Source organism: Anguilla rostrata, chromosome 1 (assembly GCF_018555375.3).
Source record: "Anguilla rostrata isolate EN2019 chromosome 1, ASM1855537v3, whole genome shotgun sequence".
NCBI classification, from domain to species: domain Eukaryota; kingdom Metazoa; phylum Chordata; class Actinopteri; order Anguilliformes; family Anguillidae; genus Anguilla; species Anguilla rostrata.
This window is the reverse complement of record NC_057933.1, coordinates 46,185,107-46,300,810: the sequence shown is the minus strand read 5'-3', so window position 1 is coordinate 46,300,810 and position 115,704 is coordinate 46,185,107. Positions and strand designations below refer to the sequence as shown.

General features: G+C 41.7%; 1 protein-coding gene across 3 annotated transcripts; it reads right to left on the bottom strand.

Moving 5' to 3' along the window:
- Positions 1–637: 637 nt before the first annotated feature.
- col14a1a (collagen, type XIV, alpha 1a) lies at positions 638–113,051 on the bottom strand. Of its 3 annotated transcripts, none has more exons than XM_064338356.1 (48): positions 112,774–113,050; positions 110,738–110,862; positions 106,872–106,988; positions 100,814–100,957; positions 99,278–99,367; positions 83,068–83,223; positions 82,581–82,700; positions 80,738–80,902; positions 80,226–80,387; positions 78,228–78,385; positions 77,248–77,377; positions 74,865–75,010; positions 73,176–73,305; positions 71,637–71,776; positions 71,076–71,202; positions 70,374–70,513; positions 69,480–69,612; positions 69,120–69,170; positions 64,466–64,608; positions 61,446–61,575; positions 58,844–58,966; positions 57,831–57,980; positions 53,628–53,741; positions 50,310–50,456; positions 48,536–48,610; positions 47,317–47,456; positions 44,660–44,787; positions 42,295–42,434; positions 41,201–41,365; positions 40,539–40,577; positions 39,157–39,295; positions 37,842–37,984; positions 37,345–37,454; positions 31,576–31,734; positions 30,345–30,422; positions 23,882–23,968; positions 22,117–22,170; positions 21,262–21,357; positions 20,400–20,453; positions 17,627–17,680; positions 14,357–14,410; positions 13,933–14,004; positions 10,728–10,763; positions 10,125–10,191; positions 8,929–9,117; positions 5,442–5,519; positions 4,308–4,463; positions 638–2,000 (listed from the first exon to the last, which is right to left on the bottom strand). In XM_064338356.1, exons 2-48 carry the CDS (start codon positions 110,826–110,828, stop codon positions 1,756–1,758), a joined length of 5,565 nt encoding a protein of 1,854 aa, XP_064194426.1. In that variant the 5' UTR covers positions 110,829–110,862; positions 112,774–113,050; the 3' UTR covers positions 638–1,755. The 3 variants fall into 3 exon arrangements, with proteins under 3 accessions (XP_064194426.1, XP_064194442.1, XP_064194434.1); XM_064338364.1 differs by having other exon boundaries at positions 1,861–2,640; positions 112,774–113,051; XM_064338372.1 differs by lacking the exons at positions 99,278–99,367; positions 100,814–100,957; positions 106,872–106,988 and having other exon boundaries at positions 112,774–113,051.
- Between the last annotated feature and the right edge of the window lie 2,653 nt (positions 113,052–115,704).

Below are 115,704 nucleotides of genomic sequence, written 5' to 3'. Positions count from 1 at the left end.
TTTAGCTTTTTAAAATTAGTCTATCCTTTAAAAAAATGTTTTCCAAAAGGCAGATATGAACCTCAAGTCACTGGTCTACGAAGCTGGAGGCTGGCTAGTTTTTATAGTCACTGCCAGTATCCATGGTCACACCAGTGCGTAGAGACAGATGCACTACGCAGACAGGGGTGAGGGCCTAGTGTTATAATCTATCACAGATGTTCTAACTTTACAGGAGTCTGTCATAGATAATTTTCTCTCAACTGACCTGGCTGCCCATTGACTGGAATGCCTCCCACCCACAGAAGTTAATGTGAAATGAAGTCTGGTCCTGTATCCTCAGAGGGCTGCAAAATGTTATGCAGTGCTTGGCCTACGCTGTATTCAGATCTCAATGGGAAAAGGTGTGGTTCAAAGGCTTTGTCGCTTACTTTGGCATCTCGTTGTGTCTTGTCAACATGGCTTGTGTGATTACCTGTCATGGTTCCAACACAAACACAACCTTTTGACCCCGCCCTGCAAGAGATTTCGCCTTTTCTTGAAAAGTAAGAAATGAATTCTTTCTTCAAGAAAATTCAAACTGACGTAGTGGGGGAAAAGAGAAAACTGCATCAAAAGAAAAGGTACAGCAGGCAGTAAATAAGGTGGCAAGTTATCGTTTGTGGTTGTACTTCAGTTTTATTGGTTACAAAACAAATAATAAAGTAAAAATAAATTACTTCCTAAATTCAGAGGTTCTGAGATGAGACTTTCCACTCGCACCTGTTCTACATTCTGCTTGGGTCTCTCTGAAGGGGAAATTAGACCACAGGCCTAACTATTCAACACACCTCCACAGCGAACAGGCCCCACATTGCATAACGAGAAATGTGAGGGCAGGAAAATAATCATTTCACAGATTCATCTAGTTCGTACATTACACATTCTAGCACCTTCTCTGCATCCTTGAGACGAAAGCTAGCACAACACCTATGCTCATGTAACAAAAATCCAAAAAAGTCAACAAGAATCCTTTTCCCCCCTTAACCTCACATTGTGTAGTTTTCCACAAGGACAATGACTAATGCGACTCTATAAAAACGCACAGAGACATCCCGCATTATGAAATAATTATTACACGTAGATGAAGGACAATTCGGGTAATTTCTAAAAGATGCAGCTTCAAATTTAGGTACCATCAGAGATCCAATAAAGGGGGACGATATATGAGTGCAAGAAATACAGAACCTCACAATGGAGGACATTTAATTTCAATAAATAAACTAGAAAAGGCAATGGAAATACTGGAAATCATAGGCAGAAACACACTGGGTTGATGAGGGGAAATTAGGCCACGAGAGCTCTGAGATGGAAACGCTATTATGCTGAAAAAACAATTAGGTAAACTGTACAGATGCTATTTGTCACGGTGTAAGTAGATTACAAGATGCCCGCTGCATGCAAACAAAAACACACAACCCTTTTAATCTCTCTCTGTACTCCTGCCCGTCCTTTGAGGTGACATGCAACTTAATGAAAATAAAGTCATTGAGTATGCTAGTGTAATCGCCCCCCCCCCCCCCCCCAAAAAAAAAACTAAACAAAACAAATACCATACAGTATATATATCAGGCACTTTCGGATCTTCCTCGTACATCTGGAATCACTGTGTATGAACTGATAGCCCCCTTTCTCTTCTTTTTCAATGGTGGCATTGATGCGCTGTGCTATGGGTGTGCTGAAGGGCTCCAGGCGTGCATCTGGGACGTTCCTGGCTCCTCCCCCTCCACTGTTCGCCTACTCTGCGGAGGTGGAGCCTTTCTTTTCTGGCGGGCTCCTGGCAAAGCGGTGCATTCCCGGTGACCTCACGATGGTGTCCTCAGAGTGGGGGGGGCCGGGCTGTGCAGGGTAGTTGGGCTGATAGTACTGGGAGGGGTACGCCCCATACCCACCGTACCGGGCTGGGTCTTCTTCTTCATCCTCCTCTTCCTCATAATTGCCAGCAGGGTCATAGGTTTGGTAGGAGTTGGGAGGCAATTGTACTATGGGAACATCTTGGTCAGTTGGGTCACCATTTCCACCTCAATACCACCACCGCCAAGTTTATTCATTGGGTTAGCATGTCAAACAGGAAGGAGCAAACACAAAGGCACAAGATTATTGACAACATCAGAGCAGCCATGAATTAGAGGAGCGTGGTGAATTTCTCTATAGGGATGAATGAACCACCTTTTAGTTTGGAGGAGACTGAACAAGAAACCAAACACACCAGCAGAGCTTCATCTGGGCCTATGCAGTTGAAGCCAAACACCAGATGTGACAAGTCGATTGCAAGCATAAAGCCTGGTGTGTGGCTTAGGTGATCTGGGAGTGGATGGTGTTTAAACTGGGGCTGCACTGCCATTAGCATTGGCTCGGAGCTGCCCAGCATTTTACGGAGCATTGCAAGGAAGCAAACGGGAAGGTGTCAGGCAAGGTGTTTCTTGGAAAGCAAGGAAGCGCTTGTTCTGTGGTGGTGGTGATTGACAATTGAAGGTGGAGGGAGGGGGGGGGGAGCAGCTAAGGCTAATAAATGTTCCTCGCCCAAATCCTCAGCCATAGTCTGCTTTTCGTGTTTGTGGAGAGAGTACAGTCTGTACTCGGGGAGGACTGCTCAGTAGTCATTCTCATACTCTTGTTGGCCTTCCCAAAAAACCAGTGACAAGGATAGGGGTCAAGACAGAAAGACAAAGAGAGACACATACCACATGTCAGTATGCAGACAAAATAACACTGAGATGTGTCTGCAGTAATAGTTTCCAAAGAAACTAGCATGCAGTGCTTCTTCTCCAGCTAACCTTTCCACCATTACATTTAATCTTCATTGCCCTTTCCCCACAGAAGAGAAGCAAATAAATACAGTGCTAACACCTTGGCACTCTAACAGAACACAATGTACTTACATAAGTTAAAGGAACATTCACACTAATTCCCATCATGCTATAGTACAACATGTACACACAAATGTCAGTGTAAATAACTTTAAGGGATACAGAATGCAGTCTGCATTGTAAGTTAGGCTGTTTCAGCCTCCTGACATTAGCTAATGACTTGAGATTCTGCCTCAAATTAATACTTTCACTGATGTGCATGGCTAAATAGTTGTTTTGAAAAAATGGAAATCATCCACAGATGTTTTGAGGATGACCTGAATTTAATTTTGGGATATGTAAAATACATACCCATATGGTTGGGTGAATATATATATATATATATATATATATATATATATATATATAATTTATACAACAGCTTGGTTGAATATTCAATTCTGTGTGCTTTATTTTTATGTATATGCCCAGTTATGAAGAAGTGCTGGTAAATTAATCACCATTCTACAGTAAAATACATATCAACAGTTTGACTCGTTTACAATCATTGTTACAGTGAGCCGAGACACTGCACCTGACACTGAATTCTGTATCCCTTTCATGACTGTATTTCAAGGAGCACGGACGAAAGAGGAGAAATATGTATGAAGTTAAGCCGACGGTCCAAAGATCAATTCACTAAGTAGATGCATATCTTAAACTGTCTTTGGTATGATTTTGGAGAGTCTTAGCAGAAGCCCCCGGACTTGTAGGTTTTGGCAAAGATGAGTGGAAACATTGTCTTTCTCATTCTTGGACTTTATGGTGAACTACACGTAAAACTCTCAGGGGAGCATACAGTACGCCTCGTCATAAAAATCAGATAGCAGTGAAATAACTTTATGTGAACCATTACAATAATTTTTTAGAGCTAGACAGTCTCTGAGAATGAACCATTTTACAATATGGAAAGTCCAGGCCAGGCCAGACAGTTCATTTGTTTATATATTTTAAAAAATGCCAGAAATAACTTAAGCCACATTTGCTTAATATTGCCCATGGCAATAAGTGCTTGTGTTCCACCCATAGATTGTTTAAATTCTGTGTCAGCTTTGCACCTTGAAATACAGCAATTGTATTTGTGTGTGAAGAATGACACGCTTCGCCGCTTGAGTTTTTGAATCACTAGAAAGGACAGGATTCAAAGACACTAGCGGCCATATTAAATCAAAGCTTTGCCCAGCCCTCTAATACAAAAACACAAACCATTGGAGTTGTGTTTTGCATTGTGCTTGTGCCTTGCCATTTTTCCTCCTCTGAAATGTATGAGAGGGAAAAAAATGGAGGTTGGGGCAGGGTAAAGGTTTTGATTGAATCTCGTTCCAGGCTACCGTACGCAGAGACTCCGAGAACGATAATGAGAAAGGCATGTGTTCTTCCTGGCCAGGTAATGGTGAGGGAATCAACGGGGTGTGCTGGGGTCAAAAGGGACATAATCACCTCCGACGTTATAGCCCAAGCAGGAGCTCTGGTCGCAGTACCCCGGGGGCCCGGCGGCACCTGTGGAGCCGGGGACGCCTGGCCGCCCCGGCGTGCCCTGGTTGCCCGGTCTGCCGGGCGGCCCCTGGCTTCCTGTCCGCCCTTCCCCTGGAGGTCCTGAGGGGGCAGAGGAAGTTAGCAGGACCAATACCCATGCTACGAGCTCCTGGATCTGGCTTATGGGCCTCAGTGAGCACAGCTCCACTGCTGTCTGTTTAAATCCTGTGCACCTGTGCTATTACAGCAGCTTTACTGCTCCACTGACAGCGTACAATAGGAAATCCTTTCTGCATTCAGAATCCCATGCATTAATACAGTTTGTGCCAATCTTAGGATAGCTAAAGTTGATCTTTTTTTTAATCCACACAACGCTCACTGCTAAATATTCAATGCACGACGGCAGAACCACTAAGCTCACAATTACTGTAGCTTTCACTGCCTCTAGTGCACGGCACTCCCCGTCTCAATATTCCACTCACTACAGCCAGTCTAAGTGTACCATCTCTGGGCAGCATGAATATGAAAATGACTTTTTTTCTGATATGAAACTGCTCGTCGGAATATCTAGCGCCTCAAAGCATCATCCTTAATTTCCTATGAGGCATTCACCTCCTGCCCCAATTTTCCCAAGGTGCACTGCAACAATGTTTCTCTCAGAATAATTTAAGCATCAAGAGGTATTGATTAAACCACAATCAACCACCATGCCCATCATTGGCATTTTGTGTGATCAATACCAGAGCACCAGCACAGGCTCAATACAATTTCCTATTGTTTTTTTTAAATTCTGTCTAAATAACTGTTTGATATTCAAGTCAAGATTCTGAAACTACTAAATCAAAAACAGGCGGGATTCCATCTCTCTTCATTTCTATTCTTGTGAATGTTTTCCAGACTCCTCCCCCCAGAAAACAAAAAAGTACCCAAATCCCAGCTTTAAAGTCTAAAAGCATGGGTTTAAAATGCATTGCTCTGGATCAACTTACAATATCTTTTGAAACCCCTGAAATGGCCTAAAAATCATCCTTGAGTGACCTCCCCTGTGTGAGTGAGTGACCATCCCAGTCTATTGCATTGTCTGGACACAGCCCTTACCTGGTGGCCCCTGGGGGCCTCTGGAGCCCTGAATGCCCACTCCTTGACTGCCCTTCTCACCCTTCTCTCCCGGAAACCCTGCAAAAGTGATGCACAGTTGTCAGGCATGGACTCTCATGTCAACTCCCAAATACCATCTGGCAACAGAACCTCTTTTTCATTTAAACAACCCTACTTATTTTCCATAAGCATGATTCCAAATGTGGATTAGAACTCAAATAGCAGACCAGGTAAATCTTGCCCAACTATACCAGAGAGAGAGAGTCTTCAAGAGTTCCTTTTATGCAACCACCTTTTTCAGTGAAAAGACCATTGTAGTCACCATTGTGATCCCCATATGTGCTGTGCACATTACTGAGCGTGTAATCTTAATGATATCCATGACTGAAGAACCCACCTCACTCAGCAAAATTGTTCTGCTTTGTTTTACGACATTCAACAGGTTCAGCTGACATCAATGTTCATTAAAGATCCAATAAATTGAACCGAAGAATTTTAAAAATCGTTTTAAGTTTTTTGTGCTGTATTTCCAGAGATGCATGAGATTTTGAGTTGTGGTCTGTACATGAAACAATATAGGTGTGGCTCTCAGGTGGCTTGTCCAGGTAAAGTACCGAGCAAAGGAGTGCATCCTGGGGTCTGGTATTGAGTCCTACACAGCAGAATATTCACTGCAAAATCAAATATTTTAATTCAAAATACTTTTCTTTCTAATGGAATATATACTGTCCCTACTGGACTCATATAAACACTGCTGATTTAAATGTAGTTATTAAACTCTAGCGTATTTGGTCTGTCTGCACCAGCTGCACATGAAGCATACTGCTCTAAAGCAACGATTGCACAGCCCTACTGCGGAGTGAATAGAAGCAGCCAGTACACTTCAGGGCTTCAGGGGAGAATCTGTGCCTGTCCACCTTCCCCTAAATTGAGATTACAGCAAAGAAAGTTCTATAAATGTGATTGGCCCCTCGCAAAACTTGGAGAGGGCAGCATGGTGGCCACAGTCCAAAGTCATGCAGGTACTGTAGGCTAAGTGGATACTTTAAATTGCCCATAGGTATGAGTGTGTGTGTCAATGGTGAGTGAATGGTGTGTGTGCCCTGCGATAGATTGTCAACCTGTCCAGGGTGTATTCCTGCCTTTCGACCAATTCATACTGGGATAGGTTCCAGCACCCCCCGCGACCCTGACGAGGATAAGTGGGTATAGATAATGGATGGATGGAAAAGTTGCAGAGTAAAACATTTACATATAATGTAAAAATTCATTAGGTACTTGTTAGTACCGGGTGTGGTCTTCTGCTGCCGTAGTCCATTTGCTTCAAGATTCGATGTTTTGTGTGTTCAGAGATGCTCTTCTGCATACCTCGGTTGTAACGAGTGGTTATTTGAGTTACTGTTGCCTTTCTATCAGCTTGAACCAGTCTGGCCATTCTCCTCTGACCTCTGCCATCAACAAGGAATTTTTGCCCAGAGAACTGCCGATCACTGGGTACTGGGTATTTTCTCTTTTTCGGACCATTCTCTGTAAACCCTAGAGATGGTTGTGCGTGAAAATCCCAGTAGATCAGCAGTTTCTGAAATACTCAAACCAGCCCATCTGGCACCAACAACCATGCCATGTTCAAAGTCACTTAAATCACCTTTCTTCCCCCATCCTGATGCTTGGTTTGAACTATAGCAGATCATCTTGACCATGTCTACATGCCTAAATGTATTAAGTTGCTGCCACGTGATTGGCTTAGATGATTAGATATTTGCGTTAACGAGCAGTTGAACAGTTGTACCTAATGAAGTGGCCGGTGAGTGTATATTTATATATATATATAGGAACAAATCTCTCCTGAAAACAAACTATGATTGCCAAAGTTAGCCAAAGCTTCAGAACTCACATTTCACCAGTGAAGCTCATGAATATCTCTCTAACCTCATCTAGCTGAAAATGACACTTAAGCCCTTCCAGAATCCCTGGAATTTTTTCTGACATGCACCAGAGCTGTTATCAACAGGAGCTGAGACTCCTGTCAGCACTCGCTGTAGCAATGATGGTGGCACTCTGACGTATCGTCTGTGCTTAAAGGTCATCAGCAGTCCTGTGCGGGCTCTCCAGAAGAAATTCTTGACCCTGCCCCTTATCGGGTCTGCTTTAGTTTATGTTGCTCCAGGCCTTTAGCTACTGACAGGCAGCGCAGCCATCCTCTGAATCAGTCTTTTGGATTCAAGGACCCTCTTAGCCATGTCTCAATGGCAACAGTTATTCCTTCAGTTCCTTCAGTTATCGGCATGAGTCGCTGACACAGCAGTCATTAAGGAGCATGGAAAACAATCAAATAGATATGGAAAAACTCCACTGGTCACAGTAATCAGTCTGAAAGGCTTCACTAAAACCTGCTCAAAAGTGGGTCCATGCAAAGAACGGTTGCCTGATATTTGACTTCAGTCATACTTGAGTTAGTCATCATCCTTTCTGTCTGTGCTGCATATTCCTAATGTGTTTGCCAAGCTTAGTCACACATTCAGTAGCTGCATTCAGCATTAACAAACTGCTATTTTCCAGTAGGCTCTGCATGTATTTTGGCCATAAGGATTTGAATTCTAAGCCCTCGGTGGAGTCTCTGGGTTTCATTTACCCATTTGACTGTTTAAGTCTTGAGGCCACTTCAAACCAACAGACGCAATTCTAGACACTGGGAGGCCCCATGGGGCCCTTCTGACCAACTTCCACAGTCATCATGTTACCTGGGTTACTCCCCAATGCTGGCAGCCCCAGGCAGTTGCCTGCCTTTCCTGTGCAAAAGATTTGCCTCTGCTAACAAAGCTGACCTCGTCCCTCAAGGGCCTTCGCCCACACCCAGAGGACTTCCCTGCTTCTGTCCATCCATCCATCCATTATCTATACCCGTTTATTCTGGTCAGGGTTGCGGGGCGTGCTGGAACCTATCCCAGCGTGCATTGGGTGAAAAGCAGGAATACACCCTGGACCGGTTGCCAATCTATCGCAGGGCACACACACCACAATTCACTCACACACTCACAACCATGGGCAATTTAGAGGCTCCAATTAGCCTACCTTCATGTCTTTGTACTGTGGGAGGAAACCAGAGTACCCAGAGGAAACCCACAAAGACACTGGGAGAACATGCAAACTCCACACAGAAAGGCTCAGGCCATGATTTGAACCCAGTACCTTCCTGCTGTGAGCTAAGAGAGCTACCCAGCGCGCCACTGTGCTGCCTTGATAAAGGCTTTATCAAGTTATTAAGACTTGAGTCAGTGTCAGATCTTTAAAATGAACATTCTGGTGTTTCATTTTGAAAGATCCAACTGCATCACCGTGCCCCTCTCTGCTTCTGTTATTCTGTTATTTCCATCTCTTTCTGTACCCTTCCCTCTTTTTCCATTTTCCCTCTGCACTGGACTCTCTTCTTCTCCCTCTCCCCCTCTTCTTCTCCACTTCTCAGCCATCCCCCTGGAAGTTCCTGTACCTCTCTCTCCTGGTCGGCCATTTTGTCCATTGCCCCCAGGGAATCCTGGTCTGCCAGCAGGCCCCTGCTCTCCCTGTGGTCCCGGGGGGCCCTGTCGCCCAGCCTCTCCGGGGGGTCCGGGCACGGTGCGGACTGAGACGGCCTGACTGGGGATCTGGTTCAGGACAGAGCTGTAGCGGGACAGGTGACCTGAGAGAGAGAGGTCACACCATGAGAGATTGTAGTAAGAGACACCGAGGATAATGAAAAAGCATTTTTACATTAATTGAATTAATTGGTATAAATTGTAAGCTTCACACCTGTTAATTAACTATTAATAATAATGTTTCATTGTTTAATAATATTCCTTGGAATCCAACACAAGCTGTAAGACTGCTTCTAACTCTCTGTCCTCAAACATATTAATTAGTTGGCCATTTCATGCAGTCCTGACTGCAACTGAGTTAGTGCTTTTTTATGCATTCAGAGCTGTTGACCTGAAACCTAGAGTCATTTGCTTAATGTTGCATGCCTCTAGTCTAGCTGAGTCAGATGGGTCATTGGAAATTTGCCCATTTTCATTTTTGTTTAGCTGGCTACTAACACTAGCTATGAAAGGATGCTTTGCTTGTTGGTAATACTGTAAAGCGTTCACACTACACAAAAAGTTCTGTTTACATTGTAGACCATGCACTTTGTTTTTATGGTTGCATTTCTGTCTACAACCAACATGATGCTAGCAGACATAACAACCTTGATGTTGATAACTCCTGAGGTCAGTTTTCAATGGAGGCCTGTGCAACAACAAATGAAAAACTGATGGTTTTTAAAAAATGTTATCCTCAATTTTGACTAACCCAATGTGTGCAAGGAACACTCAGCTGAAGCATATCCACTTAAGTGTTTTATATGGGTCACACAGTACCTCAGGAGAGCTAGTGCATATTAGAGGAGAGACGTATCATTGGTGAGAATTAATGTGGTAACTGGAAGAACCAATGCTGGAACTTGTCGTCAATCACAAACATATAAGCCAGTAGTTAACCGTCCACTTAATTATTTATAAAACACTATACTGAAACAATCTAAAGAAGAAGATATATCTCTGTACAACTGAACAATGTTGAATCAGTTGTGCAGCTTGCTGAGAATGTGCACAGGTGATTAGCGGATAGGCACGTGCCAGAAGTACACAAGGAGGCAGGCAGAAAACTCACTCTGAATCAGCTGCTCGCAGACCTGACGGGCGATCGACCGCACGGCACCCTGGGACTGCATGTCACCCTTCAAAAGCAGACAGACAGCACCGGGACTCAGCACGCGGCACGCGGCGCACGAGGAAGCCCCGTGGAAGTGGCTAATGAATTTAATGACCTGCATGGGCGATTAATAACTCCATTCCAGTCTAACACTGGCCGTCCAGCCTGCGCAGAGCGTCCGACAATTAACGGAGAAAAACGGACGCGGACACCGGAGTGCAGGCTGATTTGTCAAGGGACCTAAAAATTGCTTTCAGCTTGGAGCCACGAAACACATCTCTACCTGCACTGAAAACACAGGGCTTATTCCTACAATATCTGCTGATTTAACGGTTTTAGCAGAGGCTGCATTAATAGCTATAAAAACACACACACTCTGGGGCAATAAACCCGCACAACGCACTGCTGTGAAATCACCGCCAATTTTATCTTGGAAGTCTGTCAGCGGCCCCTTACTCCCCAAGCTGATAAACTGCAATTATATGTGAGTTGAGGTTTGAAGTATGGCGAGCTGCTCTCTCGAAACTCGACTTCAGGCATTCGGTTTAAAGTCAGACTCACCCGTTCACCCTTATCGCCCTTGGTACCAGGAGGACCCTGTAACAGATATGTAACATTTTAAACAGTAATTTAACATTTTAAACAGAAAACACTGAGGCGGAAAAAAACAAGCACTGTTTGCTTTCATGTATCATTCCAAATGCTAGTAATCTCAGGCGCACCTGTTCAGACAGGCTAAAAAAATGGCATAAGCTTATTTCAAAACGGACTGTTGTAGCTAGTACATATTAGCCGTGTTCCCGTAAGTAACGTGGCTTTTGGGAGTTTATGACCCTATAATATGCTTCTGGCACTCTTTGCAAGCAGCATAAAGAGAGCAGCAGTTTGGCTGATCTAACAGCCAGGAAATCTGAGAGAAAGTGAAAGATAAATAAATCATGCAGCCTTTAAAAACACTGCTATTGTAAGGGGTTTGGATCACCGCAGCCCTAAGACGACTCATTTGAGAGACATGGGCAATCGCTCTTCTGCGAATTTGCACCCGTGTGCCAAGCACGACGCATTGGGGGCAAGCGGGCAGGAGCAGTGGAGGTCCTGGAGGGATGTCAGGCCCTCCCATTGTGGTCTAGCTCCCCACCAATATGCTGCTACCCCAAATGATCCTTCCGCTCAAAACGCTACTTCCCCCAAATTATGTTCCCTCTAACATTTTGTAGTGATTGGGATGGCAGGTATGCCATCCCGCCAAGTTACGCCTTGGCGGGGGTATGCCCCATACCTATACAGCACCGAGAGTTTGGCACTTTTCAGGGTTCCCCACAGAAATAACCACAACAGCCACAGACACTCAGCTCTTAAAAACATTAAATTCTGTACATTCTCACCCCATTTCAACAGACAGAATTCATAAACAACTTCACATGTCCACACAATAAAGCCCCAAACTAAAAACTTTGCGTTTTCTCCTTCTTCTCATTTTTATTGTTCCTGCCGCCTATCCCACAAACAAAATGTCTCCCCATTGGACATTTTACCGACACCAGCCAAATCTTCAAATCTTTCAAGTGACTTGAAAGAATTGAGGAAGTATTGGATAGCATTGCTTTGGAATACATCTTATTTAATTTTGGTTAGGCAAGATAGCCTATATTGTTTGTAGTACCGTAACTTGGCGTCATTTTGATATCAATACTTTTAATGGCAGGCCTGGATTTTGGCAGTCTGAATGAATGAGTTATAGACAATGTATGTCTTGTATGTGTGAGTAACTTGGCATTTTTGTATGTTGAAAACATGTTTTTTATGAGATAATAACTGAATAGAGCAATTGTCAAACTATTGAGAGACCAGCAGCTTTCACATTATGCAAGGGTATTGCCAGTTGTACAGTCTGGGCTGTCCTGTGAACATTTTTAATTGGGTCCCACACACATGTGTGGGCTCTAGGGAGTTTCCCATATACCCGCTTAATGTCTGGGAAAATTGACAGGCTGTAGAAGTTACAGATAGCCACTGACAGCACAAACAAGTGCTGAGCTTCAAATAAATCGATCCTGACACTGAGCTCCGATAATGCAGCCCTTTACGACTCTTTAAACAGTTCAAATAAAAATTCCTTTTCACTGGCCAGTCAAAAGGGGAGCGTGGTTCCCTGGTGATGAACAACAGTTTTCTGGATTACGAACACACTCTCTCCAACTCTTTGATCTGTGTCAACATGAAGCAGAGCAAGGACCTCAGCCAGTAGGGGGGTTGGGGGTGGCGTGGTTTAAGACAGTGTTTCTCAACCCTTCTCCTGGGAACACAATGACTATGCTGATTTTTGTCAAAGCCAATATCCAGATCAATTAATGTTGTTGAAAAAGTTCAACAGTACCATAATTGTGCGGTTAAATGTATTTTAACACAATGCAGGTTTGGCCATTTGCATTCAGTTAACTCATTCATTTCACCCAGATGGGTTCAGGTTTCCTCACTCTCAGCTAATGGGACCCAACTGATTTCACCTGTCAGTTTGAATAAATTAAAAAAAAAATAGGGCATAGAGTTCTGGTATTATGTGGCTTTAAGAGGGTAAATTAGTCTTCAATTTATGTAAAAAAAAAAAAAAAGTCCAATTAAGAACAATTAGTCTGTAATTAAGAACATTTAGCAGCTCATTACAATACAGAGCTTCTTATAATGTTGGAACAAAAACCAGAATACATGTTAGGTCCCCAAAACCAGGGTTGAGAAACACTGACTTAGGATGTGTTTGGGAGCTGAAGAGTGCTGGTCGACTGTTTGGCTGCATGCAGGAGGACTGGACTGAGCTGGGACAGGAGGTTGCTCAGGGAGAGCCTTGGGCTGTGCATTTGAGGGGGAAACAATCCAGAAGAGTATGCTAAGTGTAGACACAAGAGACCTCCCCATATTGAACTTCCCCCAACAAGCAAATGGAGCAGAACCAGGTGGCCTCTTTGACTTGAAGCAAGGGAGGGGGGTTAAAGGGAACCTTTTCGCCCTGGTCATGTGACTGGGCTGTGACCTGCTTATTAGCAAACCCCTGCTAATAAGTTTCTGAATGTCGAAGTGGTCTAACAAGTTCAAAGCAGAACATATATATCAGTGGATAAGATAAATCACAAAATGTACAGTGTAATCTTGAGTAAAATACCAACACAGACATTAACCTATTCAGCAATTATATCAATGCAAGCTGTCATGTTATAAGTCCTCTAATGGTAATAGCACAGTATAAAGTTTTAATTTTCTACACATGAGAATACACTATAGAATAAATGGCATAATGTATGCAAATGAAAGGTAGTGCTGCTAGACATGCAATTAAACAGGGCGCCATTATCTTTGGTCCTTACGTTCAGTATTCACTCTCAGGAATTCCAAGAACACCATGCAATAAATAGACAATAGAGGAACCACACACATTGAAGATTTAACCATTTTTAACCTTTTCACATGCTTCAGTTCAGAAAAAAAAGTTTTTAAATATGTTTACATACTTACTGGATAAACTCTTGCCTTGTAATTTAAAGAGGCTCTCACTTTCCCTCTCTGTCATTCTCTCCATCCCCATCTCTTTTCCCACAACTTTCTCTTTCTCTCTCTCTCTATTTCTGCACCTTTCTGCCCCTCTCCCACCCTCTCTCCTCCCCTCAACTTCCCCATCTCTCTCCCACCATGATTCCTCTCGGAGTAGCCCAATTAACTTCCATCCTGGTCACCCAGTTAAATCCATAGAAGTGAGCAGAGACTTTCCACTTACAGGTGGTCCATGGTCACCCAGTGGCCCCGGCGGTCCTTTCGATCCTGGGGACCCTGGAGCCCCGGGGGTTCCCTATTGATGTAGAGCAGCACAATGGGATGCACATTAGCAGTCATTCAGTACATCTGTGTGAGGTCTCCACAAAGCTCCACAGACCACGCCTGTGTCACCGCACTCTTTAGCCCAACTTTCAGTGCTTTATTCGTCACTGTGTATTTGGCCAGAGCCGATTCTTTACAGCAAGCAAAGCGAGGCAATGCCCACTCCTCAAATTCCTCAGGAAGGGAACATTTAGAAGAGCTAATCCCTTGCAGTCATTCCCACCTGTGAAAGACTGATAATTAAATTGCTCGTTTGAGCCTGGTTGCCCAGGGTCTGTTCTTTTCCTCCTGTGGATAAAAGCATGCCATGCAGTGTCACTTACAATCGGCCCTGGGGCCCCTTGCTGTCCCTGTGGTCCGCCTTTTCCAGGAAGTCCCTGTGAGGCAGGAATACAACCGCAGAATCTGGGTCAGTTGCTTAAAATGAACGGTGACCACTGTATCCAGAGAATTACTCATCATTAAACTGCACTACGCACACAGTCAAAAATGCATCTTGCAATGTGCACAGCAACAATATACCCAAAAGACATAATGATTGCTCTTTCATGATCTCTGATGATGAGGGTAAAATACATAGGAAGTGGAAGGAAAATTCTGGAAGGAAAATGTGATGCGGACTGTACAAGCAATAAAAAGACCGCAAGGGTTTGTGCTGGAACGCGTGGAAGTTCCTCTGACTGACCCCTGAGGGCTGGCTACCTCCTCTCCCAGCAAAAGCGAACTTCCAGTGGCTAATCTACCACACCAGATAGCAGTCAATTTATGAGGCTCATCCAATGCTCCTCATTAGAACATAGGCGCGCACAACACTCCACTCTTTCCTAAGTAGATCATTACTGATGGATGAGGAAATTATAAACACAGGTGAGAATACGGGGGTAGGAGGATGCAAGGATGGACTAAGCTGGTGACTTAGCTATAGAGAGCTACAGACCTGGTTGGCTTCCCTTGAAAACTAAACAAAGCATAAAAGAAAAGCTATGTGAAATCTGTGGATTGCTTTATGAATAGAAGCAAACTATGAAAACATCATCCCACGTCATCCAATGTCCTGCTGAACTGAGTCTTGGAAGAAGTAATTCAGTAATTTTTCAGCCTTGTCTGAAAATGGCAAGTGAGAACAAAACACAAGCCATACAAAGTCCTGTTCACTAATTATTTGTGAGAAGAGGAAGAATATGCTATGTAACAAATGCTTTTTATATTGAAAAACATATCTATCTGTTCCATTTGAACCATAATCTAGCTTTTTGGATGCAGAATTCTAGAGCCTGGGCACATTTATTGACTTAATGACAAAGCAATAAGAAACAATTTGCTCTTATTTCCAAGGCTGGTAACCTACGCAAACCTGCTTTATTAGACTCTTCTCTTGTTTTGTGACATAAAAGGCAATTTTCTTGCCGACCGAGGGTAGGCATGCACTCGATTGTGGGAGTCGGCTTGGAATTGCGGAGTAAACACATGCACCAGTTAAACCTCTTAATAGGCCTCAGACAGGACTAGTCCTGAGTGGGGGGGTGGGGGGGCAGGGTCTGCGGTTACTTGGCAACACCGCAATCGGCAATCAGAGGACACCCAGCTCCATTCATTCGCTGATACCCTTCCTACTTTCAAAGTCAAACGTGTGCATGGACTGCATTTATTTAGCCTGGCAGCCTTAGCATGGCACAGCACATCTGCAGCGCTTTCTCAATAGAGTGATGGGAATCATGAGAGGGGATACACAATGTTTTTTACGCTTGCAGTAGGGTTTGCTGTTTATGCAGACAGTTCAAATCCAGACTTTGGGCCATTTTGTCTAAATGTGAAATTATAACTCAAGATAGGCTAAATGCCAAAACACTGCTATATCTTGTTTCTCTCCCAGTTAACTTAGGAAAAAAAGGCCATAGCTTATACACTCCCCAGCCACAAATGAATGAATACCAGAGCGTACTTCTTCTTAGAAAGTTCTATTATTTTCCTTTTATCATTTAACTTGGCACAACATTAAAGTTCTGCACGGGACATTAGCTTTCCCGCAATGCAGTTTATTGCTCAGATGTGTGCTGTATATTTTATCAGATACTCTGGCCAACTCTACAACATTCTTTCTGAAGATTTCAGCATTATTTGGCAGGTGAGATTTGACTTTCACACATTGCAAGTCTGGCTCCTAAGATACACCCCCATGAACAGTTTATTTTACACAATTCCAAATAAAAAGAGCATGTATCCTTCAGGTTACTGAGGTTTTAGCGTTGTGAATATTGCACGGTGCCAAGTTGGACAAAAAAAAAAAACAGCAGACAAGGTGGGAACCACTGGCCAGGTTTGCAGAAATTTAGAGGGATAATGTTTTCATTCTCTCTTCTGGATAAACTGTGATGGATCGCTCTGCAAGCAAATCTCAAGGCACAGCTTTGTTTTACCTGTAATTTAAGATAATACATTTTCATTACCAGTGGCAGGGAGCTCAATGGCCATTCTGATATATAAACTGTTGCCTTGGTTCTACCCTGAGCTGTTTCAGAACCCTGTGATTTCTTAAATTGTGCAGGCGGCCAAGGGTCTCCCCGTTTTCCATCTCCCTGACATGCAGACAGATATCTGGGTACCCGTGGCAAGCTCAGCCAGTTTTGGACTAGTGCCTCTCTAAGTGTTATTAGGTCAGCTGTCAGTCTGGTGAAATTTGTGGAGATCACCCGAAGAGCGTTCCTCGCAGCACGGAGAACAGGACACTATTTCCTATCTTGGTTTTGCTGTGTGCAGCAGCCTCTTGGCCCTTCCGAGTTCTGTGAAGATGACATCAGGGGCTGTTTTCCTTCAGAGCTTGTCTAATAGATCCAGATTAGCATGTAGTTTGCTGAAGGAGCCAGATACATTACACAGAAAGACCACTTGGGGAAAGCAGGAAGACATACACCAAACTGTTAAAAAGGTACAAATCAACAGAGAGCAAAAATTGAAAAACAAGATTTCCGCTTTCTGCTCCTTAATTTATTTGGCAGAAAACATTTTGGCCTTATTTGTCTTCATCAGGATTTGCTTCAGTGGATGCAATGATTGGGAGTACTGTACATTATTAAATATAAGTGACACAAATTGTACTGAGGGTCAGTTAACCATGTGCAAGGCTAAGGTGCAAGGGTGTCTATTAGAGTATCAATTCACGGTATACTTCATTGGCTCAATGATAAACTTCAAAGACAAACAAAACAAATTTATTTTGCAGAATCAGAGGTAGATGTAATCGTTTAGTTCCGCTACTTTATTTTTGTTAAAAAAGGCAGCACTTGTGGCTAGCACCCTATGAACTTTTCACCTTGACGTAACCCAGCCTGTCAAGAAGCCATTTCTAATCGAAATAGCAGCACCAGAGGAGCTACAGTGAGTAGACTATAAGTAATGTGTTGGGTCAGAAGTGAGACACAGTGAAACAGAATCCAACAGATAGCAAAGACTTTTGGCAACATGTGCGGATGTAAAAAGAGATCAGCGGGGATGCGGTGAGCTCATGCCTTGAGTTCAATACAAACACAAAGATCAATTTGGCTCCCCTTATAGAGGCCACAGCCTGGCTTCAGGCCCTGCTGGCACACTCTTACCCTCTGTCCAGGTGGGCCATCCCTTCCCATGGACCCAGGAGATCCAGGAACACCCTTAAAAAAACCAAACATAGGGTTATCAAAGGGTAAAAAGGCTATTACAATGATGATATTTTCTTTCTTTCTTACTCTCCCTATTATATTATTATTCATATCTGGGTACCCAGATATTATTATTAACTGTGTATTAATAATAGGGAAACTGTGCCAAGGGAAAATTCTTGACTGAAAATTCTTATTTTTTAGGTTAACAGTTTGTCAAAAAAAATAAAAATCCAAATAAACACAATAAAAAAAATGATTTAGATTGAAAATTGTTTGGAACCCAAAATGGAAGCTCAGTTCTATACTATGCACACCTAATGTCATTATCATTACAGGAATTTGGGAGATTGGAAAGGTGAAACAAGATCAACTTTCTTCTAAACCTCTCACATTTGGAAATTCATCCTGTCAGCTAGGTGCACAGGCCCAGCCTGTGAAATCCGATGCAGGGGCGGAACAGGGGGTTTCTGGCCGAAAGCTATTTTTTCATCACATTAGACATTGTGCGTTTACCACCAGCCAAACCACTGCGGTCATTGCAGATAAATCACCCGTTAAAACCGGGCTTAGGAAGTTGTATTTCATGCACATGCGGGAGAGATTTGTGAAGCAAAAAAGTTTAAATGAAGACCATGCACTGTGTGCGCTGCGTAAAGTCACATTTATTTGGTTGTCTGAACCTACTCCATTGAGTGCGATAGTATTTGTGATGGGGTCATTCTGTACTTACTGCACAGCAGGGTGATTCAATAAAAGTGTTTGTAATATGTTAAAAGATGGAGATTTCTGTGGCAGGAAGGAATAGCAGTTGATGTTAAACACACACACACGCTAACAGAGAAATAGGATCTTATGCTAGTGTCTGAAACTGAGGGTAGAGGCCATATATGCCTTAGAGGTGTCGTGGCTGCGGTTCTGTTGTCCTTAAAATGCATGGCCATGGTGCCTGGAAGTGGCTTCTAGATCATTCTACAAATGATTTCCCCATGTTCCACAGCTGCTTTCCTCTCTGGTAGTGACAGGACCCAGCCAGCCAGACTAAGTACGCACAACCTGATCCTTGCTGGAGCGACACACCAGCAGTGTGTCTGATTCTGCCCTAATGTGCAGTTTTCTTTGGTCCACACACATACTTCAAAAGGGATGTGGAGCAGTTTGCTTCCAGCTTTGGCTAGGCATATGTGTACACTGGCAAACAGTCAACAGGGCATGTTGTTCTAGCAGGGGAAACCGGGAACCCTTATACCAACCATTGACGGAAAACATAAAAAATGTTCGCTCCGTCTAGACCCATATGGCTAGGTTAAAGTATCTGGGGAAACATCCTGCAGTAGTAAACTCTCTTCAGCAAAAGTAAAACTTAAATATATGCTATGTATCAATCGAGTCATTCTTTGTGCGCAGAAACATTTGCATATCTTTTCAGAACAAGATTCTTGCAATGCAGTTAAAGACAGAAGGAAAATTGAAATTCCCACTTGGTTTTTTGTTGTTAAATGGAAAATGTGCTGCCTCAAGCTTGATTCAAAAATGTTTGGCAGAAAAGGACAAGTTTACTTAATTTTTTTTTTTAGATAAAAATGTTTGGGATAAAAATGGTGATTGCTATGTTTTCACCCCAAATATGTTTTGCTATCGACTCCGTGATAGCTGCAGCAAAGACTTGAATATCAATGTTATCAAATGTTTCTATACTTGTGTTCACAGTAAATGAACCCAACTCTTGTCACAAAGCACACATTACCTTCTGTCGCCCCAGGCAGTGCGTAAAAAAATAGGATTTTAATGATTGGAGAAGTAAATTCTTAAGTAGGTTGCACTGTAATGAAAGGCCAAAAGAAAAGGCCTCAGGTGAACACAGAAAAGGAGCCTATTGCATGCAAAACCTTTCTTCTCCAAACAAAAGGACAAAAAAGAGGGATTCAGATTCTTTAGATGGGAACCGTAGTCGCCTGGTGACCATGGAAATACTGGGGATGAAAGCTCCCTGCTTCTCGCACGTCCGCTAGGAGGTCGTTAATTAAGCGGCCTCTTTTGTAGCTGTTTTCTGTAATTAATAATGGCTTTACTTCATTATGCTTTTTCACATATGACTGACTCCATTAAGCTGGCAGCGTCGAGGGGTTCCCTGTCTGTTTGCTCGGCGCGTGAAAAAGACGCCCCGCGGCACAGTGAGTCGCCCGGTCTCTGCCGGCGCGCCTCTTATCTCCCGCGCCCGCTGAAGAGCCGACCGCTCTAATTACCAAACACCACACCGGGAACACAAGCGCGGCACCTGACACTTCTGTAATTACAATCCCATAATTACAATCTTCATACATATGACAGTTCATCTGTGTGCATCTATAGCCTTTCCCACACTTCCTCACCCTAACCTTCTATGTCAGTCATTGGCACGCAATCATCTAATATATGGCGTAGTTTGAGCGTGCAACTGAAATTTGAGGGTCATGTCTGAGATTAGAAAATTAGAGTAGAAATATCAAGGTGTATCACAGTGACCAATTGGGATTTATGATGGTGATGCCTGGATTTACCAATTATAGTGACCTCTGAGACTCTGAATTAGCTCCGCAGAGCTCACCGAAGACTCCTGGCAATGCTAATTAAGGCATTCCCCTTGTTTATGAGGTCAACGGCACAATGATCAGATAGTGTTTCTTTGTTTCTTTGTCTTTCTCTTGTCTGCAGAAAACCCAAGGGAAAATGCCCCGAGTGCAGATTTTACCTGAAGTCCCTGCACGCCAACCTCGCCTTTCTCTCCTTTCTCCCCAGGCAACCCCTGAAAGAGAGAAAGAAAGCCTTATCAGCTCCATTTTATGACTGACCCTCCTTTCAAACTTTTAATAGTTTCTTCTTGGGCACACAAAAGAGAGAACTTGAGTTCTCTCGGAAGGCTATCTAAGGTTATTCACTGAAAGAATGTCATGACATAGGCCCTGAATTACTTTCCAACCAGTACATAATGTTTTTACAGTACATATTTGAGTATATTTCACCTGAGGAAACTCTTTGTTACATCATTTAAATAAACAAATCGTATAAGGTCCTCTGATTATACAAAGCCAGCCTGTGTGTATACTGCCTTAATGTGTCTATCATTACTAGTTAGCAAGCATAACCATTGTTGTGCAGCCAAAGAGCTTGCTTTGAATCTTTTTTACTTCAGAATTTTACTGGTGAGTAAAGATTTGAGGTATTAAAAACAATATTTACCCATTTTAATAAGCTATGCTGTCAGTATTTCTCTTGAAATACTTGTCCTGTCCATTTTTTCAAAACACCTTACTCTTTTTTTTTACAAAAGGATAAAAGGAAGATACCCTTTATCAACCCTTTATGTACAAACCAACTAGGAATGATACAGTACACGATTCACTGTTACGTACCATACGAATGGAGACATTCTGGAAAAGTGAACAACTCTGTATATATGATTGCAAATACAATCACACAGTTAAGAGACCAGACTTATATTCTATTCACTGATTTATTTATGCCACAATATAATGACATTGTAGGTGTAACAGGACATGACCTGTGGCAACCTAAGTCACTGTACACAACACACGGCAAAGCAGGGGTCTTACCGGAGTCCCCTGAATGGACAATCCACTGGGGCCCTGAGGGCCAGGAGGTCCCTGTGGCCCTGGAGGCCCCATGTCTCCATTAGACCCTTGAGGTCCCTAATAAATTGAAGAAAACAAAGGGCCAATCACATGTCATTGCCCTCACAGCAACAGAAAAGGTACGGAGGCTACAGCAGACCAAGCAGAAAGGAGTATCCATTTCAGTCATCATGGCCCTTTAGCCTTTGCGGTGGTCTTCGTGTGTTCGAATGCAAATATATAAAAATAGGCTTTATTTCCAGCATGTTCAGAATGTGGTTTATGGCTACTCTCTGTCCATTTGTGAACAAAAACCAATACATTCTCTTCCCAGCCTCCCCTTGAATTACATGCTTCTCTAGTAAATGCAAAATTCATGAGGATAAAAACAATGGCCACAGGCAGCCTGCATGATCTGCTGTGGAAGCAATCATTACCATGAAGATTACATAAGACCGCTTCAGAAAAATCGTTTCACCCATTATGCATGCAATTGAAATTAGGGCGCATCGGAGTGATTTGTTCATTCGTAACTCTAAACAATATATTCTCCACACACCATTACCCATCTCTAGCTGTTCAGTGAACACAGCCAGGGGGAATGGAGGACGGTGCTGCCGGTTAAAACAGTGAGAAGGAAAGCAGGGTCTACAACGACCCAAATTCAAATACAATGTCATAAGTGCCAGACAGCCATTTTCTTTTTTTGGTCGAGCTTTTGTGGACAAACCTGAGGGCATCAGGCAAGGAGAACAAAGATCACCACCACCATCTGAGCGGTCCCCCATGTACCCAATACATATATAAACAGCGAGATTGATGTGGGGTATACTGTACCACAAGGCCTTGTTCCCCTCGATCCCCTCTCGCTCCCCTGATGCCGGGGCCACCCTGCAACACAAGCAACATGCACATATCACTCCGACTGCGGGCACAATTAACGACAGGTGTGAAAAGCCAATCACATCTTTGTGAATTTTAAATTCCAGGACAGGGCAGAACCCACACAACAGAACCCAGTCATTACCAACATGGGCCATGAGCACTTCCAGGTTTTTTATTAGTTGGTATTTACAGTATTTTATATGTCAGTTTTGCTTCTAGGCATTGAATGTAATGAATTGAAGTTTGTTGGTGGCAGGGACCGTGACTGAGAACTCCCGTGAACTCGAGCATTTGCTTCACTGTGACTGGTTTGAGCGGAGAGGGCCTGTAAAACCGCTCTCCGCCCATCTGACAATCAGGAGAAAAAGGCACCCAGCTGCGAGCGACGACCTGCGCGAGCTCCCGCATGGAGCGCCGCTGGCAGTCACATGCAGTTGGCCTTTTGGCCTTATCCCTGTTTTGGGACTCGCATTAATTACTCCCCCGAGGGCACTCTGGAGTCAGGCTGATGCCGAGACTAAGCACTATGGGTAAACGAGGACGAAATCAGGATTAGTGCACAGTACACTGCACACAATATTTCTATCCTACTTTTTTGGGGTTTTCCCACATTTTCTTCCCCAAATTTACAAACTGCAATTCATGGACAATGCGGATTTAGTACTTTCACGAGGACAAGTTTGTAAAAACAACTTTCAAACGTAGACTTGAAACATACTAAGCAGGCAAAAATAGCCTAAAATAGCCTTTATAGCTAAATATATACTTCAGTAAATGTACTATGTACTATAGGGCAAATAAATATAGCCTAATCACGTATACATTCATGGTTTTTCAGAATAAAGTTCAGCCGATGAGGTGGTCATTAGGGGTTAAGTTTCGGTGTCCAGCCACGTTGACTGACAGACACCTCGTTGTGCGATTAAAGGGGGAGGAAATTCATTGTGACCGGGTCTACAAACGAGATGTCTGATTGGGGAGAGGCTTCGTGAGGACGTGGAAACATATGGGCTCAGACAGGAAGGAGGAGACTAATTTGCTTTGATAAATCGATATCCGTGTAATTGCTTTCTCAAACATCCCCAAGTTTACACAACGCGGCCTTCGCTACCCCACACCCACGACGGTGCCTTTCGAGTGAGCTCGTTTATTTAAATCTAGCATATTTGTATCAAGTTCTACCTGCAGCGTATCCGGAATGTGCTGACCCGCCATCTTTTCCAGCACATTTCCTTTTCAATTTCCTACTGTTTTGGTTCCATCAGTGACGGCTCAAGAAGTAAAAATCATATAATTAAAAAAGATATCGCTGCGATCTCTCGGCAATATTTTGCACTTGTTCTGGTTTCTGATCTCAGTCCCATTTTATACGATATTACATATTTGCATTTTACAACATTTAATTTAAATTTTACAACTGGGCATAAACAACAGTTGGTGAATTCAAAGATTTCACTGTGTTCTGTTCTGTGTCCTGCTAATGCTTTGCAGGTCTCCCTGCTTAATGGCATCAGCTATACAGATGAATAAGTAACAATAATATCAATATCACAAAAAATACTGTTATAAAAACTTAAATCAGCAGCCACCTATGTGACTACCTGGTGTTTATTTTCTGCTCTATGCCTTTTGAGAGGCAGTCCTTTTTTTAAAACCTGTCCTATTATTAGCCCTGTTAGGAGGCCCTGCTGGCTGAAGATGGGCAGAGGTTCCTTACAGGGGGTCCGGAAGGTCCAGGAGGCCCTTTGCTGTCCTGGGAGCAGGTGCAGGCATGGGGCATGGCTGGACAGTCTGCTTCCACTCTCTGTAAAAAAAATAATAATTCAGAATAGACATATAATTAAAAGATTTGAAGCCCTTCAATGATATGCAATTTCCACAGATATTCTTTTTCAGTCAAAACCTGAAACATACAACATAGACACACGTGCACCCACACACTCACACACCATCTTTTAACCTTTTTCATATACAAGCAAACACACCATGATGTTTTGGACAAAGACATTTCTGTCTAAATTTGGCTCAGTACGCTAGTTTTAGATTTGTATTCAGACAATTTGCATGCACATTCTTTATTTAAGGGTATTCTTATACACTTTGACTTCATCATGTAGAGATTACAGCAGTCTTTATGCATAGCCCCCACCCCCCATTTCAGGGCACCACAATGTTTGGGACATATTAATGTTATGTAAACGAAAGTAATAATGTTCAGTACTTTGCTGCATAGACTTTCCATGCTAATACTGTTTGAAATCTGTGACCCATAAACCCCACCAGATGCTGAGTATCTTCTCTGGTGATGCTCTGCCAAGCCTGTACTGCTGCCATCTTCAGCTCCTGTTAGTTTCCAGGACAAGTTGCCTTAGGTTTTCTCTTCAGCAAAAGAAATGCATGTTCGATTGGATTCATATTGGGTGATTAACTTGGTCAGTCAAGAATTTTCCAGTTTTTAGCTTTTAAAAACTCTAAAGCACAAAAACTAAAAGCTTTAGCAGTACAATTGAGATCATTTTCTTACTGTAGGATGACGTGCCGTCCAATGAGTTTGGAGGCATTTGCTTGTACTTACTTCTGTACACTTCAGAATTCATTCTGCTGCCATCATCAACGGAAACAAGCTAGCGGGTACCCGTGGCAGCCAGTATCATGTTTCACAGATGAGGTGGCATGCTTTGGATCTCAGGGTTTTCCTTTTGGCCTCCACACTACGCTCTTGCCATAAGTCTGTTACACGTGAATCTTGGCCTCATCTGTCCTTTTTTCAGAACTCTGCAAGCTCTTTTAGGTACTTCTGAGCAAACTGTAACCTGGCCATCTTGTTTTTATGGCTAAGTATTGTTTTGCAGCTTGCAGTGCAGCCTCTGTAGTTCTGTTTGTGAAGTCTTCTGCTGACAGTTGTCACTGACACATTCATTTCTGCCTCTTGAAGAGTGTCTCTGATCTGTCCGACAGGTGCTTGGGGGTTTTCCTTCATTATGGTGAGAATTCTTCAGTCATCAACTGTAGAGGTCTTCCTTGGCCAACCAGGCCCTTTGCGAATACTCACTAGAGCTCTCTTTCTTGTTGATGGTGTTCCAAACAGTCGATTTTGGCAAGCTTAGTTTTTGTCCATGATTTTTTCTTATTCTCCAGCCTCAAAATGGCCTCCTTAGCTTTCATTAGCACAGCTCTGGTCCACGTGGTGATAAATGCCAGTAACAGGCAATCAAAAACCTAGAATCAAGACTAGATACTGTAAACTCTCTTACACCTGCACTAAAAAAGCAACTGAACATACCTGACTAATTAGAAACAATTAAACACATGTGAAACCATTTGTCCCAAACATTAGGGTGCCCTGAAATGGGGGGACTATGTATAAATAGCGCTATACTTTCCACATTGTGAAACTAAATGTATAAAAATATCCTTTAATAAAAACTGAGAATCTGCACAATAACCATATGTGACTTATTTGATTATAAATCTAAAATTGTGGAGTACAGAGCCATGTCAAGAAATAATATGCTTTTGTTGTAAACATTATGGAGCTCATCAGTAATCCAGAAGGCTACTCAGCTCAACAAGATGCTCTCTTAACCACTAGAACCATAGAATATGAGTTTATTAAATCAAAATTGATAAAATTGCAGCAACAATCAGCCATTAGCCAACAACAATGTTCCCTTGAAAGTGATTGCCTGGGACAAAATGCTGAACTACAGTACAGCCACAGTAGTCTAACGGGATGTAAGATAATCATATCACAATTACAAGGGATTTGTGCGGCCAAATGGAGACAGTAATTGACATGTGAATAGGTGATTGGGAGGAAGAGACAGAGAAACTCCTGAAACCAACAATAGCCAGTAGCATACATGGATACGTGATCAAATGGCTACTCAGGCCAACCATTTAGAATTGAGTAGGTCAATAGGTGATCAAACGGCTACTCAGGCCAACCATTCATAGAGTTGAGTGGGTGAATAGGTGATCAAACGGCTACTCTGGCCAACCATAGAGTTTAAATAGTATTTAAGGTCACGGTTCTCACAAACCAGGATTCAGACGAACTCCGCTGAATCCAGAGTGCTTGCTGGTATTCTTGTATTACCTGTCATGTACTTTGTCACTGTCGGTATCTGAATAAAGCCTTTTTCATCAAGATCGGAGCTGTGTTTTTTTTCCTTACAAGGACCAGTGCTTAGCAGGCCCAAGATACACATGATATTCCTGTCTTTCCTGACCATTAACATTAATTCGCTGCTTGATGTGCATGCCATATTCTAACCTGAAACTGATTTCTCTTACCATGAAGAGAATGCATCTAATAGGGTTTATGGAACAGTGGAAATTTAGCAGTGACTGTAACATTTTATGGGATCCTGTTAAAGGATTTATCAAAGGTATGTATCTTATCTGTATTTGTCACTCTAAATTAGACCTCTAGACAATTCCCAGGAGATCTCTTCAGATATGCACAAAGGTATCGTTAGAAATTAACTTTAGTTGATTCTTAGACATCATGGTGAATTACTAGTATAAAGTTCCAGTCCTACAATGGAAGCACACTCGTCTAATAGTGGCATACCTTGGCAGGAAATCAGCGAAGTGCACTTTTGAGTATTTCGCAGGGACTGACTCTTTTCCAGATCTGCTAACAGACCCGTAAAAAATACATTCCACATTCAGACTGTTTTATTCCACATGACACACAACTCTAGTAAGATTAACAGTGAACAACTTCCACTTGGCATAACCCTTGCTGCCACTGAATGAATAAAAAACACTCAACAGTGTGCAACTGTTATAGTCCCTTATCTTGAAAAAGCTCTGATGTGAAAGTTTATGCAAAAGGTTTGTTATTCCCTTTGGAATAACATTTCCCTCATAAATCAATGCAGCCAGTCCAAACAGGCTCAGTTAAATCACATCTGGTATCAGCTAGCATCCATTCCGTACAGCTAATCACCATCTACTGTCCTTTCTCTGGATACACAAAGCACATAAAGCATTTTATCATTAGTAACACTGATATCGGTGATATTGGTGTACAGGATAACATTTTATGGGTCTTGGCAATGGATTTATTAACAGGCTTAAAAGTACTTATTGTAATCATTCAGCAACAGAGATAAGAAGCTGTAACTGGTCCTTCTCGTTCCCAATAATTAAGGGCACAGCTATCCATTCTCCTCTCTATAACCTTTTTGTGGAGCTGTACAGCAATCTGAGCTGCCAGAGACAATTGTATTAATAACACCAGATATTACATATCGTTCATTTATAAGCAAGTGATATATTATTATCATCATTATTATTATTATTATTATTATTAGTAGTAGTAGTAGTAGTAGCAGCAGTATTATTATTATTATTATTATTATTATTATTATTATTATTATTATTAGTAGTAGTAGTAGTAGTAATAGCAGCTGCAGCAGCGGTAGTAGTATAATGTGGATAATGAGCTTCTATAACTATCACACCTTTCACATTTTTTCAGTTAATTTGCCCTCTCCAAGGCAATAAGAAAAACTAGTGAAAATCGGCTTTAATTTCATTTAGAGCTTTAACAGAGACTACTTTGCTTTTTAAATTCACCACAGGACAGATTCATTGTTTCACAGATTCACAGTTTCAAATTCATTGGTGTGAAAGTGTGATTGTCATTGCACTTCACATTACAGAATAATTTCAGTGAGACTTTCTAAAGATGTGACACATTTCATGTGAAGACTCTTGCAGGATCTCTGTTCCAGGGACCCACTTTGTGTCCTAACCATTTTGTTACATTTCACTTTTTGTTTTTAGTACAGCAATTTTCTTGATCAATTAAGGTTGTACAAAGCATGTTCAAGTTCTTCCATTTTTTCCCACACTCATCATAACAAAAGGCATTAGTATAGTTCCCGTGGCCAGGTGCCAACATTTTCAGTAATTAGGACCCCATTAATGTCATCTGACAGTCTAATACAAATCAAGCCTTTACTCAAAAAAGCAATCTCTTTCTACTATTGGAATAGACTCTAATGGCGCTCAGTTCCCAAGCGTCTTTGGACACACAAGGGAACGCCTAAAATGTGTTGAATACTGCCTGCTGAAGTGAGCCAGTGAAACATCAGTGCCTAATTTTAAATTCTATTTCCGATCACCCATTTCAAAAATAACATGTTGTGAGGTTTCGTGCAATATGACTGGTTCTGGCCATTGTGTTATAGGTCAATAGTTTAGTTTACTTGAATCAGTGTCCCCAGTTGTACCCCAGCCTACAGCATCACAACCACAAGAGGCAATGGACTATTTGTTTATTAACAAAGCACATCCTTGGATGACAGATATAACTGTGTCATATTCAAGCGTCTGCATGGTCAGGTTCAATGTACCGTAGGTTATCAGACTGACAAGTGAGATCACCCTCGTCTTAAATCTTGATCTAAGAAGCCCATTTCATGAAGATTTTCCTTCATAGGCTCCAAGATTTTATATAGTACAGCATATAAACATTAACATTACACATTTACTGTATATGTGCATTATAAATTTCTGAGATTTACCATAGTATTCTGGAAACTCTGTATCAGTCTACATACTAACGAAACCATCAGGAATATTGTTTGGCTAAAATCCTTTGTATAGTGCTTTAAATGCAAAAGATAAGATAAATTGTGTTCCATTTAGTTTTCTTTTCCTTTAGATCAGACATAATCTTTCAATTACAGGATTGTAGTTTGAGTATTTTGGCCAGGAAACTATTTGGAGAAATTTGAGAACTGCTTCTGAGAAACTCAGCTACATTTATCCACTCTTTCCAGGAATCTTCCTGACCTGACAGTCTTCTGGTCTCTTTAACCAGCTGTCTTGAAACCAATATTCTTCGCAATCCCAGGGTGCTTTTAAACAATACTTTTATTAAATAAATAAAAACCTCTTCAATTCACTTTCAACACCATAAAAGAATATGTCCCAGTGGACTCACAGCAGCTAAAACAATACTAGATTCTAACCCCATAGGATCCATGCATTTCTATTGGTTCCATTCCATGGTACAACACCCTCGAGTCAAGGAGCTTAGTAATCTGTTTACTAAATCATATATCAATACTAAATGTGCACAGTACATTATTTCAATTATATTATAATCAACTAATTTATCATCCAACTCATATACTATAAAATGCTATACCAGAAAAGGAGCTGGGAGGATGATGCTTCATAACGCTTCAAAATGAAGATAAACAAAATAATTTTTCATGAAAAAACCTTTAAATATTTGTGGACATTGTTATTATTGAACTAATGCTGTGTCTTATTTGCAAAATAAGAAAAAATGGTTTATACGAAAATGAACCAATATGTAAAAACAGATTATGTACCTTGGCCAAAACACTAGCTTCAGTGTCTGCTGTGAATCTCTTTCACCTTGTTTTGATCACTATCAGTCTTTCAACAGTGCAGAAAAATTCCTCCCTCCCGCCCCAAGCAGTTAAATTCCACCTACCTGACCCCCCAGGCAGGAAAGGCAGGGATTTCCTTCAAATAATTGCTCCATTCTTTTTAAAGTAAAGCCACGTAACAAACTGTCAAATGTGCGTCCCACACTGTACGGACTGGGCTGCGATCTGCCAAAGCCATCAAGTTAGCATTTCTAAGTTCCAGAAGGCAGACCTCTAAGTGACAGGGGGTCACGCAGCGAGGCGCAGTGACAGTGACGGCGACTGCCGCTACACAAGAGGATGCGTTCGCTCGAAGCACGTGTTGATACTGCTCACGTACTTCTCCCTCCATAACACCGGCTCTCAGGCTCGCTGAGAGCGCTGTGTGACTGCGTGTCTGCGCAGCTGTCAGACACGGACTGCTGGGTGCTTCCGCGACGCGTCCTCCTGAGGTGATGTCGTGTCAAGCTAACCAACATTTCATGCCACTGCATAAACTGAATGCCAGCACACAAGAAGGCAGGTTCAGGCATCGTCAGAAACGGCATTGATATTTTACACATTATGCTATTTTAAATTAATGAAATACCACAACCATTTTTTCAATAATAATACTAAAATTTCCTAAGATTATATTAAATGGGAATATATCTTGATATTGTAGCAGCGTTTGATGAGGCAGTAAAAGGTCATTGACTGGTGCACTGACTGGTCAGAAGCAGGCAGAATTGACTGGCACAGAATGGCGCTTCTTCCTACCAGGCCTGGCAGCTCACAGCACTTGTCCCGGCTGGCCCAGGAGGTGCTGCAGATGATGTCGAACATCTGCAGCTGGAACTGTGGATGAAAAAAGCATAAAAACACTGTGAGTATGTACTTTATAAAAAATGCCAGTCCACCAAATGATTCAGATATAGTACTTTTACGTCTGCAAATACAAATGCTTTACATACTTCAGAATCCATCATGATAGCCTGTTTAAAGATGTTTAAAACATGCAAACACCAACACACATGCCCACACGCATGGACACAAAACACACATGCATGCACGCATGCACACACACACACGCACAACAAACAAAATCACTGTGATGTGATGTGCAGTACACCATGTCTGTTGAACAGAAACTGATTGACCATATTCATGCTTATTGTATATAACAAGCAAGGAATTCTTGGCAGCACACAGTGCCATTGTGAGTTAGTAACAGTGGACTAATTGTATATATTCTGTGGCATATTTATTCAGTTTGATGTCATAGGGATTTGTACTCTGGATCCAATTGCTGGATCAAATTACAAAAAAATACTGGTTTTGCTTCGAGAAAAATTGTTTCTCAATCGGAAATATCAACTGATATATCAATTCATCTTTCTCGCATGGGTACAGATTTAGATACTAACTTTCTCCTACTAGCTTTCTCCGTTCAAAACAGCCATTGACAACAGAGTAGTTTCTAGTTGTAAAGCACATTTCTTTTACTTGATGAAGTGCATACAATCTATCAAACCCCCATTACTGGGCTCGCCCAGAGGGCTGTGTTTCACCTCATTTCCTGTTGTGACATTCAGTCTGAGCAAGTCTCTTTGCCACCACTCTTGAGGGCATTAGAGACATTTTGTCCAGGAACTTTTGCAGAACAAAAGGATCTGGACTGAATGAGAGCCCCAGCACAGATTATATAGACTAGCCAGATGGTCAGATCCTGCATTCTGTCCATCCTATCAACTTCTAAACTACAGGAGGCTCCGGTTAGCAGCGGTGTCGGTTTCTACATTGCAGTTTATGAATATTCATAAAAAGGTGTGCCCAAGGCCATTAAAATCCACTGCAACAGCATGGTCCTTGAGCACGCCCCTTCATACATATTCAGGAGATCTATCCAATTGGAAGGGAGACAGAACTTCTACCAGTGTTAATCATAAGGAGCTGACCATCTGCCGGGTCTACAGAATTTGTGACTCCAGGCCCCCTCAGCTAGACTCACCGGGGCTGAGTTGTCCCTCTTCCCACGAGACCGCACCATCCGACCAAGCACCTCCACCCCATCCATGGTGATGTTCCCCGCAGCGTTGATGGCCTTCTCACTAATCACCTTACAGTCGATGACCACTTTGGCAGTCGTCTTGCTGATAGCCACATGGAGCTGTGAGAAATCAAAATGGTTTTGAGGCCACAGCTCATATCATCCAATAAGTCAATAACCACTGTCACTTTCACATGGTATACATAGCACTTCGATTGTGGTGTGGGCATTGCCTCTCCTGATACAATTTATAGTGTCTGCCAATATAAATATAACTACCTGTATGCCATATTTGTGCCATATTTGAAGTACTGTTACAGAAATTGAATGATTTCACCTAAGTTTTTTTATTAGCATTTACTGTATGTATGATACTTAAAGAAACTGATGTAAAAGTTGATAGTGTTGGTTATGTACTTACATACCTTGCCACATACTAGTACATAACTGCTTTTTCTGTGTCTACCCTAAACAGATACCATTAACCTGGTTCTCCTGTTTGCAATTTTCATTTCCTGTTTTGCACATAATATTACTTTGCTTTTCCATTTGGCTGTCTGTGACACTGCATTACTGATTCATAGCTGATTGACCAGTTGATTTGCTAGCTGGTAATTTATTCGCTGAAGTGATGACAAAATAAAATAGACAGACATACCAAATAAGGCATATATTAACGATCTATTATAGAGGCACTTTCTGCTCCGCACTGTTCACACCATGGAAACGTGACATCTCGCAGAGTAAACCAGCAGGCACGATTACAGAAAAGATTCAATGGCAAAGCAGCTTTTTCTCTCTGGTATCACAATAGCATTCCATCTGCGTGTTAGCCTTGGGACAATATGTAGTTAGCTAGCTTAGTTAATCATCAAGTTGGCTATGTTACACACACTCTTCCTTGCTATTCACAGGCAAGGTATATTGTTAGGCAAGGTTAGGTAATTAGTTAGGTAATGCCATCCAAATATAAGAAATTGCCATGCTGTTTCAATAATATTCTAAAAATGGTAGGTAACAGCATAATCAACATCAGCATTATCATTGTGACTCATAATCACATACACATTTGAAAATGCAGAGATGTTCCATTTAATTTTTTTGTGGAAGGTATGTGTACATGAAAATGGAATTAAATAACTAATGCTGCTATGATATTTACACTAACTGATCAACATTTTAAATTATGGCCAATTTTTCCTTCCATATCTGCCTTCATTTCCCAAGACACAGTAGGCCACACTCACCTGAAATAATGAAGCTACACAAATTTTAGATCAAAACAAATTTAAAACCTGACATCTGTTCAGCTGTTTAATGGATTTTAGACTGCAGATTTATTTTTACAGCTGAATGGGTCTCTTTTTGTACATATGTCAGAAATGTCAGCAATACAGAGACTCTGCTCTGGAACCAAATTTGTAGTAGAGACAGTAATACTCTGCTAACATACTGTAGGCCATGCCTATGCTTTGGACCCTCATAGTTTTTCATCTCTCCCACCTTCAGAGTACTGAAATCAGGCTCCAAATAATAATAAATAATAAATCAGTTCTAATTGAACGCATCGGATTCTAAGCAGGACCTACACAATAGTAAAAATGAAAAAGCTGTTATGGGGGGCTTTAGGGTGTGTGTTTGCGAGTTTTGAGGATGACACTCTGATGAATTAGCACCCGCCATGAGGATATCCCAGCCAGGGCACAAAGAGAAATAAGAGGCATTTGAGGCCTTTTTCACCTAGCCCCGCCGGTCAGATCGCTCCCCTGATCAATCTGGGTATAATTCCGTTGCCAACATGATGAATTAGCCTATTTCATTTCACGCATCACATTCGCAAAATCCCAGCCTAGAAGAAAACAGAATCTCACCCCACCTCAGCCCACCGCAATATACGCCACTTAATTTGTTTGCCTCTTCAATTTAAGATTCCCAGTGTTGTTTTCAAGAAAGCAACATACGATTATTTTCGACGCACAGGAGCATGATTCACATATATTCCAAGACCACACTCTCAGACATTCATTACTCTCACCAGAATGCACAAGTCAGTAGTGAAACCAATGACTGATCAGAGAAGTCCTATAACCCTCCTTTTCTTAATTAGCAATGGATGTAGTGTTCACTGGGTCAAATTGACCCGGGCCATCTATTTAGATTTTTATAACAATACAATTGTAACATTTATTTAAAAATACCCAATATTTTAACATATAGAAATATAGAAAATATGAACAATATTTATGGTCAAAAGTTATTATTTAGCTTTGAACAACCACATATAGCTATGTATTTGGTTTTGGTGAAAAGTCCACTATGGTCAATGCAATTAGTTATTATATCATGTTGACTGAGAAATCAATATAAAACAAGATCTGCCGTGCTAGAAGCTTCAAAAGTCCAGAATTCAACAGCATGACTTTGCAGCGGATTGGGAGCATCAGCACTTGCATGGCCACTCTCCAACTTTGCTTTTAGCCTTTTAGCTAACTATTACCAGCTAGCTAGCTAATGTGAATCTCAATCCAGCTGCCTGTGTACGCCAGACCCATTATATTATAAATCGCAAGAGCATAAAATATACTTTATCTGAAGTCATGCAGGTTAGGCTACTATAGAGGGGCATTAACATGCATCGCAAAATGGCTCTTCCTATCTCAGTATCCCACAGACTTTTTGTTGACTCTACTTTTGATTTTTAGACCCCCTGCCAGAAAAAGGATCCCCAAACAAGGATGTAAATGTGTCTCGACAATGTCTTTCCACTGCTCTCCAAGAACACCCAACCCTCGAGGTTGGTCATTTCCAGAATATTTTTTTCTGAATCGAGCTCAGAGGCAGACATGATGTCACTGATATTTCACACCTACATATGTGTGGGCCCTGGGATCATTCTCATTATACTGGCAGCTGGCCATGCTGGTGCTCTCAGTGGGGTTGAGAACCATTCAATATGGCCGTTCTTGGAAATGTGTGCCCCTCTTGCTGCTGAATGGGAGGCTGCTGCTGCTACAGCTCTTCCTCAAATTCACTCCCATGATCAGAAGTGAATTCCACATAGTCCTCTTGTTCGGACACCTCCTCCTCTAACTCACTATCTGAGTCTGTGTCCTGCAAAATTAGCTCCAGGGCCTTCTGAACAGTGAATCATTTACTTATACTGACTTCCTTGAGAGCGTGGCAATGATTTTGGAAGTTACCCACACTCTGGTGCACTCTGTGATACACAACGGTATTTTTCCACTCCCCCCACTATGTAAAGCTGTGAGGGGTACAGTTTGTGAAAATAAAATGTTTGGAGATGATATAGTGCAGTTTCTCATACTATAGAGAGTAAAAGGTGGTAGGTATGTCTTAGACAAATAAAGAAAAGTCATGAGGGTTCTCAGAGTCAACAGTATTTGTGTGTGTGTGTGTGTGTGTATGTCTGCGTGAATGTGCATGCGTGTGTGTGAGTGCACACGAGTGTGTGCATGCACAGGCCTTTGAGCAGCTGAGACTTGACTCGGTTCATAAAATTATTCTTGAAATGACCAACCTTGAGTAGAACTGCATGTGGAAAAGAAACACACGATACCCATTCACATCCTTGGGGATCCTCCTTATGGCAGGTGTGTGTGTGTACAGATGTGAGTGTAAATAAGAGGTGAAGGCAATAGTACAGGGAGCAAAATCACCTTTCTGTTTCATATTTACGAAGACCTGTCAGTTTCAATTTCACCAATTTTAACACTTTCATTTCACCTTGTCACTCTCAGATCAGAATGACCTGAATATAAATAAATATGTCCTGGGGTGTAGCATATGCACCAAATGTAAATTTGTTCTTTTGCATGTTCATTAGAGAAACTGAGCCAAGCACATATGTTGAGCCAAGTTTCATGTTGGATTCTTAGTATTGTTCCACCTATGGTAAAAATTTAAAATGATTAAGGGTTAATTCAGTTCAGCTGAGCTCCAACTTTACTAAAAGACAAGGCTACTGTTGCCCAAAATGCAATGCATTTGACTGTTGATATAGAACATTTGCAGTCAGCATAGCCTCCCAGATGTCTTGTAAACAGCAGAGCCTTGAGATCAGATGTGTTTGGGAGAGACAGTGCTCAGGCGCTAATGTACGAGGACCGCTGTCAGCGCCTTCGCTTCATTTCAGCTCCTGTACAATCCCATTACAAGTGTTGAGATGATATCGCGCGCCGCAAATGGAACAGATTCCTTTGAGCCTAACACCTTTTTAGAAAGAAACAGTGGCGGAAAGCTCAGCAGAAACAGAGATGACCTCCTCTCCTCGAGCGCACATTATCAGGATTTCTTTCAGCGAGGGGTTTGTTTAAAAGCTGTCATAACAATTCGGAGTCTGCGAACCGTTCCCGGGGCCAGGGATATTCGTGACGCCAATTTCGCCGCGCGGGTTTTTACATTTTGAAAATAAGTTTCAGCTGGCCGCGGATAAACCCGAAGCTCAGTCTCGCCACAGTAGGAGTTAGCCAACGTGCTTCTTATTACCGGCTTGCGAAAATCATATGTGCTGAGGTTCCAGCCTCAAGCCTGCAGCAAAACGAAGACGGGTTCTTTTGCAAGCCGAGTGTGTAATTTACGCAGCAAATTGAAATGCCCAAATAGTTTCATGAATAAACAGTTCTGTAAGGTTCAGATTAACCACGTGTTTATATAACCCACGGTTTTCCACTTGCAGAACGTTAGTCATCTTGTTTTAATCTGAAGAGTATTAAACTCCTGAAATATTAATTGTACTGTTTATTTTAATTGCATTTGCTGTAATATAATTAACCTCAGGCATAGCTACACTGAATGAGGGAGTCTGCTAAATAATAATACGGGGGGGGGGGAATCTAGCTTCTTACCCAAAATGGATAGGCCTATGACGTCTTGTAGTGTTTATCAACTGTGTTTCCAGCACTATGACATGGCCTTACAGCATTGTTCTTTTCAAACGATGAAAAGACTTCTCTTTAAAGAAACGAAAGAGTAAGAACGACGAGCATCAGCGTAAACTTCCCCGAAACTCAAAGAAACAAAAATGAGCGTAGCGGTCAATAGAGGACTGCTTTGGTTTTTACTCATCCTAACAGCTGGAGGTGAAAAACCCACAGGCACTCATATTACAAACAGGCCAAGCGTGCGAGCAGGACGCACCGCAATAATGTGCTCTAAATTACCGTAGAGCGCTTCCAATTACGGGTGTTTACAAAAGCGTCGGTTCGCCGTACCATTATTTGTTGCTCGGCTTAGCGGGGGAATTGACGCACGGAGGCGCAGTTGAGCGATGCGCCTGGGGACAGTGGGACATTTTTGCTGCATGCTGCCTCTCGTCTTAACCGGGCCCGACTGCCTCAATGCCCAGTCATTATACCCACAGACACCACGGCTTTTCCATGCCTGAGCATATGATCGGAAAGCTAAGCCACGTCTGTTAAAATAAAACCCGAGAGAGGAGCACAATAGCCACAGAGCTTTGAATAGGGAAGTGGGGAGGGAAGGGGGGGCTATAACAGGCCCATCAGCTGAAATGATCGCTTTGCTGACATTTTAAGCTTTTTTATACAGAGTAAGAGATGGCTGTTCAACAAACACATATATCAGAATTGGAAGGCTTGTTTGAGAAAGTCTGAAGTAATCGCCCAGTCAAAATTGTGAATAACAGAAAGAAGAAATTAAAACCCCAGTTAATCATCACCGTCTCCTTTGAAATAAGAGTCAAATACTCACCTTGTGGAAACTACCATGGAAAATCTTCTTGATGTCCTGCCCCTCAAACGTCACGGTCTGGAAGTCTCCCTTGTAGTCGTAGTTGAAAAAAGTGAGAGTTTTCCCACTGTCTGGATTTGGAGACAGGAAGTTAATCTTTTGCCACACACTGCACTTCAACAGAACTGCACATATGGGTCAATGCAATGTAACTTGAACGGGCAGTTGAATTCCTGTAACATATGGATTCTGTGTATTGTGACAGACTGTGTTGAAACTGATTCAATCCATTGTTCTGAAGCTTCAGCCTGTGTTTAGAGTAAAGTGGAAAGAGCATGCAAGCCCATTCTTATTATATGCCTTCGAAATGATCCTACAGCAAAATCATTCTACTGTTAACAACAAAAAAAATGCATAGAATTCACAGCTTTTAATAGATCAGGCTCAATCCACAATGTCTGTCCCACCTGTGTTGTCTTGTCCTCCAGTAGGGGGGTTGATACAGGCACAATACTCACTGTCCAGAATGACGCCCACCAGAGGTTCATTTTCCTTATTGAGAATCTCCCACAATGCAAAGGGCTCTTGGGGTGTGTCCGGCAGCAGGCGGAAAAGCACCGTGATGGTGTAGTCTGAGGGTAGGCCTTCTGGGTGTAGATACCTGATACGCAATAAAGGCAGTGTTACTGTGTCCAGTGATCATGGAAACTTACATGTGAAAAAGAGATCACAGTTTCAATTCCCAGGAAGGGTGGGAAAATTGTTCTTCACATACATCAGTACAAATCCAGCTGTATAAATGGGTGTAAAAGTATATACAAATGTAAATCTTTTTGGATAAGGGGTATCTGTTATACAAATAAGCCAAGTGTCAATCACTGACAACAGGCAGTTAGCCCAGTTAGCAGTTTAACCTCCCCTGCGAAGCTAGTGTAAAACAACTTAGTTTAGCTTGACACTTGAAATCTAATTCGAAAGGGTGCCCAGAAGATTCAGTACACAATTTTTCAAAAAAGTAATTACATTTGGTCAATTTAATACGGTGAAACATGATAAGGGCCCGATGAAATATGATATATGTAACTGTCATGGACCTGAGGCAGACCAAAGCTTGCGAGTTGTATAGGAGAAATTATACAATTCTGAGGTTGACAATCTTTCGCTCCAATAACATCTCTGCCTCGGGAAACATAAAAGTGAACTTAATGTAAATATTATCTTGAGCGTGAGCAGGAGCAGGTCTGTCATCAAAGAGGGATTGTGCCGGCTACACTGGCCAGACTTCTCTTCACATGCAATTAGTGTCCAGTTTGCACCTTTTTCTGGCCATTAATTTGCCTTGTTGAGTGACTTTGAACCTAATGTTGGCTGCAGGATTAAAGCAGTCTGGTCTGGTCAGCTGCATATTAGATTAATTGCCCTTTTCGTCTTTTTTTTACTTTTTACTTCATATTTATTTCTTCACAGGTTCTACACAGACGTAGTCTAAGCCAGGGACAGCACAGCGTTACAGGAGGGGTAGTGGCAGCCACAACAGAGGCACAGCCCTCACTAACAACAAAAGCAGCCTGTGGGCACCCATCCCTAGCCTTGGCAGGGCAAAGCCAATCGTGTCCCAACCTGCAGATTTCCACAGTTGTCATAGTTGGCTAATAAGACAGCTGAAGGTCAGGCCTGCGATGGCTCAGCCATATGGCCTAGCCTGTGCTCCTGACAAGCCCCTTTCACTGACTGTACCGGTCCAGAGACTGTTAGAGTGCCGTTTGTCAGATTCCCAAAGCCGGTAGAGTAACGCCTCAGCAGTGTTATAACCCTCAGTTCCGGGATACGCACTTCGTGGGCTGAGACAGGAGGGCATCCTTGTGTAGTCGGTAGCAGGGGAAGCTGTTGAACGTGCCGGGCTCCATGGACACTCCCTCCACACTGCCATACTGGTTCTCCACCAGTCCAAACATCTCCATCATCCTGAAGCCTGAGGGCCAGAGTCATATAACCAATCGCATATATTCATAATGTCAAGAGCTTACCACACACCCCTCAGAATACACTATACAATATAGACCAAAAAAGACCAACCATACACCATAATTACATTATATAAAACAGATAAGAACCGCACTACTATTATACTATATAACTTATATAATCAACCAAATGCTCCTCCTGTTTCACAATGCACTGCACAGCAATAGATTAACCACACACTGCATGATATGATACATATAACCAACCATGCTCATTATACAATATAACCACTCAAAGTGGTAGCTCATGTTCTGGGATTTTTGACATTATTTCAGTTTTAGTGTATGTTTTCATTAGGCCCAGACAGTTATAGTGTGCACCAAAGGATATTTACAGAGATTTCTGGATACCGGCCAGCTTTACAATGGCTGGAATAGGGGCACTGGGGGTTTGTGGTCTAAAGCAAGAAAAATACTTTTCTAATAACTCCAAAGCCATTTTTACAGCAAATGTATGCTTCCAGGGGTTGTATGTGTGCATTATCTGATTATTCTTTAAAAAAATGTAATTTCATATTATTTTTGTTTGGAACTGTTTCCTATGGCACATGCAACTCCGGATCTCTGTGCTCAAAAAAAGTGTGCTGCAGCTTCCTATATATCAATATTACGACATGGGTCCTTGTCCTTGGGAATGAAGAGTTTGAACTACTGAGAAGTAACAGTGCCAGCACAATATAAAAACTGACACTTATTTTTTATAATTCTGAATATACACTTAAAAATTGATCTGCTCATATATACAAACTCTGCAAACATAACATCACAGAGCAAGCTGCTTTTTAAACTGTGATGCCCCTATAACAGCCATTGTAAAACCAATTAATTGTCAGAACTTCTGTGTCAAAATATCTTTCATTGCACATCAATACTGTGTCGGCCAACCAAGAACACACTAAAACTGAAACTATATCAAGAAAAAAACAAAGAAAGTGAACTATCCCTTTAAAGAAATGGAAGAAAAGGGGTTTTGGAAAAAACACATTTCAACTTAACACGTTTCATGTAAGCTGTCAAATGATGCCTTCATAAGCAGATTCAAAACAACAGTAGCATATCTCAATACTGAGAACTAATTCTTTAGTAAGACAATCAGCTCTATGAAAACCCCATGAAAGCAGCTTCTAATAGCTGTGTCAAACAGCATATCTACAATATCCCATAAATTATGAGCATGTCTTAGCCCCTTACCTGCTAAGGTGTTACCACTCATCAGAACAGAAGGACAAGCTAAAAAAAAAGATAAAAATTAAAAGATTTAAAGCACCATGTTAACATATGTGAATACCACGGTGTTCAACATTCCCTCAAATGACAACTGTGTTCCTTGTGAAGCTTATCCTGGCTTGACAATCCTAGAGCAGCAAACACACAAATTGCAAAACTGAACCCCCTCCAGTCCTAGCATGCTAATGTTCCCTTGTACATTGATTTATATTGACTGTGTTCACTGAGTGTGCCCTCGGATAATGTTAAATATCTCTTTTAATTATTATTTTGCCACTGCGTCTCTTGCCTCAAAATCCTTAATCTTTCTCTGCACTAAAAGAAAAAAGGCTAAATCCACTTTGGTAGCAGACCTGGGTAAAATGTATTACAATGCCTACACCTCTTTAGATATCTAGAAAACTGGAAAACAAACCTGCAGATTCACGAGTTTGAATGAAACATACACCAAAACATACACAGTGTATGAAATAAAAATTATGTTCTGAATAACAGTAAAAATATATATTTGTTTTGGAAATGACAGTGATCTACAGTTTCTAAAGGGCTAAAATATTTCAATTATTTGATCCAGGTCTGACTGGTAGATTCATTGGATGAATTCCTGGTGACGGGGTGGCGCTTACTGGCTGAGGCTGCCTCACACACAAAGGTTATCAGCTGCTCCTCGATTTTCTTGAAGGCATCTAAGTCGTCCACAAAGAAGACGTGCCTCTCGCTGGGTTTGCTGGCGATGTTCACCAGCTCACCGTAGTCAGCGTCGGCAAAGCCAATGGCGAAAATGCTGTAACCTGCAGAGGTGGAATGACTGACATGGGGACCTCAAGCACACAAAACCACCCTTTACATTATAGCACACATTTACTCACTCAGTTGCCTTATGCAGGATGATCTAGACCACTAGCCACTTTTACACACATATGTAATCCTTTTATGCAGCCAGACAGGAAGTGATAAGTATTTCATGTAGATCTACTGAAGTGATTAATCTAAGACTAAACCTGCAGCATTCTGGCTTTTGATTTGGTTTGTCATTATAAAATAACCTAAATTCTAATTTCTCAGGGTAGTATGAGTGATACATTTCTAATAATTATAAGTCCAAAGTAAAATCCAACAATGGCCACAGTCAGTAGACCAGAAGCCCGCTGGGGCTGCCAGCCACAGCCATGCACTCAAGCAGTGCCTTAACAGGATGAGGCAGCCGGCAGCACCGAATGTTTTATGACTTTTATGCACAGAGTACACTCATGAATGTTTCAATGATTTGTGGTTTCTGCTTGCATGTAATTTTGTCACTGATTACTGCTTTGTGTGCATGGGTTTACAGTCAAATCATGATAATGGCCTTGCTGCCAGTGATTAATATAATCAGTAGGGAACTCAGATCATAGGTCTGATTAGTCCTCTAGAGTAAATACATTGTTAAAATACATTAAATATAATGTCATACTTTGGGTAAGGCCTAAATATTTATTCTACAGGCCTGAATTTCAACAGTATAGGTGCACATACTTCCATACTCATCTAGACTATAGTGTTTAGCACGCACATAAAAGATGGCCACTTAGCTCCAGTTCGAGAGGAATGTAACTCAGTAACACCCAGAATGAGTAGCTATGCCTTAGTATTGGATAATGATAATAGATCGCATTCATATAGTACCGTTCATGGACCTCAAATTGCTTTACAGGAGAACAGGAATTATATATTTACACACCCTCAATTTGCATCTCTTTGGAGACCTTGTTGACATCATCCTGGGACCTGCCGTCAGTCAGCACCACCAGAACTTTGGGAATGCCCCTCCTCACGCCCCCTTGTGTGGTAAAGATGCTTTCCTTCACATGCTTAATGGCCCTTCCTGAGGGAACGTGGGAGGGAGAGGGCGAGAAGTTAATACAGTCGCTCCCCTGCCCCAGTCACCATGAGTGCTGTAGATCACTGCAATATCACCCCAGAAACTCATAGGCATGAAAATACGTTGATCAAAGCTAGCGGCTAACTGTTCTTCATTTGCTGAAAAGCACGGCTCGGTTTGAAAGCAGTGATTACTCAGCTTTTGAGATGACCACATTAGCAAGGCCACACCGAGCGTTCTTTCCACGCGCTGTCGGACAGTTAGGCTTGAAATTAGTTCCATTCGTGAGTCGCAATGTACCATGGAATCTGGAGCCTAATTAAATGCATCTGTTTCACCCGGACACAAACCTCGGCAGTGGCACGTGCAATTAATCAAATTGCAAGAAAGCGGGCGACGCCGCACCTCGCGGGCCCACACACAGAGATTGTAATGAACACTAGCACGAGCTCCCGTGGAAGAAGCAAACAGAAAGGCATCACTCCCGAGTCTTTCCAATTCCAATTACCATTTCTAATCTCTTCATAATGTCTAAGGTTACAGGCGGCAGCTCTTAAACCATCTTTTGAATAAAATATGTAGCATCACGGAGGAGAGAGGCGAGAGCACTACAGGAGTAGATTGCCACAAATTTAATCTGGGCTGAGGCTGAGCTTTGCCCGGCCTCCCAACTGTCCTTTTACCATTTTATTAGGCTGCCTGTCAGAAAGAAAAATGACCGACCAACAGAGTCAACATTACTCTTTGAATTTATAAGCTATATCTGTTTTAAAATCTCATTAAAACAAATGGAGTAAACTGAAAATGCAATAGCCGCTGAGGCGTGGAAGAGCAGTGGCCTCTATCTGTGCACGTAGGTGCTTCCCAGATGTACGACTCCCTCGATGGATGGGGGAGCTCGACCAACTGCCAAATCATCAATCAAAAGTCCAGTTCCAGAGTGCATGAAATATAAAAGAACAAACTTGTTATTTATTTCATAAATCATCCAGGGTGATTTTTCTCTTTTTTTACCTTTGCCTCTGAGCTTGCTAATTTTACGTTTTTAAGTTCTCCAGAAAAAAATAATTTCCTTTTCTAAATAGTGTTTTTGACTATAATAAATCTGTGCTGCTCTGAGTTTCAGCAACAGACAGAACATAAACCCAGTTCTTCCTGGCCTAAGTAGAAACTGGGACCTTTAGTTGACTGAGGTTTTACATTTTGGTGAAGTTTATGGTTAATCGTGCGTCAGTTTTCCACCCGAATAAATATAAAATGAATACTGCTGAGGCCAATCATCCTGATCCTGGGTTTATCCTTTAAATATGAATTCATGAAATAAAGGGATTAGCCCTAATACTCTGGCTCCAGCAAATCAATCACTTTCAGCACTGAGTGAAAAGCTGTGAAAGCACTAATGAATAAATGCATACCGAAACAAGAGCCAAATCATGTTTGGTTACATGAAATTCAGATGGCAGACATTCCACAGGCAGAAGCCCAAAGTGCCTAGGGTTTTAAAGACAGGGCCCCAGAAAGTAGCTTCGTTTCATCTACGGATACGGCGATAGCTGCCAGAAAAAACAGCCTGGAAAAGCAGCTTCACAGCTGGCTGTCACTAAGGGCTATCAGGTTTCCCTAGTTAGTGAGAGATCACACACTTTCCCTAAAATTTGTTAATCAGTACTAAAACCACTAAGAGTATGCAAGGTGTTTCATTTCACTGTGTTTCAAAAATAGCAAATGTTCACGCATTTTTGGCAAACCCTTGGCTTGATCGTATGCCATAGGAATAGGCCGATAGACATGGAAATGAGAACAAAATATCTGTACCCTCACACGGAGAGCAATTTAAATGTGAAAATATTTACATCTTATTATAGCTGCTTCTTCTGTCACTCAACTATAGTTGCCAGAGCTGATTTGGTCCGTGTAAATATGAAATACTCGCTTCTGGTAACAAATGGCATACAGTACGTGGAACAATAAATCCTGAAAAGATAGCTCTCGCCATGAAAATTAAAGCTCAGCTGTAAAATAACATGTCTGCTTGTCCAGGAAAGGAAACGTTGGCCGGCAGAGCTCCCTGTCTTGTTTGCACGAAAGCACCTGTTTCCGCCTCCTAAATCACAGCACGCAGGCGGGGGGTCCTCCCCCCCCCCTCCCCAGCCTCAGAGCGCTGCCTGACGGGTTTGGCCCCATCTCCGTCCCGCCGGGCCGGCCAAGAGCAAAAATTTAATACGTGCCTGTCTTGGTGTTTCCCCCTTTGTACCCGATGCGCTGAATGGCGTCCAGCAGCGTTTCCTTGTCGCCGTACGAGTTGAGCTGGAATTCCGTTCTGGCGTCGTCGCTGAACTGCGCAATCGCAACCTGTGCGGGGGGAAGAATCACTTTTTTATAATACCCAGGGCTTTTCAGAGCTTTACCGCCCCGCCAGATGAAATACAGCCCCGTCACTCTCCCCCGCTGATTTTTCTACTTTCCCGAGCGCTCTGAAGCACACTCTTTCACCCAGCCGCAGCAGAACGCGCCTCCTTTGTTTGGAGGCTTATTACCAATCTGTCTGAATGCAGGCTATTTCAGCCTTGACCTCTGTTGCCTTTAATTTCGCCTTCGTCCCACAGTCTCGAATGATCCGATGCAAAGCCTGTATATGAGGTCAGTTGTGAGGCTTTTTCCCCCCGTCTTTCGCTCCTATCCATGGGCCCAGACCCGCAGATGAGCGGGCTGCGATCGGCCAGATGAAGATCGATGAGCTCTCTTTCCTACGTCTAGACTTGGGCCATATTCGCCTAATGGGATCCCGGGGGACTAGCTCGATTTAAAGCCGCTCTGTGATGCCGGTTGAGGCTCTTGCTGACTGAAACTGCCTCTCTCACAACAGTGCCCAAGAACAACTGGACCCGTAGCCGGTCCCCATTGTCATTCTCAGGCAACAATGCCGAGATTACACTTCAAGAACCTGCTGCAAAATTCAGTCCATAGAATGTGTGTCCTCTGAAAAGCACAAAGTTAGCTAGTGCTGAGCTAATGCAATGATATTGTTGGAGGACTGCACATATGGTACAGGCAGATCACAGACGGCCTGTCTCTACTAAGTAATGATACAGAGGATACCCTGCCAACTGGGTCTATGTGCAGCTCAACAGGACTATGCTTCTGTTAGCACTGGCATGGCCTGGGTACACTCTTTCACAATGTGCAGGAGCCAAGTTACTACATGTTTGCATCTTTCCACTATTACTGTATAGTGTTCTTGATCTCTCAGGAAATGTTTTCAGAAATGAGGACTCTTGTGAACGTTCTATGACTGTGCCTCTACAAATCCTCCTCCCTTTCTGTAAAAAGATGAAAAACCTTCAAATGGAGGTAGACTTCACATTCCTTTTGATTTTATACAGTATGTTAGGGAACAGATAAACCAACTGAAGCCTGGTGGGCAAAAAACCTTGTATCTGCCTTATTCAAGGTCATAGGCATTGAATTTGATTTCAGACACATTCAGAAATATTCTCTCAACCCAAATGTGGCAACAGTTGAAACCTATGTGTCAGTACTTCTTCTGCAGTATGTTAGAGCAGCACTAAAGGTTACCCCACAAAATACTGTCATCACCTTTTTAGCAGACAACTAATATATGCAATACTAATACTTTTCACATTTATAAGCAGACTATTTCCACTGCTTCTTCCCCAATCTTAACTGCACAATATACTTTGTTCCATAGTAAGATTCCAAGGTCTGAATTCCACAATCTTCTGGGTCTTGAGTTCAGATCCAAATAGACCTTTAGATATTCTGCCTTTGGACAGATTGACTTTGAATTATGTGTCACAGTGTCAGGTATGTAGATTTTAGATTATCACCTTAATGAAACAGACAATTTCATTTGTGTGAACATAGGAATGTGTCTGTTCATTCTCTCTCCCCCTCCTGCGCCACAAAGATCAAAGTAAACATCCTTGGGCGTGAAGGGTCACTCCGGAGGTCTTTTAACGAGGGGTCCTGAAGAGTTTTCTCTCCTTTGAAACTTTATGGCTTTATTGCCTTCTGGAGGAAACTCAAACACCCAGTGTGCACAAAGAGAATGTTCCTTTGGTGAAGTTTGAATGCAATCTGTGATATTGAGATCATTGAATGGAAATCTTAAAGTCTATATAGATAATGGTTGTTCAGCTCTGATAGTTGAAAGCTCTATTTTTAGAGTTAGTTTCAGTTAAAAGCAGAAACCAGTGTGGTATGATTTGGTTTTGTTACATGAAAAATATTTTGCCTGAATGTGGAGAGCATAACTGGTGAAATTTAAGAATTATTTGTCCTGGCTTTTTGGAATATTCGGCTGTCTTTTGGTTTTAGCTCTTTGATCTTGGTTTGGGACTATTTTGGGAGAAAGCTGTGGTTTGCTATTTTCTTTTATTCACTTTATGTGACGGTGTCTATGTCTGAAACATTGGGTTTTTTTAGGTAGTTAAACCTCTTTAGATTGGCTGTGAATATTTGTTGTAAATTTAAATTTCTCAATTTTAATCTGGTTATGATTGTATTTGTGCATTTGATAAAGGTTGATCCAACAGGTTGCTCGGCCTATCAATTAATTTGGCAATTTAAATAATAATAGATATATTTGATAATAATTATCTAGTTTAATCGACAAAATCTATTTTACACGTTGGATAAGTGAGGGGTTTTAACAGTTGATACACTTGTGTTCGGTATTCAGAGTGCTGGACGTCAAAGGGGGGTGTTAACTGGTTTAAACCGCTGGATTCAATAATTAAACATATTTCACATAATCCTCACTTCCCTGACAACAGTATGATATGGAAACATTAAAATTCAATGTATTAATTATTGAAACTAACACACCCAAGGTTACATACCTGCATGTGCACATCTTACCTGTGTGCCATCAGGGCCAATCTTATCAAGGGCCCCAGTCGTGCTGTACAGGAAGCGGATGATTTTCTGGAAGTTGTCGTCACCAATGCTCCAGGACCCGTCCACCAGGAAGGCCAGGTCGGCCTTGGCTGCCTTACAGACTGGAAGAGAAAGCCGGTGAAAGGCAATCACACTGCCGCAGGACTTTGGGAAATGGCAGAGTGGCCCTATTACTGTCTGATTGCTGGAGAAGAACTCAGCTGATTGAGAACGAGCTCTACTTATTCCCCAAAATGCCCATCCACATCGGCCATTTAAAGTTTAATCACATCGGCCGTTTACTGCTCTGGCTCTGAACCAGGGATATATGGACCCCATAGGGGTGCATATAGCCTCATCAGAGGGTACAAGAGACACATTTCAGGGACTCAAAACTGCAGTATATTCAGCAGGTACAAAACACAGCATATGCACCACAATAAAAATGAAAAATGACTGAGAGCCCCCTCGTGATATGACAGCTCACACTGAGGCAAAGGGGTATGCGACTAGAATAATTTTCAGACTCGAATGTTTCCAATAACACTTTCTTTTTGATGATCTCCAGAAATATTACAACTTCCATGGAGAAAAGTCACCACGCCAGATGTTTCTAAGGTGAAATGATGTACTTTTACAGCAATGGGCTTGTAAATGGACTTGTATGGAATGCAAGTGGTGAAGATTTTTAAAATTAGCTTCAAGCACTGAGCATCATAAAAGAGTAATCAAATGCTTCATGTATTCATTGGAACCATGTTGTTAGTAAGGACATTAAATTCCTTTGTGAATGACACATGAATATTTGGTTGATGTTATAAATATTTAGGCAAATACAAGTTTTTATTTTTATACGTCATTACTAATTTGACGTGTATTGTTGAGGAACACAAGCACTGTAACCTAAGAGCATAATGGCTAACTAAATAGATGATATTCCCCATATTAGCTCTTTCCCAAGAAAACTGTTAAACATCTTAAATTCAGCTGTGGGATTAAAACCGTGTAACTTCAAATTTATTAAAAAGATGGCTTAGACATCATTGTACAGTGTACATTAAGGAGAAGCTTAGGGCAAATAAAAAAATCTTGGTTCTGTGTTTGGTTCAATAAGACTGGCAAAGGCCACGTGTCACATGTAATGTTCTTATGCTAAAGGGCACGTCAGAGAAGTTGTGGTCAGGCGACGTTTTTTCCTTACCTTCTTTGGCAGGAGGGAGGGTGGGGGCAGGCGTCGTGGTGGGGGGCGCGGTCGGTGGCTCCGTCGGAACAGGGACTAAGCACAGACACAGCGCACACAAAAGCCATTAAAGAAGGAATACAGAACTCATCGGCAGCACCAGACAAGCTTTTCTCTCAGGATACGATGCACCTGAGCGAGCATTACCATGCATTAAACGTAGTAATGAATTAGCATTACCACGGTGTGAGCAGAAACATCACCTAACAGAGGGAAATGCCGGGCCCTCATAAAAGAGGGAACGTAAGCCGAGCCCCACTCCCAAAACGCTAACGCCTAAAGCAGGTTCCACCCCCGTGCGTCAAGGCGCCCAGCTTCCCAAGCTAACCTGGGAGCTAGCAAACCAGAAGCGCTAGCGCTTTTCACTTCTCATCTCTGCTGAACCTCGCTCTGCCCTCCATCTCTCACCACCCCCTGCCTGCCGTTCCCTGTTGCGAACAGCTCAGCGGGAAAAGCAAAAGAAGCCGTGCGAGCTAATTGCGGTCAGGACTGGATTAATCGCAGACTGGTGGCCTGGTAGCGGCTGAGCCGCCAGTGAGAGAAGATGAACTGTGCCCCCGGTAATGAATGCGGTTCCCTCTCAGAAAGATGGGGAGTTCTCCCCACCTCATCGCCTGCCCAATGGGCTGCATCACCGGCAGGTTATTGTTGTAGCTAAGTGACATCTACGCTGCAGAGGGGTAACGAAGCATGGGGGTGGAAACAGGCAGATTGGAGAGATTTAGCTCCGGTCGCAAAGGGAGGACATCCGTTCAGAACGCTGACCTCCAGAGAACACACTTAGAAGAAGGAAAAGAGGTGAAGGATTTCCACGCTCCTGAAAACATGGACGTTTAATAATCTTTCCTTTTCTCTTCTGTTGTAACTGTTCTCTTGCTTGTGCCGTCCGCACCTGTGCGAGTTAAGTTGCAGCTGAAGCGCGTGTGCACCTCTGACACATTAGCATGCAAGCCACAGGCCAAGCAGGTCTACAGCAGAACTGTATGCCTCTCAGAGGAGAGGCGTGTCTTTTTGCCTGTATCTGGAAGGCAGTGGAAGCCTGTTGTGCTGTTGGACGGAACCGATGCAGCTGTAGCCTGAAGATCCCTGGTCAACTCCCCAACCCTAAACATCTGTCATCACATACCGAGCAGATGTGCTGACAGAAAAAGGCCAACTGTGAAACAGGGCCAAAACTGCACTTGGGCGAATGCCATTATTGACCGAGGCACTAAGGAGCTCAATGAACAAACGCTTTATGATGAATGTAAAAATATCCCCCCTCCACATCCACACAAAATACACTAAATATACAATGTGTGTCTCACACTGCAGATGGTTCGTGCATAACTGGGACCATGAAGATGTCAAGCAGCATGTCATGTCACCAGCACTTTGTGGAGCAATAACCAATATTACCATTACAGCTGTGATTTTGATTATTTGATTCAAGCACATTGAATTACTTATTTTGTCTGCTCAGCTGAAACCATCCTCAGCTTTTCTTATTGGGATAGTTCATGTACACAGGGAAAAAAAATTACTTTTGATAGCAGCCTCTCAATTTTCCCACTGGGAAATGCAGAACACTTTTGAAAGGCTACGGTTTTAATTTGTGTCAAAACAATGCAGTACACCTGGGTTCTACAAAATGCACTCTTCATCTCAACACAAACGTACACCAGACAGGGTACAATATTGCTTGTTTCAGTATTACATCTTGCTCTCAATCCTTTCAATCTCTGAAGATGCTTACGTGTTGCGCTCACGGTGGTGATCGCAGGACCCTCCATGTCGAGGTACTGGGTGTAGACGCTGATCTTGTACTGGGTGTTTGGAGTGAGGTCATAGAAGCAATGCCTGGAAGCCCCACCCCCTACGCTCACTTCCTGCCGTTGCCCATCTGAAAGGAAAGTTAACACTGTGCCTTACACATTGTCTCTTAGGATGTCATACTAGCTAACAGTATGGAAGTGAACATGTTACTTCCTTGTTTTATTTAATTTGCATTGTTAGAATCTCATGCCTTGTTGCTGAAATGACCAATATACTTTGTGAAATAAACCCTTGACAGGTTTCATCAGAGTTTCATTTCAGTTTAAGTGAAAGTTCTTAACTGACTCTTTCCCAGACAGCAAATGAGCTTCAGTGCCGGCAGGCAAATTCAGTGATCAATGTCAATCATTACCTCACCACACCCTTTGAAATGACAAAAGTGCCTGCATAATTCACTGACAAACCATTACATTTGCTCAGTGGATAACCTCAGTGGGCTTCACGCAGTAAGAAAAAAACTGAAAAACAATAAAAGAAACTAAATCTTTGTTCCATGCAGGCTGTAAGCTAATACCTCTTAAAATAGCAATGCTTGGACTGTTGATATTTTTACAGAAACATACTAGATGCACCTTAAGGTGAACAGAACATGGGTACATTAAAATAATTTCACAAAAGGACCTGGAGTACCCCATGTGACCTCAGGAGCTGCAATATTTAAGTGGAGTCTTAAGATACAATGTACTGAGACACAAAGACTAATAGTAGTAATTCATCAACTTCACATATTTTAAATCGAAATATTTCAGCCTTAGTGAAAGACACCCCTAGCCTGTTAAATATAACCTCTTTCAGGAACCGATTTTGGTGAAACATCTTAAACGTGCAATACAATCTATGGATGTCACATGACCTGTGTGATAATCTGCCTGCAAGAATCTGATTTTGGGGCCTCCTGTAGGGTGGGCTGCTTCATTTTCTTTATCTCAGAAACTGATATTTATTTTAAAACCATCTTCCAGGGGTTAATTTCATATTCAGGAAATACTTCCTATCTTTACGATAATTCAGAAAACCTTAATATCTTTCACACATCTTCAGCTTTCTCTAATCTTTACAGTGTCTGGAGCAAGAACAAATGACTTCTGTTTCACCAGAACAAAAATATTTTTATAAAGAAAAAAGAAGAAAACAATTTTTATATGTCCAAATTGGAGTTACAGTTTTTTTATATACTTCCTGGATCCTCAATAGTTCTGTCTCTGGAACTCATTTACAACAAATTGTTGGGAAGGCTCACTTACTTTCAATGTGATTCACATAATAACATAAACCACAAGACTCCTAATCCAAGAATAGGATGAGTCCTGAAATGTACACAGGTTTTTAAACTGATTTCTTTGCTTAAAAGCATCTCTTAGTGCACAATTCAGTCACAAGCCAAGTCTTGGCTGCAATTTCAGACAAGCTCAGCAATAAGTTATTAAAAGCACTCACAAAAAAGGGCATTTATTTATCATTTAAACAAACTGTCCATTTTGGTCCAGTCAGATATATGAAATACATAAACATCTGTCATCACACACACAGAGCAGATGCGATGAAAAATAAAATCTGTCATATGAAATGTTACAAAAATTAGGTAATTTGAGGTTATGATCGTAGTTTCATGAATGATGATAACAGGGTTTTAGGGACTGTATGAGACTAATTTATAAAGACAGTTCTGTTAATTTCCCCTTTCTATGAGAACATTTCCTCTGTTGGATATTCTGTGTGGTGTTGCTCAATTTGACATGACAACAAGTTTACATAAAAATGCTAAGAGGAAAACAGTCCTGAAACCAAGGACTGCAGAAAGCTTCTCTTTGCTCTTTATATGTCAGGCATGTTACGGTCATTTTGGAACAAAAACAGCCAGGACACACCACTCTTCATCATTTGCTCAAGTAGATCTCTGAGTTTTCCAATGGTTTATTTTGTATTGAATAGAAATCTAATCCTGGTTTATCCACCCTTTAAATATGCACACACACACACACACACACACACTCACCTATACACCACGCTGTGAGGACCATTACCTAGACCTGATTGCAACAAAGACAAATGAGATAGCCATATACCCCCACTGGCCCCTAGGCTCTGGTGGTGATTGGACTGACCATTGAGTGGACAGAAATGTACAAGTACCTGGGTACTATAATAGACTCTTAAGCTTGCATTTAAGAGCAATGACGAACAGATCTTCTCAAAATGTCAGAGGCTTTTCTTCTCAAGAATATTAAGAAGGCTGTAAGTACATAAGGCTGTTCTACCAGCTTTTTACTGCTGCTTTATTGAATCAGTTCTGATGTTTGCTACCCTTGCTTGGTTTGGTTCTCTGACTGGGGTGAACCAGAGGCCCATAAACAGGATTGTTAAAATGAGCAGAAAGATAATTGGCCCAACTACAGGACCATCTTTGAAAAACCAGCCAGAAGGAAGGGAGAACAAATCGTACAGGCCCCCACACACCCAGTCTATCCTGAATATTTCAACTTCTCCCCTCAGGGTGAAGACTCTACTCCCTATCACTTAAGCCCTGTATCTACAGTACTTTTGTCCCTACATCCATCAGACTTCTGAATAATATGAACAATAGAATATTACGATCTTTTTACCTTATTCTTTTGCATTGCTCTTATGGTCTTTCGCTTTGTGTACTTTTAACTTTTAAACAGGACAGGATAGGAGCACACAGAAAGCCCAGAATGATTTAAATTTCATATCTCAAATCTTGGTTCTTAAATTAGCCTGTGAAAATGCACATATGGAGGAGAAATAAAGGGAGTGGCAGGTTTCCTAGAAGAACATAGGATCATAAGAAAGTAAAATGAGAAGGGTAGGTTATTCATTTCGTCTAGGCTTCTATCTACAGCACCACCATTTTGACTAGTTGACTAGTTTAAAGAAGATTCTGTTGCTTTCAAGACCATTAAAAATATATCATCTTCATCTTGCTACAGCTGTACACAGTCAAAACATTTGTGAGACGTATATTAGCAGAAAGTTCTAGATTCCTTGTGTAATTAGTCTCTGTTAAAGACAAAAAGCGGCCACCAAACAAAGAAAATCTGTGTTTCACTTGAGTCCATTCCTTTAAGTAAAAAGATGATGAAGAACAGTCTGTATATAAAATGTTGACAATATGCAATACAAAAGACGTCTATTTTCACATGATTCAACATGTCAGACTCGTGAACCAGGTAATGTTGCACTGACGTTACATAACTGTCGTACAGTGTGTGGTACTCACTGAGGAGGGACTCGATGATCACCCTGTACATTGAGGCAGTGGTGGGTTGCCACTGGGCGCACATGCTGTTCGTACGCATTTGGTAGGCGTTCAGGTTGGACACGCCCAGTTTCACTGCAGGAGAAAAAGAGACATGCGTTACTCTCATTTCAGCATGGACTGAACCTGGCCGCCTGACGAAAGGTACAGTCTGAGGCAAGGCCAGAAAACTGTGTCAACAGCAGGTCGAAAAAAATGCATTAACAGGTACGGTATATATATAGATTTAAAGTGTCCATACAAATTATCAGTCAGTGATAATAATAAAAAATTAAAACCTAATGGCAGAAACTGTAGGGAGTGAAAGAAAGCAACTGAAGGGACCAAATAATAGTAATAATAATAATAGTCATTAACATTGACTTACAAAAAAATGCAACAATATACCACAATACAATCATTTTTCCAGAGAAAACACAGTTTGGCAACAGCAACTTCATTCATCACCTAACATAATACACTGTGTGAAGCAGCAGATGACCATGCCAAAGACTGTTATCAATAGAAAAAGTCATATATTACTCTATAGTTAAATCGATTAGGTTAAAATAAATATTTTAAATAAATAAATACATGAAAGTTTACAAATGCATAACATTAACAAAATAAGTACTATTTCAACATATTTGCAGTCATATTTCAGAGCAGGGTCTCACAACCATGACAAAGTTAAACAGACTGCATTGCCATAGGCAATGGTATGTGACTGTATGCAGCGTGAAATATAAATAACGCAAATACAAATAACGCCAAATTGGCTATTTTTTTTATGTTAGGAATTTTCTATTCCAATACCAAACAACAAAATGTGTTTATTTTCGAATAACCCATCAAATGCCATGGGCGACATAATTCAACAGAAATGCCAATGTTCTAAAGTGCCAAGGGTGACTAACGTTGACAGAAATTGTTCTGAAGTTAAAGGGCAACTAAAACACCGCCCAACACAGGTTCACATTATTTGAAATCATTATAAGAAACACTGGGAAGCATTGCTTTGGAATAGGGCTTACTTAATCTCTGATAGCTAAAATAGCCAACTTCGCCTCATTTTGAAATCAATACATTTAATGGCAGGCCTACACTTAGAATGTTTTAATTAATGACTTACAAATACTGCTTTGTATGTGTGAGTAACTTGCCATTTTTGTACTCTGAAAACTTGTTTTGCAGAGATTTATATTATTATCAATATTGTTCTAACAGTGTATTTAAACTGAAATATTGCATTTGGATTTGGCTATAAACTATAGGCTACCCCCATATCTTCTGTTCCTCATTAACAAGTACAGTAATTCTGTTCAATAGGTTAAATGATGTGTTTTGCATATTGGCAGGATCAATCTAAAAATTTAGAATGTTGGTAGCCATATTGGTTTGGCGTTGCAGGGACTCCAGAGTTCTAGAATACTTAGGCACAGCTGAGGCTTAGTGTTCTAGAACACATAGGCACTGAATGACAATACATGGAGCCTTCTGAATTCACATCTGTCACAAAGCAAAAATAGCTGAGAAATTTGCCGTTATCTTTTGTTTTCTGGTTTGGTACAGATAACCATGACAACATCATGATTTTACCCAATGGGCTCAATTCCATATCACTGGAATTGAGAAATAAGAAACAAATGAGGCCTGGCTTGTTTCTTGGCTCAGTCCAGCACATGAAGCACTTTGATGAACTTGAATGGCTGTTTCCAACAGTGTGCTACAGTGCTGTTAAGCCAGAAAAACCTATTAGGCCTCATGCCATGACAGGGGTACAGACTGAGCTTTTAAAGTTAGTAATCCTCAGTTTAGTTTAACATTTTCAGATAAGAAAAAAAAAACTATGCATTTATGGCTAAGTAAGAGTGAGTGTAAGTGTCTTTCTGGAAAAGTCAAAGCCATCATATTTTTTTCTGTCGAAGAGGCGTATAATACATCAACAATGTCCTTAAGGAGAATTAAATCCATGAAACAAAATTGAAAATTGAACAAGATACTATGCAACAGATTCTCATTATATTGTTGGTGGCACGTATGAATAATGCAGGGGGTGCACACATAGGGGTTCTAAGTTAAAATAACAATTCAGAGGTCAGTTTGAATGCACACAAAATATTTGCATGACTCATTAGTCTTATGCAGAAATTTGCATATAGAAAGTCTATTTGCATAATCCTGAATTAAGCACCAGGCCATAATGAATGCAACGTGTAATATACAATGTCCGGTGATCTGTGTGCAGAGCACAATGCAATACTCTCTGTAGAGCTTGTCATAGAAGATTATGATTGCCACATCTCAGTACAGTTTATACATTATTATAACACAAAACATTCAAAGCAGTAGAGAGTCGGGAATGTCATCTAGCCCAGGCCTGACAGTCACTGACATATACTGACACATATCTTGAATAAAACCACTTATGAGTCACTGGTTGCATGACTTGGTTCAAATGAAAAACTGCTTTCTTTTTAGGAGGTGACAGCACTGTTTTGAACTACGGCCAAGGGATTTTGGAAGAAAGCAAATCCATTTCCCTTTTTGACAGGACAACCTCATACACATATTACTTTGTAGCGTGCCCAGTGATATCATATTTATATGTAAAGGAACATTATTCCAGTTGAATGTCAGAATATTTGGAAACTATTCTCCGTAAGAGCACCATCTCAAATATACAGGTGACAGAACCTATTTCCTCAGCACACTCCTAATGGTCGCACCACAGTGTGTTTAAATAAAAATATTTGGCAGACAGAATGTATGAACGAAATCCTGGGAAATGAAGGAAATGCTGATTTTTTCAGAGTAAATGTGAATTATTTCTGAATTGTCATTTGCAGGAACAAAATGCAACAGAATTAAAAAGGTCTAGTACTGGTATCAACGTGCCTTTGACCACGCTCCCTTACTCCCAAAGCTCAGTGACTGTATTCCTGTTTGCGCTCAGAATACAAATTCCACAGCTAATATGAAACCCAAGTCACTTGATGGCATTCAATTGCTAGCTGTCTCCTGAGGAGGTGAATGTTAAAGAACCCCAGCAAGCATATGATGGGTACAAAATATTCTGCATTCCTTATGGTAGACGGCAAGAGCCACCCTACATTAAAGCCATGGAAGAAGACACAGACATATGAGGGCCATGCCCCTGAGCTTACAGTGTGCCCAGTTTCCTCTTGTCTATGCATCTCCACAGTACAGACCAGTCACTGCTACAGTGCTGTACTGTTACAATGCTAGAATGCTTGTGTTCAATACGTATATATACGTATATATTTGCTAACATACAATGTATTCATTTCACAATATTCACAGTACAACAGAAAGAAATGTAGTAGAAGAATATTAGCATTGGCAAAGGAGGTTTGTGTCAGAACAGCATTCAGCTTGGCCAGACACACGTGGCAAATCATGGGCTGATTGTGATTTTGGGCTCAAGTGGTGTGTCCATTAGAGCCACATTGTCTTGGTGCAGTGATGGACACCACAACCCAGATTCTAGGCTGTGCCAGCGCTGACTGTGGCCCATCTGTTGCCAGAGTTTCAATTAGTTTCATTTAGTTTGCCTTGAGTGAGCTGATTGCCTTCAGATCTTCAGCGAGTCATAGTGTGAAATGTTTTAATTGGGGAATTACATCATTCTGGGCAGCATATTTGCATATTAGGAAACTTTACTTCAATATGGAAGCAATGTCACATATGTCAAGGCATAACATAAATCACAAACTTGCCTTCAAACATAAAGATACATCAAAACGACCTAGCGACTGAATGAAAAATAAAAAAGCGCTCTAAAACCAAAGCTGCCTTTCTGTACAGTTGACAACCTCTTGGTGCGCAGAATTGCATGCTGACACAAAAGAGGTCAAAAGCAACTGTTCTTGAAGAATGTGTTTTTCTCACAAGCCCCAGATCGATATCAAGCTCTAGACCAGCAGGGATAACACACGGGGGAGTTGAGAACAAAGAGGCGGCCTCATTTTTAGTCAGCCACACCTTCACACCCTGTTGCATAGGCAGGTTTTGACAGTGGACCAGAACTGCATCCGCAACATACTTATATCCTCACTTTCGCTCCTGTTGTGCCACAGTAACATAGCAACAACATTCCAAAAACATTTGGACAATGCTGTGCCAGCTGGTCGAGGCGGCGCCTGCCCTCCCCCCTACACTTACATGTCTTGGCCTTGCCGGCGAGGGCGTCGCTGGAGCCGGTGGTGTACGAGGCGATGACCTTGACACTGTATTCCGTGCCGGTCAGCAGGTTCACGATCAGCATGGTGTTGACGTCCTCCCCCACAAAGGTCTCCAGGGCGGGGCCTGGAGCTGCGGGAGAGAGCGAGCAGTCAGACCTCCAGCGCCTCCGCTGCAGCGACCCTGGCTCCCGCCCCCACAGAGAACACCTTAAATCATCCCTGGCTTTCAGGAGGGGCAGGAGGCGGGGCCTGCTTCAGACAGCGCAAAGCGGGGAGGCAGACAGCTAATAAGGACAGCGGGTATCGCGGTCATCTCACCTCCAGTTCAGCCATCCGCAGTCTATGCTACTCTAACATGAGTCAGAGTGTTTTTAAACGTGGGTGGAGAACCAGTTTCACTTTTCTGCTCTCCAAATAATTATATTCCTTATAATTAATTATATTCTTTTTATAGACTTAATGAGAAACAGAGACGTGTGGGTCTTTATTTCCAAGCTCGTGATTTTCTACAGAAAACCGTGCCGTGCCCAGTGATATTTTCCCCAAATGCTGTCCCATCAAATTAAAGTGTCCTGTTAACAGCCTGAATGCAGTTGCAGATGGAATAAAAGCCTTTTCCAACAGTCTCAGAAACTTTTCTCCTTTATAAAGCCTTTCATTCCCTCTTAAATTATGTTTGGATACACTTCTCCAAAAAGCAGTGTCTTAGATGCAGTGTTGCCAGATGCTTGTGATTATGTTCCACAAAAAAAAAAAACTCAGCCCTCTCCAATAATCTTTTGACTCATATATACATTTTCAAGACTTTTTACTGTACAATAGAGCCTTTTAAATTCCCCCAGCTTCATTTGACCCTCCATGATTCATTTTCATTCTTTTAAAAAAAATCTCCCATATATTTTTCTCTACAATTTACCCAATGATTTGTTTAGCCCCAGAGTAACCCCCCCCCCCCTCCCCCATTCTGGCAAACCCAAATTAGCTCTTACTCACCAGAGATAGGCTGGTAGACAATCCTGTACCCCATGGTGGGGGATGGAGGAGTGTCCCAGGTGATCCTGAAACGGTTGTACCACTCTTCGGACACCCTAAGGTTTCGGGGCGCAGTGAGGGGTACTGTGAAGAAACAGGGAGCGATCATGTCTCCGCAACAAGGACCATGCCTTTGACCTAGCCTCATTTGTCAGGTGCATAATCTCAGAGTACTCCCACAAATTGTGGGGATGTGTTTTGCTAATACATTAGTTATGATCATGCGTAGGTGGGGCTCTGACCACAAGCAGGTGCTCAAGCTAACTCAGACAGACTAATGACACAATCTTAAAACTTGGTAGAACCAATAAGATTGCAGGAACTCTGGAGAGAATCTGAGGTCAAGACTATCTCTGTGCTTCTGAGAGTGGTGTGCCAGAGACTAATGTATCTAAACACTCACGTATATGCAGAAGCATATCTTGGCCATCAGGAATACTGAGTATTAATATGGGAGCTAATTCGTATGTGTGACTTGCAATGAAATTATTTAATTATCACTGAGGTTTTGTGTTTTGTTCTTCCGCTTGCAGCATTTCCTTTTGAACTCAAATACATAAATTTCAATTTTTTATCAAAAGAAGAAACTATCCCAAATTGGTTGTCAAGGGTAATAATTTTTTACAACGCTGTACATAATCAATTGCACCAGCAGAAATAAAAGCTATTTTATTGCCTCATTACTGGAAGGAGAGGAGGCTGTCATTATAAATGACTTTCATTAAGCTTATTAATGGAGAAAATCAATATTTGTCACCCTGCCCGTTTACAGTTAATGCAGAGGCTCTCAGTATGGGAGAGACGTAGGGAAGATTTAACACCAAATAACAACGCCAACAAATGACACCTCTGCTTGTGACTGAACATTTCTGCAGAGTAAAGGTAGGGGAGAGCAGGGAAAAATGTAACATGGGGCAAAATGTAGCACAGACTTTTTAAGTAGTTGCAACAAGCTTGAATGGTGTATTTCAGGTTAAACACAGCAAATTACCTTCTTTTTGTCTCTTAAGAACTGAGGGAGATTTCAATAAATATTTTGGGAGATATTGTCAAAAGTCTGTTTTGGCTAAATGTAATGATTTTTTTTTTCTGAAAGTGTTTTTCAGCTACTGAATTGTGTGTGTATGTTAAGGAATACAAATGCATGTAATCATAAACAGTCTTTTAGTGACTAACAGATTGCATAATTTTGATATAGCATGCTAGCTTGTTGGGATTGCTAGCCAGGCAAAGGTGCAGACTCTCCCCTAGCGGGGTTTAACCTAACAGGGTGTTTCATTGATGTGATGACATTTATGGTGCAAATGACCGAAGGTACTGGAGTATGTTAGGGGAGACTGAGGCTGGCTGGCACAAGGGTTGGTTGGCACACAGCTATTTTCAGGTCCTTTGAAGGTCACGCCCACAAAAATGTAACATCAAAATATTAGTTCACTTGAACTGCAGTAATGTATCATGTTAAAACATCTGAAAAATGACTCACTTTTTTGTGAGGCAAACATTTCAATTTTGTCGGATCGAAAAAAAAAACAAAAAACCTTACACTAACATTCCTCATACTATCTTATTATTTAAAACTGGTTTATACATATACAGGCGCGATGTTGGAGATTCAGGGTCAGGCCATAGCGGAATAAAGCAGAAGCCAGTGTCACTGCTGGCTTTGTAACTTTTAATTTAATTACTGCATGATGTAATCTCTCCACACAGCTGCTCACAAACATTTCCACAATAGCCAAAGCTCTGTTCCTCCCAAAACAATCTCAAAACCCTTAATATTTAATGTCACCACAATACTCACCAGGAGAGGGTTAATTTCCCTCATTACATTAAAAGATGTGTTGTGTTGTAGAGTGACCTGAACCAATAATAATATATAAAAGGGAAGAGACCATTATTCCTCGGATCCCTCCCGATCATGCATTAAGCATGCAGGGGCCAGGAGAAGAGGGGGTGTCTCTCCCCCTATTTCAACAACATAAAAGGTGGCCCTGACTCTACTCTTGAGTAAAGGTTGGCATCTGGCATCTAATTGGGAGTTGGCATTTGAGTCTTGCATCTAGGTTTGGCGTTCTAATTTTCATCCCTGGTCTTTTAGGAACATTCCTACCAGTCTGTTGGTTTTGGAATTTTGCACCTTAGCACATTTTGGGATTCATTTGAGAGAGATAAACTGTGATTTGGTATCTTCTTTCATTCATTTCTTTTGTGACTGTAATTAGACGTTTTAGATTAGACGTTAAATATTTAAATTTTAATCTGGTTGTGAGTTGTGGTTTGATCTGGTTGTGAGAAACAGGTTGCTCTGCCTATCAACAAATATGGTGATTTAACCGTTAATTGATATTTTTGATAATAATTAAATCAAATAAATGTATTTTACTTCAATATTCAGTGGATCAATATTCAGTGTTGCACATTAAATGAGGGTGCTAGCCATTAAAACGGCTGTATTCAGAAATGACACATACAGTATTTCACTTAATCCTCACTTTCACAACACTGCACGTCCACTTTTTAACAGCTCTGACGCTGCACCACACCAGTAAAAGTTTATACTCACACGTCCGTCCCACAGATGACACGCTGACTCCATCGCCCTCTGCGTACACTGGAGTGACTGTCACCTTGTACTGTGTGTCAGACAGCAGGGGCTGAAGGAGATGGCTGCTCTGTTGGCTGGGAACCATGACCTGAATGGAGAAGACCAAGTGTGACGCCTGTTACACTGCAGTGATTATCCTGACATTAATATTACACTTTCTCGATAAGGGTTCCAAAGCTTCCCGAGCCACTTAACAAGAGAAACAATTTTATCTGACCCGCTCCTTAGTAAAATATCAGGCTAATATATATTCAAGTACCGAATCAAATTTTTTTCTTGAATACATAACATATCAAAATACCTGGGATATATCATGTCATGGGATCTGGCCAAACCACTCTCATGACCCACTTGAGGTCCCCAGCACACCGTTTTGGAATGACTGCTTCAGCATACAATGGCATCCAGGCTGATATTTCAGATATCATTTACAAAACCGTATGCTTGGTCAGGTAATTCATGGTTAAGTGTCTCGCTCAAGCGTGCATCCGCATTCAAATTCAAACCACCACCTTCTGGTCTGGTAAAGATTCTGGAGAAATTTCCCTGACAGACAGGGTTAAGAGTCACTCCCTGGGAACTCGATTTACAGTGGGAGGGTTAACTGGAAACAGAAGTGCTCCTCTCTCTGATTTGGTATTGGGAAATCTCTGGGAAATGAGGAACTAGCTTCACACAGCCCTACCAACCCCCCATAGCCATTGTGCCTTTTAAAGTTTTCAGTTTAAAAACAATCAGAACAATGAAAATTTAATGTTTTTAGTTAAGATTTTTTGAGCCATAATTTCTCAGAAGACTGTTTATTGCTAATTTAACTAAGGCAAATTGAACCAGACAGACAAAAGGAACAAAGAAAATATTAATCATGGTTAAATGATTGGTTTCGTCATAGCTCAATGACCAACTGAATGGGTAAAATGCCAGCTTTGCTGTATCAGAAGATTATGTCCAATGAAAGATAACTATTTGGACTCAGTATGTACATTATCATACTCCAGAAGACTCAAAAGCTTGCATATTGGGCTGCAGCAGTTAAATTTCGTTTTGCACCATAATTCTAATTTAAGTGACCTCAAACTTCTCACCGTTAACAAATTGCCTGTTATCAGAAACACGAGTACAGCTTTGTATGTGACGCAAGCAGTTATTGTTCCCAGACAGGAGGAAATTGATCACCGAAAATAAAGCTGACCTTTGTTGTCTGCACAGGAAATAATATTCTTTTTGTCTTGACAAAGTATGCCATTCTTTTATTTTTGCTTAGCAACTTTTTTCCAAAGAAACATGATTTATCATAGCTGTTCCAATGATTTAAAACTTCAATTTAAGACCAAATAATGTAACATTATGTGAAGGAATAAAAAATTCATTCTGTGCCTAGTTTTAGATGCCTAGTAAATATATGAAAAATATAACAGAGGTTGCTGCTGACCTCGTTGGTTCCAAAGCTGTTTGCAGTTCAGACCTGTTATGTGTAGTATTATCCAAAAATACCCCCAAAATGTTTTGGAATCATAACCATTATCTGGCATTAAATTGAAAATGTCACTGATGCAGGATGCAGTGGTTTTACAGGTCAAAAACAGTTGTCATTTAGAAGGCACGATGAACCAAATCTGTCCTGATCAAAAGTAATGTCGTGAAATGAAATTTTAATAAATTATGCGCTCCTTATAATCTAATCATAATCCCTGCAATCAATCTGCTCTGGCTGATTGAGTATTACAAATCACCAAATTAAACCTGCCCATCTCATGGACCGTCAGTCCATGCCACAAAGTGGGCCTCACCACAAAACACTCCTGTCTACAGAGCTGTCCGCCAGATCCACAGTGCTGAACCCTCCTGAAAAGCCACAGAGCAAACTTCCCTGTGCCACATGACCTCTGCTTTTTTTCCCCGACTAGGCCCGGTTGACCCAAATGGCAGTTGAAAAGATAATGAAATGTCTTTTGTGTTCGACCCTCTCCTCCATCTTCAGCGCCACTTGGGCCACAGCGACCAGGAGAGAAAATTAAAACGGTGGCAGGAGGGGACGGGGGGAGAGGCGGGTGGGTTTAACTACCGGAATCGTTCATCGGAATCGCTCCCTGGAATCACCACAGCTCGACAACTTCGGAGGGGAGAAACCAGGCAAATACTTTTTTTTTTTATCTCAACACTGACACTGGAAATGCAGCAGGTTTGAAAGTAAGGAAGAGCCTGGAGGACTTGGCAAAGCAACATCCCTGGCAGATGTTTCTAATGGAGGACTTGTCAGTGACAAGAGTGTTTATCTAGCTAATGGGGGGAATTGAAGGCAGATTCGAAAGACTGACTAGCATATTATTCAGCTACACATTATTCCTCCTAACTGTGGCTCACAGAAAACTACATATCCAATGCAGAGATTACACAGGACTTATCAATGCAGTGGAAACAGGCTGAAATGCTGATTTGCTGCTGTGCTGTTTGCGTTGCCCCGACAGCATGCAAAATGGAATAAAGACGGAGCAGGGAGCTGACATGTCACCGTGACAAATTCCCATGGTACCTCAGGGGACTCTTCCTGGAAATAGTGTGGAGACCAATCCCCAAACTGAAATTTAATCAAGGTTCAAAGAGGCAAAGACTAGTTTCCTCTGATTTTTTTCAAATCCAGAATTTTGGGTTCCATATTTTCCTGTTTAAGGAATTAACTCTCCTTCAGTGAAAAGCAAATCAGATCCTTGGGCTGTATTCATTCTAATTAATTTCTCTCATAAGCAGGGCAGCGGTTTTGAAATAGTGCACGCTAGAGCCTTATAGTAACATGGTGTTTTCCTCAACTGAATTGCTAACCTTCCATGAATAGAACAAATTCCTGTTAGGGTGGAAATGTAAAACCCAGACACCCAGACTGGGAGCAATAAGCCCTTCTTCTACAAACGCAGAGTGTAAAGCCCTGCTCCACGCTGTGGAAGAAAAGTGTGCGGGGGAGGGGCGGAGCTCGTACTCACCGCTTCCTCTGCGCGGTCACCCCTCAGGCTGACGTAGGACACCCGGTACTCCTGCACATTGGGGTCCTGCAGGTCCCAGGAAACCTGCAGGCTGAACGTAGTCTCCTCATTGATATTCAGGTTCTTAACTCCCAGGCGCACCACTGAGGGAGACAAGGCAAGATCATATACCATCCTTAGGCAGTAACACAGCATTAAATACCACCACAAACAATTATCACCTCATGATATACCATCATAAACAAATAGCACAACACCATACACCATCCCAAGAAAAGAACACCACATCATATACCATCATAACCAAATAGCACAACCTTATATACCATCAGAAGCAGCTAACGCAATGTTACACACCATCAAAAGACACTAATACTGCATTGTATATAATACACCATCATCAGTTGGTAAGAACATTTACATTTTGGGCATTTATAACACATTCATAACCATTTTTCAGGTTAAATACCTTACTAAAGGGTACAGCGGCAGTGCCCCAACTAGAATTCATACCTAAAACCTTTGAGTTACAAGCCCCGTTCCCTGATCATTATGCAAATAACATAACATTACACGTCTTCACAAGTCAGTGACACAACACTACATACCATCACCAGTGGATATTGACATGATTTACCATAATTAGCAGGTAAGATCATATACTATCAGAAACAAAAACACCATCATATTCCATCACAAGCAGCTATCATACCACCGTGTAGTAGACGCAACCATCTGACACAACATGACTGTACATCAAAGAGATATGCCACTGTATGCCTGTACTGTAAATCTTAAGAAAGCTACGGTGTACAATCTTTTGATTAAAGGTTTAATTTGTCCATTTGATTAACTGGCCCTTAATGACTGATCACGATAAGCTTGAAGGACTTGGGTGTTGCATTACCCCTACATCACCTTAGAACACAGTTGACTGGGCATAAATGATGAGGTGATTTAACCAACTGACTGTCCGACCAACTGCCTGATGGAAAATCAAGGAAGAAAAACGCAGAGCAACTAATATTTCCTGCTTATCAGGAGAACAGTGCTTTAATGCTATCGGCGCAGGCGGTTGAGCTAAGTCAGCATACTCTTGATCACAGCTGTAACTGCAAGCACTTACAGCCAATCATAGTAAAAGTCAATAGCCCCTTTCACACATGGGGCTCTATTATCTGGAATCAATGTCGCAGGACGCATGGGTGCAGTCAATGGTGTGGTGAATGGGTACACTGGGCGTGGCTACTAAATGTTGGTATTTTCAGGACTACAGGTCTGGACGCACAGCTCAAAGCATGAGCTGCAGGTCGAAAATGGGCTGGATTATGATGTGTATGTTATCAACAGGTGTTCTTCAGCTGAATTAGTCAATCAAATTACCTCTTTTTATTTCCTTTAAGAGCAAGACGCAAAGCGCCTTGGCATACTGCCAATTCCGTGGTCTACTACTGCCATCCGCAAATCGATTTTCTATTGCTATCCCTAAAAAGATGTATACTGTCACTATAGTAATGCATTTGTTTCACAAAGCTAATGCCCAACTGAACTTAATCAGTTAACAATATTGCATGCAATTGCAGTCAATCATCAATTTTTTTGATTGCGAAGTAGGATATTATAATGAAACTAGTTTATTTGTTTATATAAATGACCAAATAGACAACCGCTAACGAATGATTTCACCTAGAGACACCTATGCCTTGACACTATACTCCAACATTTGACTAATCAAGCATTGAAATGTGCAGTTCGACAAATTTATGTATGAATAAATGAAAGTCACAAATATGAGTTAATCTATTTACCAAAGTTGTCTTTATTCATAAACACTAGAATATTGATCACAATAATTACAACAGTGCCTATTTTAAAGTTTTGTAGCCAAAAGTGAGTAGTCTACATCGTTTCATTTTAACATTTTTTTGCAGCTAGATTTGAGAGTAAATATTTTAAAATAAAATAGGTCAGATAGGTCTGTGATTTGAGGGATTAGAGTTTAGTAGCCTATTTTACTCACAAAAAGGCGATGCATTTTGGATCAAGTAGACAAGTTGATATTATGTTGCCTAATGGCACTGAACAATAAGAGTGCATGTCAGACCAACATGGTACAGTGTGAAGCCAATTAATTACCTACAGTGAGCAATTAATGTGCACCATTATGCCTACAGATTGAAATAAAGAATAGTCAATGGTTAGCCTTTTATTAAGATAACTTTAAAAAATATATATTCACTTGAATGTTGTCCTTGGTGTGTCATGGCGCATACAATCATTTTAACCACAGGGACATAATTAAAATTAAAAGACTATTCAAGTTCAGGTACATTGTCATTCTTCTCCTTATTGATGTGTGTAAGAAAAAACAAAACAAAATACAGTGCCAGGATCCACAGTTCAGTATAAGAACAACATAAACTATTAAAAACAGAAATAAATATGGCAATTAAAATTATTTAAAAGAAAAGGGACAATGAACAATAAAATGCAAAGTATGCATTTTTCCTGCTTGTGGGATATCAAAGTCAAACTGGGCAGCATATGATCCACGGAAACCATTGATTGGATTTTGAATAGACGGCGATCATGCACACACTGCATGGGCAAGCACAAAAATAAGCAAATCGCCCTACGATGGGCTTTGGCAACTCACGCCATACACCTGGTCTGAGCAGGCAGGTGGTGGCAAGGTGACAAATCGCAGACCAGGCAGACCGGAAAATTGCAATGAGTTGCACCAGAACTGCAGTCCGCTGCTCAGTCTAAACTGACACACCCCCCAGCAGTGAATCTCCTCCCACTACAGCAACTGGCAAGCCAGGAAATTACCAAACGGCTGAAAATCCATAACAAAAATACCACTTTTCCAGTGCGACGGCTTGCAACATGCCATGTGCCAGCCGGAAAATATAGCCCATGGAAATCGCAACATTGCCGGAGTTCAATTATCCGGTTCAGGCAGAGCTAGTAAAATTCAGGGTCTAGCCTGCTCACACATGACATGACTGTTCCGGATAGATTAGGCAAGGCAGGATGTCCACCCTCTGAGATAATGGACGCGTTCATCGTCAAACCAGCCAGATATTTTGCTGAATAATAGCTTTAGCAGCAATGTAAATCCTACCAACACAACAGGGTTTATAAGTGGTAGTTTTAAGATAACGAATCACACCTTTTGCCAAAATAGCTCAGTTACAGTATATGATCCCAAATAAGTAACGTTAGATAAACAATTGTTGTTTTTGGTAAAATGCAACTAAAATAATTCTGCTAGCCAAGTTACATAACTAGCTATAAGTGTCATTGCTAGTTATATGTGTTTTATGTGTTAGCCAGCTGTAGCCCCATTGGGTAAAAAAGTAACTTAAAACTGGAATAGCTGGATACAAAGGGAGAGTATTGCACAGCACACAAGCAATGTGGTAATGGTGTTCTTTCAATACAGTGACACTGTTTATTCCATTCCTAAAATAAATGTAAAAATTTTCCTCAAAAAATCACTCAATGCAGTTCCAATATCTTCCAATATGTGCTAAGCCTTATATTTGTGCAATAACTGTTGAGAAGGCATGTTCAGTCAAGTACTTTATTAAAGAAATTGTGCCCAAAACAAAAGCTCTTACATAAAAACGTTGTAAACTTTTTCATACTCTTTCCAAAAATGTTGCTGCTTCTGTTCAGACTACAGCCACGGTGGAAGATTTCTGCACATCATACTAGGTCCTGACCCGACAAATTGGAGGAATGTCTTACATGGCAAATCAACTCCTGGCTCTGGTCACACAGGATGCCAACACGGAAAATATATGGATTAAGATACATGTGTTAAAATGGGCTAATGATAAGTCATGACATAGGAAACTATGAGCCACAAGATGTTTCCAGAGAAAGAGGTACACTTGAGCACCAACAAAAAACAAGAAAACAGCCTTCACAAAAAAATAAAAATATTAGGGGAGTGCAGGGCATAATCTACCATGGGGTAAAATCTAACTCTGACTTTTTAAGTAGATGCATCAAGCTTGAATGTATTGTATTTCAGGTTAAACACGCAGAATTACCATCTCTCCAACGAATAGTGAGAGAGTTCAATATGTATTTTGGGAGATATTGCCAAAAGTCTGTTTCGGCTATATGCAAGTGAACTTTTTTCACTTGCATAAAACCGAAAGTGTTTTTTTGGCTACTGTACTGTGTCAAGAAATCCAAATGTATGTAATCGAAAAAACATATAAATTAAAGACTGTTTGTATCATATAACATGTAATTTTATTGAATTGCCTTACTTTGTTTTAACTTTTAAAACTATTAAGACTGTTAGATTTTACCCTAACCTCAGGCTACATTTCACTCTTGGTCCTTTCGGTCAGATTGCTAATGAATGGTATGTTCCAGACACTTCATTGTGGTGTGTAATCATATCTAAGGGATGTAGGCTGTTTGTCTTTTTTGTTTGTAAAAAGGTTAATCTATCTCTGGTAATATTTTCAGAATTGAGCCAAATACGAAAGTTAGGATTATTTCCCCGCTCTCCCCTACACTGCATTCATTTATCAGATTAATTCATCCGGAGTGACTGCCAATATACATTCAATTCATATTCTATAAACTGTACCCAGCACTCGTACGAGCCTGAATGAATGTTCTTTACCTGCAGCTGTGGTAGTGGTTGTTGTTGTGGCAATGGTTGTTGTCCTCGCCACTAAAATCAGAAGACATGGTTATACAAGTGAGATCATCCAGACATCAGCTCAGGCAGAGAAGCAAAGACATCCTTGTTCAAGATGTTTCACATTAATGAGGAAAATATTAAATATTTGAATTTTGTCGCTCAAAACTTTCATCTTGTCTGCAAAGTTTGTATGTAATTTGACTTACAGTAGGGATTCAAAATAATGTTATAAGTGTATGTATAAAACAGGCAACACTGACAGGACAAGCAAATGAACATCAGAAATTGCACAGTGTTTTTTCAGTTTGTATCTGGGAATGAAGGTGTCTGCTCTCTTACATGTTGTCTCCAGGGCAGTCACTACGTCACTCTCTGTCTCGTCTCTGAAGATTGCAGATAGCGACACCTCATAGTCTGTGAATGACCGCAAGCCAGTGAGGAGGAAGGAGTCATCAGCTCCATTCAGAACAGTCTTTGATAAGGGACCAGAAGAAGAAGAAGAAGCATCAGGCAACAATGGGTTCATTCAGGCACAGTAATCAATCAGGGCCAAAAAGCTGTTAGAGTACTGATTGCGATGGTCCCATCAACAGGGAAGTGGGCGGGGTTAATTAGAATCAGGACACTGTGTTTTAGCGTTTCTAGACTTGGTGCTGGAATATTCCACCAAGCCTCAACAGCAGTATTTCTGGACTGCCTGCTCTGGGTAAACACATTGACCTGAAGCTATCTTTAAATTACAGCTGTGGTAAATCCTGTAATGTCATAAAAATCCTTTGATTAATTTTTTTCCCCACTTATACATTCCCAGCAGGTCGTCCTTGAATTCTATGCACACTTTTCACAACCTAAGCACAGCTCTGCTGTTACTTAGAAACATAGAGCAGTGACTCTCCATTTTCAGGAGGAAAGATGAATGCAGTTTTTCGTAAACAGTTTTGATGAAGTTTCCCAGGAACTGAACTTGAACTCTCAGAAACTCCATCACTTAGGCAGTCAGAGAAGAGAATGTTACAGGGTCTGCTAAGCAACACAAAACTCTGCATGACTTGCAAAATAAAACTCTGCAGTGCTTATAGTTCAAAAGTCCAAATGCATCCCATCCACAGTAGTCCAATAGCACACATAGACACCTTATCCTGAGACTAAAGGAGTGGACTGTTACTATGGCAACCATACCATCCAACACCCCCCCCCCACCCCCCACCCTCAAAAGGACACGTTAACACTGACCTCTTCTGCATCTCCACCGCTAATGGGCATCCAGTTCAGCTTGTAAAGGACGATGTCATCTGCAGCGTGCTGCCAGCTGACCCGGAAGCTGTCTGTGGATACTTCGCTGGTCCGGAGGTCAAGGGGCTCCGGCACCAACTCTGAAGGAAGCAGACATGACACTCATCAGCCAAGAGCAGTGATTCAAAGACTGAAACTGGAGGGAAAGTTAGCAACATTCTGCTAACCTCTCTTGCATGCCACACTCTACAAACTAAATAGTGCTCCAAGATCACATGACAGAAAATCACAGATAGCCAGCAACACAGTTTAACTAGAGTTATCTAGACCTGCTACTCAGCCCTTGCAAAGAATAGTTTCAAAGAATAATGGTAGGCTGCCCATTAAGTATTTTTTTATTATTTATTCAAGCCCAAATACATTACTTCTTCAGAACTGATATCAGAGTAAAACTACAGGCATAATGTAATCAACAATTATATCAACTTACAATTAATTGTTAGTCAAAAAAAAAGTCAAGTTGTGATTTCAGCCAGGCTAAGATAGGCCTCACTGGGGTTGGGCTCAGTTGCATTTCAGTTCAGTTCATTCAGAAGATACTCATTGTACATCATTGGCATTTTTCAGTTCATGAATTTAATTACAGAATTTATGGCACGCCTGGGACTTGCAATCGGTGCCAGAGTGAGAAATAGCTCTTACTGGTGGTGAAGAGGTCAGTCAGGGACTCAGACTGGCCCTCGTCATACAGTGCGAAGACAGCCACTGTGTATTCGGTCTGAGAGGTTAGGTTCTTCAGCACCAGAGAAGTAACGGGACCCACATCCAACTACATCACGACAACAGAGACACTACATCATTATACCGCTTGTGATGGCTTCCTTACCAACAAATATAATGCAACTCATTATCACTCATTAGTGATTCTTGAGACTCTTGCCGGTTCTAAGAAATGGTTAGAATGTTATTGATATTAAGGGAGAACAAAACTGACAGTCTTTTAAAAAGTAATATTTTTTATTCAGGAAAAAATATAGAAATTACTATGTAACACTAAAATAGCTATTCATTCTGTTTAAAACATTTTTTACATAACATTTTAAAGGAGTACATTCTAAGAAACATTTTTAAGGCAGTATATAGAGAATGCAAATACCTTGTAAACCTTGTTGGTTTAGTATTAGTATTTGTTTGCTCTTTTGTATTAAAGTACTTGGCTAATCATGGTAGACTATTGTGCAGAGAAGTGTGAACAAGACTCACTTCGTGGGTTGGACCGCCATCGGTTGAGATGTACATGACTCGATAACCCCTCACGGCCTTGGATGCAGGTTCCCAAGTCACCCTTGCAGAGCTGTGGTCAACGTCAGAAATCTTCAGGTTTTGGGGTGGACTCAGTGGCACTGGGAAGGGTATCACCAAGGGGTCAGAAGTCACCTCCTCTGCGGACCTAACATCCTTCTAGTATAGTGGTTTCCAGACTTCCCAAGCCCATGACCCATTTAATGAGCAAATACATTTTCTGTGTCAACGTCTCAAGCTTCTTATATAAATATGAATACAGCTGAAATATGGAATTCAAGTGCTTGAACAAATGGCAAATGCATGTTCACTAGTGCAATGCATGTAAGTAGGGTATAATTCACAATTTAGATGATATACAACAATAAACAGAAATAAAAAAAATGTATTTTTTCTACATTAACTCACAACCCAGCTCAACACCTTTCACAGCCCACCATTCATTTCTTTTAGAATACGTTCCAGCTAAATTTCAGACATGTAATTCACAATTTGGCCGTTATCAGCCATAGGAAGTTTCAAATCACTCGGCCAACATAGCCTGGTGATAACACAGAGCTGGAACTGGAGGGGGTTAGCCATCTGAGGTGTGAATGTGTATCTGCGTGTGTGTCTGTGTGTGTGTGTATGTGTGTATGTGTGTGTGAGAGAGAGGGGGGGGGGGTGTCTATGCCCCTCACCCCTCCTCTTTTCCACTAGTTGAAGCCAGTTTGGGAAACTTGGAAACAAAAACTTTGTTAGTCGGAAGTGGGCATTGGAGTCCTGCATCTAGGTCTGGCGTTCCACATTTTATCTCTGGACTTTAAGAATATCCTGCTGTCTTTTGTTTTTTGAATTTTGGTCTTTGCACATCCTTGGATTACTTCGGGACAAAATATGTGGGTTTGGTATCTGCTTTCATTCCTTTCTTGTGTGACTGCCCATGTCTTGGTAAAGGTTGCTCTGCCTGTCAATGATTTTGGCAATTTAATTGATATATTTGATAATAATTATCAAATTAAATCAAATAAATATATATTTACATGTTGGGTAAGTGCAGTGTTTTAACTGTTGAAGCTCTTGTGTTCAGTTTTCAGAGTTCCGGACATCAACATCGGAAAATTAAACGTATTTTAATTAATCCTCATCTTGCTGACATAATCCTTTACCTTTGAGGTCTTTTGCAAAAATATTCACTGTGATGTTAAAAATTAAAAAAGGCCTATCACTATTGGACACAAAGTATTTAAAGTCAATTCTTAAAAGGTTTGTTTTTTCATTCAAGTGTAAAAACACTTCACTCACCCCAGTTTTACCAAAAAGCGACTCAACTTCCACCTTAAGAAAGCCATGACTGGACCAAACTAAACACATAATGAAGATGACAACTGCATGTTGGACACCACCACAAAACTTTGACAGCAGAAGGAATACAGGGTCAACTACCCTTCAGGGAACCCCTCTCTGCCTTGTAGGTCATAACAAGGTTTGAGGCAGGTGCAGGAAGAGGAGAGGACTTACGTGTGGTCTCTTGGTTGGTCAGTGGGTCACTGGCCTCTTCTCCGTACATGGCGTACAACGTCACCGTGTACTCCGTGTCGGGGGTCAGTCCCTCCAGCTCTACCTCAGTCACCGAATCAGCCACCTTCACCTGCACAGGGACGTGGGTACAATCAGGCCACCACCAGAACCCAAATGTTCTCTCTCTCTTTTCCTCCCACTCTCTCTCTTCTAGTATGTTTTAGCTAGAATTATATGATAGATTAATGGTTGGGTCAATGATGTGAAAAACATGTAGCCCAGGGACCACAGATGAAAATGAGCCTTCCTGGCTAACTCTGGCACATTTACAGTCACTATTACTATTTTTTTTAAACTACCTCCAATTAAAGCCCCACTTACACAAGATCCTGATTTGTCAGAAGAAATAATTAAATGTTTTTCTTATTGGCAAAGCACACCTGCTGAATTTGGGGGGCCTTATTTGACATTGGAATGCCAACCTGGCATAGTAATGAAAGTTTATGGTCACCAGATACTATACTCTTAATGAAACAATTTGCACAGGGGAATAGTTTTTTTAACACTGATTAAACTAGAATGCGACACTCAGGGAACATTCAGCAATGTTGTGTCTGGTAACTGTTAAAATGTGGTGCAGCTGAACCTGGGCCACTGACAGGGCAAGTGCCAACTGTGGACAGTAGCCCCTCAGGCGTGTCACAATTGTCACAATATGCCTCACAGCATACCCCTGCCAAAATCCCCACAAAGCAAGCCAAATGCAAGGAAAATTCCATGTAGAAACCTTAGGAGGAACCAGACTCATCATGCACCTGCACTCACAAGTCTGCTCGATTAGCTGCACACAAAATGTCTTCCTCCAACTCATGTCTGTGTGAGCTCATTTAGCAAACTGCGGTGTGATAAGAAGTGGTCACTGACATCATGTGCTTCAGAGTAGAGCACATGCTTTTCTGCACTCTCCCAAATCGATAGCGGAGGTAGCAGTAATGAGTGCTGATAAAAAAGGATGATTGGGCATTCCAAATTTGGAAGAAAAGGGGGGTAAATGCATCAATATATGCGTTTATAAATTATTAATAACTTATTATACTTCATAAATATTTTTTGGGTTAGTGGTCATTGATTAATATTAGTAAATGCTTTATTACAAGATGCCAAGGTGTTCAGATAACAAGCTAACAATATGCTTTGCTAAGATGAGAGAATATTAAAAATATATAAATATAGATTTACATAAAATAAATATAAAATCTGTACCGACTAAACTTGTGTGGAAATTTTTGGAAAGGAAGTATAGGATTAATTTCCGAATCTGCAAGCCCTAGCCCTAATAACACAGGCTGGGCTATAAATCAATGTTGTATTTTTTAAGGTTCAAACTGCCCTGCAATCTAAAGTATTCCTCGATCACTGACCCTGGACTGACTTGAAAAGGATGCTCTGCTTGTGGGTTGGCTGCAGTGTACAGTCGAGTGCCTCTGTAGAGTTTTGTGTTTCAATGAGGTGGAACAGCACAAATCACTGAGTCGAAAAACGTAATGACTTGGGACAGGGATTGCAAGGGGCTACTGTTACACGGAGCACTCTGCAGGAAGATGGAAGGGCTTGGGCCAAATACTAGGCCAGATTCAGTGTCTCTGGTGGGTGTGAGGAGTATTAGGCAAGGTCCCCCTCCCCCCTTACCTCCTTCTCGTCTGTGGCCTCGGTGTCAGTCAGAGGGGCGTAAAGGATCATGTACCCAGAAGCCCCTTCCACGGGCTTCCACTGGGCCCGCATGGTGCTGTGGGTCACCTCCGACAGCTGCAGGTCATTCACCATAGGCAAGGCCACTGCGACAAAGTAAGTGAGGTCATGGTCCCTAATGAGGCTGCTGTGGACACAATCCCCAGCCCCTATCCCCCACCCCGCACCATTCTGAGGCCCTCTGCTACTGCTGCCTGCTCAGAATCTTGGACGAAGCACAGAAATGCAGGCTTCTGAATGTGTGTGTGTGTGTGTGTGTGTGTGTGTGTGTGTCTGTGTGCGTGCGCGTGTGTGTGCATGTGTGTGGTAGAGTTCTCAAGTCTGACTGGATGCCCAATGGGGCCCAATCAGAACTGCTGGGTTCGAGCTGGGCCAGGCTTGATCTTATGGACATGGAGATGGGCTGGGCTTGGCCAGAGGTGCAGCTTATCCCCCCTCCCCCCCGAATATCAGACAATGCTAGCTGTGAGTCGTATCCTCTCTTGTTGCAGCTGAGCTCAGCGCTGAAGTGCAGGAGCTGTCCTCTCCTTTGTGGTGCACGATTCCAAAACTACATTGTGTGAAAAACAGGGCTTGTAGCAATACTAAGAATTAAATGTCAATTTTCCTTGATTAGTTTTAACAGATTGCACATTAATCTAAATGATCAATCACCGGTAACAAGAGGTGCATCGTGGGATTTGCGGTGCGCTCCCAGGCTCCCACAACATAGAACACAGGGCCCGACCAAAGCAATACCCACTAGAACTGTTTTGGAGGCTCGTTTTTGTAATTTTGTAGCCTATTGACCATTTTATTTTATTTTTTCAATTTAGCTTATCTTCTCAAGTAAAGACAAAGTTCCCTGAGAATGCAGGCTAAAAGAAACACGTCAACATTGACTTTTTTTTTAAGCTTGCAATGGCTACTGGGCAATTGGCTGTTTGTTGTCAGTCTTTGTTAGCCGGCCTATTTTAATTTAGTTAATCTGCATTGAGAGCAATGCTATTTATTTTCATTAAGCCTAATTGCTTAAATAATGTGCAAGTTGCATTTGTGTTAATAAAAGCGTTTTAAGCCATGAAATGACCCATGGCGCTGTGCTTAGATGGCTGTTGGCTGTTCAATCTGTGAAATGTGAATCCTGCAACGACGATTAGGAAGAGCATACAATAAAAGATATAAATTCTCACATCCGGGTGTTTGATAAACTGATAAATTTTGTTTCGATAATCAATACAATCATCAATATAATTAATACACATAGTCATAAATAAACCAATAATCATTTATTCAAAATAACCAATGTATTTTTAGAAATAAATAACGAAATAACAACAGTAGGCATGAAAGGTGCCTTGAAAGGAGCCTTTTTTGGTCCTGGAGAATGAAGTTTTTCTCTTTCTCTCTCTCTCCCTGCCCACTGCTATGCTATGCCACAAGGCAAACTGGCACAGTGTGCTGTGGTTGTTTCTGGAAAATTGTTTTTTTTTTCCTGGATCAGGCTCAGTTCAATTGTTATTAGTCTGGTTTGGGTTTGGTTTTGGTTTCAGGCAAGGCTCTCTGAAGTTCTGTTTGGTTCAGGCTTCAATTTTTTGGCTGGCTGAGAACTCTATTGTGTGTGTGTGGTTTTGACTCATGAGGTGCGGAACTGATTCCAAGCACGGTGGGTCAGAGGGGAAGGAGGTGATGGACAGGAGGGAACATCACAGAAGTGAAAAATCATATGTTATTATGACGGAAGATGGTCTTTCTCATCTGTCACCTTCCAAACCACAGATATAAACCATCTCCAAGTCAACACTGGAATTTATAGTGTGGGTCACATATCCCTTTGTTTTATGTTACACTATCAGAGCCATTCTATAAGCAATATGGTTGGTACTGGGTCAAAATCAGGACATATTTCATTATTAATATATTCAAGAAGTTTATAATATCATACTATCACAGCTATCTTGTTTACTAATGCACAATACATTATTAAAATGCAAATTATGTTTTTTAATGCCATGTTAAGTTCCCATGGATGCGCTGAACAGTTAAAATGTTACATTTACACTTACACTTAGGTGTATCCAAACAAAGCAATTTGCAGAGCTTCCATTTTTTTAAATCGCATACTCATTTATACAGCTGGATATTTACAAAAGCAATTACGGCTAAGTACCTTGCTCAGGGGCACAACGGCAGTGTAGCACTTAGAAATCAAACATTCAGCCTCTGAATTACGAGCCCAGTTTCCTAACCATTGCTGGGCCACTCCTGTAAGTGAAAGAGAGGAAGCTAATACAGCTCAGGGATGCTGTGTCTGTTGAAGGAGGGAGAGGAGCGGGGGACTCACGGGTGGTTTCTGTGCCCCGCAAGGCTTCGCTGGCCGCACTGGTGTACACAGCGAAGACGGCTAGCTGGTACTCTGTCATGGAGTTCAGGTGGCTCAGCAACACCGAGTTCTCGCTGCCATCTACTACAGCCTGCAGAGGGAGTAGGGGAAGAGTTTACTGACCCATAGATTACCAAAACATCTGCAATTCTCAGTATCAGCTTAAAACAAGGAGCTTCAGGGTAAGGGCATGTGAATTGTGACAATTTTCTTGCCAAAGAAACTTTCTACAAATGTACCTAATCAGCAACAAAACAGCTAATATGCACCAAATAATAAAATGCTGGATGATGCTGAAATGTTGGTTTTACAACTCCTCCTGCTACTTGAACAAATGACGTCCTAGAGCTAAGTTGATAAGTTAATTTATTGAATCAGGCGTCATAGTGCTGGGGTACAACAAAAAATTTGTCCCACACTGGCCTTCCTCAGATAAGACTGGACACCCATGGTAACCGAATGATTCATTGAGACGAATAGTGTACCACAATGTGTTGATTACTTAACCAGTGGCTTCAGAAAGTGTAATATAGAAGAAAAAGGTAAGTCTGGAAAAGCTCATGGCTCTAATCAGGAGCATTCCACATTACTGTAATCAAATCAGCCCTGGACAGTTTCTGGGATAGGTTAATTCTTATGTCATTGAACTGTAGGGGTCACCAGATAGACTTTTAGTGGTGCTAACTGGACTTATCATCAGCCAACTGAAGAACTGACAGATGAAGTTCAGCTGGCTAAGAACAATGAAGTTTCCCCACACACTCTCCTCGTTAAGACGTGGAGCACTTAAATTGACAAGCGTGCTGATGAAAGCGGGGAAGGAATAGGACACTTGGCAATGCTGTCATCTATCTTTCTGACAGTCGCACATACATCACAGGGAGAGACGTGCGGGAGTGAGGTAACTCGACGCTGGTCTGGAGGGGCACGGCTTTGATTACCTCCTCAGGCTGGCCTCCCTGGGTGGGATAGTACACCACTCGATACTTTTCCACAGCCCCTGGGGCGTGGCTCCAAGAAACCCGGAAGCCTTTCGCTGTCACGTCCGATGTCACCAGGTTCTGAGGGGCACCCAGAGTCGGCTGCTCGTCAGACTCTCCTGAAGCGACATTTGCATCCAGTTTTTTGACAACAGAAAATCACTGCACACTCCATATCTACCCACTGTACACTCCATATTCATCCACTGCACACTCCATATGTACCCACTCCACACTCCATATCTACCCACTCCACCCTCCATATGTACCCACTGCACACTCCATATGTAACGTACCCACTCCACACTCCTTATGTACTCACTCCACACTCCAAATGCACCCACTCCACATTCTATATGTACCATACCCACTCCACACTCCAAATGCACCCACTCCACATTCTATATGTACCATACCCACTCCACACTCTATATGTACCCACTCCACACTCCAAATGCACCCAGTCCACATTCTATATGTACGTTCACCATCTCACACTCCATATGTACCCACCCCCACACTCTATTGTACCCACTCCACACTCCATATGTACCCACTCCACACTCTATATGTACCCACTCCACATTCTATATGTACCGTACCCACTCCACACTCCATATGTACCCACTCCACACTCTATATGTACCCACTCCACATTCTATATGTACCGTACCCACTCCACACTCCATATGTACCCACTCCACACTCTATATGTACCCACTCCACACTCCATATGTACCCACTCCACACTCTATATGTACCATACCCACTCCACACTCTATATGTACCCACTCCACACTCCATATGTACCCACTCCACACTCTATATGTACCCACTCCACATGTACCCACTCCACACTCCATATGTACCCACTCCACACTCTATATGTACCATACCCACTCCACACTCCATATGTACCCACTCCACACTCTATATGTAACGTACCCACTCCACACTCCATATGTACCCACTCCACACTCTATATGTACCATACCCACTCCACACTCCATATGTACCCACTCCACACTCTATATGTAACGTACCCACTCCACACTCCTTATGTACCCACTGCACACTCCATATTCAACCACTCCACACCAGCAATGAAGGCAGCATTGGGTCAAAATTCCGTCCCTCTTTATCAAATCCCTCAGAACTCTGAGAAAATACCTTACATACATGAAATGTCATCACAAGCCAAAATTAATTCATTTGTCTACAGGCTACAACAGGCAGATCTAACAATATGATACAGTATATCCCCTTCTTATCTCCCTGCATTGGAACCTATATCAGCTTGCTGTAAAACCTTGGTGCTAGCCTATCAGGCAGCTAAAGGCACTGCTCTGTTATATCTTCAAAAGGTCACATCTCCAGTCTATTCTGGTGGAATGAGCTTCCCACTGCTGTCAGGACAGCAGAAACCGTTTTCAAACACACACAGAAGACCGTCCTCAGACTGCATCTTGGCTCTCCTTACCCTCCTTAGTTATTCTTATCATTTTTTCCCCTTGTGGAACAATATTATAGGGGTAGCTTTGTAACATAGATTACTTGTATAGAGGTATTTACTCATGTTTACGATACAAATTGTTGGTTTGTTTGGCTAATTATAATGACTTATTAATTATAAAAGAGCCTTCTGTGCCTTCTTAGTGATATTTTGTATTCCTCAGACTAACACTGATCTCTACTTGTGTAAGTCCCCCTGGATGACAGCCACTTCTGCTAAGTGATTGTAATGTAATGTAAATGAATTTAAAATTCCCAAAGATGTCTGTCACTTTTTGAAGCAACGCAGGCTTGGTTTACTTGTGTAATTTTTTGATTCTTGATAGTGGACATTCTCTTTACTGTAAATCGTAGTATAACGGAAGGACTGTTGATACTACAGGATGTTTCAGTCAAATTCCTTGAAGGGTTGTTCATACTATATGTGGTTTTGGGAGAAGACCACACCTTTGATCTCTTTGTCCTGCTGCTCGACTCGGTCGCACACAATCTTGGTCAGGCCCTCCACTATGGAGCTCATGATGCTGAAGTCGGCCACGTTGTAGACGTGGGTCTCATCGGGCTCTGAGGCGATGGCCTTCAGTTCATTTTCATCCGCGTTCTTCACACCTTGGGGTGGAGGGAAAGACACCATAACGACATCACTCTCTTTTCTGCTCTTCTACAAGTCAATGGAAGGTCTTTCCAGCACAGAGTTTCAGGCTTTGTTCTAATCTGCAAATACCAGCTATGATAGCTGCTCTTTCATCATGGAGATGTACGCTTGAACTTATTGATGTAACCATATGTTTGCATCATGCTTTTGTGAAATTTGAAGATTTCTCAGCTTCATTTAATATTTACTTGTGTGAAGTAGCAAGTTTGGTATGATACACTCTGAAGGTTTAATTCTGAGTCCCACAACATTCTGAGAAAACACAAAGGGACATTTCAAAGCATAATAAGGCCCTTTTTCATACCAATGGCAAAAAGCTCAATGCCCGCATTGCGAAGGCTTTCCGCGGGAGGAATGACATCATCTTGGGATTTTCCATCTGTGATCAGGATCCCAATTTTGGGAACATTGGACCTAGATCCAGACTCTGGTTTGAAGCTGTTCTCCAGGATATAGGTAAGTGCAAGGCCTTAAAAAACACACAGAGGAAAAAAAGTGACAGAACATTCATCACACGGTGACAAGTCACTCCATTGTAGAACAGGAAAAAGCTGCATGCTTAATATTGACTCACGCAGGTGCCAATAGCTTAGCTGACCCACAGTGACAACCTCTCACAATGTCTAATGAAATTGGCACGATACGGGTGTGAGAATAATAAATTATATACATAAAATTTTATAGGTACAGAGTAACATTTGTTATAGAATGTAATTTAAGCAGAAGAGAAGAAAGAATGAGTCCACACATTGTTTCAAACACTGACAAGTGACAATACAGCCATTTTTCCACCCACATAGCCTCCATCAGGTACAAGACATTCTTTCTGTCTATGAAATGGACCAGAACAGACAGTTAATAGAGCGGTCATTGTACCCATTAGCATGAACCAGGGTAGGCCGCAGCACAGCGGTCGCTGCTCAGAGCAGGCAGTTAAATAGCAATCACTGTGCCCCTCAGCATGGAACAGGTCATGTGGTCACACAGTAATCACAGCACCTGTCTGTGTTAACTAGGTCTATCAGAGTCTGCTTGGTGGCTCATCTTGTTGAGGTGCGGTTCCAATGCATGGATGGGCCATACAGTTTGGAATCAAATCTGGACAGTGCCATTGCCGACTGTGGCTGGCAGCCCCACAGACAACGCATAACTGGCTCTAGTGTCACCAAGGGAAGGGAGCGTTTCAGCCCACAAGCTGCCTGTTGAGCTGTATGTCTTCCACTGCCTGCATGAGCCCAACTTTGCATTGTGATAAAAAGTGCTCTGGAGGACAGCATTCGCTCTCCTGAATTGACAGTGAAGGTTGTGGCACAGAATAAATATGTTTAAGCATTCCAAATTGGGGAGGGTGCAACTATTATTAAAAAAGAATAATTAGGATTGGTGGTCACAGTTCAGATACTTTGCCTGACTGTATGAGCCAGGGCAGGCAGCTACTTGGGGTGTGCAGAGACCTCATTATCTGTATCTGTATCTGTATCTGTTCAACCAACAAAATTATCTGTATCTGTATTCGGATAGAAAACCGGAAGAGAACGTGGTTTATACAGGAAGTCACGTTAAATCAGGCAAATGTTGTATTTTCTAACCTAATATTCATTGGCAATGCAATGCAATATAATTAATTATGAAATATATTTCCACATCCTCATACTGTAGTTTTCATCTGTCTCTCTTTTCTTTTTAACTAAACTAAGTTTTATGAACTGTCTGAACCCTAGCACCCCCCCCCCCCCCCTTTAACTGGGATATATGGAACAATCAGAAACAGAAAAAATGATTTATAAATTGAAAAATTCTGTTTTACATTGGAAATAGAAACTACTTACAGTAAAGATATATAGAAACATATCTTTCAGTTGAAGGGAATAATCTTAAATTTTAATGATGCCGCGTGTTAACATTACTGCAGTTTGCTAGGGAAACATGAATTACTCTCTCTCTCTCACTGCCCGTGTAATGTTAGATAGAGGCTAAGAGAACTCGACGTGGAGCTGAATTTTTTTTTCCGAATCCGAATAATAACGAACCCTAACTTCAGGTAGAAGAAATATCTGTTTCCATTTCACATTATTCGTGCTTTCCTGAATACAGTATTCGGATTCGGATACATCCCTAGCAGCTACAGTACATAGTGGTTACTGTACCTGTCAGCGTGTTCCCTCCTTTGTAGGGCAGGTTCTTCACTGCGTCGATCACAGAATCCTTGGTGGAGAAAGCATTCAGATGCCACTCAATCCTGGGGTCCCCGCTGTACTGGGCCAGGCCTGAGCACCCAAACACACCATTAAGGGAACCCATTCTACAACCTCACCCTTCCCTCATGCTGGCCTGGATTATATCAACGTTTGGACTTAGACTGACCTATTTTATTCACAGACACAAATTCCAATCAACAAGCTTGCCAAACTATGTTCATAAAGGGAAAAAAAGAACTCTTGGATTTATATTCCTTTTTGAACTTAAAGACACATTTTGATTGAATCCAGGCTTCAGCTAACTTTCAAACCCAAAAAAGGAGGAACAACTGGACATTATGTGAAGGTTAACAGAGTGGAGATTATGCTCCCAGTGCAGGGCTCAATGCCATTGAGAGCAATGTTGTAAAGGGAAGGGCAATAATGCATCACTCACCAATCCTGGTCTTGTCGATTCCCACGGAAAAGGCGTTCACCAGGTTCTCCAGGAACATGCGGACCAGTCGGAAGTTTATCCGGCCAATGCTCCAGGAACCGTCCACCAGGATCACGATGTCCGCAATCGCCGGGGTGGTGCAGACAAACTGGTCCACTGTAGACAACCAGAGAAAGGCAGCCCATGAGCCCCTCAGCATGAAGGAACACGTAAACAGGGCTGTGGCTTCACACGTGAAACAATGACAGTGTAGATTGAGTTCAAGGCCTGCACCCCATCTAAGTGCAAAAGGTCACAACCTTTTGTGTTATTCAAAAGATGAAAATCAGGAACCTTTGAGACTGCTTTTAACAAATATTTCTTTATTGATTTTTTTTAGTTCATGACACAACATTAAAATGAATAGGAAAAAAATGGCAGTACAACAAATTGACAACATTTTGAGCAAGGTCCCTTTAGCACAGCTCCATTACAACTTGTAAAGTTTGTCCTAACCTGCCACGAGGAGATCTACTCCCCTTGTAGACCGTAAAACATCAGGAAGTGCCTGTAATGCTCTGGGTACTGTCCAGATCCAACAGATCCACTGTAAAATGTGTGGGAAAACGACCTTCTTTAAGGCCAGCGCTCAGAGATAAGCTGGAGACTGGATAAACACACATTTGAGCCCAAAGGGTGATTTAATCATTTCGGAGTGCACCATAAATCTAGGGGTTGGCTCAGAACGCATAACACTACGATACATCTTTGCTCCGGCCCTTTGTTTATTTATAGTTAGAGGTCCATCTGCCTGCACTCGACCAGCGTATCTCCCGCTGCGGTGAATGTGTTGGGCACCCACAAGTTCCTGACTAATGATGTATTTCTGTTCCCGCATTTGAAAAAGGGCAAGTGGCCATTTCTAGCTGACAGTGAGTTACATCTGCAAGTCTGCCGCGAAGCTGGATAGCACTATGGGTGGCATTAGGAGGGGAAATTGATTGTGTTTGGGAGAGGAAATGAGAGGAGCACTCTTTGGATGCAAGAAAAGGCCATTTAGTTGCAAGGGAAATGAGAAATTTACAAGCTCATATGCAATTCACTAGAAACGTATCTCATCCTGTGTGGTCAAGTCCACATCCATTATTTTTAAAAAAAAGAAGAAATTATGATGTTTTGCTTATTTGCTTATTTAAATATAAATGAAAATGTTTATTTATACTTAATTTACACAAGTGATTTCAAGCTGTTCACATTCAATTTAATGCTGTAAACACAGCTGGAATTACTCTCTGTTCTGCAAAAAATGGGAGAAATATACCTGACCTGTGTGCAAAAAAAGTAATGCATTCTGGGAGAAATGTAACAACCTAGCAAAAAGAAATTCTTGCTTTTTTCCTGTATTTCTCCCAGTTTGGAATGCTCTGTGCAGCGCCCGTTGCTGCAGACTATGCTTTTGATTCAGGAGAGCGCAGAGAAGCACACACTCTCCGCCAAACCAGGCGATGTCAGCTACCGCTTCTTTTCACACATGAGCCAGAAGACACGTCCTCCGTGACTCAACGGGCAAACCATGACCGGCCAATCGATAAACAGGGGGTCCCTGCTGAACGAAACCCTCCGTCCCTGGGCATTGCCCTGCGGGGCTGCCGGCCTTAACAGAATGAGCCGCCCAGCAGCCCAGCATCTGAACAAGACCCGAAGTGAAAGCGCGGTGGTTTCACGCACGACCGCGTTCCAATAAAAGGAACAAATCCAGATGTGATGCCAGGGAGGATCAGGCTTCGCCAGGGGTCTGACTCCTCGGTAATCCCCTTATTTGTGGAAGATTTGGGTCTCCAGATTAGGCTCACGGAGCCTTGTCTCCCTACATTTCTCTTCGTTCAACAGCACAATATAATAACCAGGCCATGATGTCACATGACCGCTGACAAGGTTTGTTTGGTGCATTGCAGGTGCTGTGGATTTCGACACTCTCCTCAATTGTGCTTGGAGGAAAGACTCTTCAGAGAATTCCCTTTTAATAGTCTGCTGGAAAACAAAGACAAGAGAGAGGGAGACAGACAGATGAGATGGAGACGCATTCCATGTGACAAAACATTGACAACATAATTAATCCACCTTTGTGTGCACAGAGGAGGATTGAGGGATTGAGGAATGCGGAATAATGAATTAGTTACACGTGCGTGGCATGTTACAATTACTACACCTATTCATTCAGTGATGACATTTCCGCAACAAATGTGTTCACCCTCCAGACAACAAAACAATCAGCAGGGACAGTTATGAAACTGGCTTCTAAATTATGTGTTCAAATCATATTTCCATCAGAGGATCATTGTGTTTTGGTGTCAGTGGGGGTAAGGGGGTGGGGGTGGCGGGTTTAGGGATGGGGAAAAAGTAATTATCTAAGATTATTGGATCAGTGTTCTTCTACAGATTGTTGTGTTGGTACATGCTTCTCCTTAGTTGTTTTCTATTGACATCTTCATCTTTTAATGACAGCTATAAATACAGAAACTTAATATAAATAAACTAATATGTAAATTCCTCTCTCAGTTTTCCCAGGATAAAACATGCCGATGCCACTGACCATAATGGACAGGTCCTCCACCAGTTCCATCAAGCCTCAGCACAGCAACGCTTTTAGACAGCAGTAAAAATTGTAATTTGCCATGTAAAAAAATGAACCACTTGGAAGTGAAAACAATAAAGAATAGTCAAGTACTTTGTGCCGATACGTGTCGATATGATAAATGACAATGCGTAGGACTTCCTTTGAAAGGGCAGGGTATAAGCAGCTAAAGTTTACCCTCTGTGTTTCCAATCTGCTCTCGACAGAAAGCACGCACTCTGCCTGAGCTGCAACTAAAGAGCTTTGGGCTTTAGTGCGTCTAATAGCCGAGCCGACGTGCACATCAAACAGATCGAGACAGTGCGTCTTTGGTGGAAGAGAGGTTATTAACTAGAGGAAAACGAGATTAGTGGGCAACCCTGGGACTTCGCCTTGCTCAGGGTGATCTCAGAGGACCTGTACAGGACCCTTTCATGATGTTTGGAATGTCTTAAAACTGCAGCCCAATTTTTTTTTTCCAATATGAAGCTGTTGTTTTCTGCATCCCTCTTTCTTGCAGCTCACCATCATCGTCTTTTAGGGAATCAAGGGACAATTTTCCTATTCTTCCCAGATTGGGTAAACTGAGTTTTATTTCTAGTTTTTTTTCTTTGCAAATGCTGCTATAAATAAATAAAGACTGAATGATTGATTGACTGGTGTCCTATATTCTTATTCAGAGGACTGAAGCATCGTGCTTCTAGGTCCCTCTCCAGCACTACTTGGACTCGCATGGAGAACATTGCTGATGCCTGTAAGTCATTCTGTCCCTCAAGGACTTCCATTCCACCTCTGACAAAGAGTGGTTAGAACTGCTCGACTCTACTGTCATTTAACAGACGCCCTTATCCAGAGCAACTTAAACTGCAAACACAACTGCAGGAATCAAAGTGCAGTCATCCCGCCGAGGGCAAAAGTATAGTCCCAAGAAATGCAGGAAGAACAAACAACAGCAAAGAACCACAGGCTCTGAAAACAAAAGAGAAATCAAATTGCCTGGCATGAGAGGGGGAATCCAGGGATTGGCTAAGGTGTGATTACACATCATCCCTGTCAGACCTTTCAGCTAGCTGCACGGTCATTGTGCGAATGTTATTCTGCTTGATCTGCCTTCAATCTTTGGCTCACACAGTGACAGATCGTAAAAACTCTCCGTTGAACACGGCCACTTAGAACATTTTTTTAGGGTACGTGACAGCACATTCACAAATGGCTCATGTTACTGCTTCTGTTTCAAGATTGGAATTCACAGGAAGAAACACAAAAGTGGCAAACTATGAAAAGCTGAAATAATGAATATGGCTGTGAAATTGTGCGCTTCCATGCTGAGGCCAGAAATGCCAGACTGCACCGACAAAACTTGTGCATGGAAATCAGCCATTCAAGTTGTCCTTATGCATACGTATAAAATATGCGCACACTTATGCAGAGGAAAGACCACATGTATTACAAATATCACCCACAATGCCTGAAATATTATTGTCCTTCAACAGAATCTGATCTACCAGGCTTTGTCATGTGAGGAGATAAATTATTTATTGTAAATTGGAATGAAAACCACAATGGTCCGTATTAAGACAACCACATCCATACATAATACAAAACAATTTTATGTAGCAATATGTACAGAACAATCCAATGAAATCAGCTGTGAAATCATTAGAAACACAGGGGACTGCAGGATTCAGCTGTGATACAAATATGCAAATCTGGACACTGATCAAATATTTTTGCAGTCACACTGGAATGGAATCCAAGATTATGCGAGCAACATGTAGGCTTTTTGTGACAGAACAATCCCGTGATTATGTCAGTGTTGGAATACTAATAGACAGAATAATCACAGGGGCCCCAGACACTGGATATTATGAATTTAGTGTACTCTAAGACACCAATCCCAACAATGCCAAGAATGTATTAAATAGATGAGAGAGAGAATGAGAGAGAGAGAGAGAGAGCAAGACAGAGAGGGAGGGAAGGAGGGAGGGAGAAAGAGAGAAAAAGAAGGAGGGAGGGAGAGAGAGTGCGAGAGAGAGGAACTGGAATTATCGAGCGTGCAAGAAAAATACCACTGGGCACCCATGCCATTTGAGAAAATGGGTCTGGTCAGATGAATTATTTTTTGGTGTTAAATCCCAAAGAATGTGGGGGCTGAGTTATTGAAAGAAGAGGGGGGGGGGGGATCTGTCTTCTCTCTTAAGCATTTTATTACTCATGCATCTTTCTACACATAACAGCTGTTTTTCCAACCTCTGTGAATATCAGAAATGCTACAGGCTCTGACTGACGGTGGAATCTCAGGAGCAGTGCAGTGTGCTGACAGCACACGTCTCTGGGAATGGCATTACTGCTGTGCCGTAAGAAAGGCCATCTTTATTACGAGGGCATAAATGCTCAATGTAAAATCTAACAAAGTTTACAGCCAACAGTATATTTGATAATGGCCTGATGCTGCAGTATTGGGCTGCGAAGTTGGTTTCACTTTGATTGCTGGCTCGTTGTGGGGACCTCAGTAAACCACTGCTGCGAAGCGACTGAAAGTGTACAGTTCTAAAACGACAGAGAGCTGTACACTCTGCCGACAAGAATGGAATGTGTCTGTCTGCGCTGTCTTCTCCCGTCCAAGCCATGGCTTTCTCTTAGTCTGGATTTCTGTCCTACCGCAGGGCAAGTCTAGACCTCTTTAGGTCACAGTCTGGATTTTGCATGCTAAAAAGGTGACTGATAGCTGGAGTTTTACGAAGCTGACGTCCAGACGAACGGGGGCACCCGATTTCCACATCCTCCTCCTCACTTGCCGTAATTGAACACAGCTCCGATTACACTCTAATCCTTCTTTCCCTGACTGAAAAGTCAATGATGAATCTTTCCCTTCAAATTTTGCCCGCCTTCTGGAATATCCATCAAGTGGTCGCTTACGTCCCCTGTAGTTCCCCTCCTCCTTCTAAATGACACTGTCAAATTCATGGACGGCAGATTTTTCTCTACTTAATCATTCAAAATAAAGAGCCCATGAATGTACTCAAAGGCATTCCATTGCATTTTTTTCTAAATCAATTTCTTAAAGATCTATCTCCCTCTGCCACTTTTGATTCATGAAGGAACTTTGTCTATCTGGCAATTAAATTGTGTATTGCTAATTGTACCTTTTACGTAGTGTAGTTACTCATTTATTTGTCAGACAATGTACGAGTTATGGAAGGAAAAGCTGCTGTCCAGTAAAGCTGGCTACATTTGGGTTGCTGTAAAACAGACCACAGGCCTCTGCAGTCCATGACTACAATGTAATATGGGTGAATAGCAGACCTGGGTCAAATACATATTTGTTTGGATTCAAATACTTTTCTGTGCTCTACTGATCTTGCCTGATGTAATTGAGCCTGCCAATATGACCAGAAGGTGGGGTTTGCACTTTTTTGGGAGTATTTCATTGGTTCCAATACATCAGACAAGATTAGTAAAGCGAAGAAAAGTATTTTAATCCAAAACAAATACGTATTTGACCCAGGTCTGGTGAATAGGTACTTCATTTAACCTGGCCAATTAGCCTGCATACAATCTGTGATGAATATGGCCGGACATCTTGAATACTTCTTTATTTATTTACTATATTTCCCTTTGTTTCGCTTCAAACCGTTTATTTTCTAGTAATCTTCTTATAGGAGTGTCTCTTCAAGCTCTTTTCTGGAGAATGTTTCTCAACCTGCCTTTGAGTTTTCCCAGGCTCCAAGTCCCTCAGGAAAATAAAGTTACTGTTGAGTGATTTATTATGACACAGTCCTTATGCTGTCACTAATACATTTTGATCAATTTTATGAATTTACCATCCATCATTTCCAATGACTAGCAGAACCAAATCCATCAATATCATGAGGCAGACATACTTACAGACACAAGCATGCGCTGATGTGCGTACTCGCACAGACACACACAGGTTCACACACTCCTCTCAGATCCACTGCTTGTATTTCCATGGTAACTAAATTAAAATTCTACCAGCTTTTACCCCAAGTTCAAACAATTCTCATCTACGTAAGCAGTCAATGAAAGCACTGAAAGAGAAGCTAAGCTTTCTGCTTTTATGAGAATGAGGACTGGGATTATGAGAACGAAGCGAGACACAACCAATGCACCTACAATCACAAGGAACTGAGGCTTTAGGAGTAGACATGGTCACAAAAGAAACTTCAGTTATGTTTAACCCAATAGATGTCACATTGAACCTCTTCAACAAAACACATAAGATTGTCATAAAAAGATTGTTGTCTAACTTGCATTTTTCTCAGGGTGAATCAGTGCAGTGTGAACCTAAGCTTTAGTGGGATCTGCCACTTGAGAGCATCTTCTTGGTTTATACTTGATATTCCAGCTGCAGAATATTAATCCATCTGTAGAATATATAATCTTTGGTTACTAGCTTGCACCCCTGCAGAGTTTTTTTGTGAACTCAGTACGGATGCCATGCTCAGCGCAGAACACTCTCAATAATGAAGCTCATCTCACATTCATCTCTATAGCAGTTTTGCAAAATATCTTGCTTGTTAATATTAATATATGCAATCATGTAACATGGAAGTGAAGGCAATGAGCTTATTTTTGAAAATGTGTTCTTTTCTTGGTATGCCACTGCTTAATGGCCACATTCATATTCATGAATGCGTTTTCATTTTGGCCAAAAAATTGCTTCAACTTATCTGAGACTTGAGATAAACCACAAGCTCTGAAAGCGCAAGTTGCTGCTTTGCATGTAAACTCCCCCTTACCTCTTTCAATGAACTGCCACATAGACAACCAAAGGAACATTTCCAGCGTGAACCTACTGACCTTAACAGTAATAGCTTTAATTGGCACAACACTTTACCGTATGATGTATACGTGCAATTAACAAAGAAGTGTAAGATCTCTGATAATAGCTAAAAATAATATTGTTCCTTTTTAAACCCCGCAGAATTCGATCCACAGGGTATAATGAGCGTGGAGAATCGGATTTGTCTCGGGCCATGCCTGCCAGTGGAGACAGCACAGGCACCTGGGGTGTGTTAAGTCATCAGCCCAGGTGCATAAAAGTGGACCTCTCTCCACTGAGGCTGAGACTGGGGGTGCACACCGAGAGAGAGAATGAGTCTGTTTGTGCGTCAGAAGACAAAGCAAAGCTAACCCGGCTGGACAAGGAGAAAAGAAAAGCTGTCGGTGAAGCGGCAAGCTGAAAAACTGTCGCTGTCGCATAGTTTGTTTTAGTTAGTCATTTTAGTTCATTGTTTTTGCCTGGAACCTGTGAGGGGAAAGGGTGAAGATTTTTGTTTATTTCTGTTTACATATCGAAGTGTGTGCGGCTGTGTGCTCTCTCTCCCTCTTTCCCTCTCTCCATGTGGCAAATTATGGTGAAACCCCGGGAACCACGGCATCTCCTTCCCAGGGGTGTCACGCCAATTGTCTTTGCTCCAAATGGCAGTTCTAGGGCAGTCATGAAAATGTCCTCTGTCATTTGGGAGGGCATTGAGATTTATCTAATTTTTCCCTTTGGGAGGACAGTGATTTACTCCACATACATGAGAAACCACCTACAGTGTAATCCAGCTACCAGACTGGCAGGTCAGTGACCGAGTAATGGTGTCTCCTATCTCTCCATGTCTCGGTGACCTCACACCTCCACAGCGAGGGTCACACAAGGTCATTTTGTTCCTCACACACCTCTTTTCTTCGGCACAGACTCCACAAAGTCATTACCAGCAGTCAGCATACAGTAATCGCATCTATCAAGACTTCTGTCACTTGCACTCAACTCCTTTCTTCCATTACTCCATCGGGGGCACTCTTAAACCACCTGAGACCGTTCACAGTCAGAGGCAAAGACTAAATAAAGGACAATGTGTAGATAAACATGGCAACAGATATAATTTCCTCCCTCCATTTTGCTAGGAATGCTGACTGAGGAAAGGAAAATACAGTTGCCCTCCGTCTCAACTTCTCAGAATCCCGTGAGACAGGTTTAGTGTAAAAAGCATCAGGAAATGAGCAATCATCAAGTCATTTATCAGACCTTGATTCCTTCAATAGCCAGATGAGAACAATTTGTTTCATGACACACATTTTAACTCCTCAGTTGTTTAAATAAAAAAAGACTGTAGATTATACAATCCATAACTCTTACTGCACTTTGTGTCAGCGGGATAAATATTGACAGCTCCTCATTTATCCAACACTGGTTAATGTTTCAAATGGTTTCCACAAAGGTCAAATTGAATCAGTGTATCTCAAATTAAGAACTGGCTGCAGGTTTGTCAGGTGCTGCATCCAACTGTGCAACGGCAAGGCTGAATACGGCTGGGACCTGTGGCGCAACACATAATTAGCCATACAATTGTCCAGGGAAGTAGGGATTAATCAGCAGGACATGCCCCTCCCCATCACACGCTACCAAATTCACCGCTGCCTGCGGTCTGCAAAGCACCAGATATACAATAAGCACAGCCCTTTAGCTCAGCCTACGGGCCCCATAGCAGAAAGAAGTGTGATTCCGGAGGATATGAATACTAGTCTGTACCCTGCCAAATTCACAGACTCTATTGCAGTGACAGGACAGGTTTTCTAATAGCAATCGAGCTTCCGAAATTATGAGTCAAAGTAAAGAAAAAGGGGTAGAAATATGGATGAAAGAAATTAATAAACTGTAATTGCAAGGCCGGATTAGTTCAACATTCAAAAGCCCACTGAGAAGACCAGACAAATCTAATTTTGAGTACAATGTTTTTGTACATTTGTCATAGATTTCTGTCTTAAGAAACATCAAATATAATACAGAATAATATTTTAGCAAAATATGCATTCAAGCTGCCACTGTGGCATTCACCTCGATGATGTGTTTTGACGAACCGTTATTGTTTGACCTGTCTCCTCATACTTGAGTCATACTTGAGTAGGTTCACCTGGCGCAGGTACATGCGTTCCTCTCTGACAAAGGAATTCCGCAAGGAAGCATGACACAACGCACCTTTCAGTAAACCTGTGGATCCCATCCTCTGCCCAAAATAATCACTAAGCCACAGAAAGAGAAAGACACTCACCGAGACTGAATTACACCTATGATATACTTTGCAACACCTGTGGAATCGCAAAGTACAGAGGCAGGTACAGCATTTACTCCCATTAAGAGCTAATGCTACAGTATAATATGCTCCTGAGCCTGTTATTGAAGCCGTGAGACGGAGCAGACACGGGCTTGTGGCTGGAGTTAAGACCTCTGAGGGATCGGGCCATGACCCCCCGCCTGCTCACCCTGCAGGGTACCAACAAGGGGGGATTTACTGCGCGGGTCAGGCCCTTCCAGGGGGGCCAGGGGGGTAGTTTACGACTGCTCTGCACGTGGGGGCAAATAAGTCTGTCAAAGAGTCTCATCTCTGCAGAGAGCGAAAAGGAGGGGGAGAGGGGTAGAAATAGGGAGGGGTACGGTTGGGGAGATTAAGACAAGGAGATAAAAAAGACGCAGAGGCAGAGATGGGGAACGCATACAGATAAAACTAAACAGTAGGAGAAAAGAGACAGAGAATCACTTGGCAAGAGATGAAGGAAAAACAAAAAAGGCAAGACAAAAAGACAGAAAAGGTTGAGGGAAGGACATGCTTGTAGAAGAAGACAGTGATAGCAAAAAGGAGAGAGAGTACAGAAAGAATCCATAGGTCAAGCCAAGCCTATAGGCCAAAATGCCTTGGCCCCACACCAACACAACAGCCCTGTCCAAGACAGTCACAGATATACTGTACCAAATCTTTCACAAGATTAGGAGAGTCTAATGTCTAATGGAACAAAGCACTCTCATCTTCAGGATTAAGTGAGCAGATAATACAAATCAAAAGTAAAGGCACAGAATATTACAGATTCAATTACGAGGTTCTTTTGAATCTCCTACCTGAATTAATTTAGTATCACACACAAGCTGTAATTTCTCTTCCCCAATCTTTAGTATCTATGACAGTAATAATAGGTTAACAGGACATCTTTCAACAGTCACTGGGCAAAATCAGACAAAAATAATCAGAAAAACCATGAGCACGTCCCAGCGGCTTAAGTTTTGGGCGCCTTTATGCCTTTTAAAACTAAAAAAGTACTCTCTGGCCTTTTCTTCCATCAAATGCAATAAAACGTCATTTTCCTCAAAATGCATTACTCGTGCTGTATTCAAGAGGGAAAACAACCCTAAATCAATAGATTGTAAACAGTGGCAGTAATACCATTTTTATTTTTCAGACACATTGTCCCAATAAATAATTCCCGTGTGAAGTCGAAAAAAAAAAAAAAAAACTCTTAAACTAAAGCCAGTCTTTTTCCCTGCACACACCACAAACACAGGAGCGCAAAACTGGCATGCAAACACACAGATCCCGAGTCATCACTTATAGCGCACTTTTGAAACACAATCAGAGCCAAACAGAAACGCAGCCGCGACATGAAACAATGGCATAATTAATGGCTTCGCTCGCTCGATTAATAGGCGACAGGGAGACCAAATGACAAGTTACTGCAACAACACAGCCTGCAGCCGGGGCTAAACATTAAGACCGGAGAGTCTTAACTGGATGTCCCACCTGGCAGCTATCACTGATGCAGAGGCATCAGACCGCCTCACTTCCCTTTGGCTGCATGGGGAAAGGCTGCGTTTCAGCAGAAGCGCCACCTTCATACTTAACTTAAAGTCTCAGAAATCACAATACCATCTGGACTCCACCAACCGGCGATCCCTAAATCGCTGAGGTGATTTGTCACAGAAGCAGCCTTGACTTTTTTTAAGTGCTGTTAGCACAATAAACCAAACAACAGACAAGCAAAGCACTCGTGTAGGCGGTTTGGCAAGATTAAAGCCGCCACAGGAGTTTTCAATCCCGGAAACAGTCAAATGAAAGGTCTGTAGCAGAAATTCCAGCGAGCGTCGGGAAGGAGGGGGAGCGCAGGGGATCGAGCGGACAATAGAGTCGCGGCAGGTCCATAACAGTGGCGGCTCTGAAAGAGGGCATCTGTGCGACTTTCTCCATATGGTGGTGGAGATTACTCTGGACTTTGCTGCTGTGAATTAATCATATGCTCCATTTCTTGACATTGTGAATGACTGGACTCTCTTTGTGACCACCAGACCTGTATGAAATTGAATGAATTGGTTCTGAGACGAGAAACAAATCAGAAAACACATATACTCAATGGTATGCTATTTTCTGTACAGCCAAATAACAACTTACAGGGGTAATATCTACATTAATTTATATCATAACTGACAACACAATCCCTTGCATTCCCTATGCGCTTTTGGATTAAACAGTATTCATGATTCACGTAATGTTATCTTGCATTTTACTTAAGTTTGGCTACTGGCCTGGGGCAAATTAAGAATGTATTAATTTCCTTTGTTGCTCCTATTTAAGCCTCTCATGCATGAATTATTACAAAACAACAATACTTTTTTTTTTTTACAGTTTTTTTTTTTTTTACTTCTAAGGACATGTGAAAGCACGTTGAAAATTTCTTGGCTCCATGAAAACATAGGCTGCACGTGCTCATTACAACTCTTAATGCAAAATTTCCACAAGAGTGGACAGAAAGTTTTTCATACACAGTATAAGAACAAAAGTATTTTTTGTTTAAATTTAGCTTATACTGCTCCTTGCATCTTTTTTTAACCTGCTCTGTTTTCAGTTATACCAGAGGTATAGTACTTTGAACATTTCCACCTCCATCCACCATTTTGACTTCTAATGTATCAAAGCTATAAAAGCCAATCAAATGTACATCAAATGAATATGGAGCATGTAAAAATGTAGGCAGAGGTCGAAGCCATCAAGCAGTTTGAAGATCAGAAATGTGTTTGACTAGTTAAAAATAGTCTTTGAAAGCCCTGCAGAGGACACTTTTAAAATCCTGCACTGTAGTAGACACCATGCATGAAAGGGTTAATGACAACACTAATAATGATATTTCCCTACTGATTCATTTAGCTGTTGAGTAGAATATTGCCTGGAGATAAACAGTATTTAAACTGTACAGAGATAGCTTTACCTTGTACGCAATAGCATCTACCCTTTGACAGGAGAAATGCAAGCCTCGGTTTATCAGGCACTGCCCTTATCCACATTAGCAATGGGAAGCAACAGTAAATTGAGTTCCAGTCACCATGACACCAGCTGTCATTTGATTACTGCTCTGATTCTGTCCGCCTTTGCCACGGTTACCGACTGACGGTTACCAAAGGTGGCGTTCTGTCCGTAACATTCGATATGATTCAAACAGCGCCGGTGACAGCCCTTCAGAAGAAGGCGCTTTATATGCAGGTGAATCTCTCAGTGTAGAGCCTACGACAGTCCTTTATCCTCCTCTGCTTTAACTTCTGCCCGCCGGGCATGTCAAAGGGGGCCAGCGGTCTGTTTCGGTTCATCGATATTTTCTTCGTTGACTGCGCTCGCTGCTTCCCTGCCTGAAATAGAGAGCTCGCACTTTTTCCGGCTTCCGACTGCCAGAGGAAAGATGCCTCTGCCTGCTACTACGGGCTGCCGAGAAGACCAATGTTTCAGCAGGCTTCATAACTCAAGAAGATGCCACGCCTAACACTTCACTGGGAAACGAAATGAGGAAAATCTAGTAGCGTAAAAAAATCCATAAAACATTATAAAATACACTGTGTAGGCCAGACGTGTGGCCCAGACAGTCTGGCAGCCGTCTGTCTAACTGCTACACTATCTGCTTTCTACCTGTTGGAATAAAGCAAAAAATATGAAAGGAGGGTGGACTGTCTGCTATCCTTTAAAAAAAATAATAAAAAAATAGATAATAAAATAAAAATACACTATGTTAACATTCCAGGGGGTTGATGCTGCCTACAGTCCAGACAGAACCTGAGCACAAACATGTCAGGTGTAGAACACTGTGGGACATCAATGGCAATCCTGTTACTCAAGGAAGGAGGATTTTACTCAGGTTATCCCCAACTTCATTGCTCAATAGCGCCTCCTCTGGCAATTGAGACCTGCAATCTGCCTTCACCAACTGCTCTCAGTTGTACAGTATTCCCACATGGGACTCAGAAAGGAACAGCGACTGGCCCACACCTGTTCTCACGTGTCCCTTCCCAGCAGGGGGCGTTTTGCACAGGCCCAAAAGGAGTGGCCATTTCAAACTGGGAGAACACCAAATAAGGGGGAAATAAAGCAGCAATAACTAAAGACAACACACGTCCTCCTATTTTCATACTACACCAAACACAAATCAAGAGGGAAATCCATAATCGTACAAGCTTTTACTCTTTCAGTTAGAAACTGCTAATTATGTGAAAAATTCAGGGAAAATGTTCTTCATCCATCACGCATTTCTCCTGACACTCAGATCCTCCTGTGGCTGTGGAGAAGATTACGGGGTGCAGGTGCTGGAATTCCTCTGTAATAACCTCGTCCCACTTCCCCCTCGAGTGTCCTGCCCTCTAACAAAGGAGGTCAGCTAAGCCCATTACACCCCCTCTTTTCCTGTGCTATTACAGACGCTTATGTGCGTGACAGACATGACCTCTGACCTCTGCCAGCTCTTGCCACAGGTCTGAACAAAGCAGGCTCGGGGAGCAGCTTTAACCAGCACTGGGTTTCAAACAAATTGCTTCCTGGGTTGATGTCCCTCCCTTTTCAGACAAATCACTGTATCCCCCCGCCCCACCCCTTGTCTTCACCACTACGTGTCAGGGCTGGGAAAAACCCGGAGAGAGATAGGACCACCGTTTGGTGTCCAGGCCTGGTAGCCCATTTTTCCCAGCCTTTCTGACAGACTTTTTCTTCAAATAGAACTCAAAATGATGCGTGAACTTTGATATTTAGAGTCTCTGATTTCCTCCATTTGTGCACTCGTGTTCATGCAATTGAGAAAGACAGTTTAGCACGACAGCTTACCTTGGGGGCATCCTACCCACTGTCACACAGAGCAGCACTTCGGGGCATCCCGTCGTCAGTCACAGAGGCACAGTCTGCACGTGTGCGACAGCAGGAGAGGCCTCTGCCTGTACTTTCTGTGAGACCCAAGTCTGCTCTGTGCTGTGTGATTTTCCTCCAGCGTAGTCAGGTCCAGCTCTCAGCGTACGGTGAGAATCTGTGCATTCGCCCATGTGTGGATAACTGAGATAATGCTATGGCGGTTTCGCGTGGTGGTCTTTCAGCCGGAAAAATAAATCTGATAAGCTCCAGCTATATGTCGCAAAGCAGAACCGGCAAAGAACGCCTCCACTCACGAATTTGTGTCATCGACAAGGTGCAAAGGCAAAACAACATAATACTTTAATACATGGATCACTGGACTGGAAACTGGAATTAAGCTCATTTGAACTTCTCCGGTTTGGCTTACATACGCCTTTAAAAAATCTCTGCAGTGCGAAAATCGGAATCTCATGCACCACGACTTCAGTGAGGATACCTGCTCTCATTGACAGACTAAAAAAAAAGTCAACCTTGAAGAGATACGCTCTTTGTTCATCAGTAGCATCCCTAGTGTCTAAATTTTTAAAAGAGGTTTGCAGCACCGAAACCAGGCGTTGCCAAGCCAGGACGCGAGCCGTAGCAGCGCGCACTCCAACTCGTTTGTTAAATTGAGGAATAAAAAAAAAGACATATCACGGTAAGCTCTCTCAGCTTTCAGGAAGGAAGCCCCTCTAAATCCCTACAACTTGGGAGGATGACACAGTGGGGTCCAAATTAAAGAGCGAGAAAAACATCTGAGAGAGGCAGTCTCTTTGGAGAATCGCTCCTGCCGACTCACGGTCGTGTGTACACCGCAATCCCCTCCCCCCAGACAAAAAGCAGACGGAATGGCTCAAAACCAGACCCGGCCTTGAGATTTAAGGACAATCCAGAAGGGATATCTCCCGCAGCTGATTAGTAGCCAGAATGCTTAGCAACGTGGCACAGACAAATTAATGGCTATCACTAGCCCATGCTACTGTATTTTAATTATGAAACAACACAACTACACACAGGAAGGGACCACAGATACAAACAGCTGTGTTTGAGAAATGCGACTTTGTTTTCTTTTCAGACCAAGACAACAATTTTGCTTTTCTGGTCAGCCTCCACATCTGTTTGACAAATGAAATCCCACTGGAATCCAAGAGCACATGCAGCTCACTTCAAAAAGGACAGTAATAGGGTTCCTCAAGAGCCACCTCAAGAGCCACTAGTAACACATCTTCCTTCTATACATCGTTGATCATTGTCGCAGCAAGTGCTGAAAACGCCTCTGAGAATGATTTTTTTAAACACGAAGAACAACTGTTTTAGCAAATACTTCTATCAACGCCGATGCTAGTTGCACGAACGGCCTGAAAAGTTAATATTGGAATATTCGGTTTAAGACCTCCTTACCAATGTGCGTACTATGGTAAATACCTCAAGCACACAGCAGCAGTGCAATGAGGGGTTGTTTTATAATGATTTTGGCTGAGGCATTCTTTCCAGCCCTCATATTTCAACGCATAAAGCGTAGCATCAAAAGTGAAAAACAGATTGAAACTAAATAACAAGAAAGTATTTTAAGAAGCGCTCCCTTGGGAGCGTTCTGAGGTAGTCAGGGTGCATTTCCATGGCAACGGAGCCGGTGACACCCTACCTCCCGATATTTCATTGAGATCCTCGGACCCTTCGGTTCGGTCCTTCAGTTTCTGGGACTGCACGTCCTCGTCTGGCTCCTGCTCTTGGACTGAAACGCACAAAAGATGTGGACAGTGGTGAGGCTTGGATGTCCTCGTCTGTGCTCCCATTACCTACCCACAGCCCCATTCCCCATCCCCCGAATTTGGCTTTGGTCCTATTAGTCAGCAGGTTGGATGTATTCCATCAGCCTGGTCCCACTAACAAGCAGGAGACCCGCACTGAGAGAGAAACTGTGCATTCGGTTTTTAAAACATTTAGAAGGTAATCAAAGGCCCTGACCAACTGTGGCCTGTCAGGATTGCAACAGGGAACTACATTCTATCTTTGTGTAATTCCTAATCAAGGCATCCTTTCCCCCATATTTTATTGGCTAAATAAGATGTTTTAGGGAAGCTGAGGTCTGGGGAGTGCTTTTGCATAAAGATGGCTGCTGTGCATCATCTAGGGGGTGCTACTTATTGGTAATGGTTGAGATTAGTAACAAAGCCTGACCATTTGAAGCTCTTTAGATCAGTAAACTGTTCTATATAAATGCTGTTCATTAAGTTAATTACTATCATGAGATCTGACTATAAGTATGCTCATTGTAAAGGATATCTGAAACGCATCAGCGTAAAACAACACTTGCGATTAAACTTTCGCTACTTAAATGACTATTGGTACTTAAACCCAATATTTAAATGTTGATGTTAATTCCCAGTTGTCAGTTACTGTTTTCTATAATTTACTGCAAATGTATGGTTAATTACACCACTTATAGATTTATGCTACCAGTCATAATGCTGGTGTTGTGCAATAGCCTGATAATGCACTGCATATACAATAATTTGATCAAAACCCATCTATTATTTGGTTTATTGTGCTTTTGTCACATGGAGTTGTTGCTATGACTGATATGAGACATTAAAGTACATAAAACTGGATGAGAACTTTTGATGTGTGTGCAAAACCACCCCCTCCCAAAAAAGGGCAAACAAGTTTTTGGTATGACACTGACTATATGTGACAGTTTCCGTAATCACAAAATGTAAAAGTAGTAAACGCAAAAGTAAAAACAATTTTCCTGACCTTTATACCCAAACCTTGGCTTTGCCCTGATTGTTTGATATTCTAAAGGATGCTTTTCAAGATGGTGTTTGCTATTCCCCTGAGGGAAGGGTAGCAATGGTTCCTATTCATAAGGACTTGTCAAACATTTCCCTGCAGTATGAAACAGAATCTAGTCCCATTGGGAATTCTGGGCCAAGAATATCAGAATGAACACATTTGCGCCTTATTTTCAGAGATAAATATGGATATGCATCATATTAATACTAAAAGTGGCTATAATGTCATTGCTTGTGAGTTTGCACATTCTTGTTAAGCTTTGCTGTGCACTGTTTAAAATGATGCTATACACTGTCGCAAAAAACTTTTATGCCTCATCATTGTCACTGCATAGTTGTAAAGAACACTCACAAAAATACACAACCAGGAAGCAGGATCAACTCACCTGCATATTTCCCCTTCAGAGCTCTGCTTTCCCTGTCACCTTTCACAGCAATGACTTTGACTGTGTACTCCTTATCAGGACTGAAATCCTGTATTACTGCTTTGTTTTCACCTTTGGAGATCTGCAACTCAGTTTCCTCTCCACCTGAAAACGGAAAGGAGGAAAAATGGTGATGTTCTCCTGCCATTTTCACACACACACCAACACAATCCTCAAAGTCATTTCAGATTCAGGTCCCAGAGGTTTTAAATTCAAGCTTTTGGTGTGGAGTGCTGTAATGTCAGGACTTCTGTAGGTGGAAAACACTTGAGGGTTTGCGGGTGTGTTGACATGGGGTGGAGGGGGGCGGTAAAGCAATAAACAATCTCCATTCATACAAGGTCCCCATATCAGCTATGCATCTGCTGGAGGGAACAAATTAAAGTACAGCCCTGTTAAAAACACACCTGCTTCAGTTTTATTACATCATCAATGAAGACAACCTTCCCTCATTAAAATCCACTATTTCTCTGCACTTCCTCGTAAGATAAAAGAACACAATGAAACCCTCCCAAGAACCGCAACATGTACTAGCACAGAGTGAAGAACATATATGCAGAATGTTTAAATTCAAGAGTTTTATCTTCTCATGGCAACTTGTTAACTTTAAGGCCTGGAAACCGGTTTGGAATCTTTTTTGTAAAAATTGTGAAATTAAAAAAAAAAAAAAAAGAGGAGAGGCCATCTTTTAAATATTGCTCTTTTAGATCATTACCAAAGATGTGTAAGCCTAAGACCAGACGATTCATTACCACCACAACTTTCAAGGCTACCAGGCACAGAACCAAAAGCCGGTCTGATACTTGATTTTGGAAACAGCCTTAGATATATAATAAAATGGTTCATAAATACACAAATCACTTCTGAAATCTTCCTGCCTTCATTCCTATGATGTCTAACTTATTTCAGTGTCCAAGCTTCATCCCATCTCATTGTTTCATGGCTATTTGCAGACCAGCGGTTCTTAGACTGTGTCCCACTAATCCAGTCACTCTACACTGATCCAGATCTAACACTTAGCCATGGCAGGTTATTACGATGGATCACTTACAGTACTGCCAACCATACCCTGTGGGCTGTACACCCTGCCAGAACCATGGACATCTTGTGATGCTGTGTTTTAAATATTGAGCAGTCATGATTTTTGGTAAAGTTTTTCATCTAATATTACAGAAGTTTTTTTGTTGCAATACTGAGGAAATGAACATCATAAATACTTCATTTTGTTGCAGGGGAGTTTGAAATATGATGTTAAGGGTATAAATTCTGCTGCTGTATTACAGACAGGCAGAGAATTCAGGAGGAAACACAATGGCTGTCAAACCAGAGGCAGTCTACCAATCTCGGCAAGTGAAAAAAAAAAATCATCGGGCACTTCCTCTCAGTTTGCATGCTAGGACTTGATTTGCAGACAAAGATGCTGAATAACCTTCAAAAACACTTCCCACATAGCCCAAACTTTAAAGCCAGTCGGTAGAAGTCAACCTCACATGCACTTCTTTTTCATCCAGGACAGGGACGTGGGGGTGGGTGGAGGATCAGTCCATAAAGGGGGATTCATTTTCAAACCCTCGGCAATAAAACTGTTCAGACCACTCTGATTATTGACCAATTAGAGTGATTTAAAAGCAGAGGCTGTGGCAATCGGCTGCTGGAGAGGAGATCCTGCCTCATCAGCAAGATTTTCGCAGTACAGCCACGCAGTCAGGATCCAAGGTTAGCAGGACCAAGAAGGTGCGCTGCAGAACAAGGCAGGTTTCATAGGGCGACTGCACAAGCCATTAATTCAGCAACAATGTATGGCGCAAATCAACTCACAAAGCAGGCCAGAGCACTTGGCAAGGCAGGACTTACTGGACAGGAAAAAATAAATCTTTGACCGACAAGCTAATTTCAGAAAACCCGCCTTAAGCTGAAATGTAAAAAAATAAATCAAGTTTTGTGATTATTCAGTGTGTGGATTAGGTAAACCGGGTAAGTATTTAAGTAAATTCAAACAGAAACTTTCTGACCTGTATTATAAAAGAAGAAAAGAGTCAAAAATATCCTCCAAAGGATACACAACCAGTAAACAAGAACCATTCAAGCAGCGCTAAGCATGTCATCTATTTCTATTCAGCTGTCTACAGGCTTGCTTGGTGCACTCTTCTGTTTCTAGAAATAAATGAAAATCCAGCTTTAAAGAAAGTGTCTCCTGACCTTTTCCTATCACTTTTCAAAGTTATCTTGGGCAGCAGAACACAAAATATGCAGTCTTCAGTTTGTTTTCACTTTGATTCATACATCCATCTATTATCTCTACTCGCTTATTCCTGGTCATGGTCGTGGGAGGTGCTGGAGCATATCCCAGCATGCATTGGGTGAAAGGAAGGAATACACCCAGGATATCACCAGCCCATTGAACACCATTCACTCGCATACACACATAGGGGCAAGTCCTCTCCAATTAACCTAAGATGCATGTGGGAGTTAACCAGAGAAACCAAAGGCTTTCTTTCTGTGAGGCAACAGTACTACCCACTGCACCACCGTGCCACCCCACTTTGATTGAAATATTGTGAATTATCTTTAAAGCAAGATGCATATGCCAATGTAAATGCCAACCTTTCTCCATCATTGGAATTAAGATGTAAAATTTGAAAGTCTAAAACTTCAAAGGTCAAGGGAGTAAAGTGGGAGAGGTTTCAGGAATATGAATTAGGCTGTTACATGTACAGAAGTGCTTAACCCTTGTGTTCTGTTTACTTATTAGCACCTGTGAAACTGTTAGCCTGGGTCAAATATACACAGGACATAATTGGGATTTTAAAGAAATAGTATTATTTTATGCAAATCTATTCAATATACAGTATGTTATCTTTATCAAAATTCCAATATAAACAATATACGGTTAAAAACAAAAGCATTGGGACATTGACACAATTTTTTGTTGTTTTGGCTCTGTACTCATGCACATTGGATCTGAAATAAAACAATCAATATGAGGTTAAAGTGGAGACAGTAAGCTTTAATTTGAGGGTATTTGCATCCAAATTGAGTGATCCTTATAATTACAGCCATTTTTTACGAATAGTTCCTCCATTTTAGCAGAGCAAAAGCAATGGGACAACTTAATATAATTGAAATTAAGTCATTATATTCATTTCCTAGTTGCAAATCCTTTTTGATTCGATCACTGCCTGAAGTCTGTGACCCATAGACGATACCAGATGCTGGGTACCTTCTCTGGTTAGGCTCTGCCAGGTCTTTATGCAGCCATATTCAATTCCTGTTTGTTTCTGGGGTGTTTTGCCTTCAGTCTTGCCTTCAGCAAGTGAAATGCATGTTCACTAGGATACAAGACGGGTGATTGACTTAGCCGGTCAAGAACATTCCACTCTTTGGCCCTGAAAAACTCTTTGGCTGCTCTAACAGTATGTTTGTGGTCATTGTCCTGCAGCAAGGTGAAGCCCCATTCAGTGAGTTCTGAGGGTTGATTGGGTCTGAGCAGATATTTCTGAATTCACCCTCCTGCAGCTGTCAGCAGTCACATCATCAATGAAGACAAGCCAGTTCCTGTGGCAGCCTTACATGTCCAACCCATAACAATACCACCACCATGTTTCAAAGATGAAAGCGGTGCTATGGATCAGCAGTTCTTTTCTTTTTTCACACTTTCCTCTTACCATCACTTTGGTACATGTTAATACTTGTCTCATCTGGCTGTTCTGTTCTTGATGCTTACCAGTGGTTTGCATCTTGTGTTGAACCATCTGAGGTTATGCTGGTATAGCTTTCTCTTTTATGGTAGTCTTTGATACATGTATGCCTACATCCTGGAGAGTGTTCTTGATCTGTTTAAAAGTTGAAAAGGGGTTTTTCTTCACAAATGAAAGTATTCTTTGGTCATCCACTACAATGGTCTTCCATGGTCTACCAGGCTGTGTGTTATTGCTAAGCTCACCAGTGCATTCTTGCGTCCTAACAATGAATCAAACAGTTGATTTCACACATGCAATGTCTAGGCAAGGTGTCTGATTGATTTATTCAGTTTTAAGCCTCACGATGGCCTGCTTTACTAGCATTGACAATTACTGTAGATGCTGTAGATGTATTCATGTTGACAGACAACAGCAACAAACTCCAAATGCAAATTCCACACCTAGAATCAACTTTAAAGTTTTTGTTAGCTTTCTTTTGCATGAGCTAATGATGCAGACACACAGCTGACAAAGAGACAGCTGAGCAGCCAGGACTATGTACATTGGAGGACTGGAATTCCTACATACTGTAGATCACCCAATATGGATGTGAATGCCCTCAAATTAAAGCTGTCAGTCTGCACTTTTTTGTTTTATTTCAAATCCAATGTGCTGGAGTACAGAGCCAAAATGACAAAGATTATGTCACTGTCCCAATACGTTTGTATTTAACAGTATATTGTTAATGGTAACCAAATCTGCTAGTGCTAGATCACATTTAACAATGAAAGTGTCATTCATTTTTTGTGATAAAGATGTTATTCAAATAAATTCACAATAATGAAGATATGGGGGCATAAATCATGCTTATCTTTGAAAAATTAAAATGAAACAAAGTTTTCATGCAGAGGATTATTGATATTCATGGTTTTGAATTGACATTCCCCTTATTTTTTTATCTGTATCTTATTATATTCAAAGAAATCATATTGGCAAAAAAGACATAAAGCAAATACAGATGATGAACAACAAACAGAAACACAAAACAAAAAGCAAATTTTCACTGATCTAGTCACTGGTTTTTAAAATACAGCTCTCAAAAGAATCATTCCTTGTATACTGAACGTTTGAAACAAAGTAAATTTGACTCAATACAAAAACGAGGGTTAATGAGATTAATGAGATGCGCTCACCAAGCCTGATACCAGCAGTGCAACAGGGTTGCTTGGGTGTTGCCGATGCAGGGGAAACACCCTTACTGAAGCACAAAGGTAGGAGAGATGGGCTTCCATTTTTGAATGCCCTGCATTTTATTTATTTATGTATTTATTTTGCTCACTTATTTAACTCGTCGTGCCAGCAACTGCAGTAGCATTTGGCCACTGTTCAGGCAAGCAGTATCAGTATCTGAAAATGGTCTCATTTAGATATTTCCCTACTTCAGGCAAAATACAGTAGCAGCACCTTTCCTTGTGTCAGTGACTCACTCAGAACAAACAACATAAACAAAAAGACCCACAGCCATTCACCCTTCTAGCCCATATAAACGGAGACAGTGGAGACGGTTCTGTGTTTACAGAAATGAAAGATATCTCCAAAGGTAGATCCACTTTTCCATTTTAAAAGAAAAATCAACACAGTGTACTGGAGTTGAGTGCTTATTATCAGAGTACAAGTGTGCATAAAATTTTACTGTCAAAATTGCTTTGAGCTTTGGCATATGTGCACCAAGTTGGAGCATGGAATTCTGGGAGGAGAAAACTGAGACGGCAGATTGCACTTACGCATCTATTGTTCTCTGTCAAGTCAGATCTCAGTGTTTGACTAAAGGATAAGCATACCAATCGCAAATAGCCACCTAAAGCACTCAAAGCTTCTCATCTAGAAAAGGTTTCTGACTGAGCTCTGTCTACACGAGTATCAGTTATCAGTTACCAGATCTTTCCAAAATGGCCCCCTCTTACTCTTTCTTTGACCCCAGTTTGCTGTGGGGATTTGTTAGAAAATATTGACTCTCTCAAAAGTCTGGAATGGTAAATGTTAACTCTTGGTGGAGGCCATTGTTCTGTCTGATACCCACGCTGTAATTTTCAACAGCATTCCTTTGCGTCAGATAGAATGTGTAAGACTGTACAGGGCTTGGGCTTGCCTGCTGGGCATGATGACAGAACAGGAATTATGTTGACCAGTGACCTGAAAGGTAGGTCAGAAATCTGTCGCGCGTCGCTCAACGAGAGCTCATTGAGCAGTTAGCTGTCCGGACTGAAGTGGAAGCTACTTTGTGGAGTACACATTTTGACACCTAGAAAGAAACTGAGTGAGTGAGGTTTCTGCCTTACCTGGCTCAGAGGTATAGATAAATCTGTAGCTTTCAAAATCTCCTCTTGGCTCTTTCCATGCCACAAGCAATTTGCTCTTGCCCACAACTTTAAAACGTAGTCTTCGTGGATTTGACACTGGAAAAAAAATCAGAAGAAAGGTCTCAAGTTAATGTGTGGTTAATTCTGTGAAGGCTGTATATAAATAAATATTGTATGTCCAGGATCATTCCCCAGTGTTAGGCAAACCGCAAGACATTAGTAAGGTTAATGACACAAATACAGAGACAGAAGTCCACAGAGCTCCCACAAATGAAAACAGTGTTGACACACACAGAAATATAGACGCAGACAAAATGGATGTCATAGTTGTTACACAGAAAGCAAAATCACATTCTCTTTCTCCTCTTGGAGTCATTTAGTACAGTAAGAGGGATTGTGTGTGCCAATGACAACAGCTCCATTTCCTGTGAGGGCAGGAGAGTATCAGATGTTATTTTAGGAAATCTTTGATGTTTGATGTCTCTAAAGACCAGGACAGAATGCACTGGTGATGGGGGTGGAATGGTGGTGGGATGGAGGTGGGGCGGGGTGGGGTGGGGGGGTCTCTGAAACATATTTTGCAGTGATTAAAGTACATTGGAAATTGAGAGCAGCTTTATACCCTGCATCTACAGTAGAGAAGTGTATGACATGACAAGGTCAGGAGGGAAGCCTTTAAAAAAAGAGAATGTGACTTTTTCTTCCCAACAGACCCAACAGAAGAAAGTTCAGGAATAGTGTCAGAAGTCTATTCCTGCCAATGAAAAGAGAAAGAGAGCTACATAATCTACAGTAAGAGCAAACCACAGTCACCATTCCTCTTGGTTTCTACATTAGTTCAACTAATGAATGCATCACCGGCACCAACACTATCGCATTCCAGCAGTTCAAAGAAGAAATGAAAATGAAGTTTTAACTAAATACTACAAACAGTCTCACAAACACAAAGGTTTGTGTCTTCATGAGTTGCCACTAACTGTGCAGAATGGTACCAAAGTATTTTACATACCTACACTTTGTCTTGCACTCCCATAAATTAAAGTATGGAAAGAGATACAGTACAGTATATGTTATAAAGGTCTGGCAGCGAGTAAGAACTGGTGGCATAAGTTGGGGGAGCGTAGGTATGTAAAAAGCCTATAGTTTGGCACAAGGCATAGGGAGTGGTAGTTTGAAACTATTTTTGGAGATTAAATATCAGTAGGTAGATTAAAATATGCATTTATAAAAATGATATCAAGTTCACCAACCTGAAATAGGGGATGTGTAAACCTGCAGGACTCTAGTTTCTGTAGAGCAAGATCTCCCTTCTCAAGGAAACATTGAATCCAAATTCAGTCCACTGAACTGTGTATTGGTCTGTGCTCTCAGATCTACGAAGGGCAGGTGCATCTCTGTGCACACAAATTAGTTTGCACAAAGCAGCTTGCCACCAGCAACGACACTTCGAAAGATGTCTTAAGGCAACGGTGCTCTGAAGCAAACAATCTCCAAGAAAAAAAAATCTAATGAAATAAAATGTGTTTACGGGGAAAGTAAAACAGAAATTTGAGGTTAGGCGGTACAGGGGTGGCTGGTTGTATCCTTAAGCACTTTCAGCTCTTAATTGTAGACTGGCTACACATGAATCGAGTTGACAGCAAAGGCGGTAATAATGCAGTGAAAACGGTCTCCTCCAGCTCGCTTAAACGTGATTCGTGTAATGTAAAATTGTTCTGCGACGGGCCCCACAAACACAACGAGGCATTCGTCAGGCACCCGATGAGCCACGAGCAAGTCATTAATAATGAAGACGAACACATTACATCCATTTGCTCGACGTGCGGAAAAGGATTCCCGGACACACAACGAAACAGCGCTTAGACCAAGAGCTACGCCGGCTGGTCTTTTAAAAGATTTTCTCAGGGCATGTCCATTTTTTCACCACTCACTGTTACCCAGCACTCCCCTGGCAAATTAATGCCAATGTGCCCCGGATGACAATTTAGTGAAATGTTTCTGTCATAACAGCTTCACAGTGTCATGCACTGACTCGCCACTTAAAGGATACATGCAGGAGGTCCTGTATTATGTATAAGATACAAAAATGTAACAAATCTCTGAGGGTCTTTCATGTGGTTATCCCGCATCCCCTCGAAGACACCTCTAAATTGGAGGTTCCCAATTACCCTAGATCCGTCAGATTCTCTTTTTTAATCACAATTCTTCCACTAACTTACATGGCTCGGGCCTGTATTTCTGTGTCTTTAACCTATACTGGTGGAGCTGCTGTAGATGTTAAAATATTAAAGTCCTTGTGGATCAAACCGTGGAAAGACTGTGACAAGAATGTTCACCCAAGTGGTGTGATGCAAAAAAGTGAGTCTCCCACCTGAGCACAAAGGGAAGTCAGGAACTGTAAAATGCATCTTTGTTTGGACCCAGGAATATGTGGACATGTAACTATCTATCAAATAAAATGACCTGGGTAGAATACAGCCTCATCTTTAATACAGACTCTGTGCCTAGTATGTGTAATGGCTTCTTTTTACCATGTTAGTCCGCTTCAGTTTAAATTTATTCTGCAAAATGTTTAATTGGGGAGGATAATTTACATTTTAACAAATCAAAACCCTGTTGCATCAACTAAATTGAAAGATCCCAATTCAAATAATCCTGATTTGCCCTGCGCCCAACATTAAATATAAATCTTGTTTATTTTTCTGAAAAATTTTTATCCACAATTTTCTAATAGGTGAAAGGTTAAACGGCCAACAAGAGGAGTTGCTGGAGTCTAATGAGACAAGCAGGACCTTGTCAATGAAAACCCTTCTTTCCTGGCTGATGCTAAGCATTCACTAAATTGTGGGGCTACATTTGCCAGTGGCATTGCCAGCCGTTTGTGTACCATTTAATAAATGCGTTCTCCAAAGTGGGCAATACATCAGATCATTTCCCATACAGCACAATATTACAAACCTTGAGTAAATATTTACCTCAATATAAAGAATGTCATATGACTGGAACACAAAGTAGCATTTGAATCATGGTTATGGAAGTTGCATGCTAGGCAGAAAACACATTGTACAATGTAATGGCTGTGCAGGAAGTCCCTCTGTGCCAACCGCAAACCAATGATGGCTGAAACCAACACTAGTAGTTTGAATTTGCATTTCCAGATGGAAGGGGGGGGGGTCGGGGAGCACCGGACGGAAAGTAGCACAGACGCTGCCGGCTTTGCCCAGGCAGCAGGTGGAAAAGGTGCTGTAACCAGGAGATGAGGCGGCGTGTAACCACCTGCCCTCTTCAGAGAAATCCCTGTAATCCCCCGGGATGTCCTGTTCACAGGGGGAAGAAAATCCTCCCCTGGCCAGAAGTTCACACCTGCACACACCATCAGGTTCACTTCAGTGGAGGTTCAGAAAGGAATGCGAACCTCCTTCAGCCAAAGAGGCCAAATAAACGCAGTCCCCAGGGAGCTGTAACTTCTGATTCCTACACGTTTCACACCGGGACCGTCTGGCCTCCCGGTCCATGTCCCTTCTCCAGGTTTTCCTCAGTTACCACATGGCACAGGATGGGCAAACCAAGGCCAACCGAGGCAAACCAATACCTCACATTCATCCTCTTAAATTTGTGTGCAACCGCTTGCACCACCACATGACGTAACAATAGACATTAAACGTATCATGTCTGAAACATTTGTGAACAGCGTGCAAACATTAGAACATGAGTGAAGGTGGAAAGGACACACGTAACACGGATGAAACATGGGTAGCTGTAAGCTTTAACCAAACCTGAACATGGGGGAACAAAGAAACACCAAAAGAAACAGCGAGGGATTCAAGACCCGGGGTGTTATTTACCTTGCCCCTCGACTGGGGGGGTAAAAAGGGCTGAAAGTGCCAGAAAGGCCAGCGGCCAGCACATCCTGCTCCCCCGTTCCAAAACCTGCATCCTTACAATCGTGTAGGTGAAGCTCCTGAGACACCTGGAGAGACAGAAAGACACTTCAAGCACGTATCGTGAATAACGCTTGAACAAGTGTGTCTGAGAAGCGGGTTGGGAAAGGGGGGGGGGGGGGTTCCAGGGAGAGGGGGTGGAAGGAGCAAGTTCTTCCGAGACAGGAACAGTACTGACTTTGTTCAACTTTGAAGGACAGGATCCCGCAGGCTGCTTCTGTATATTGAGAGTGAGGACAACCAGACCAATGTAACCCTTGTCATCTATTCAACGGGGTATTGAAGTAAGCGAGTGGATTAATTGTAGCTGAAGCAGCACAATCAGATACTGGAAAAGCCTGGCCACATTCCTCTCACAGTCCTGAGGCTTCTAGACCTTTAGAAAATGTGAGTATGCAGCAGCAGCAGCAATTAGATAGAGATTAATGGGGGACTGAAGAGCCCCTGTACATGACTTGGAGCCCCTCTAGAATAATGTGAAATATTTCCTGTGCTGAGCATGGGAAACGTTTGGCGAGACTTGGACAAATAAAACAAGTAGACTGAAAACTGATTCCTTCCCTTTCAGTCAGAGGACATATTTAAAAATATATATTTTTACATTTCATGGAGTAGATTAGGCTATGATATGTTTTTAATGTATGTATCCTACAGCTGAATAATGATAGCATCACGATATTAATCAAATAATTCTCATCAAAATATACTGGAACTTGTTTCTTAGCTAAAGCCATCTTTTTGATCAGACCAGAATAGGGGTAGAACAAATCTCACATTATCCAGGTGGATACCTATGGGATAAATGAGAAAATGACATCTCGTACTTTCTTCTTGGCTAAGAAAATGGACATGAAAATGTCAGTTAACTGGTTGTTATAATAATAATAATAATAATTATTATTATTATTAGTAGTAGTAGTAGTAGTAGTAGTATTACAGAAGTGCAGCATAATATCCAGTTACAAAACACATACGTTTTAGGCCCATGTTCAAAGGTCGAAATTTATTTCTGGAATTAAATGTCCAACCCCGTACAAGGCTATTCGAATAAAAAACCTGTATGCACGCAAAAACAGCAATTTATTAGGTTAAAAGTTTTTCCTGTGCCTTCCTATTCTTCCTTATGTATTCATAGCTCCGATAAATCTACTAAACAAGTTCACTCGCGATCAATATCCCAAGCAAAGTTTTTAACCCCTGCTGGACTACCCTAAATCAAAGAAGATGACTAACACGTTGACACCAGACATTTAGGTTTCAGTCATGTAGAAAATTGCCGCTTGAAAAGACAGTTCTAATCCTGAGCGGAATACGATCAAACCAAGTCCTAAATCTTCCATATTTCCACATCAATAGACCCCTTTAGCAGCGTTGTAGCTCAGATCGACAACAAACATTTATTTCAAGGCGAACTGTCGCCATAGTGACATTACTGTCAATGTGCTTTAAGTTAGCATAAATGAAGACCATCGCTGTAATTAATGAATGTAGCCTACTGCTCGCTTTAATTACCGACAAGATAGGCTAGTTAAAAGGGATTTTAAGTTTTTGCAAAAGTCTGAAACTATTGCAGTCATATGAATGATTTAAATGTTAATATAGGTTATAAAAAGCATGTACATATTTGCTTTTTGCGCACTTTCCCTCCTCAGTTTCATCAACACTGAATAGATAAAAACATAAACGTTAACGGAGGTGCAATGGCTAAAATAAATAGTATAACATAAATAAACACAAAAAAACTATGTTTTATATTACCTTTAAATCACATGTCAATTTCAACAATACATTTTTTTGTTTAGTTCATTTTTTATGTTGCATACATAATACCTCAAGTCATATTCATTGAAAATCAAGCTTTTCAATTATACACCACTTTTCATATTATCTATGAATGATAGGCTATGTGCTGCAAAAATAAGGACAGCATCCTGCAATACCTTTCAGAGCATGTACTGTTACGCTGTATTTCCTCCCAGCGGATCCTCAGAGCACCCTTGAGTGTGACTGCCTTCCCCGGCCACTCTCCCAGCTCCCTCTCTCCGTCAGTCCAGACTTGAGCCGAATGTGGGTGTTTCTTTCGCGTTATTCACCCATCCCTCTAGCTATTCAATCCTTCATCTCGTTTAGTGCGAACAGAGGAAGGAAAAAAGCACAGTCAACCAATTGAAAAGGATGGGACGAGCTGCTGAGGAGAAATCTCAACTCCTGCGAGGCACAGATTTGCACTGATGTGATCTGTGGCGGTTATTTGTATAGGCTAGCCTACTATGTAACATAGTGTGGTTATCTGAAATTTAAAGGGTTGGAATTATATTAATTCGCCGGGAAATGTGTCACATTTCTCGTCCTGTGAGATGGGCTGGTGTAATCAGCCTCCCCGCAAATCCGCAATTGTGTTTAAATTCATTTCACATTAGCCTACTCCTTGATGCGAATTGCCTGGTGCAGACGTGATATCCGTGTGTCGCACTTATTTTACACATACATTTGAAACGTGTCGCATACATTTATATATAAAAGCATCGATCAGTTAACACTTCTGAACAATTCTCATTGGCGTTTCTCAATTGTATCTCGTTCGGCAATAGTTTTTTAATGGCCGTGCATTCATTCCAAACTACAGTCCTTTACAAAATATTTCTAGCTCTAAGGATGGTCCAGTGAAATGATCCATAATTGTGGAAGGTTTTTTTTACTGAAAGCTGAACTGTTCACATGTTGCTCCCCTCATAAGTCACTGAATTAGTCCCCCCCCCCGGAATGGGAGGTCGTGACAAGGAACCCTTCTAACTTCAGGGAAGTTCAAAATGGTTTGAAATTGGTTTCGAGTTCTATCCCATTCTTTATAGGCTGGGCACAATTTGGTGCAACAAGGGCCTGTTATCACAAACGTCTGGCTTTACATTGATAAGAGAAATACACAAAAGTCGAGCTGATTAGTCCACCTCTTAAGGGGCAAACAAGGTACAGAACACCTCTGAACCACATTTTAAGGTTGAAAATGGCAGAAAGATAAGCTTTGAGAGTTGCTGAGGGTGTGTCTCGGTACCTCAGGATGCCACACCACCTCCTGTGTAGGCACCGGCAGACATGGTGCCTAATAATGGCAGACTGCAGCTTTCCTGTGGCACTCCCCCATCCTCTCTGATCACAGCCCCAGAAGACCCAGATGTCCCAACAACACACACATGCCACACAGAGAGAGCCCCACCTTGGCAAAAATACAAATGCTCAACACCCACAAAAGAGAAACACGCTTCTTCCTGTCTGGAGCTACTATATATCAATTTGGTACACTGTGGGGTAAAAATAATGACATTTAATTCAAACGTTTGGCTGTGTAGTTGTGGAGCCAGCCAGTAGGCTTTACAGAGACAGGTGGTAGGCGAACACTTCATTACCAATTTTGTGTAATAAAAAAAATTGCCCCCTCATCAAAAAAAAGTCCTCCTATGCTTGCATCTGAGATAAAATATCAAATTATAATTCTTAATAATTGTCTTTTTAATTAGCTTTGAATGCTGACTCAATCCTACACGTCTCTTTTTTAGTATTATTAAACTAGAATCATGTGGAGGAGGAGTATCTGTTCCACTGAGGATTGGTTAGGCAATATTGTCACTGCATCTCTCTCATGGCTTAATATGTGATATACAATGAGCTCTGTAATGTTTGGGACAAAGACATATTTTCTTTATTTGGCTGTGTACTCCACAATTCCATATTTGTAATCAAACGATTTGATACATATAATTTATACATTTTGATTTTACCATGTAGAAATTACAGCACTTTTTATACACAGTCCCCCATCCCAATTTCAGGGTACCATAATGTTTGGGACAAATGGCTTCTGATTAGTTAGAGTGTTCAATAATTCTTTAATACAGGTATAGGAGAGCATTCAGTATCTAGTTTTGATTCTAGCATTTTTGTTGCATTTGGAATCTGTTATTGGTGTTTGTCAACATGAGGAAGCCATTAAGATGCTGAGAAGTAAGAAAAAACAGCCAGAGACATAGTCCAACACTCAGGCTAACCAAAATCAATTGGAACATCATTTAGAGGAAAGACAGTACTGGTGCTATTTCTACTTAATGATGATCCAAACAGTTGATTTTGGTTAGCCTAAGGTTTGGCCTATGCCTCTGACTTTTTCCAGTATTTCTCAGCCTCATAATGGCCCTCATGTTGACAAATGCCAATAACAGACTCAAGGCAATCTAATGGCAAGAATCAAAACATGATACTGAAAGCTCACTTATAATTCCACGAAGGAAGCAACTGAACACACCTGACTAATCAGAAAGCTGTGAAGCCATTTGTCCCGAACATTATGATGCCTGGATATGAGAGGACTATTCATAAAAAGAGCAGAAATTTCTACATGGTAGAAACCATGAAACCAAAATGTATAAAAATGTATAAAAATACCCGTAAATAAAATCTTAGAATGGCACTTTAACCACATATGAATTGTTTGATTACAAATGTAAAATTGTGGCGTACAGAGCCAAATCAATAAAACAAAGTCACTGTATAAAGTCACTGTATATAGTCAGGGACATATTCATCATAAGTAATGTTAAATTAGTCCCCCTTTTTTGAAGGACAACAAGACCAGGTTAAAACCTAGTATATGGCTGGAACTAACACACATGATCCGGCCGACCAATGGTGTGACTGCATAACTCAGCCGACCGATGGTGTAACTTCATCACTCACTCAGTCACTCAGTCAGTCAGTCAGTCACAGACATTCACATTTGTAGGGCTGGCCCCGCTGTTGCGGTCCAGCCAAAAACTAATCACAGCCAGTAATTTAAATATGTACTGCAAGGTTTAGCTATTAAAAACGAATAGCTATAT

Bases quoted from the DNA above. Each gene is read 5' to 3' on its own strand.
- col14a1a (XM_064338356.1), bottom strand. From the start codon at position 110,828: ATGCAGGTTTTGGAACGGGGGAGCAGGATGTGCTGGCCGCTGGCCTTT. The intron at 100,958-106,871 runs GTAAGGCAGAAA...TTCCGTTTTCAG, and splicing joins TATCTATACCTCTGAGCCAG to GTGGAGAGGAAACTGAGTTG. The intron at 14,411-17,626 runs GTAAGAGTGTGC...CCTGCCTCACAG, and splicing joins ATGGCCCACCTGGACAGAGG to GGACTTCCTGGAAAAGGCGG.